This window comes from Poecile atricapillus, chromosome 2, assembly GCF_030490865.1.
Source record: "Poecile atricapillus isolate bPoeAtr1 chromosome 2, bPoeAtr1.hap1, whole genome shotgun sequence".
In the NCBI taxonomy this organism is placed as follows: Eukaryota; Metazoa; Chordata; class Aves; order Passeriformes; family Paridae; genus Poecile; species Poecile atricapillus.
In genome coordinates, this window is record NC_081250.1 from 8,159,292 (window position 1) to 8,274,406 (window position 115,115).

Sequence of the window (115,115 nt, forward strand, 5' to 3'; positions counted from 1 at the left end):
CGATCCTATTAAAAAAGTGTCTGTAACATTAGGGATTAAATCAGCTAAATCCAAAGATCCTGTCCTGTTTTCAACCATGCAGTGGCCCTTATGTGTGCCTTTCTCATAAAAAAACACATGCTCCTCTCTCCTTTCTCTGGAATTTCCTCTGTGTTTTTCTCTACTGAGCATTAGCAGCAGTATTATTTTGTGTTTTTCAGTGTTTTCATCTTATTCTAACTGCCAGTTCTTCGCATTAGCCTTAATTTCTTTATATACTTTCTGCTTACATGTCATTACATTACATAGGTAAAGGGCTAGAGAATTAGGCATCATTTAGCTTAACTGACAACACAGTCATTAAAATAACTGTCTTGAAATTATTTTTCCCTCATTTTTGTCTATTGTGCAATCACATTTTTTTTCTAACTTCACAACATAATCACAATTACAACTCTCTGAAATTGCCAATGAATTAATCTTTTTTATGACCATGGGATCATAAAGTCACTGAAAAATCTCCTGGAAACCAGAGGCTGAATTTCTACTTCATCTGAGAGCTGGTACATTGTGAATAAAAATGACATAAATCCTATTAATTTCACACAGTGAAGGCCACTGGTAACATTCCTCCTTACTACAACCTCCCTTTACAAAAATCCATCTGAATCTTTAATACTAAGTCATGAAGAAAAAACCACCTAGAACTTAAAAAATAAGGTCTTTTCAATTAAAGATTTAAAAGCAGAAGGCACCTTATGTACCTTTTTCTTATCTTTCAGATAAAGACCTCTTGGGTAAGCTTGGTAAATCCTTATCTGCTAGATAAAGGGCCACTATGATGGGCCTTATCGCTTAATTAAATCCTAGTACTATGTACAATGAAGTCAATAATTTGTTATACAAGATAGCACTTCAACCTGTGCATTGGATAATGCATCTCTATCGGTTCCCTGTACCTCAGCCCACTGTAATGGGTCATGTTCCATATCCTGGGCTGCCTGGAATTTATTACAAAAAGGGTACCTGGCTTAATGTGGACAGGCTGTGATAAATAAATCTGTTGGATCACTAGGTAAATTAAAGTCCCCAAAGCAAACTGATTTGATACACAAGCCCTAATTCTAGAATTCTTCCTTGTAAGGAATTTAGCTGAATGTAAAAAATTTGTGGATTTTGAACCAAATAAAATACTTGTTCTGCCAATGATTGCATTGGAAAAATAGTAAAACCAAAGTTAATGTTAGAATGTGTTGCAAAACCTGTGGACCAAATGTAGCTACTGAAAAAAAAACCCACCAGATAAGGTCTAAATCCTGACCATCTTCGTGTTCCTTAAGGCTCACATCACTCATTGCATTTGAATCCACACAAATCAGGATGAAAAGAGGAACAGATCAATAACAGCTATAGCAACTATCACTACATATCATACTGGCAAGGTCTTCCTGAATGTAAACCCAGTTCAAATGATTTTGTTTTCTACACAAACATATTTGCATAAAGCAGTCTAATACTTGCAATGTATTGCAATGCTTCATTTCACTAATTGGCTTATTAGTAATGTCCTAGAGTGATCTGTTCCTGGGTGTTTGGCAACAACACTTCCGTACATATGGAAAACCCATAAAATCAGGTGCATTGAAGGAGCTTTGAAGGAGCCCATTATAGCCTAAACTCATTACCCATTAAGCCCAGCAAACACAGAAAGTGGCTTGGTTCTGTAATAATGCACTGAAGCTCTCCAAGCCAGGAGTCTTTCCCTGGTAAATGTGGAAAATGTTGGACTCGAGATCTGTTACCGGCACTAATCTTGCTCAGTACAATAGAGACTCTGTGAATGGGATTTATTTCCCTTCACTTTGACCAAGAGAGGTCTCTCACAGCTAAGAGCCACCATTCAGCCCATCTAATGTAATGGAGTAAAGAAGGTTACACAACGAGCTTAGCTCTGACCTTTACACAACCAGAGGTAGACAACATTTAATCTCCTCTTAGAAAGAAGTCTTGAGGAGCATCTGACCATGGAGCTTTAGCAGTGCTACAAGGCAAGATGTCCATCCATGGAGGATGGGACATTAAAATTCTCAGGTGCTCAGTAAGACAAAAGGTCCAGATGAGGATATGGTTCATGCTGAAGATGGTGAGAGCTTTGGAGTGTGTTATCTTTACTAATTTATGTCAGAGATGTGCTCAGAACTGCACTCTCAATGCTAAACAGAGGCAACTAGCCACTGGATAAACCATAAACTGACTCTAGATTATGCCACTCCAAATCACCCCCATTAGGATTATTCTGTAAATTTAGCATCTCCACACATTTACAGGGTTTATTGCTATCACATTCTGCTATCAGACAGGTGAGAGTGCAAAAACTGCTTCCAGGAACCGCTGGTATTGACGACAGGATAAATAAGCTCGAAGTTGCTCGAGCTGTGTGCAGGAGTTGCTGGATTTCACAGCTGGCTACTTCTAGCAAATTGTACTCCTTTCTGTGCACAGTCCCAGAGGATTTACCCATAAATGCATAGACCTAGTTCTTGCATGTCTGGCAAACTCTTCTTGTATGCTTGCCAAGTTTTAAAGGGCAAGGAATCAACAGCTGGTAATTTATGCCAGGAAAACTACAATGATCCAAACTCACCCCTCGTGTAATTCTGGTAAAGACAGCAGAGTTCCAGGGGAGAAGTTGTTGGCTTAGCAAAGCAAATTTTCACTGACATTTGAGAAATACACAGTATCAATTAAAGCAGAGCTAATTATTGCTACTATTATTTGCATTGCTGTAGTTCCCAGAGGCTTTTAACGGGATTATAGCCTTCTGGCACGAGGAGTTCTTAGGAACATGAGCTTGTATCTGGAAGTTCGTCCATGGCTGCTGACATTTGGTACCTGTGCACAATGTTCAGTGGGGATCCACAGAGCACCATGCTTTGCTCACAGGTATGGGTCACAGGAATCAGAGCCACACGAGCTCCTTGTGGTGCCCTGAGGTTTGCCTACAGCCATCACATGTCCTCCTGCTCTTCTACAGCCTGGCCTGTGTCCAGAGAAAGCAAGCTCTTCCCAAAGCTCAGCATTTGGGCAAGGCCAACAATGCTGTACATTGGCTCCTTGTCAGGGAGTCTTGGGAAACACTCCTAACCTTTATTTATTCTGATGTGTTTATCATGGGGTACACCACTCCCTTTACCTAAGAATGGGGGATCTTAGAATTATCCACTATATTGAGTCATTCTTGAAAGGAAGGACTGCCTTACATTTGTCAGCTTCACCCTGATTCATGTGCTGTCCCCGACACCAGATGGGATTCTGGTGAAACAAAACAAAGCTTGGTAAGATTTCAAGCATCCAGACTGAATAAAACCTAGAAATAAACCACTGTAAAACATTTAACACTTGGATTTCCTTAGTGTTTCTTGATTTCTTTTCACTAGATTCCTAAAATATATTGCAAATACTGGGGTCTAGAGCACTACCCAGGCTTCTGAGTGCTCCTCTTTGCTCAGAACCCAAAGTACAGCTCAAACCTCCCTGCGGCCAGTTAGAGCTGGTAAAAATTTATACATTTTACACTACAACAATAGTGTAGTGTAAAATGTAAAGTATGTGTTCTGTTGAGATTTTGATCTGTAGTGATTGACCAGCTTTCTCGGGACTCCACACGTGACACATCAATAACACACTTGACATGTTGCTTGTTGAAGCCATTTCTCAGCTCACGAGCTCTCCTGTTCTCCACCCTTGCAGCTGCTTAGGGGGTCCCAGGGTCATATAGCTCTGAAGAAATTACTGTTGAAATAAGATGCATCAAATGGATTGCAGACTACAAGGCAGATAATCTGCAACAAGGGGATGAATATATAACAAAAATGCAGGAGGAAACAGAAAGAAAAATTATAGTGAAACCAAAATTTGATACACATGAACACTGCCTACAGCTCTGAATCTACAGTTAGTCATGGGGTTGTAACATATTCAGAAATGTTTCTGCTCAAAGTTTATCACTGGTGTTCTTCATATACTTTGTTTTAATCCTCATACTGCTCTCTTTCCTTAAATAAGACATTTATTAGTTTTAAGTCTTTGCAATTTCCTAATCTGCCTCCCCCTTCCAGGGGATTGGCTCAAAAGGAAAGCACCTTTCACCTGTGTCTCTCTTTCAAGAGGTACTGCTGCCTCCTATGATTGCTGTCACTGCCAACAGGTCATAGATCAGGCCCAGTGGCACCTAGAGTACAAATTTCCTTTTGCACCCCTCATTTGTACACTTTAAACCCAGAATTTCCTGTCAGGCGTGACAGAACATTTGCTGCATCACAGGATGTTACTGAAATAACCCAAGAACTGTTTAGTATGTGGTTTGGAGGACTTCACCCAAAGACAGGTTTAACTTTGGATGGAAGATGGTGCCTCAGAGTGAGGTGTCACTGAGAGGTTCAGCACAAGGAGGTTATGAGACTGGATCACCCATCTGGGCCAGCCTGCCACACCGTGAAAACTCAGTCTGGTTCTGTCAGACTAGAAAGCAAGTTCACCAAGAGGTAACTGTGGTTCAAAAGCAAGTCAAAAGTATATTATTGTCAATGGAATTAGGAACCATTTGCTGTTGATAACACTGTTCTAAACACCCCCATATTAATTTCTAGTGTTTCATGGAATTAGACTTGGAAGGTTGCTGTATTGGATTACTGACTGATTTTTAACCATTCAAGTATGCAAAAACAAATAATGATTTAAATATAAAAAAGATTAAAAAAAAGATTGTGTCTGCTCCAAAAATAAGTTACAAATTATCTTGCAAAGGAAATGCTAACATCCAAACCCACTGTAAATAAAACTGATAATGACTATTACTGTGAAAATAGGTTAATGGAGAGAAGTTAGGACACAATTTTTACAGAAAGATTTAAAGGAAGAAATCTGAGGGAGAAAATACAAAGCAACCTGCTTCAATAAAGCAGTGAGTGCAGAACCAGGATTACTGGATCTTGAGTTCTCTCTCTGTCATTTATTTAATCCCCTTGCAAGACAATCTGTTGCATTACTGACTGCAACAGGATTTGCTTGGTAAAGATGCACAGGCAAATATTTATGCAGAACTTCCAAAAGTATTTTTTAAACTGATGATGATTAGTTCACATAAAGTAATTTTAATTCATGGGTTCCAGAAGCTACATTTTAACTTTCTGAAAGGACACGAGCACATTTGCATTTTATAGCATGGCATAGGTAGTACAGAGAAAAAGTTGGAGTTTTTTATACAGAATCCAGAGCAAGTACAGTTCCTGGAATTTCAAAATTCATAAAAAATTCTGAATGAAGGTGAGTAGAGTCACCATATCTGCCTCTGTCATCATTTAGGTCCCTGTTCCACACTTGCTGAAGTTTGGACACCTGGGATTGACCAATTTTTTTGTACCAGAGCTGTGCAAAGTGGCTAAAGTGTCTATATATTAACAAAATAATAGCCAAGTCTCCTGTTATTCCTCCTCAACATCGAACTGGTCTGTTAAGAAATTGGTAAATTGGTTTCTGTTTGGACTGTCAGTCAAAAAAAATTGCTATTAAAATAAGCAAAACTATAGAGCATAAAATATCCATAAAATGCACTCTTCTACATATCTGAATTCCACAGAGATGCCCATTGTGAACAGTTTATGTTTATCAATTTCCCAGCACCAAACAAAGGGATACAGAGAATTTTGACAAGAGAGCTCTGAATTGTAACAGGCTGCAGCTGAGCCTGGCTGGGTCTTTAAAAGGCACAGCCTTTAAAGAGTCCAGGAAACTCCTTCCCTTGCCAGGAAACCCTTTTGTATTGCAAACCAGCTTCAGGAAATAAAGATCAATACCGAGGAACAATTGGTGAACTCCTGGCCCCCCACTGAAATCATCATGGGGTTTTACCATTGATAGCTGTAGGATTCACATATCGCCCTACATCAGGCAATCAGAGCTGGACTGATGGACTACACGGTCAATTATCAGCAAGCATCACCTACCAACAGCCTGTTTCCCACATTACAGACAGAATTCGGCTGAGTTTGTAGGAATACATAAAGAATAAACCTCTAGCTGTATGGCTGTGAAGAAAACCTGAAAAATGAGATCAAATGCAATGTAGAGACAAGTCTGCAGGGAGCACAGAACAAAGTGACATGAGAACTTCCCTATTCTCATAGCGAGGTTTTAATCAGATAAGGCTGATAATTTAAATACTAACATTGTTAATTATTTCCACGAGGACTTGTCCACTTGGGAAAGTTTTGCCATTTACTTGAACTAGTCTTGTTATAGTAGGCTCCATGAAACTGTTTCGGATCAGATTTGGTTTCCTTACAAGTAGTATAACCTAGAAGTTTGTTTTATATCATGGCATAAATTTGTATTGCATTTAACCTGGCCTGTGCAGAAGTCTGGATTCCCCTGTTAAAACTTGGAGAAGTCAGGAAGGAAACTCAAAAGGAAAACTTTTTGGTAATTACTTTTCTGTGGATCACTGATCCAAACTGATACTCAGCAGCCACACCGTGTCCTTTGAAAAGGAGAGGGGAACAAGTAGCCGAGCAGCCAGGAGGGAAGTGCTCAGAGTGCCAGCAGGAAAGGATTCACAGCCTGCAGTTAACTAAACTGAGCATGCTGTAACACTGAACCCGTAAAGGGAGAACCCGGGTGAGGTTTGAGTGGAAAAGCAAGAACCACATGGTCTGAACCTCTTTGGGTCAATTTATACATGGGTTAACTTCCCTGTGTGCTCAAGCCTTGAAAGATGGGGGGGGCACAGATTCAACACACCCTCACCCATCCCCTTCATGGTGTATTTAATTCATTAACTCATGAGATTCTTTTGTCACCCAACAGGCAGCTGAACTTGGTGCTTCAAGCGGGACCTGTGACTCCTGAAGCCTCAATAGAGTCCCGTGTGTCCAGTTCTGGGACCCTCCATTCAGGAAGGACATTGAGGGGCTGGAGCAGGTCAACAGAAAGGCAGCGGAGCTGGGGAAGGGTCTGGAGCACAAGACCGATGAGGAGCAGCTGAGGGAGCTGCGGGTGTTCAGCCTGGACAAAAAGAGACTCAGGGGAGACCTTATACTCTCCACAGCCCTCTGAAAGGAAGCTGTAGCCAGCAGGCAGTCGTGCTCGTCTCTAAAGCAATCTGCGACAGAACAAGAAGAGTCTTAAATTCCAGCAGGGGAAGTTTAGGTCGGACAAAAAGCGCGATTAGAGATTGAAACGGGCTGCCCAAGGTGCTGGAGTCACTGTTCCTGGAAGCGCTTAAGGGAAGACTGGACGTGGCACTCAGTGCCGTGGTGTAATTGGTATGCTGGTGTTCCGTCTCGGGTTGGACTCGATGATCTCAGAGCTCTTTCCCAACCAAACCGACTCCGTGCTTCAATGTGAGCCGCGCATTTCAGAGGTGGTACGAGGAGTCACCCGTATCTGCAAGAGATATCCACAAACCCCCGTCAGGGAATCTCCCATTCCCGCTATTTGTCCGGGCCAGGGACACCTGCTCGGAAGCTCGGCCGCCCCTCTCGCAGCCGGGATAGTGAACGCTGCCCCGTGCCCCGCCCCGCCCCGGCCGCCATTCCGCCCTCACGCCGCGCACGCGCGCCTCCCGCCCCGCCGCCGCGCACGCGCACCGCCCTCCCGCCCCGCGCACGCGCGGGCAGCGCCGGCGTGACCAACCAGCGGCGCGCGCCGCCCGCCCGCCCCCGCCGCGGAGGCGGGGCCGAGGTCCGCCGCCGGCCCAGGATGCAGCGCGGCGGCGACGGCGGTGGCGGCCGCCATGTTGTGCTAGTTTGTTGTTCTCCGGCGGCGGGAGCGGGGCCCGCCGGGCGCTGAATCCGAGCCCTTCCCGGCCCGTTGCCCGTGTCCTTCGCCGCGGCACCGGCACCCGCCGCTCCGGCGGGCGGCACCGCGGCGCTGCCGCGACCCGCCGCCTGGGCCGGACGAAGAGCCATGGCTGCCGCGCTGGGAGGAGGCGCAGGTGGGTGCTCGGGGGCCGCGCCCGGGGAAGCGGGGCCTGCTCGGGGCGGAGGCGCCACCGGTGGCCGGGGCCGGCGCGGCCCGTGTGGTCGGGGCTGGGGGAGCGCCGATCGAGGGGAGCAGGAGCTGCCCTGGCACCGCAGATTCCCGGGAGCGCCGCTCCGGGTCCTGGGAGTCGGCGTCGTGCGGCCATGGGAGGTGTTGTGGCCCCTCGGCCGGGGCAGGGCCCGGAGGGACAGCGGCCTCGCCGCGGGTGCGGGGCCTTCGGGGGGCATGGGTGTGTTTTATTGAAAGACATTCACAGAATCACAGGATCACTTAGGTTGGAAAGGATCTCTGAGACCATCTAGTCCAACCTATCACCGAACACCACCGTATCAACTAAAACGAGATACTAAGTGCCACGTGCAGTCTTTCCTTAAACGCCTCTAGGATGGTGGGTTTTTTTTTTTACATAGTTTTTACAGGCACACGTGTGTGATTTCAATAACACGTCTCTAATCTGCGGTGTAGTTATAATTTATTTCATAGACTGTTCAGAAGTAGATCTCGCTTGGAAAGTGTGAAAATGAAGTCAGTGCTTTACTCCACGACTCTCAGATGTTCGTTCCACTGTGCTTCTGCATGACTACGGGCACCTCGACACGCGGCATTTTACTAGCTCAAAACCCTCTGTGGTTTTGATTAAGCAGACTTTAAAATGAGAACATTTGATTGGGTGATTAAAGGAAAGTCTTTCAGGGGTCTCTCCCGAGTGTTCAGGGGAGATACAGTTAAGAGGATATGTGTATTTCTGTGCTTGCTTTCGTTAGGAGTAGCAGTTTTTGATAAAGGTGGATCAGAGTGGTCAATTGACCCACTTGTCCTTGTTTGTACAAAAGTTTTTGGTGATTTAGTCTTTGTAAGTTGTTGTCGAGGACGAGAGGGATGGCTGGTTCAGTGCTCACTCAGCTGAGGGGTCTGATTGTGCTCTGTGGTTGGTTTGATGGGTAAGCAAGGCACATAAACGTAATTACATTTTTATGGTAAGTATTGCCATACATAAATTCCCAAATTTAGGAGTTGAGTTTGGGAAGAAGGCTAGAAAGGACAGCACTACTGGTAAAATGGCAAATAGTTTAATATCTTGTGCATTGTTATAATAGTGTTAAATATACTGCAATATTTGAGTTACTTTTCAAAAATCGTTGTGCTAATTTCTGTGGTTCAGACCTGTGGTTCCACTTGTGATGTGGAAGTAAGGTTGCCATTCATGTCCTGGGTGGAAGTTTTTGTGGTATTATGAGGACAGAGTAATTTAAAGGAAGTGTCACTTTGGAAGCATTTTGGTTCTTGTGTTTAAAACTGCTTCAAGTGGAATGAATGTGCTTTCACATACAAGGGCGTGTGCTGCAGCAGACAAACTTCAACAAAGTGGTGAAACTGCAATTTCAAAGCTGATTTTTGTTGTTGTGGAGCTCATTTGTGTCCAAGGGTGAATTGGGATCCCTTTGTTCTAAGTGGGCAGAAGCAGTTGTTTGTTCAGCGTACACACTGTGCTCATCAGTAAATGGTGGCCACTTAAGTATGATCCCTGCCCCATATAGGCAGTGTTTGTTCACTCTTGATCATTGTGCAGCACTTGCTGAATGGAGGAACCCACAGGTCACACATTTATGTCCATGTGACTGCTCAGGGAAAATTCCTGGTTGAGGTTGTTAAATACACTTCTAAAGCCCAGTCAAGAAAGCCTACAATTTACAGAAATGAAATATGCAACTGTTTTTGGAAAGGGGCTGCTATCTAAAGTCAGTAGTGGTATCATGGAAAAGAAGCTCTGAGCTATAAGTGGTTTTGGTAATTTTAAGTTTTAACTGTAGAAACTAATGTTTGGGATTTAGTTTTTAATTTTTGGGGTGTGGGAAAGACTTCAAAATACAGACATAACAGCACCTCACTGTTTTTTGTTGGTTTTTTTAAAAAAGAAAAGGTTAATGATTGGTAAAATAGTACAAAATAGGTATTGGAAATACAAGTTTGCAAGTTGGTGTTAATTTGATGACACTGTAGCATAACAGCTGACAAAATTAGATAGTTTTGGCTTTGAGGATGCAGATTAAAGTTTAAGTCCTCTGTAAAGGTATGTTGCAGGACTGAGAATGAAATGTGAAATGTCTGCCTTGGATGAACATTTAAATGTATTTGATGGAAGGAAGGTAATTTTTCTGTTGGACAGCATGTATGGACTCATTGGTCATTTATAATCTTTAAAGCTTTGGGGAAATACTGGCATGATTCTTAAGAATAAAGCATTCACAATACTTTTGTTACCAGATGTGTTGGTGCAGCAAAGCTTTCTAAGGATGAAGGTTAAGGCTCTTTTGGCATTAGGTTTCACAGACTAGAAAGTTTTCAAGTGATGGTTGGTGAGCTCTCTGGGAGTAATTCACAGTTGCATAATAGTTGGCAATAGTTGATTCTTTAGCTAATCATCCTGATTTCAGCCTGCTTCTAATTCTATTATGGCTACATGTTGAAACATGAAAAATTGAGGTGGGTGTGCTATGTGATGATGAGGGACCTTGAGGCCTCATAGTTGCTCATTGATAAGGCAATGGTTCCCAAACTTTGTTCAAATTTTACATACAGAAACAGAACCAGAGGAAACACTGAATATTGAATAACATAATCTTAAAGGGTGAATACAGAGAGGGTGGAGGCTTTCTCTTCACAAGGAGCCATGTGGAGAAGACAAGGGACAATGGCTACAGATTGCACCAGGAGAGGCTTCACTTGCTTTTCAGGGAGAATAATCAGCCACTGAAAGAATTTCCTCAGAACATGAGGGAACCTCTGTTACTGGAGGCTTTCAGGATATGTTTGGGTAGGATGATAGGTAAACTATCTCATCCAGGCTCCCTTTTTCCTGGGAGACCAGGTGGTGTTGGAGGCATCCTTCAAGCCTGGACTATTATGTGATTTAATGATCATATAAGATAACAACCATTTTGTATAAATGCTGATTTTTTTTTTCATTATATTTACTGCAGTCAGTGTGCAGCTTAATTTCAGTCTCATTTAGGGAGAGATGGTTACAGGGTAAACAACAAACCATGTCCAAAACAAAGCAAGGAACACCTTTTCATTGTCTACGATGCTGCAGTAAGGGAAAATTATTGTGAATTTTCTTCCTTTCAGATTAGTTTACTTGTGATGAACATTAGTGACCTAGAAGACTTTGGGTGGAGATGTCCTTGGGTTGTGAATCATGACACGGGATGGAGTGGAGGAGGAGTTGGAGAGGGTCCCATTGACAACATGTGTCCCTTCCTGCTGGAAGTCCTGTACCGAGAGTATCAGAATGGGTGTTTCTTTACCTCTGGGGCTGTCCTGGGCTTCCTTTCATTTGAGCATGTATGAGGTTTCCTGTTGCACTCTCAGCAGTGCAAGGGCTTTAAAAGTCTCTTGTGAAGCAGTTGATAAAAAATGGAGAAAAGCTGATACTGCTGGCACAGCATGTGTGGTACATTCTGTGTGTTGTGGGACACTTTCCAAGGATGTAGCAGAAATTGTCCAGTGTTACAAATTCAGTTGAACTTTCTGTGCTTCGGGCTATTCGGCAGTGGCATCCAGGGGCTTCTTCATTTGTGCCTAGCTGGTGCACACACTAAAACTCCAAGTCTTAAAGGCCTATAGAGTTCACAGTTCTTGAAATAATATGCTCAGGGGTGTACCAAGGACTAGTGCCCTTGTGTTATACTTAGTATTGCATTAAGAACTATGCCAAGAAACAGTGCTACCTTAATGTGCTTGAGGCAGGGACATGTCCTTTAAACAGAGCAATTTTTAATCTGTCTGCTTTTTTGACAAAGTTTCAGTCTTCTGAATGTTTTTTCTTTTCAGGTCATCTGAAGTAAACATAGCCTTAATATCAGTTGTTTTTGCAAAAGTCAGGCCAAACTTTATTGTATCAAATATTAAACCTCAGATTTTAGGTCACATAGAATTTGTTGTCCAGAGTTTAGGATTTTGGCTGTCACAGGATTCACCAAAAATCTCCAAGTTAGTGATGTGATTCCTCTGTTATGTTGTAATGCAGCCTCAGTTTTAACTATAACTTTTGGTTACTGTGAAAGATGATGGAGAGTTTATGGAGAGTTGCAGTTTCATCAGTGTCCAAATCCATTTGGGAACCAAGCTCATGTGGATTTCATTTAAACTCTCAGCCTTCCTTTGCTGTTCAGCATTTGTAAAACAAGGACTGTGGCACTTACAGTTTTCCAAAGCAAATGTATTTTTTAGTTCCATCTGACTTTGAAAGTAATTAATTTTTTTATTTTAAAATAATTATTTTTATTTTTTAATATTTTAATTTTTATTATGAATTGGTGCTGTTTGGTTTAGATGTAGGTTTTTAATTAAATAGAAAAGGCCTATTTCTTTCAAGCATTTGTTAGAGAATTTCAGTTACAGGCAGCATTTAATTAGTTCTGAGCTTGCATGTTGCTAGTGACTTGCTTTGCATACAACCTCTAAAAAAAAGTTGGTTTTGAGGATATAAAAAAGAATTTCTCTCCTGTAGAACTTACTTTTCTCTGCTTTTTTCTTTTTTTTTTTAGGAGGTTAAACTCTGTCTATAGTAATGTTTTGGAAACAAAACATGAAATACTCTAATTGGGGAATGTGTTAGGCAATTGTTAGGTTATTATAAATACTTAGTCACCAGGTACTTAAGGCTTCTATGAGTAATTGTTTACCAATATCAAGGCTGCCTGATGTCTGTTCCTGAACACGTAAACTAAACTGAATGTGATGTATTTGTCCAATATGGTAGTAAGACTGAATGTGATTTTTGGGATGGTGTAAAAAGGTTAATTTTTTTTGTAGTAAGTGGGATTGGATTTGCTGTGGGCTTTGTGAAGTGTTATGTTTATTGCACAGACTTGGATTCAGAAATTCTTGTTGACCTCCTGGGTTTTTCCCTGCCAGATGCTATCAGGATTCGTTACCAGAAGTTTTTGTTCAGCTGGTGTTAATAATACAGTTACATTGCCAGCCTGTGCTGCTGGCACAGACATTCCTCATGAAACCTGTTATTTTGTATTGCGTAGCAAGAGATACCAAAATCCAGTTCACTGTTAAGCTGTGTTTACATGGCGTACTCAAGTGTTGAAAATCAAGTTTTTACCATTCTTTTGTGTTGTGTAACCTTTAGCAATGAAATATGATGAAAAATATTTTGTAGAAATATGCTATTACATAAAGGCAATCTGGTAAAATGTTTTTAATCTGGAGTCTTGCTCCTGAAATGCTGTCAAGTTGTCATGTTTAGTGTATTGAATGGGATAGAGCAAGATGGACTTGTTACATTCAGTAATATTTGAACAGTAGAGAAATAGTAGTTTTTTTCATGTGGTAAATTACTTTTTCCCCTCTTAATTTTTTGTTCTTTTTTTTCTTTTACTAGCTCCCTTACCTATCTATCATAGAATCATATTTGGTTTATTTTTATTTTGCCCCAAAGCAGTGAGGTTTATTACTTCATTTAAGGTTTAGTTACTTTCATTGAAATACCTGTTGGGTAAAGAGTATAGGACTTTTTTATCCACTGAACTGTAGGATCATTGTAGCATCTCCATCTTGTTTTGGATAATGAGAAGTCTTCAGTGCCATTTCAGTGCCTAAAACTGCAATAATCTTTATGTTCTTGAAAGTGTACTGCTGAAACAAACCAGAGCACAGAATTTTGAACTGTTCAGGTTTGTGAGACAGCACCTGGTTAGTGTTCCAGAAGGCTTTCAGGTGTAGGTCTGGGAGAACTAAAAATGCAGTCATCAAATGTTTTCCTTACTCCAGAAATCTTGGCCATGTCACTGCAGTAAAATACTCCATCGTAGCAACAGTTGCTATGTGTGACTACCTTTTTAGGCTGTTAGTACCATTTTAAGATGTTAAGAGCTCTGCAGTGTTCTGCTGATTCACCTCCTACGCTTGTGAGACTTGACTGTGCAGCTTAAGACTTCCATTTTACACAGAAAAATTAATGAGGATTTTATTGAAGGAGTGTCCACAAAGTTAGAAACTGCCATCAGCATAGCCAGAGAAGAAATGAGGCTTGTGTTCTGTGGATTTCTGGTGTGGATAATCTGTTCTCATTGAACAGGAGAAAAGATACCAGTTTTGGCCATGTATCATAAAACCAGGATGTAAGCTGTATGGAGCAATCAGTGCTGGTGCTGCAGCAGGGTAAATATAAATAAAGTAGGAACCTTTTAGTGTGGGGCCCAAGGATGTTTGTGTTCATTCTACCTCACAGCTGGCCAGAGCCTTGCACGGCAGGCTGGTCTAACAAATCAGCCAGTGTTCGTCCTTCTCTGCAGCATCCTGAAACTTCCCTGCCACTTGAATCACAGTGGTGTTCATAGAACTGCAGTAGGAAGAGCCAAGTGGTGGATTGATTTGTTTTTTCCCTCTATAACTGGTTGGTTCTGCTTCCTTATTCAGTTAATGGTTTTTGGGGTTTGTTGCATCTCCTTTGGTATGCTATGGGGCTTTTTTTGGTTTATTTACTAGTTTTGCCTGGAAGTTAGAGGGAGGTCAGTGTGTTTAGAGATCACCTGTCAGCATCTTCCAGTTGGTACCCAGCTGATGCACAAACATCATCTTTGTGAGCTTTGCTTTGGATGCCTGGAATTGTGAGGAGGAGCTGTGGCCAGTGCCTGGAGTGTCTTAGCAGCAGTTGCTGTGTACGGCTGCACCAAGACTACTGGAGATGCAGAACTTCTTCCCTGCCATAGACATTTTAGTGCTTTAAAACCTTATGTTCATGAATTCTAACCATCCATTTGTTTTTCCTACTATCTTTCACACAGTAATCCTGAGAATTATTTTTAAAAAAAATTTAACTTTGGCTGTTGCTCTCAGTGATTGTGTACTCTGCTGGTGCTGGGTGGTTTTTTTTCTGTACAAGTTAATGTTTTGCAGGCATTTAACCACCCATGACACAAACATTGACTTAGAAGTTTCTCAAGGAGAAGCAGCTATAAGTGGTACATTGATTGTTATTTACTGGTATTTTGTAATGTTATTGCCTAGACAGCTCGAAGAAAAATAAAAGCCTGTGTGGTTTCAGAAATGGAGAGAAAATGATGCCTCATGAGGTCTGTTAGGTGTCATATCACATTGCAGGTGCAAGGCCTGAGTCCATTTCATGGCTGCTGTCTCACAAATAAAGCTGGCACAGAATGCTATTTGTAGATGCGTGACTGTTGTGACCTCCTCTTCTAAAGTAAAGCTACAACCTGCTCTGGGCTCTGACAGGCCTTAATGTCAAAATGGCATAATTTGTAATGCTCATTGTCAACGTCAGCTGTCACAGAAGAAATAAGCATAAAAAAGAAAAGCTGTCTCCTTCTATCCTGGAGATCTTTATATCATGTGTGTTTAGATGGGACAGGAGAGATGAGAGCAGGGGGGTGAAAAGGACGTGGAGCAGTCCTTGAAAGTTATGGTCACTACAGGCAAATGGACCAGTCATTTTTGAGGTTTATTTGTTTCCTACTCAGGAGGGCAGTGGAGGAAAAGACCTTTGCTGGGTGTAATTCAGCTTTGAATTTTGGTAGAAGTTGCTCATAAATAAGGAATAGCATGTGAGAATTTTGTAGGGGCTGGAAGAGCTGGAGGGTGGAGGTTTGTGTTGTTGGGTGAGTGGTGACAGTGCAGGTCCACACTAGAAATGTGCCAGGAACTTGGACCATCCTTTGCTGTAGTTCCTTCACTAGCAGCAAAAATAGGTTGAAACACTTTTATGGCTGTGAAACTTTGATATTTGGATTGGAAAAGTTAACTGTGAGTTGTATCAAAAAGTGTTTCACTGTGCTGTGGAGAGAAGAAGGTGTTGATGTGTAATTTTGTGTTGTCCAGATTTAAACCTGGCTGATATGAAGCTCCATCTCTGGAAGGCTTGTGTGCTAAGAGCTCAGATTTTCAAGTGCTCTTGGTTTATAATACAACTCTAGTGCTAAATGGGTGCCTGGCATGAAAAAACGTATCTTGTAAGCAGCCACAGCTTAAAAAGAATTTACTGTCTTCCTGATGGTGGTCATTATCTTGAGCTGTGTTAGGCAATATGTAGACACTTGTTATTTGGGTTACTGCCAAACCAGCTGTTTTACCTTAAAAAAGAATCTTTGGTTGTGGTGGTGGTGGTTACATCAAGTCAGTGGATTACTGTAATCCAGCTGTAAGAACAGCGTCAGTGCAGGATATTTGTGCCCTTAAAATGTCCGTGGAGTAAGACAGTCACTGCAGCATGGTTTTGAATGACCATAAAGAGAGCGATGTGGCCTTTTTTTTTTTTTTCCCCAGAGACCACAGAATTAGTTAATTTAGTCTTAAAGAGGAAGATGGGAAATACTTGTGTATTTGTTTGGCTTTCCTCTCTGAGTAATAGAGGAATTGGAATAAGAGGTTGCAATATGTAGATGTTTGAGCAGAAAAATGTAAAACAACTGTTTTCAATGGTTTTAGCTCATGTAAATCAGTTAAAATAGAAAATACTAATTAAAATGCAGACATATCTGTTGATAGTAAAGGGAAGAACCTTATCAAGGTGAACTATTTCAACCTACTGTTTTAAAATAATTGTCATAGTTGTCTCATGTTGCATCATAATTCATACTGAGCACTTTTTTTTCCATAGCTATTTATGATTAAAATTTCTGGTTTGAGTGTTCTTAATATAGTGATGTTGCAAGATCTAGATTTTCTCTTCTTAATCTTTTTATCTTCTTTTAAACTTTGATCAGAGACTAACTGATATTCTGATAAAATGAAGTGAGAAGTGAATAGGTTTGTCATTGCATGTGGGAAATATTCATTTAAGGATACTGGGCTGAGTTTAAAGAGCTGAAGACGGATTTGGCTTTGGAGGTTTATTACAAAAAACCCAGTTGAATAAAACAGTTGTTCCTTGGCAGTGTACTTGGTCAAAGAGTTGAATGCAAATAGGCTCAGGAGGGTGAGTGGATTTATGGCATCTTAGTGATCCCAGTTCAGTGTCAAACTGCAAGGACTGGATTGCTTGACCTTGTGTATTTTGCAGACTATTTAACTGCAGCAGGTTTCCCTCTGTGTTGAGCATAAATTTTATTTGTCCACTTGTTTGATTGAAGTTGTTAAAATGTGTGAAAAGAGAGTGAATCCAGGTATGCATTCTCTGTTGGGCTGTAGTCAGAGGAGAGTGGAGGTTGAGGGTATGTGCTTCTAGTTTCCAGGTGACCAGAGATGATGTCTGAACAGAGGAAATGACCTTTGCCTATTCTTGCAGAGAAATGGAAGTTTTTATATTTTTAAATTAGCAAAATTTGTCATTTGCAAACTAAGCTATGCAAGAGGAAGTGGTGCGCTAAATTACGGTATTTTTTTAGAGAAATATGGAGCAGCAGTTGTTTCTTGGAAGGCAAATGCATGTTTAGGTACAGAGTGTAATCTGCTTCAGTGACTTCTGGTGGTTTTACTGCCCCAGTTGAGATGATTGATGGTCCTTCCACCTGGCTTCTCTCTTCCGTGTTGTGTTGCTGGTGCTGACCTGCCCTGTGTGGACCTGACATTTACTCCTATTTTCAAAGTGCCTGTGCAGGCTCAGCATTAGTGGATGAACTTGTGGCCTCCAAGGCAAGCAAAGATTTGGCAGATGATGTTACTGTCACTTCCACTGCACCTGGTTTCATGCATTTCTGGGGAGCTGGTGCTTCTGCAAGGACCTTCATTGGCAGAATTTGCCAGTGATTTAGCTCATGCTGTTTTCCTTGGGTGATCCTTCTTGCAACAGTGAGAATTGGCAAAGCTGTGTAGTACATTCTGGGGTTTTTTTATTGTTGAAGTATGGAGATGGCAGTTGATAGTGGCTGACCATGAGCCAGAAGTGTGCCCAGGTGGCCAAAAAGGCCATTTTGGTTTGTGTGTGTGGCCAGCAGCGCAAAGGCTGTGGTCGCCTCTTTCTACTTGGTACTGGTGAGGCTCCACCTTAAATTGTGTGTTCAGCTTTGGGCCTCTCACTACAAGAAAGACACTGAGGTGCTGGAGTGTGTCCAGAGAAGGGCAGGAGTCTGGAGCACGGGTCTGACAAGGAGCAGTTGAGGGAGCTGGGGGGGTCAGCCTGGAGAAAAGGAAGCTCAGGGGAACCTTTTCGCTCTCTATAACCACCTGAGAAAAGGTTGTAGCCAGGTGGGTCTGTCTCTTCCCCCAGGTAATAAGGGACAGGATGAGAAGAAAGGGCCTCAAGTTGTGCCAAAGGAGGTTTAGATCAGATGTTTAAAAGGATTGGAAAGCTTTGGAGCAGGCTTCCCAGGGAATTGAAGTTATCATCCCTGGAATGGTCCAAAAAATGTGGATATAATACTTGGGGACATGGTTTAATGGTGAACATGGTGGTGGTGCTCAGCTGATGGTTGAAATTGGTAATCCTACAAGTATTTTCCAACCTTAGTGATTCTTTAATTTAATGCTGGTGTTCATCAGTTTTCTTCATGTTAATTAAAAAATAGAAAAAGGTATTTTCGCATCTTCTAAACAACGTGCACACCCCCACACCCACCCAGAAAATCCCATCTGTGTGGTTGCTTTGGCAACCTTTCATTTCTGTTAGAATTACTTAATGTAGTCACCTTTTTTTCACAGATGATGACTTTGATCAGTTTGATAAGCCCGGTGCAGAAAGGTCTTGGAGAAGAAGAGCTGGAGATGACGACTGGGACAGGTAGGTTGAATATTTTCATGTTCAATTTCTGTATGCTGAATTGCATTGTTCTGTTTTCCCATTCTGGCATTTTGTACTCTAACATTTAGAGCAGTGCACATTTAAATTCTAATGAAGATGTTGGTTGTTTTGCATGTGTCAGCCAATGCTAGATCGTGCCAAACATGTACTTGCCTTGAGGAATATAGAGCATTGTGAAGAGATGCCATTTAAAATTGGATAAATACAAAGTATTTGTGGTGTGTAATTTTGCAATTAATGTTTTGGTTTTGCTTTTAAATATTTAGTAGACCTAGGTGGTTTAAATAGAATTTGCTAGTTCTTGAATCTTCCCAACTTAATTTTTAAAATATTTTTTACTTTAACTTGATGTTTAAATTATTATCCTCAGAGTTCTAGTTCAGTTTTAAATTGGGGAAGAGGAGGGGAGCTTAGGCATGGGCTTCTTCAACAGTATGACTGTTTTGGAAGATTTAGAGATGTGTGTGTTGTGGGTTATTTTGAGGGAGAATGTGTGTTCTTTTATGAGACAGAAATCAAGCTGCTACTGGTCTACTCTTTCTGGGAGAAAACTTTTCACTTATTTGTTATTTTTCTGTGATTTAATAGACTTGTTCAGATTTTGCCAGTGGTTTTCACTTGAAAATGGAGAAAAAAATATTCCGAGTAGATTTCTGTCTTCTCTAATAATCACTCAAGTGATTGTCGTAAACAAATTTCACTGTAAGTAGTTTTCCACTGAGCTGAGCCCTTGGAGTAAATCAAGTGCTCTACATTTATTGTCATTCCAGAGGCATTAGTTTCCTCTTCCTTGGTTTTCTGCTAGGTTAAGTGGGTAGTTTTCATTGCTGCAGGGGGCGAGTATGTGACTGAGGAGTTTGGACAGTAGCTCTGGTGTATATACAGGGTGTTGGGCTGTTTCTGGTGAGCCGTGTCTGCTCTCTGGCAGGCCACTACGGCTGTTAGAGGCTTGGATGCTCAAGTGCACCAAGGAGCTGCTCTGGTTTGAGTGTAATTAAAATAACTTGCTCAGGCTGGGTCACTCCTGTGCTGCTTCACGTCTCCAGGATTGGCTATTCAGAAACCTTAAAATCAGTATTACAGGCAGAATGTTTTGTATGAGACTATTTTCTGAACTTTTGGCCTTTGTTGCATGAATGGGTGGGCTCTTAGCTGCTAACTGGTCACATTTGGGTTTAGCTGCCCTACTCATCACCTGAGAAAATTTGGAAGAGTCAAACAGCTGTTGCATCAAAAGTTGGAAGCTTTTACCCAGTGATAAACTCCTTGTGCAAAGCTGGTTCTAGTAGGGCTTGACAGTAGTTTTGGAGTATTTTCACCAAGCTGAGACTTTGAACAATACAAGGATGTAGTTTCGAAAAACATTTTAATTTGTGTTTATTATTAGCTGTATTTGATTAAAGAGACATGATCAATAATTCAATAGTGAAATTGTCGGGGAAGTGGTTTCAGATGCAGACCAGAAGATTCTAGAGTTTCATCTTGCTGATAATTTCAGAAATTTTATCTTAAAACTGTACCTAATAACTTGCATGTGTTAGAATATTTTTTGGTTAATATTATTCTCTTCCAATTGCGAAGCTGTCTTTTTAAATGTTGAGTTCTCTGGGAGTCTTGGCAGTTACAAATGCTGTACATGGATATGTTGCTTAATGTAATTGTTTGGGGTTTTACCTGCTGGCCTAATTCAGTATAGGACATAGTTTCTTGAAGATGGAAAAAAGGCTGGATGGACACAGTAGTCTCTGTTTTAATCCTTCATGCTTTGTTTTCAACTGAAGCATCATTGTATTGGGGGAGAGATAGACTTCTGTTTGTTACACATCTTCATCAACCATCACCTCTTACTGTGTTGTTACTTGACTGAGTCCCATCCCCAGTCACTTAAATCATTTTGAATTTTCAGATCTCCGTCCTTTCTCAAACTCTGGAGGGTGTTAACTGGGAGTCAGGAGGCCCTAGTTATTTGGGAGTACAAATGTAACCTTGTTCTTGGAGAATTTTTCCCATTTTTTACAAGTTCTTTTCCTGAAATATTTGTGTCCTTGCTACTGCTCGTGTTTAATGAGGTATGTTTATGGAATTGGAGACTTAGAAGGGTCAGTCTGATGTCTTTGTCACATTAATGTGTACATTTATCTCATTAAGTAGCCCAAAGCTTTCATTTGGGTAAAACCTACATTTCTGGTGCTCTCCTTCAAGATGATAGGGTGGATTTAATAGCTGATTTTTGCTGAAATTCACTTGTTCAGATAATTCTTTCAGATTACTGATTTCTCTATGCTGGTTGAAAACTTTCTACCTTTTTTCTGCTTTTTTTTGGAGGTGTTTTTTTTGTGTGTTTTTGATTTTTTTTTTCTTATTTGAGAAAGCAAATTTATTCAGTGAGGAAAATGTTGGGTGTTGGGAGTTGAGGAAGGGGAGGATAATCTGTCTCTTTCTTGTAAGAGCAGCATACCCAAAATTATCTTAACCCAAAATTTCCTAGTATTGTGGTTTTGGAAAGACTAGCATAGGTGTGTACTTTTATTCCAGTTTAATTTCTTTTATGTGGATGTGTGGTATCAAATTGCAACCATTTATTTTTGTCTATTTCTCTCAGCTAGTCTAAGATCTGTTAGAGTCTGGGGATTTTTTGTTTGTTTTCTTGGTGATTCTTTTGTTTGTTTTCTTTGTTCTTTAATGGTCAGATATAGTCCTTGTGGTCCTTCTTTTTCCTAAAGGCAACTTCAGATTTGGCTGCTTTAAAGGAATTTGAGATAGTTCCACTTTACTGTGCAGGCTTTTCGCTGTTACTTTGTTTATTAAAAAAGTTACTCATGGTCATTTTTCTTCTAATTTATCAATGAAAATACTGAATAACATTGAATATTTTAATAGGTTTTGAAGGGCACTATGTGAGCTACTTTTTGCCTCTGATACAAACTTCGTTTATATCCTAGTGTTAATTCTTTTGACTGTCAAGTAATAGGCCAGAGTTTCTGAAGATCTAGAATGTGTTTGCAGTTAATTCTAGAGATGAAATGTTAATTTTCTTCTAAATAATCCCATCGAGGATGCTCTTTGGTAATGTGGTAAATAGGCCTAGGTATGTTTAGATAAATTAATTTAATCTTTCACTTTCTTTTACATTCCTTTCCTTAATCTGAATCTCTTGCTACCTGAACTTGGTTTTTGTCTTTGAATGATGCTGTAACATAGCTTTGCCATCTCCTGGAATTTCTCTAGTGCAGTTTTACTAAAAGCTGTTAATGGTGGACCGCAGTTCTGGGAGATACTTTCAAACTTTTTGGTACATTTGTCAGATTACTGGCAGTTGAAAAGATCAGTGATTTTTTTTTTTTGAGACAAAATTGAAGTAGGAAATTCTTCTGCAACTATTTCTGTTACATAGAGTTTCCTGTCTCTGAAAGAAAAGGCTGAAATTCTAGTCAGTTTGCTCTTTGGAATGTGTGATATCTTATCTCCCAGTTTTTGTTTAATATTACATTGAGCACAAAGCAATTGTTTGTTAATGTTCAGTCATTCCTGGAACTATTTGTGATCAGTAACAGTGGATAAGTTCTGTATACTGATGATAATGCCCTATTTAGGGCTTTTTGGTGTATTATTTGTTCTTTCCTAGCCCACAAGATTTTTACAACCCTCACTCCCCCTTGCCTCCTATCTGTCCTTACCTGTACAGTAATTGGCTCTGAAAGAGATCGATCCATCTGCAAAAACAACTGATTTATGTTTTGGGGTTGCCTTGTCGTTTTCAAGTATTTGCCATGTAGTCATGAGGAACTTCTACACAAATTTCTTTCCAGTTCATATAGGCTGTTCTCACTTGGGATGATTTGATTTTTATGTACTAAGGCATGGTGGTTTTTGGTTTTGTTTTGTTAAGGTGTGCAGGTAGAAATAGTCTCAAAATACAGCTCATATTTCAAATGACTGGCATCTTGTTTTCGTATTGATATGCATATTCTAATACATGATTTTGTAGGTAACAGGTGTTTATTATAGAAGGGGAATCTGGTCATCCCTGTTACTAGATAATTCCTTCACTGAAGGAAGAATGAAATTAAGCAGTTTTTCTAAAGTTTAGCTCTCCTAGAATGTAATTCCTTGTATTGAATCATATTTATGGGGAAGTTGCACTGTGATAGCATAAGTGTTGTACACCAATATTTTTGTACTCCCTGAATTCTTAGGCACAAATATAAAACTGATGAAACATGCATTTGATTTTGTCACCCTACAAATGTATGTTTGACCTTACCCTCAACTTGAGGAGGAGGAGGGAATAAGATTTATGAAAGATCAAGGCCTAAGCCTGGCCCTTACGGAAGATCCAGGCTCCCAAGCCAGCTGGCTTCCCAGCTCCTTTCTGGGGAGCTCGGGCCACATGGAGACCTGTAGACTGAGTCTTGCCCACAGGACATTCCTGTCTTGTGTCCTCCCTGGGGAGCTGAAAATCAGCAATTTAGACAAAATGAGCTTGGACAATGTGTCCAAATGGCCTTGGAGTGAAGGCTCTAGAATGGCTGTTTTGGATGGCTGTGCCTGTGCTTGGCTAGGTTTTTCTGCTGTGTTTAGTTGAGGGGTATGGGAGAGCACATAGAGATGAAATGACTGTGCAATAGTAGACTTATTTAATATGTATGGTCTGTTGTTTCACTGAAAATACATAACTTTTTTTCCCTGAATGCTTTACTAAAGTAGACTTTGTGCTGGCTTGGAAGCAGTTCTCCTCAAGGCAGTTTTTTAAGGCATATGCCCTGTAAGGTTTTTGGTTTTGTTTTGTAAAGTTCAGCTTCTTAAATTTGTTACTGTTTTACAGTGAACTTGATGATGACTTGCTTGGAGAGGATTTGCTAACTGGAAAAAAGGTAAGAGATATGCATTGTTGCAGATATTAAAAGTGTGACTGTTAGCCAGTTCAAGTGCTTGGTTTGACCTCATGTATTTTACAGTCACCCCCCCAAAGCCTGACAGCCACAGGTACCTGAGGTCTGCTTTGCTGCCAGAGTATTCTGCACCCAGGGCTTTGTTTCCTTTTGTGAAATACCTCCAAGTGTGGCTTTTAAAAATAAAACTTGGAGAAAAAAAAATTCAGCCCAGTTAGGTCTCCTGAATGCTAATTAGCATGATGGAGAATTTAATCCAAGTGCCAGTTTCTTGGCTATTAAAAATCACTTGTCAAAATTCCAGCAGTATTTACCAGAGAGGAAGTAAAAAAATCAGTCAGTGTTGCCTGTGAAGTTCACACTCAGTGTGCATGATCTGCTACCTCGCTGTCTGATGAGTGGGCAGAGGATTTCCCCTTTTAAAGTGAGGAGAAATATATGGGAGCAGCTAAAACTGGGGAATGTCAACAAGTTTTCCCCATGTCTGCTATAAACTCTTCCTGCTTGTACCTATTTCCAGGATTGAACTTTGTGAAAAGAGCTAAACATATCTTTGGATTTGCCCATTAAAAGTGGGAGAAGACAGGACTTCTATTTGAGAAATCAAATTGACTGGTCACCTCTTTCTATATTTTATCTTAGAAGTGAAATAATTTTGAAAGTAGTTTTTTAAGTTTTAGTTGGATATGAATAGGTTGTTAAGAAACCCAACTGTATTAAGAGTTGAGTTTTGTTGTAGATTTTTATAACCATCCTCTAAATGTTGGAAGTTAGCTTCTTGAAATTATTATAACTTCTGTAAGTATTTCCTATTAAAGATAGGAAGTTCCTTATTCTCATGTGCTGGTTTAAAGAGAATAAAATTCCAGGAGGATAATTGCATATGTTCATTACACAGTTACCAAAACCAGAAACAGTTAACATTGAATGGAGGTGATAAAGATACTTACATATAAAAATTATATATAATTATATATAATTAGTGAATACTAACCAGTAGTTGCTTTTCTAGTGTATTATGGTTTTTTGTGTGTTTTTTCTATTCTTCTTTTTAGTTTTTCATATTACAGGGCAGTATCTGTGGGTTTGGACTCAGGTGGTAGAGAAATAGTGGATTTGTCAGGAAGTTTCCCCTGAGTTATTTAGGCTAAACTTCCTTCTATTTAATCTCATCCTAGTACTTTTAGATAAATCGACCTTTGTGTAACTTTTCTGGTCCTATTACTTTAAGGGTTGAAAATGTTGCTCAGCTGAACTGCAGTTATCTCTCCCTAGGGGTAATTATTTAAAAAAAAAAAAACAAAAAAAAAACCCAAACAAACAACTGGAATTTTTTAAATTTGATGACAAATTAGGAGGAGAAACAGTATTTTCTTCTGTTTTTTTCTTCTCTTACAAACTAATCATGATTTTTCAGATTTCTTTATCATATCCTTTCCTTCAGTCTCCTCTGTCTTCTCTCTAGAAGTTGCAGTTCATGTATTTTCTTGACTTGCCTAATGCATCAAGGTCACAGGGCTGTGTACAAGAGCTTACCTTCCTTCCTTCCTGGTCTGTCTTAAGTGAGTTGTCATCTTTAGCTGTATTTGAGAATGGATCAGTGAAAAAGAAGTGTTGATAATCAGATAAATTTGAGTTATGTAAATTTCTGTAGGATTGTTGAAATGTATTTTAAGATTTATGATCTTGTGTGGTTTTTCTCATTGAATTAGATAATCTCTTTGAAGATATGGTCCTAGTTTGGGATGTATTCTTCATGAAAAATATTTAGTGTTCAGTACTTAGTTGAAAGTTTATATCTTTTATGTTCACAATTGACTTTTTTTGAAACCTAGAATCAGTCAGACTTGTCAGATGAAGAGCTGAATGATGATCTTCTGCAAAGTGACAATGAAGAGGAACAAGAATTTCGGTATTTCTTTTTTGTATCTTGTTTTGGATAACTCAAAACTATGAATTACTCCTATTACTGATAATAAATACTAAACTAAAGTTATTGCTATGTAATTAAAAGAGTTTTGTTTTTTACCTAGCCAGCTACTTAGTGATATATATATATGTATGTATATATATAATGTACTCAGTAGCACTGTTAACATTTCAGTAAAATTATTTTTCATTCATTTTGATAAATAAATTTATTCAACCCTCTAAAAAGCTTATAAGAAAAAATTGTATCATCTGCTGTGCATATAGAATTAGTTATAAGCACTTACAGAGCTTTCTTTACTGGCTCTGTATTGCTTAGTGTGGTAAGCTTCCTTTTCCTGATGCCAAGATGAGTTTTTGCTTTTTCTTTTATATACCATTTATATTGCTTTTATGTATCCTCAATACTCTTAGCATGCATACTTGTAACTCCTTAGGTCTGATAATTTAGCATAGTCCTAGTATTCTGTTAGGCCAAATTCTCTGTAGGAGACATCCTAAAGGCCTTGTAGTAGGAGGCTGGGAAACCCTACACTGTCTTGGGAAGCCAAGGCCCTCTCTAGAGTACATCCTGTAAACTAGAGATTTGGCCCATCCAGCGGGGAATTCTTCAGGGTGGGAGGATATCATGCTATTCATTCAAGTCTCTCATTGGGGCATCCTTGTTAGCTATGCTAATTTGTAAGGTCTATAAATTGCATACACAATTTGTCATGTGTATGCATTTCGAAGTGGTGTGCCATAAGGATCCTTGTTAAATATCGAGGTTGAAACCCCTTTATCCCTTAATTGTGTCTGGTTCTCAATTTTTAGGACCAAGGAAAAGGCATCACTCCTATATCTTGCTTTTCTGCCATCTTTCTTCTAAAAATCTATCTTACCTCCTAAGACTCCAAGGAGGGGAATTTGTGACTTAAATATTTGTGTACAATTACATGGTAGAAAAGTTTGAACAGACTTAATAGGCTGGAGCAGATATTTCCATGGGAGTTTACTGAGGATCCTGCCCTGTGGTAATAGAGCTCCTTAGCTGAATTATGGGCATTACAAGTCAAAATGAGTATCTTGTTATTTTTACTTTTCAAGCTGGACTGAAGTAGGAGAGGAGATGCTTGTGATGCCAAAGTGATGCAGTGCCATTGGTGCTTTTACTGGCCTGTTTTTCCAGCTTTCCCTTATTGCATGCTGTGCAGGGCACGTCATCTGAAGGGCTATGAATGTATGTGTATGTATAACATACATAGGTGTATCTCCATCTCTGAGATCTCCTGTCTTTAGCTGTAATTAGAATAAGGAACTGTTGTCCTTATGTTGGACTGATGGTGTGATAAAATGCTCCACCATCAATCTCTTCATTGGCTGCCATTTTCCTCCCTGTGGGAGTGAGGTTTGGACTGTTCCCTTCAAGAAGGGGAATCCCAGTTACAGTTCTTGCCTGTTTTTTTACTGTATGTCCTCCTTGAGACCCCTGGGTAGCAGGGATGGCTGTGAGACCAAACACAGTGATGATAAAGTGTCTCAAATGTGATAATATTGCTCAATGGAAGCAGGTTTCTGTAGACAAGTTTTGAATTTTTAGCAGTTTTATTGCCAGAGAGATCCTTTCCCTTCCCCTTATGTTTCCAGTCAACCTCATGCTTCTGTAGTTGGGAGGATAATGATAATCCTGCATAATGTCTTCATTTTTGTGTTAAATCTTCTCCCTTTTAGAGCTGCAAAGAGCTCAAAGCTGCCTGGATCTTGTTCCCCCAAACACAGGAAAATGGAGAATAATAGGAATGTTATTTTAAAAAATAAATAAAGTCTTAGTGTTCCTTATACCCGGAGCTCTCAAATCAAGAGTCAGTCTGGTGTTGGTTAGTTGCTTTTTTGTGTTGATGGCACAAGAAACTCTGAGCTTTGCTTTGCCTGCCTGCAGATTATAAACTTAAAGTTTTTGTATTGATTGTTTTTCAGTGTCTCTGCTAGTTGAGAACATCTTAATCATTTAAGTTACAGTTCTTGACTGTTTATTTTATATTAAGTAGAACATGAAATTTATAATAAAAATGCAAGTTTGAATTCAAGATAATGAAGTATGAACAACATTAATACATGTAGAAAAAACGTATTTTAGTAGTGTATTCTAAAAGATTGGGAAAACAGATGCAGTTATAATCATTTTGTGTATTTTTTAATTTTTTTTTTTGTTAGTCTTGGAATTAAAATTGAATCTGGTCTGTTTTGGTTACCAAGCAGGACTTTTGCCAGTTTGACCTGCTAAACCATCTGGTTGGTTTGATTCCCCTGGTCAAATAGCCTGCAGCTGGTGATAAGCTGCATTTTAGTATGCATTATGAGAACATGGCATGGAGTCAAATAGTGTATGGGGTATAATTCTGTCTACCAACTTGGAGACTTTACGTTTGCTGGCTTTGTTTTGCTAAGTCTTTGTGAGTAGTTGCCAGTTAGACTTTAGCCTCTGAATTTTCCCCCTATCCCACAGCTCTCCAGGTGTCACAGTGAGCCTCAATGCCACATCCGGCATCCTGACATCATACGAACTCTCCGAGTCCATCAACGATCCCTCGCTGGAACATGAGTCTGAGTATGAGCAAGGGGAAGATGAAATTGGTTATGACAAATCTGAAGCACCTGAAGAATATGCTTCAGAGTATGCAGAGGAGGGACATTACGAAGGCAATGATCCTGAACTGACAGAAGACCAGATAGAATATGGGGAAGAGCCTGGAGAAGAAGATGAGGTGCTAGACCTTGAAATCAATGAACCCCTAGATGAATTTCCAGTGAGTTTCCTTCTATTGTATCTTCAAAGATAACATTGCTTCACGTGCATAGGGTTTTAGACTGATTTAAAATCTGTTTACCTCTCTAGGGAGGAGGGGAAATTAGACCTATTATCACTGTCTGCCAGTTTCTTTATCTAGGCTGTGACAAAGTTTGTGTTGACAGCTTGTTTGGCGGTAGGTAATGCTCCTTTGTCATGCTGGAAAGCAGTTGAGAATCATGACCTTGAGGATTGTATCCTTAAAGAAGAAAACAGCTTTGTGTGGTGGAGATACACTGCCAATTGTTAGAAGTACTTAATGCAAAAGCTTTTATCCAGGCTTTAGACAAGATCTGATAAAGTCCTTCGAAGGTGAAAAGATTATTGACCTGCTAAAGACATCTTTAAGGTGCTAATATCCCAAAGTGATTGATGTCCTGCTTGTTCATCCTTTTTGTAACTGAGAGCTGTCTAAACCTGAATAAAGAGATTGGAGGTTAGTTCAGAAAATGTCACCTGCATAATTCAATATAATTTAAGCAGCATATTAGAGAACATGCACTGGCTTTAATTGCTAATGAAATGATTTAATCTTAATTAAAACTGTATGTGATCAGTGAGGTATTTGAAAATACAAGCAAACTTAAGCAAGATTTTGCTTTTGTTTTATGTTCATAATTTTTCAGAGTTGAGGCCACTCATATGTAAGCACTTGCAGAATGCTTTAAGAATGTTTATATTTGATGGGGTAAAATCTGATGTTAATGTATATGTGCTATAGATGTGTGTACCCTGTAGTGTTCTAATCATTGGATGCAGATGTATAGAAGTAATTGGGGCAAACAGTATTGAATGGGATCTTTAAGATAATATTGCTGGGATATGAATGGAAACTGTTTTGGTTTTCATAATACTGAAATTATTGTCTAGTTAAAAGCTCTGCTGCTTATGCTGTATGTGTGCCATATCACTTAGAGCTGACTGTTCTGAGAGATGCAATACTTCCACTCTGGAAGCTGTAGCAATGCAGTCACACCCTACCTGTTCAGTTGGCCTCGTGTCTTTTCACCTTCCTGTTTACTTCTTTAGGATGAAGATTACATGCAATCATATAATGAGCAAGCAATGGAAGAACAAGAGTATGCAGCTGATGAGGAGTTGGAAGAATCCCAGGCAATGGCTAATGAATCAGAAGAGGTATGTAATGAATTTAATGGAAACGTAAAGTAACTAGTTCTGCAGCAATTTGATTTTGTAGAATTGTATGTGTTGCCAGGTAAGAATTGATGCAATTTTGCCAGTGTTGAATTATTGGTGGTTGTACTCTACGTATAAAATTAATTGTGATAGCATCTGTATTGTCAGATACATCAGATCTCCTCTCCCCCTTGGGATTAAAATCAGAAGGGACAGCCAAAATGTGCATATTTAGTCTTGACTTCAACATTAGAAACTTCATGGGCCCATTTGGGTAGGAAATGACAGTAATACTGCACTGTCTGTTAAATCTCCCAAGAGCTGTGGTGCTTCCCTTTACCAGATGGATCACTGGCGCTGTTGGGATGTAAATACAGTTCTTGGGTATCCCCTTTTATGGAGGAGTGTAAGCGTGGAAGTTTTGGTGTTTTAGACAGGCAGAGGTGAGATTGTTGTTTTGAAAGTTGTGTTGAGACTAATTCCTGTGAGATTTATCTTCTTTGATAAGGAAAATGGATGAGTTCCTTCATTTGCAATAAGAAAGGTGATGCCAAAAGTCTGCCAAGTATGCATTTACTAATTATAGCTTGGTAATAATGCCTAGAGATTTTTAAGTTTTTTATGTATTTTTCATATATTTATAGCCTTGTAGATTTTTAATATATATTTATGTGGTTACTAGTATTTTTCCTCCCCTCTCTCACAGTTTAACATACTCTTGTCATACATTCTTGAAATTCTATTTTGTCTTATTCTTAAGGAGAGAATTTCTGACAAGGACATCTTACATTCTACCAGAACCTAAGAGACTTAACAAGAAAATAGGGCCAAGAAGCCCCTGGACCAGCTGACTCAGGGCTGGTTTACTGGGATAACTGATTTCCTATTGGATGTACAGGCTAGATATACTGTTAAATTAACTTAATAAAAATGTAGAATGTGTCATGTGTGTGCAATGCCGTATTTTGTGCACCTGCAAGCTTTCATTAAGGAATTGCTTTTTTATCTTACCACTTGAACTCTGTTGCAAGTTTTTCCTTTTGTTATTTGGCAAGAGTATCACAACTGTTTTTAATTTGCAGCATGTTTTTTGATGTAAGATTTTCCTTCCTTTCCCCACCAGGAATCTGCTTTAATATTAGTTTTATTCCAGTTCTTAATTAAATGGGATTGAATGGATTACCTGCTGAGAAGTGTAGTCAGAGTGTATTTCCTCTTTGGAGCTTTAACTCATCAGGAAATTAATTCCTCAAAGACACAGCAGCATTACTGTATAAATTTCTGACAACTGGGTGTGCTGTGCTGCTCCAGTTGTATCAAACCTATCTTGGCAATTTTGGTGGGTGGAGATCTGTGTTGAAAGGGGCCACCTGCATTGTTCAGCCTGCACTGTTGCAAGCATCACATCTTGCACCAAATACACATTAATGTAGGTAGTTTCTTACTTCCCAAGTGTTAAAAGAACTGTGAAGTCCTTGATCACGTTTTTATTCCTTCACTGGACTGATGATACACACTTTTGTTTTGGTGTTTTGGAGGTGTACTGATGAGTTTGATGTTTGCAGCCACAGTCCAAGACAATGAGCACAATGCATATTATGTAAAATTAAATATGTAGCTGGGCTTCACTGCCAAGCTTATTGCTGTAAGAAAGCACAGCTTCATTTTGGGAATATGATTTCTAGAGTGAGGATTCTCTAAAAATCACATTGTCTAAATTTGTCCAATTCAGAATTAAATTTGTTTTGTTCAAAAGGTACCATTGATGCATATTTTTAATTGATTTGGGTAAATGGAGCATTTATGGAATTTGTTCATCATATAAGGTAAATGTGTTTGCTATACCTTCAGTTAATCTACATTTTGGCTTTATTCTGATGGTTTGTAGATTGTCACAGTTTTTTTTCCAAAATACTACTGTCTTTTTGTTCCTTTATTATTTTGTATGGATCTTGCTTCCATTTGGCAGTAGGCTCACAGTTGCACTTGCCAAAGAATACCACCATGAGAGAGTACCTTTATAGAGTATTCACTTCTGTTCATTGCATGGTTAGATGCCTGCCTCCAGCTCTGAGGAGTTTTATTCTTTATTCAAGTGTTATATAACAGCACTTTTCATTAAATCTCATAACGTTCAGTTCTTGTAAACAGGAGTAAGGGTTGGTGTTCTGCAACACAAGAGTGGAGCCGTAATGGGTACGGTACAAAGGAGGAGCATGAGTATCTCTTGATTGAAATTTGGCATCTGAGTAACAGAGGGGTGTTGGGTAGTGTTTTATTTTAATCAGTTTCCACATTAAAACCAGCTAAAGCTTCATATTATATTGCATGAAGAAACCTTTTTGTAAACCAAGGGAAAAACTGACTGGTTGGGGAATTGGAAATGATGAGGGAAACAAGTGAATAAGGGAAGTGAGACACTTGTTAAAAGTGGCACTCAGGTGGGAGAAGTGAGGAAGAGGCAAGTAAAGTTTGTTTTTGAAACAGTGCTTAAAATTGCAGAACTTGGATTTTAAATAAATAATACCTTGTGTGGCTTCCTTGAAAAATGCAGCAGTGATTCAGAAAATATTTTTGTCTTCTTAAGGTATAAAGCAAAACACAACACCTAGAAGTTTCAGCAGCAAATAGGTGTAGTAGAACAGCCACATGAGGTATCATGTCCTAAATATTTTAGAGGAAAAATATCACTAATTACTTCTGTGAAATGTTCATAAAAATTAAACCTTATGAAATTAGAATTCATGTCTTTTTTTATATTGGAAGGTAATCTGTGAAGTCAGTGATGGGGGATTTAACACTGCATAATTTAAACCATGTCTTGGGTTATGTTGATAATAAATGAAGAGTAATCAAGAAAGCATTTCATGAAGAAGTGTTGCATACTGCTTTTCTTTTGATAGAATATAGGCTTGGAAAAAAAAAGGTCAATGTGTCTGTTTGACTTTTCCCATCTGTGTTTAGCCAAAACTTCTGCACTTCAGTTGCATTTTTCAAATTTGAGAACACTACCTGCCAGCCTGAAGGAAAGTGGTGAAAAGAGTGCAAATCAGCCAATTTTTAAACATATTTTAAGGCACTTAGATTTGTTTTTTGGGTCCATTTTTCATCTGTGGAATCAAAGGGCCCTTGGAATAGGTATAATATCCTCTTACCTGACCTGTTACTTTGTGATTCCCTGGGATTGACTAAGTGCTGTTTCTTCAGTGTTAACCTGTAGTAGATGCCTCCACTTCCTTTTTTATGGCTTGTTAGTAAAAGTTCTTTGTTTCACCTTTAATTTAGTTGGTTTTGCACATCTTATGAATCTGGCACAAAGCTCTCCTGAGCGCTGTTAGGGAGGATTCCATGTTTGGGAGGATTGTGCTGTCCATGTTTCTGCAGCTTCCCTTGGGCTGTGTCTGTTACCTTCCAGTGGCTGCCTGTGAGCTGTTCAGGGCAGGAGCACTCACTCCTCTACAGCATGTCATAACCCAGTGTGGAGTTCTGCTCAGCGCCTGGGATTTATGGCATAGTTATTTAATGAGGATGGCAGGAACCCCTGACCTCCTGGCAAAAGAAAGGTCATTCTGGTTCTGTATAAGGGTCAGCAAAGCTCTTCAGTAGCTTTGGGCAAGGTGTCATAGTGGGAAATGTGAAGCACCCTTTGAGGAGAGCTGCTGAGAAGCCTGGGCTGATGAGTCCAGTCCGGTGACCTCAAGTGGCCATTCAAGGACTGGTCATGTACATGCAGAGATATTCAGGATTAGCAAGTATTAAAGCAAATCCTGTAAGTAATTATGTATCTTAATTCTGTGTCTGCAGTTGTCTTTTTGAAACATAGAATCCATTCATGCTCTAATCTTGGCAAAACAGCTCCTTCTGTTCATCTGGAGGCTGGAAAGGATTATGTAGGAATCTTGTATCTTATACCTGCAGAAAAAACTGCAGGGGAAGGGTGTGTGCTCCTACCCTGCTCAGCCAGCCTTTCGTGGAGCTGTGTGGAGAGAACATATGGATGGCTGTCAGACATGTTTGTGTCTCCATTGCATAAATCCATCAATAATAGGTCTAATCAAACTTGGACTTGGGTCAGTTACTGTTTTCCAGCACTGCCTTGCCTTGGTGCCTTCTTTTTAATTGGCTCCTTTGATTTTTGTCTTTGATATTTTATGTTTGTAGGGCTGTTACTGGTTAATGGGTGGCATGAAGCATTATGCTGATGAATAAAGTGAGTCAGACCAAGAGTTCAGAATTGGTATACGTGGGTAAGAGTAGAATAGTGCTACTCTAGAAAAGTTTGAGGGGTTTTTTTTATTGCTCTATAGGTAAGTAGCTGTCTAATAGTCTGTCAGAACTTGGGATGTTTTCTTTTTAGAATATTTATTTTTTTCCAGAATGAATAATTGTCAAAATGCAACAGAGTTTCTACAGGTTTTTTTCTTTTTACAGCATTTCATTAAAACATAGCAGTAGTTTTCAGGACAATCTAGACTTCATTACCCTTTCTAGTCCTAATTCTGAAGTTTGAGCTACACATAGAGCCTTGCATGGTTAAATTTAGCACTCACAGATGAGATTACATGACTGAGACCAATCTTTGATTAATAATTCCAACATAGCTTTTTAAGGCCATGGATATAGAGAGTGGATGTCTGGGCTTTATGCTTTAGAGTAAAGCAGGAGGCTCAGTGTAGTGCAAGCATGTCTTGCAGAACAGCTGCTCCGGTTCTGACTTGCAAATCCTGGTCCTGAAGGGAAAGTTTCTAAAAAGCAGCAGTGAGACACTAAAATTATGGGGTTTGTCATATTTATAAAAGCACGGATTTGATAGAGATATTGCTACTGCTTGCTCTTTTGGGAGTCCCTCTTTTCAAAGTAAAATGCCGACCCTGTCTTTCTCTTGGTGTTGTTTGTTTTCATTAAACCATGTTAGCATCTCTTTCCTTGCTAACATCCCTCCTCTGTTCCATGAGTATCAACTGCTTGCCCTCAAAGGTATTTTGATTATATGTGGATATGTTAATTAGACCAGTTGTGCTCAGTTTGGGTTTGCTTTTGAGGTTTAGATTTCTTTCAGTCTTGAAGGTTTGTTTTTTTTCTCCTGCTTTGCCTGTTGTTTTTGCCTGCTTTTTTGTTAATATGATACAGATGTTGCACCAAAATAAATATATTTGTAATGTGAAAACCTTAAAGTCTTTTGTTAAATTTGACTGTTCTCTTAGCTGTATCTTAAAGCAGTTTTGTGAGGTCAGTGCTTAAAAATTTGTCTGGAATGGATAAAATACAGCTTGGGATCAGTAGCCCATTAAAGCCCTGTGACCAAGTATACAGATCACTTATTCATCAGACCAAAGCTGGAGTAGCTTTGAGCTTGAGTTCATAAGCTTTGCTGTCTTTTAAAGCAGAAACTGTTTTGCCAGGTCATCCTGTCTGATCTTGCTTTACACATTTCTTTATGGTTGTGGGTGAAGTCAGGCTGCTGGATGGGGAGATTTGCAATCTCTTGCACAATTATGCCATTAATTCTTTCTTGATTTGTGATTTAATATCTGTCCACCACACTGTCACACTTGCTGTGCCTTTCTCATATAAATTTCTGCACTCATCTGGTTAATTAGAAGATTAAAACATTTTTGAATGTTAGATTTGGCTCATTTTTTAACTGTCCTCAAGCAGCATAAAATTTATGATGTATTTAGTGGCTTTGTATATAATTAAAATGCATGTGCATTTGAATTTAACAGGCTCTGAGAAATGAGCGAGTAGGCTTGTACAAGTAATCAAATACACAGTAACCAAAATTTTTATGGAGAATCACACGATGTTAGAACACTTTTAATTTTCAACAGTAGGAATCCAGTATAATTTGTGTAACACTGGATATTTTCATCAGGTCTGCATGGGAAAATGAAATTTTTTTTTAGTTTCTATTAATTTGAAGGAGAGGGATCCATTTTCATTTGGAACACTGTTCTATTTAACTAAGTGTTCTCTATTTTAGAGAGAACTGGAAAGTAAATTCCAGAAGCATTCCAATAGCATCCAGAATATGAATATAATATTTTGAAATTTATCCAATCCTATTCTCATTCTCGCCATCAATTACTGAATTGAAACTGGGAAGTATTTCAGGAACAAAGTAAAGGCATACATACGTAGACAAATGGGGTTGAGATGCAAAGTTATCTTTGTTGTTGGTTGGTTGGGGTTTTTTTAACAGCATGGTACTGACAGTTGTTAAAAGATGAAAAAAAAAATAGGTTTTACTGTTTCTATTATTTGAATCTGGTAGCAACCAATGTTTGCATCATAGCCAGTCTGTGCAGAAGTATCTACTAATCAAATGGAGGTTCTAACTGCAGTTTCAGTATTCCATTAAATATTACAGCAAATTTTTTTCCTAAATAGATTTTACTTTATCATTTATTATGTAGTACATATATTTTTATTTAAAAAGATACCACCAAGTTCTTAAATGTTTACTGAATTACAGATGAGCACAATGTATATTGCCAGCAAAATTTGTAGAATGGGGCTTTTAAAGAAAGTTTTGCTTTTTATGCTGTTTACTTATTTACTGTCTGTTGTTTAAGAGACTTCGTTTCTTGAGGCTGCATCTCCTGTTTTTTTGTGATTTAGGCAGCTATTGGATCTCTGGAACTTCAAGAAGAAACAAAAGAAGAATCTGATGAAGAGGAGGATGATGATGAAGAGTCTGGACGATTACGTTTCAAAACTGAACGGAAAGAAGGAACAATCATCAGGCTCTCAGATGTGACAAGAGAAAGGAGAAACATTCCAGAAACTTTGGGTGAGGTTTTGTGGCAATGAATTGCTTTGCAGTAATGAGTGATAGTAAAGGGCAGAGTATTTTAGCTGAGTTGCATTCCAAATGTGTTTGCAACCGTAAGACCATATTTCTATAAACCACACAGAGACCATATCTGGTTTATAGAAAAGGTGCTGGTGGCTTTACAAAACAGAATATTTTAAAAACAAGAGTGCACTGTAATAACTAAATTTCCGCATATAATTGCAAGGTAAATGACAACAGCATTTGTTTTCATGTGTCTGTGGATTTATTCTTTAGCTTAATATAAAAACAAGACCAGCCAATAAGTAGAAAACCTGTAGTTGAGCTTGACTGGTAAAGGAACTTTGGTTTGAATTAGACTTTTAAATGTACTTCTAAGTGATCTGGGATGTAGCTCTGAGATATAAGGAAAAGATGAGTGCAAATGTGGATAATTCTATAAAGAGGTTTTTTGGAAGCTAATGTTTGGCCAAAACACAATACTGCTGTTGTGAAACGGTTTCTATTCATAGTTTTTCCTGATAATTTGTTGATAGAGACCAGATAACTGACCATGTGGTTGAAGGTTAAACCACAAAAAATTCTGTTTGCATATCAATATCTTCTTCCTTTTAAGATTATGGAGCGAATTTTTACAGCTGCTGTGGTTTAAAAATGAAATTTCATTTCAGACCTACATCTCCTTACTCTAAAATATGAACATAGTTCAGAAAACACTTAAAGAGGAATTAACATTTCAGTTGAAGTTACAAACGTAATTTCCATCCTGTCACATTTTGGTGACCTTTTGTGACAGCTTGTCTCTATTGGAGGAGTGCATTCTTACTTACTGATTAAAGATGTCATTTGAAACCATTTTATTACCAGCAATAGTGAAATTAATCTTGACACTTAGAGACACTAGAAAAATAATTGCTGATTCACTGCATTAACTGTGTATGTGAGAACTGTACAGTCAAGATGAGACCAAGTGTATGCTGGTAAAAAAGATTGAGAAATACAGTGTTCTCAGTAAGGTAGCTAAGATCTTTCCTAAACATTTCTTCATTCAAGATAGTGTAAAGAATGGTTTTTCAGAGTTCAGAAGAGGTATTGTAGGACAGCTGTGCAGTTGATTTCTAACAATACCAAGTTTGTCTCCTTTGATAAGAAATGCATACTTCTTTCAGTGCCTGTAGGTGAAGTCTTCTTCTCAGAGTGGGAATTGTCATTCTATGCATGTAGTTACCTGTTAAGGAATGTGAGGAGGAAAAATGTCTTTGGTATTACCAAACTAAAGTATTCCCTCTGTATCTAATCAAAAATAGACAACCCAAACCCTTAGACTTAGGCAGAACCAATTGCAAAGTGCTAGCAAAGGTCAGTTGGATGTGGCAGTACTTCTTGTTATGCCCTGCTTAGTTGGCTTATGTTCACTGTGATGCCTCATGGTTAAGATTTCAGTCAGGGCTAGAAACTTAAAGTGTTTTAAATGTGTCCAGTTGCACTGTGTCCAGACACACAGAGTATAATCAGTTTGCAGATCTGGATGATGAGGAGAAAAGAAATGTACAATGTCAGCATTCTGTATATACATGTAAGTGAATGTGAATATGTATTTGTAGTTGTGCACAAGTTCTTAGCCAGGGAGAAGCTATGTTCATGTGAATACCTGGCTGTGCTTTGAAAGAGCCCAGAGAGGAAAAGAGAATCTCTTCTTGCTCTGCTCATCTCTTTTCTTAAGCAGTCTGAGGTTGCTTTCAGGGAAGAGTGTTTTTGTTGCTTCCCTCCTTGAAAAACCATCTCCCATGCCATCTCCTCTGCTTGAGATCTGTGTGTGGGACATGATGCTCTCAAATTCAATACGCAGCCTCCCTCACAACAGAGCTGACTATATTTTGCTGTGTGGTTATCTGTAGCTACATGCAACACTTGAGGTGCTCATGGCATCAGTCTTAACTTCTGCAGGAAGGTTCTGAACCTGTGCTTATGTGTCTAAGCAAAGTTCTTCACAGGTAGAACAGTGGCCCTCAGTGGCATGGTGTGGGGGAAGTATGCTTGATGTTGATGTAATATTTTAATTTTTAAAATCCAAGAGTTATATTTTACTTCTATGGTCATAGATGTAGTATGAATGTGAATTTGTGTGTGGTTTTGTTCAGGATATTTTTTTCTGAAGTTGGTGTTACTTGCATTCCCTACTCTGGCTGAAAAACTGAGAGTGTGGATGGACTATGTCTTTAAGAAAATGGCTTTAAAAGTTTGAGAAACTTTGCATAAAGTGAGGAGGAAGACAATTTATTTATTTTAAAGAGAATGATTCTGCACATCCAAGATTGACAGAGTTGAATTTGCATGGATGCTGTCATCCCTTCCCCAGCCTTAATCAGCACAGTGCTCTGAAGTATTTCTCTTTGAATTAAAATAATTTTGCCCATTCTTTCTTCCAAAGTTGTTTCTATTCAGTGTCCTTCAATGTGTGTCCAAGAGGCTGAGAGTCTTGGCCATAGTCTTGATTTTTAGGAAGCCCAGCTCCGTTCCCAGGTTCATTAAAAATTGCTTTCCTCTCATGTGATTCTAAACTATTTAATAGGAACTTGTTTTTTATCTTGCTTGACCATCAGTGGTAGGTACTTTCTGCGATGACTAAGATTTATTTTTGAGACTACAGCCTTTCTTGAGTTTAGGGCTGTAATGTGGAAAATGGCAGAGAAATTTCCCTGCCTGTCCTATTCCTGGGACAACTCTCCAAGCAGCAGCAGGGCCAGGATGCCCTGCAGGACTGGATTATTTCTGGAGAAGGGAAAGAGTGTTACTCTTTTGCAACATAATGGCACTATTTCCCCCCAGGGATATATGGGAAGTGGCTGTCTGTGTTTCAGGCAGGTCAGGTCAAAGCCTGCATTGGCTCCTTCATGTTTGTGGGTTTCTGAAGGAACACAAGTTGCTGCAGGTGTGGAGAGGAAGGAGACTTGAAATCAGAGCTCTGTTTTTCCCATCTAACCAACTTTTTGTATCCCTGGCAGCCAAAGATGGCTGTGGCAGTTGTTTTACTTGCATCTAATGCTTTTGATTGCTTTGAGCACATTTCTCTTAATTTTTGTCAGAAATGCACATTTGATACCTAAGACTTGAGGGACTGTGGTTCCTTCCCTCATTCTAAGCATTTTGTAAGATTTTCCTGATAAAGCCTGATTGTCTTGGGCTTTGCTGTGCAGGTGTCTTGAAGGCAAAGGTGGCATCTCATAAGAGTATTTAAGGCTTTATGCCATTCAGTTGTGGAGTTAGAGTGAAGAGAAAAGGAGGTAGAGAAACTTCTTATCAACAGTGTGCAAAAATGAAATAGGAAAATCAGGCGGATCCTGGGCTTTTAGACATGATGTTTGCTGTGTTCTTACAGGCCATAACCAAGTTCAGAACTTATAAAAATTGCAAAACTCCTGCTTTGTGGAGGTGCTCAATACCTCTGAAAACTGGGACATGCAAATTTAGAGTCTTTGCAGCTCAGTCATGCAGGTAGTTTTTGTAGCCACGTAAGAACAACTGCTGCAGAGGGAATGCTCAGTGCTCACTCTTTTCTGCCCTTCTGTCAATCCTCGACTTCAAAGACTAATAGAGATTACTGATGAAGATGTTTAAGATGGTGGTTTAAGTAGCTTTGGCCTTTAGACTCACAAGAAATTGTAAGAATTTTTTAATTGATTTAGTTACGTATTCTTGGGAGAGGATATCTAGTGGTGTTGAGACACAGTAGTAATGTCTACTGCCAGATACTAATTACTTTAATTCTGATATTCAGATATTATGGCCATGGTGTGTAGTATTGACAAGTAAATACTATATTAATTCAAAATATGCTTTTATTTTTCAGGAGTGTGTTTGGTTTTAGTAGTTTAATTTTGCCTTGTTAGAGGCAGAAATCAATATTAGGGGTAACAAAGGATCTGACTAACACAAGGCAAAAGATTCAGCTGCATATTTGAGTTAATTACCCCTTGTAAGTGATGGAAACCTGGTGAATGGTTCTGCTTATACTTTCATGGTGTGTTTCCTGAAGTCTGTTGTAAACCTTTTCTGTATTTTCAAGTGATTTCATTACCTGGGTCTATTACTGCATCATTTCTTGCTTAATGTTGTCACCATTGTTCAAGGTTTCAAGCAAATTTGTCATCTTTGCTGAGCACCACATGTTCTCTGGTGTTTACCTGTGATGTGCGTTGGGTGGGTGTTATCAGCAGTCAGGTGTTTGACTTGAGCTGAGCACAGATTTTAATGTGTGCTCTCTCTTCAGTGGAGTTACCACTTGTGAAGTACAGCTGGCTCTTAAACCACATACAATAAAACAAAAATTAAGTAGTTATGTCCTAGAAACACTTCAGCAAGCAGAATTTCCTTCTTTGGAACAGGCCAATGTGCAGGAGAGTCTGGTGCATAAAATCTGTTTATGTGGAAGAATCAACAGATCCTTTACTGTAAAGTTTACTGCAGATTCATTGTCTTGCCTGACGTGCAGATAAGTGAGATGTTAAAGATAACAAAACTTTGAGAGGAGCCACAGCCTCCTCTTAGAGCAGAAGGCAGACTTCAATACTGTCTTCAAAAAGAAAACAACCAAACCTTTTTGTTCATGTTTGTTTCATTTTTCTGCTGCTTTTTGCCTGTGTGAAAGACACAAGTATCTGGTTTTTTTCCTTTTAAAGATGTCTTTAATGAAATGTTAACATGCCACCTAAAGGAGATCAAAGTGCCTGCAAATCTTCTGTTAGTCGCAGAGATTCTTCTGTAGTTCTGGCAGTGTTTTATTTGTCATTGTGTTTTCCACCTTTTCAGCACAAAGCTAAAATATTTTTCCCCGTTTCTCTCTCAACAGAGCTTTCTGCAGAAGCCCAAGCAGCATTGCGTGAATTTGAAGAGAGGGAAAGGCAGCTTAAGCAGGGGCGATACGGCTCCAGGAGAGGAGGGAGAAGAGGAGGCTCAGTTATGTGCCATGGAATGGGAGAACAAAGGAGAGACAATAATGATAGGGGAAGAATGAAGGATCACAGGCCTGCACTGCTGCCAAACCAGCCATCAACAATGGTACCTTTTAATCCTTAGTATTCTTTGAGCATCCTTTCAGGAAGCTGTGGAGAAATACATTTTAAATCATGAATCTTTGCAAAAGTGGAATATATATTCCAGTGTAGACCTTCTGCTCTTGCAGAGCAGTGTTAGACAGTATGGGCTTTGCGTGATTTGATGATTGTAAAGTATGTGCTAAGTCTTGTTACTGGCTTCACCTTAAGCAATCTCAAGACCTCCAAATGAAAAGTGCATTTGGACTGATGAATCACAGTCAGACTTACCTGCTGGCTTGCATGAGGATGGAGGAAAAACTGAATTCCTCTGAGAAGTCTACATGCAACATGGAAACTTGTTCAGTCCCCCATTATTCATAATAATGTAGTTTAAAAAATACAATTCTGTAAAATACTACTTGGGTTCTGTCAAGGTAATACTTCTGCTGATATGTCTTTAAAAAAATCTATTTCCGTGTAAGCTATGTTACTATGGAGGTAAATAGGACAGTAATCATGACTTCACTACTAGATAAGTTATTATTTTGGGATTTCAAATGAAATTTAGCTTTGTTACTACTTTCTTTTTCTCTGCTGTGCTTTGTATCAAAATACAAAACGCTTTACTTTTTCCCTCAAAACACCTTAAAGAAACCAAAACCAAATCCAGTAACCGATCAAGAGGTCAGCACTTATATTTTGCTCACTGTCATAAAATATACTGGAAGCTGAGATTGTAGAACAAAGTCTGTGTATGTCTTTGCAGGACATGGTCATCTGTGTTAAAGGTGATTTTTTCCAACAGCAGTAAGTAGGTGCTGAGCATTGACAGGAGTCAGTGGATATCTCAGTACTTGAGAGCCCTGCAGTACATTTTGTGCTTTTTAAGCAGTGAAGGTTGAATTTATTTATTTTTTCTGTTTTGCTGTAGTCCTTGCAAGCTATTTTGATTTTAAATGTAAATATTTTTGTGCTCATCACAGTGTCTTCTTGTGCATACTGTGTGGCTGCTTTGCTTTATGTATACAGCTGCTGAAAGGAACAATCTGTCACACCTTTGTTGCTGAAAGGTTGCCTCTTTGGGTTTCTTCCTGCGCTGCCATTTGGAAGTTACTGGACTAGGACTGAGATCTAGTAACAGTGGCTTGAGAGGCAGAAGAATGTCTCTGAAAAGAGACACAAGAGGTTTTTATTATTAGCACTGATTTTGGCCATTTGATTTTGAGAGTTGAGCAGCAAAAGACTTTCTTCTATTATTTGGAAAGATACCTTTCAAAGGTATCTTCAAATGAATTTTTTCTTCAAGCAGTATGGATAGGTGTGCTGCACTGATATCTGAAGAGTATTTGAATTTGCGCTGCACTGATATCTGAATTTGTATTTTGACTTCTGTTGTTAGTGCTAGGTCTGTTATCTCAGAGTCTCTTCTATACATGAGAGAAAAGGTAGTGGTTTGTTTTGATACTAGGACTCAGATTTCTACTGATCTTCACATAAATTTTATTGCAGTTAGTAGCAATGACATATGCAGAACCCTGACATATGAAACTAGACAGTTTCACTGTTAAAAATGAATGAGTGTGTCTGCATTTCCTGTGCTGCTTTGCTGTCATCTCCTTCATATGAATGTTTTTAATTGCTCCTTTGCTTTCCTGTGCTGATGGTTTTTGGTGGTTCCAGTTGATTATAGGGAAAAGAAGTTTCTCTTTTCATAATTGGCCTTAATTGTTTTCCAGAGATGTCTTGGTTTTGTGTTCATTTATGTCAGGATATTTTAACTTTAAAGCCTAGTGACTCTGTTCTTTTGTCTGACTTTAGACTCACTCACAGAGGTTAATTCCAACACACCAGCAACCTGTTATGAGTCTGTTCCAGCAGCAACAGCAGCAGCAGCAGCAACAACAACAGCAGCAACAGCAGCAGCAACAACAGCAGCAGCAGCAACAGTTACAATCTCTGCTTCCTTTACAGCATCAGCATCATTCTTCTCCTCCTCCAGGGCTACATATGCCCCCTCAGATAGAAACACCACGAATAATGATGACTCCCCCTCCAGTGACACCTCAGCAACCGAAGAACATACACATAAATCCACATTTCAAAGGGACGGTAGTGACGCCTGTACAAGGTGAGCTTTCTGAACACCTTCCCAGTCATGCAAGCGTGACTCATCTCATTCTTTGCCAGAGATGGAACAATTTGTTTGTTTATCACTTCATGGAAATGTGCTTCAGGCTGCTGTTTTTTCTTGAAGCTTGAAACAAATGTTTTGCCTGAAGTAAGACATAATGTTGTTGGACTATGGCCAACTGAACAAGCAAAGCCTTTTCAGTTTTTATCATGTTTGCTATTCTAATGTAAAGCCTAAGAAGAGCAGTAAAAGTGGAAACTGAAAAGAGAACGTGCTTTTCAAAAAACAATAAATGTTGGTTTTGAAAACTAAGAAAGTTCTGCAATTTGTAAATTTCTCAGGACCATCCACCTGTGTTGGTAAGAGGGTACTTCAGGCACTGCTTGCAGTGCAGTTGCTCTGTTAAAGATACCGCTTACTGTCCTTACTTGACAAGATACATACACTCAATTCTCCTTTCGCAGAATCACGTCTGTAGTTGTTTTGATTTGCAAATATGCAAATACATTTTTTTTCTCTTAGTTAACACAGACATTTGGACTCCACTTCTTAGGGTAGCTCTCAGCAATGCTGTTCATGTTACTGCTTATGTAGGAGGTGTTTAATCCCAAAGAGGGTGAAAAAAAGAGACACCTGCATAGCTCTGATTTCTGATTATGTTAGGACAAGACAGACTAAAGAAATACATGGATATTTGTACATATTTACAATTAGGTTTTCTGTATTATCCCCCCTTCACATTAGCAGAACTCCAAGCCATTGCTATCTTTGCATCATTTACTTGACCAACGAAAAGCAGGAGTTTGGCAGGGTAGAATATTGCCAGTATATGGAGGTCTGTTTTGCTTCTCACAGATGGCTTTGTAGTAGCTGTGTCAGAGAGCTTATTTTGCTTTTCCCTGTGGTGCTTCCCACCAAATTATGCATCAGGACAGATTATTTGGAAGCACTCCAAAAGACCCTTTACTCTTGGATTTGTGCCTTCTGTGCATTTTTGTAGCACTACCAAAGTAAGTTACTGCTTAATGAGAAGCAAAAATTGCTTTTAGACTATTCTAGATGCCTTTTCTCTCTCCCTGTGAAATAGTACCAGATCATTTCTATCTAGGTAAGCAAATGTGGTCGTAATCCTGGGAATGGCTACTTGAGGGTTTTTGCTTTTGCCTAATGTCATAAGTATCCCAGTGTATTTTCTTCTGTCTGAGGAGGTTTTTTTCACATTACTGGGGCAGCTTCAGGCTCTTCTATGTCTGAGGCAATGTAGCTGTTGCAGGTCTCTTGCTTGATCTTCTTCATAGTCTCTTTTTCAGTCTTAATACACATCCTCATTTCCAGAAGGTTGTGTACCTCCTGCAGATTAGGAGACATTCAGTATTGGATTTGTAAGGGGGAGGGTGGTTCTTGGGTTTTTTTAGATCTTGCATCTGCTGACATTATATGCATCATATACATTCATTTCTTGACTTGTAAAAGTCCAGGCATTCTCTTAGACTGAGCAGCCCTGGAGAATGAGTGATCGATTGTTGAATGGTGTTAAAACCTGCATTCAGCAAGGACATTCTTTGCTCTGTGTATTGATGGCAGCTGCTTCATATGAAATCCCTTTGTGCCATTCATTTTACTGAAAGAGTCCTTGGCAAGACTACTGAATTTTTCCGCTAATAGGTGTGCAGCATACTATTAAATACAACCTTTTAAGTCGCTGTAGAAATTTAATCTTGGTTAGAGAGCTGTCTCCTGCAGTGACTGAGAGTAGTGGCCATCTCAATCTGTAGCAGTACAGTTATGTTACGTGCAAGTAAAAACACTTAAAACATAAGGAAAACGTGAACATGTGTTGGAAATCAGGAGCTTTCTGTAGATAAATGAGCATAATTCTAAAACCTTCAATGGTATTTGCATATTAAGATGAATTTTAAAGCAGTCAAATGGTAGATAGAAATTCAGGTGTAAAGAGTGCTGTTCTAAAATTCTTCTTAAAAAAGTCTTACTTGAATCCATCTGCTTGAAGCCCCAGTAGGCAGAGACTGGTGGTTGACAGCATAAGGATGTGTTTCACTTGCAGCATCATTTCTTTCAGGGTAACGGGAAGGATGAAAGATCAGACTGACTTCGTGTTCTTGATGATGTCCTGCCCCTTCTTGGCTGAACATATTTCCAGATATATGAGGGGCTTTACACATTGGAAAATGCAGTCAGATAGGTGCAAAGTTTATTAGGATTCTGTTGTTGAAAATGAGATGCCTGGAAGCTAAAAATGCCATGTCTGGAAGTGCATGATATGCACACTTAGGTTCTGGTAATTTTAATGGTGTGCTGTCATGTTTTAGTGTAGACTGGCATTTTTTCCTCTCTAATTTTATGGCAGGATAAAGCTCTCACACTTCTAATTGTCAGCACCAGGGACACTTTTCCTAACTGCAGATCATAGAAATACACTTTTTAAACATCTTTTTGGTTTGAGCTAGTCTTGAAATGCGTCGACTGTATCAGTATTTTCTAAAATAAACTCAAACCTCCCATAAATTGTTGAGAAATTTTCATGTGAATAAAATACCATGTATAAGAGCTCTAGTAGACAGGTACTTCAGCCTGAAAAGAAGTAGAAACACCATTGAAGAATCCTATCATTGGCTTATTCCTTTGATGTTTTCAAAGGCAAATTTCTTTACAGTAGCCACCATCTCCCTGCCCAGCCTTGAATCCTGATTTGGAAAAATAGTTACTTTCAAGTCAGTTTTGTTTCAAATGAATTGGTACTGTTTCTAGTCTTTGAAGCTTCATAAATGATTAAGGACTTGGTCCATGAAACCCCTAAAAGATGAGCCTCTGTGGATACCTGCTGCAGGTACTGTGCAGTTGGTGTTCAGCTGTGCCTCCTGTGGCATTTAAATCACATATCTTTTAGCTTGTCACTTACTTTTATCTTTTCTTTGTGTCCTAGTCCACAAATTAGTTTTGGGTTGTAGGTAGGAATTTTTGCTGACTGTGTGTCCAAACTTGAGTATGATCAATTTATTAGTGCTGGAGAACTGTACATAGATGTACTATGAAGTACTGATTGAAGCTATGATAATAGGTGTTGCATTTTTTTCCCCTTAAATGTTTATACGTGAGTAACTATTTCAGGGATAGTGTGGCACTGCCAAAATTGACATGAACTAATGAGCAGTTTATGGCAGCTCAGTATGCCATTTACCTTTTGAAAACTATTTAGTGTCTTGGGAAAAATCACATTGGAACTCTCCTGAATAATCAGCGTGGGAGTTTCTTCTTCATCTTTTCAAGTATAGTGTTGGAATTTATAGCAAGAAGCAATTTAATCTTCTTAAAATAGTGTCTTACAACATGCTGTGTATTATTTTTGAAACATACTTTTCACACCTATGGAATATTTGACATCAAGAAAATGAGGACTTAAGGCTTCTTTGCTGCTAAGCAAGTGTCCAAGGATTGAAAGGGCACAGAGTTTGAACTATTATCTTTAATGAGTATTAAATTAATTTGTTTAAAATATATAAATATATGAGCTTATATGCTACTGCTGGAGGCAGGATACTGAAATAGACTCTAATGCTCTGTTCAGTTCATGTTTCTCTACATTTCCCACCTTATTCTGTTTTTCTCAGTGACTCTCTGACCCGTAATACCTGAACTATTTTAGGATTAGGTCAGTCAGGAGCATCTTGTCAATTTTTTTCTGTGTGGCCTTGGCTGTTTGATACCGACAGATGTTCATTAGAAGCCAGGATGAAACTATTCCAGTCATTTTCTCGTGTAATGTGATACAAAACTTGCACACAGTCCTCCCGTGCTGAAAGACTGCTGCAATTAGTTTACCCCATCAGTCTCTGAACCAGCAAACCACAAGTACTTAACGAAAGTGGATAGAAGCCAGACATGGACATGAGCTGAAAAAAACCCACTAATGCATTAATTCTTGTGCCTTGGTTACCAAGGGAAAAAGAATTTTTGAGGCATTTTAGCAAACTTCTGTGTTGGGAAACGCACTGGACTTCTCTCTCAGACTAGCAGCATTTGTTAATATCTTTCCTGCTCTGAAGTGTAACACAGTAGCTGTCTGCAAAGCCAGTGTTTAAACCTGTCCAGAAAATGTTTCCCTATCACTTTCAGGAGTGCTGAAAACGAACTGGAGAAGAATCTTACTAAAAGCTTTTAGTAAATGAGCAAATACATTGTATGGTATGAAATGCTTTATTTAGCTTCTCTAGGCCTTTTGTTTAACATGGCAATGTTTGTATTTTTAACTACTTACACAACTGTGAGAGGAAATAAAAAGCGCTCTGAAAAATGGGAAAGCTGTCATTACACTTTTTGAGATTCAAATACAGGTTCAGTTCCCAAGGTGATCCAGCTGTAGCACTTTGTGCATTTTGCCATAACATTAAGGGAATGTTTTGGGAAATAGCTTTTTGTGACTAGCATTTCAAAGTGCAGTTGTAAGGACAAATCATTCATGTTAATCTCCCTGAAGTACTAGTTTTAGAGGTTATTTTTTCAGGAAAAGGTTTCCTAATTCTTCTTGGTGTGTCTATGCAATCACAGTCTTTCATCTGAGATCAGCAGTTTTGTGATCACACCACTGTGGTGGCAAGGCCAGACTAAGTAGTTTTTGTGTGCTGTTAATTGCAGCTGCCTGCCTCATTTTTCCCTCATGAGCAGTGATTTATACCAGTTAGTGTCTCTCATGTCCATGCTTCTTGTGGTAGCTTGGTGGTGAGACTGGGAGATGCCTGGGAGATGTTGAATGGCGTGAAGTTGAGAAGTCAAATTAATCATGTATCCTTCTGTTTGAGACATGAAGTTATTTTTAGTGTCTCTGTCAGCTTTGTCTGCGATGTCTATGGCTGAATAACTATTCTAGTTTGCCTTCCTGCAACAAGGAGCAATTTAATTCTGGAAAATGCAGAACTAAATTATGTAAATTAACTAGGAGAATCCTAATTGCCCTGTTGCATGTTGCAAGGGAGGGAACGATTGCTCAAAGTTAATTGTAGGAACTGTGACATGTGATGGTAAAAGTAGCAGATTTTAATCATGGCTTTTTATTGCAACTGCTTTTGGAAATAACTACAACAACTGTTAGGTAAAACAAATGGTGTTAAAAGGTGCTTCTTGTTTCAGTGCCCTTGCTGCCAGTTCCTGCCCAGCCAAGACCTGCTGTAGGACCCCAGAGATTTCCTGTGAGTAGCAGCTGTTTCTTCTTCTCTGATATGGATAAGCATACATTTGCAAGGAAATATTAATATAGCAAATAAAAGCTGTTCTAGTGAAATATAATTTTAAGGATTTGTAAATATTGACAATACACTCTGCAGTTGAAAATGTTTGTTAAAAGCTTAAGGTCAATGGATTTTTGAGAGTAGAATTAATTCTGTTTAACTGTAAAATTGTTGAACCAGTCTCTCCAGTGGGAAAGGCATGAATGCATCCTGTCTTAAAGAATATGGGCTTCATTTTATTACTCGACTCTTTCTGTATAAATAGAATCCTTATTTTATTTGATATAATAAAAAGCTATTTGAAATAATCCCTAAGCTTAAAAAGCAGTAATATGTATTTATTGTAAAATGCAGCAATCATTTTGATCATTACTAAAGGTATTTCAGTGCCCTCATGTTTTGTATATAAAAAATAGAACTGGCATTGCATGACCTTGCGTTCTTTCATGTTTCTAATTTTGAAAACAAACAAGACATTTAGCTGCTTCACTAGGATAATTTCACTTGATAATTTTTTTTAACTCTGTGAATGGAAAGAGTGCATGCTTCTAGAACTTTTCTCATCGTTTCAGTTTTGTTAGCCTATATTTCTAGTTGAAACGGTTAGCAGAATATTAAAATAAGCAAAAGACCTGGTTTACAATATTACCTGAAGTTTTTAAGTAAAAACTTGTATATTATGATTCCCAAATAGATAAAACACCAAAAAAATACTCTTTGTTGATGTGTGCAGTGTTGAAGGAAGAAAATAGATGTCTGAACATCTGTGTAATATCATAGAGTAAATTACTGGCGTGGAGATGAGATGTGCTGGAAAAGAAGCAGCTTTCAGAAACCTGCTGTGATTTTTGATTGCCCAGTGCAGACCTGGTTGTTTTTAATGCAGAATATTTTTCATAAAGGACATATAGCTGAGGAATTGTGATGTCTGTATTTTGCAGAGAAATGGTCTTTACATTGCTGCATTTCCTCTGTGAAGTCTTAAAAAATGAAACTGTGGGTTTACAGCTTAATTAAGTAAATTAATGTTACATTTTATCTTCAATAAAATATTTTGGAGCTTTTTTTAAATTAAAAATATTGTGGTTTTCAGAGGAAATAGTTTTCTTCAACAGCCTCTAGTATTATGGGGAGACCTTATTTACATTTTTAAAATAGTTTTAATTGTTATATTTTATGACAACAAGTGTCTTGCATTTGTTTTTTCTTTGATACTAAGTTAATTTGCCAATAAATACAATTTGGGATGGAAAAGAAATTGAAGGATAAGGAATATCTGTTAAGGCAGTGTAATTGGCATCTTTGAAATGTGTTTACATCAGTGTAGAAAAATTGGAAATTATTTTTTTTTTAAAATGGAGTGTGAAATTAGGTTTTAGTTCTGTTCACTTTTGTGGTTGCAAGTTGAGAAGTATTGCAAACCTAATTAATCAGTATGCAACAGTTTTTAAAGAGAATAAAGTAAAAGGAACGTTTTTTGGTAAGACCCTTGCTCCTTTAGCCTGCAGGATAAACTTGACTGCTTGCTGCCTTTTATTTATATATAAGCAGTGCGCCAGAAAAGTCAGTATAATTAAATTTTCATGAGGAGGAGGAAGAGGGCTGACTTAACTAGGAGGATCTGGCACTGTTGTTTGGTTTCCCTGACTGTTTTTTTTCCTACTTCAGCAGTAACATGCTGCATGATCCTGAGAAAGTTGCTTCATCTTTCCATGGCTCACTGAGTTATAAAGTGGACTTCCCTTATGAAGTACTTTATAAATTTTGCATAGGTTATCAGTCATATTAGGATTAGGAATTAAGTGTCACTGTGTACATATCTCATGTTTGTTTTATTAAATGTAGTGTGTTAGCTCTTGAGCTGAAGACAAATTTACTTTCTAACTAACATTTTATCTTGCAGAACTACCTTTTTTTGCTGCTACATGTCAGATGCCTTTGTGCTATTATAATTCACTTGTTTATGTATAAATGTTGACTTAAAGCAATACAGAAATGGTTAGACAATTTTGACAAGCCATTTGAAAAAGATCAAAGACTTACTCCAGACTACATACAGCTCATTCAGCCCTTTCTTCATTGTATGAAGAATCACTGAATATGTAATAACTTGAATTTGCTCTTGTTTTTAGGATTGCATAATCAAAGGATAATAGTTAACTGATTTTTCCGATTGCTTTGCTTCTAAAAGATGGTGGGGTTAGAATTAAATATTTGCGGTCTGCTTTTCCCTTGAACTTTGAACTGGATGGTTTCTTTCGATTGAATGTGGCAGAGGTGGAAACATGAAGAGTAATTAAATTCTTGCAAGAAGAGACCAGAAGTGGGCAATGCCATAACTGAAGGAAAAAAATTGTCTCTGAGTTTCTATTTTATCGAGGAGAGAAACCTCTCAATGCAGAGAGCCTGTGTGCTCCAAATATGGGAAGAACTTCAATCAGAGCTAATCAATTGCCAGTCATAATCTATTGGAAACCAGGTGTTGTTAATTTAGGGCTGATGAAATGACTTGTAACTATGTAATGGTTAATTCTTACAACCTTCTGCAGAAGGATGTAATTGAAGGGTTGAACAAAGTTGTAATGAGCATGTTAACATATGGTGTGAGACCTAAATTATAGGAAATAATGTAGTGCTATGTCAGGCTGGTGTTGATCAGGACTGAACCTGCTTAGAGTGGGGGTTGATTAAATTCCCTTAACCTTGAATCTCAATTTTAGTATTTCAGGGTAGAGCTCATTGTTCAGTTATTTCTTTCTTAAAACTTAACTCCTGGAATGTTTAGAGGGGGAGTACTGGAAAAGGTGCAAGGGAATTAATCTCTGTTGCCTACACAGAGTTATTTTAATACTTACAGTAATCTTCAATCAAGTAATCAAGTTGGCTTATCTGTTACTCTTTAAGCATTTGGGGTGACTTGGTGTGAATGGTGTTTGAGAACTGTATGCAACTAGTAAGGACTGAATAAATGGTGGATCTGAAGTGTGTCACAGCTGGGAATCATGGTGAACTTGTGGGATCTGGAAGTTAAGGATGTAAATTCTGTTAGTCTGAGTTGCACAGCACTCGTGGCTGTAGTTCATAGTAATCCAGTCTTCAAGCTTGGTTTGAATTAACCTGGACCTGTGCAAGTGCCAAGTGCATGTTTTCTTTGAACAGTTTAAATAATAGATTAAATAACCTCTTTGGCAGGGTCCTTCTGAAGGACTGGCTTTATCATCTGCATTTCCTTTAAAGTGGTTAAGAGGCCTTTTCTAGAGTTCCTGTCCCAGTGTCACAGTTGGTATTTCACAAACAACAGTTTACTTTGGGGACTTGTCCACTTAATGGATGGACATAGAAGACTTTATTCACAGACTGCTCATGTGGGTCTTCTGAACTATTCATGTGTTTTCTGACCAATTTACTAATTCTTGTGGATGCCCCAGTTTGGGGAAGGAGCTGGAAGGTTTTACATTACACAAGAGGAACCACTGTGATTCCTGTCCTTCATCCAGTGTTTTTTATTTGGGGGAATTTCTCTTTCAGTTCCTGTGTTCTGTGAAGAAAGATGGGGTAAAACAAGGGAAGAGATTAAATAGAAAATGGAAGAGGTATTTCTAAACACTTTATATTATATAAAGTGTGCTGCTAGCTGACTATTACAGAGGCCAGAACATTAGCGAGTGTGAAGCTGAAGTGAAGGGATGAAAAAATCTGGACCAACAGCTTATCTGAGTCCACCAGCACATTTCATGTCTGAAATATTTCAGCGTTTGCCTGAAGAAAAATTTATAGAAGCTTTTGGTTTCAAACATTGCTTACTTAATTTAATGAACAGTGAAGTAATACTGCATGAAACACATGTGCAGTATTTTATGGACATACAGAAGTGAAAGAAGTCTTGTCATGCCCACTTTGGAATGGAAGGTGTCAGTGTTCTTCAGAAATTGTGAGGTATCCCTAGCATACAGATTTGTGGCTGGAGTGTGGGGCATTTGATGAGAAGAGGAAGCTGGGGAGAGCCTGCCTCCCACTGCTAAAGGCAGAAGGAAAGGATTCCTCAGATCTGAGACCATTCCCCCTCTGTCTGTGACCTGGATCCTCCTCTGAAGCTGCTGCAGAGAGAGCAGAGTCTATTAATGAAGATATATGCCTTTGGCCAAGAAAACTTTCAGGGACTTGGCATAAATTCTCATTTAGCTGTTGTCCTTAAGCTGTCACCTTGGTGTGAGCCAGGCAGGTGCCCAGCCCACAGCCAGCTTTGGTCAACTTGGGTTTGAGAGCTGGAGTTGGGAACAGTCTGAAGTGGCATCGAGCTCAAGATGAAGTGGCACCGGTGTCTACCTGAGCAATTTGTGCCAGGAAGGCTCTGCTATTTTTTAATGCACAAAGCTTTTCTCTTTCGATATGACACCCTAGTGCACTAGGTGGATGTCTTTCAGATAACTGTTGGATTCATGTCTGAAGAAGATTAATTGTAAAACCTAAATTATGTTTTATTTAGTATTTGTAGGACCTTATTAGGGTGACTTATCCTCAGGCCCTTGTGAATAGCCTATGTTTTATGTCTTTTTTATTCCCAGGGGATTGTGACATTATTTGTTTTTGGAACTTAGAACTTATTTTTAAAATAATCTTTATCTCAAAGAATACATTTTTTTTTTCCTTAAACAGCAAAAACCTCAGTAAACTTTATTTGTGTTCTCATTCAGCATTCTTCCACTTGACCTCCAGCACATCAGGTGGTGTCTCAAATGGATGCTGTGAAAGGCAGTTGATCAGTTTTGATTCATTTTTCCACCATTTCTGGAAACAGTAGTTTGATTTCTGATCTTTTGAGTGTTGTGTTCCAGACACTGGTTTTAAATACTTCTTTATTATTTAACCTGTGAGAGGTTTTTAAACAAGTGACCAGTCATTGCTCAAAACAGAAGTTGCTGTCCTTCATGGTCAATTGCTTGAAAGATTTCTTTTAAAAAAGCAATGTATTAGTGCTATACAAACTTATTATAAAAGACACATTAGAATACAGCTTACTTATTTTTTCCTGGGTGATCTCTGGACTGACATCAATCACCCCACCATCATTTTATCATCATGGGTTGGCTTAATGGTATTACAGTGGGCCTGGGTCTGTGGCTGCACCAGTTTTTACAGGATGTAGAGGCAGAAATTTGCAGTGCTTTTGAAAACAAAATTCCTTGCGAAAGTGTTTGCTGTGTTTTGTGGGAAATGCAAATAGGGAGGATTTTTTTCCTCCCATTGTTTCAAATTCAATCACAAATTGCTACATGTAAGAGTTTTTTGGCAATTGTTATTAATGTGGGCTCATATTCTGTAGTACTCATAGTAAGGATAAATCATAAATAGTCCTGCATCTGACCACAGGCCGTCATTTTAAACTGATATGTAGTAACCTGTACATGTTTGCAGCAGTAGGTATGTAGGAGACAAACTGTTAATGGAAATAAAAAGCCACTTGGGAAAATGATTCTCTTACTTCCTCACAATTATTTTGCTTTAGCTATGGCTTCACTATAATGAGTAACAGTAAATGAAATTTTCCCTCTATCACTGTGTAGTAGTGGCAGATCACAGGTAGTGTAGAAAGCATTCTGTTTTCATTTAACAGAATACATGGATGGTATCAGGTGGTGCTGATTGACATTTCTTGGATACTGCTTTACACAGCATTTCATGCAAATCATGTTTGAATGAGGCTGCTGCATCAAATTACATTTCTTTCAGATTATAGCCCTTGCAGATGTGAGACAGAGCTTGTTCAGCAGCTAGCAAAAGGCTTTGGTTTTTAACAGGTACCATTTTCACAACTTGACTGCAAAGCTCTGTAATTACAACACTTAAGATAGTGAAGGAATGATGGGCACTTTCTCTTATCAGATCTATAAGTAGTAGCAAGCAAATGCAGCATGAGATCGCTCCAGCTGTCAAATATTGTCAGGCTGCCATAGAGGGAATGCAGTTTAAAATGCAGGTGACATAATACCCAACATCCTCCATTTGCTAGTGGGCTTCTGATTAATCACGATTACCATACATTATCATACCATCAAATTTAATCATATCAATGAATTCCCATCTGCAGGAGGAGCAGCAGCAGCTAAACATGATGGTAACAGCTATTAAATAAGAGAGAAATAGCTGGTTTCTAAATCCAGTAACCCTTTAACTTGTCATGTTGGCTCCAGTGTGCACGTGCTCTGCAGACAGTAAAATGGAGCAGAAAACTTGTGCGTTTATATTTTATAGTTACTGTCATTTATCTTTCTGTTAGGTGATTGCTGTTTAGCACAGCCAAGGAAAACCAGTATTGTAGATTTTTTTTCCTTGTGTAAATGATGGTGGATTTTCTTCAATCTCAGCTTCAGTGCCTGCTAAACACAGAATCACAGAATGGCTGAGGTTTACAGGGACCTCTGGAGGTCGCCTGGTCCATTCCTCTGCTCAAGCAGGGCCACCTGAAGCCAGTTGCCCAGGACCACGTGTGGATGGCTTTTGAATATCTCCAAGGATGGTGCAAGTGCTAAAGCACCCTCACAGTGAAAAAGTTTTGGTTTCTATAGATATGTAGCTTGTACTTTGGGTTTTCTGTGACCAAAATGTGAAGCTTTTAAAAAGCCATTGTAAGCAAAACACTTATTTTTCAGTGCAAAGAGGGGTAGAGTATTATGCATATGCTGTTTTTGCCATTATTTAAGCACTGTTAAAGAGGTACTTTGCAGAAATCAAGACTTGTAAAGAAATCCAATTAAAATATACAGTCTGCTGAGTGCAATACAGTAAGAGTAATCTAGAGCTTAAACACCGAACAGAGAGCTAACATTATCTGTTATAATACTAGAGAGTGTTAGATGATAGTAGAGTTATCTTAAGCTATTTCACTGAGATGGGAAAATGTCCTTTTAAAAGATAACTCAGAACATTTGTGGCATCACAATATGAAAAAGAGTAAATCTATTAACTGGTATTTGTTCACCTTCTGTGTCTTCAGTTTTTCTAATTCTTTGGAATGTGAAAGTGAAAATGCTTCATTTTATTATAAAGCAATAACTCACTACTGTTACACTAAAATAAGGCAATTCAGAATTCAAGGCAATTCAAAATTTTGGGTTGACGGTGGGATACTGAAAAATGATTAAAATACTCTGGTTTTCTTACCAAATGCATGAATAGTATCTGCAGGCATATTGGGAACTCTGAGTATATAAAGTTCTCACATCAGTGTGTTTGTAAGGTCAGAAACATGCAGAACACCTCAAAAATGAGATTTCCTAACAGAACTAAAAATCATCAATCTTGTAATTTGAGTTATTTTATAAATAATCAGGTCCCTTTCCAAGTCCAGTTTAGCAGCAATTCTCATTTTTGTTTTCTTTAAAGCTGGCTGCTTCTTGACTTTTCTTGTAGCAATCTGACCACTTTGTTAAAAGGAGAAGCATCGTCCCCAGGTCATGTTGAGGTTCTCAGATTGTTTTTAAATAAATTGTAATTGCAACTTTGAGCTTGGAGTGTAATGTAGTAGAAATCTTGAATTTTACTTTCATGATCCAGTTTAGTTGTAGCTTCAAGTTGTTTCTAATTGTTAGTGACTTGCAGGCCACCAAGATACATGTAAACACCCTGATAACATTTCCATGGAGTAGTTTCTGCAAAGTCCAAGGGAAAGATCTTACCTCATTGGTTCCGACAGCAGGAGGGGTTCCTAATTTATTACATATCCATAAAACTGTTAGCTTTCAGCACAAAAACTATGCAGAAGGGTTTTACTGTCTTTTACTAAATGATTATGAAATCCTCATCTTTCAAGGGAGAGTTCATTGTTCTAAGTGACATCAGTGTCATTTGTCAAACAAATTTCCCCAGTTTGTTTGTTTTGTACTTAATCTTAGAAGGCACCAAACAAAAATTGTTGTGAACTCTTCTACATCCCACTCCTGCAGAGGATTGCAAACTTAAATGAAACTGAATCCTCCAGTTCTAGAATTTAGTGTTAAAGAAATTCCTTAGGTTTGTGGGTTGAGAGGTTTGGGTTTATTCTTCCTTCAGTCTTTGCAAGTGGCAACAGCTTGTCTTGTCACACTGTTTTCATTATGGCCTGTCTCTGCTGGAGGCACTTTTCCTTCATCCATACAAAATAGATGGATAGGAGTGTAGTATTTTCACAGATTCAGCATTTTAAATTAGGAATTTAAGTCTGGAGTTGGGATCTAGTTACCAGTACATTTTCTATGTCTGTGTTTCATTAATGACTCTGAAGCACTTGTCCTGTGGAAAAGTGCTTGCTAAGGGACCCGTTTGCTTTGCTGCGTCTCTTAGAAACAAACTGAAGTTGGAAGTGTTTTTGTCCCCATTTGCAATATGAATCTGGTCCTGCTGAATGTATTGTGGGGATGCCCTGAAACTTGCTGAAAAGGGACACTTTTAATATACAGTAGTTCTAATTTCTAGCTTTAGTCTCCTGAACTGTTTGGGATTGTCAGCCTGCTGGGAATACCCATCTCTTTCTGTATTGCCTGTGTTACTTATTTTAGCTATTTGATCATTAGGTGGTTTAAATAACAGGGGATAACAAGGGCCTTTCTTTCCTTGCTTGTACTGGTTTACCATGTTGTCTGAGTTCTATTTTGAGACCCTAAACAGTGAAATAGGGTATTGGTGATTTCTCTTACAGATGACCTGGACTAACCCTCCCAACACTCTTTATTATCTCTTGGAGTTATGTAGTGTCAAAGAGGATCTTGTCCAAGTTGTGTGGTACATTTTAATACTAAAAATTACTTTCAGCTCAGTTGAAAATACTAACCTGTTCTCTTTGACTCAGCCTATAGTGCCAGGATCTGAGCAGTCCACAGACTTCAAACAGTGCTTGGCTATCTCTACATTTTCCCCTCAGAAAATACATTCCAGAAACTTTGGAAAGACTCAAATATGGATAACTTAAAACTCTTGTCTGGACTTTCATAGGCACTGAACTTTTTTGTCCATGATTGTCCACGAATTCAAGGTGTCTTTTATATTAGGTGATCTTATCCTAAATCTTTTGAGAAAACCATGGTGCTTGCTAGGTTTTAGTTTACCTTAATGGACTTATGTGATTGTCATAGACATCAGAGAAACAATACCGAGTCATTGAAACTGTATTTTAAAAGTATCAAAATTAATTTCATAGTAAAAAAATTTCATGAGTCATTCCTTTCTGTATGCTGTGCAAACTAAAAGAAAATACTGTGAAACTTGAGGATCCATATTTTGTGGAAGATATGGATACATATTCCTACTTGTAAATTTTTGAACCATATCCAAGATATATGAGCAGGGTTTCCTACACAAGAGGATGAAAACTCACTTGCTTGCACAGAAGGTAGGCAGTTTAGGAGAGCTTTTCAAAAATTCCGGGGGCTGCTGAAGTAAGAGGATTAACATCTTGTGACAGATGGCTATAGTTTTAATTGTCATAGGTTATAGTGGTCATTATTCTTTGCATTTAAACCATATAAGAAGAATTAACTGAGTGGCCCTGCTTAACTGTCAATGGGGTTTTCCTAGCTCTTTGCATTTTAAGTGAGATTAATAAATGAAAACATGTTGTACAGGCAGGGTGTATTTTATTGAAAGATTCATGAAGTTTCAATGACATTGTTAAGGTATTTAATTAGTCTCATGAAAAAAGTGGAGTGACCCTTTTAGAGAAGCTGATAAATCATATAATAGCTGTTAGATCCTCTTTATTCCTTGCTTTATAAGATTAACTTTGTGCTAAGCAATTTATGCTAAGTTTTCCCTTTTATTGGTAACCAAAGTTATCTGTGCTTCATGAATAGATTACTGGAGATAACATCATGTAATTAACAAGAGATGCAGAAAAGTAAAAGTACAATTTGTGTAAGAATTGTATGAGAGAAAATGTTAATTTCTTAACTAGGAAGGATATTTAAAGGGATAAAAGGAGGGCAAAATAGTGCAGTTATTTGAAAGGATTAAAGTAACCTTATCTCGTGTTCTTTCAGGAGGTGGGATTGCATGAGTGTGTGAAAGTCATGTTCAATGAGCTATTCACAACTCTAATGAATTGTAGACACAAGTTTGCATTGCCTTTTTTTTTTCCAAAATGATTGATAAGGTGTAGGTTAGGCCTTAGCTATACTGAATAATTGAAGTTAGTAAAATGGGAAATTGTATAACCTGCAGTTATTCAGAATTGTATAAAAATGTCAGTCTGAAGTGCAGTAAATTACTGTGTGTGGGAGGAAGAGTTACTGTTACATTTTTAGTAACAGTAAAGATCACAAAATCAAAGATTTAAGACAAAATACCTGTCAGTAGCAGTTCATTGTGGTTTTTTCTTCTCCTTTGAAGTATTTCTGAAAAGTCTGTGATTGTGTTCTCCTAAGAAATCTACACAGAATCCTATTTCCAATATAATTTCCTTCTAGACCTCAAATCTTGTATTCTTATGCACCGCCTTTTTTCCTTATGAAATTTTCAAAATAAAATTGCACAAGGATAAATTAAATTATGGAGTTCAGAGCTTTCCTTAAAGTTGGGAAGAGATACAGATGTGGGCTGGGTCATTCTTATGGGCATTTTGGTAGCTGTCATGGTACCTGTTTCTGTATGAATGTGAACCAATTTTGTGGCATCTTACTGGGAAGGCACTTAAATTTTTTGTCCTTTCCCTCAGTGTTAGAGTTGGCTCCAGTGTTGGACTGAGATGTAGAACCTTGGAGCCGTGGCTGATCGTATGACTTTACAATTTTACTTTGTTAGGTTGGAACCTGTTAGCTTGAATATAGGTGTTCTGAACACTGAATAAGGAGGTTTCCTGTAAGATTTAATAATGGTGAAGTAATAGTTAAAATGTTTTTTGCAGGGACTCTTAGCTTATGTGTGTACTGAATAGTTGGGTGTAATTTGAAACTGTCCGGATAGCAAAACCATGAAAAATGGGAGTAACTACTGTGCATATAAAGATTTATTATGCATCTATGTTACAGTATGCTTATTTTATCAAAAATAGACCATTATGAAACCTGGCTTTTGCACCTGCTCTTCATTAATTTTTGAAGTTAAATAGCTCTGAGTGGTCTTTTCTACCAAATACCAGAGGGCACTTGGGGGTTATTAGCAACAAATACTTGCAGAATGTGGAGTTTAACATTAATGGTAAAATAATCCACTACTAAACTTGTAGTTTAACTACTGTTAAGCACCAAAAAAAAATAAAAAAAAAAAAATAAAAAACCCCACGCTAAAAAAACAAGCCCACTCTCAAAAGCTTTAAGCAATGGAAAATTGTTATATTACTTTCTACTGGTTTTAGGACAATTAGAATTTGACATAAATAAAAGTTAAAGTGGTAATACAGTTGTATTTCTATTGAAAAAAAAGTAATGTCATTAGAGAATAATAGAAAAAGACCTCATAATTTAAGAAAATAACCATCATAGTTCACATATTTTCTTTCTTAAAAAAATTTCATGTGTGTCTGTAAGTAGTTGAATGTTAGAGTTTTAGTTTCACATGTCGTGTGTGATATGAATCAATTACACAATTGAATACCTATTGGAATTATTCTGGAAGTTTTTTCAGAAGAAACATCTCAGCAATGTAAAATATGAAAATAGAAGCTTCCTTCTCCCTGCTTTACTGCTACTTAGGATAGAAGTTTTATCTTTAGAGATATAGAAGCAAAGCTGGTTTAGGAAAGAAATGGAGGTCAGTCTCTCATGACTGTAGGAAGGAAAAGAAGCTAATTTATTTTTTTTTTTTAAGATGCAAACATTGGTAATTCATTTTTCAGCAAATAACAAATGCCTTTGCAATTAATTTTGCATGATTGGCCTTTGGTTATCAGCCAAGAAATGTGATCAGTCATAATTTAGTAGTTTTTCAAAATGTCACATGCATAAAGTTAAAATCTGCTCAGCAATCAAATAGGTAGGTATTTGTTAGTGAATCTGGAATCTTAAAAAATGGAAAAAGCCCCAGAGTTCTTAACTACTAGGGGTGGAAGAAAGAGAGGCCAGTAGGAAAAGTTCCAAACTTCAGATATTGCCTTCTTGCTCTTTTTTTGACTGTTCTAAGAGTTTTGACCCAAACTTGTGTCACAGCATGTACTTTCATGACACATACTACTAACCAGAGAAAAAAGAATTTTAATATATCTTAGCGAGCATTCATTGGGATTTTTTGACACCAGTTTTTGTGTAAGAGTCGGATACCTCTTACTTTGTATTAAATCAATGCTGATGTTTAGAGGACACTAGATGTTTTGATTCTTAAGGTGGATGAACACCTTTGGTACAGAAGATCACAGTGAGCTTGAAATTAGCATTGCTACTATTTTTAACATTAAAATGTCTTGCTGGTTATTGGTTCATGGTTTTTTGGGTTATTTTTTTGGTAAATAAACAATAATGTAATTTATTTTTTTTAAAAGTGTGAGCTTCCTTAGATCTAGAATGACCTTGTATTACAAGTCATTATCAGTTCTAAACCTTACTAAAGCTTATTTCATAAAGGTTTGTTTCGTTATGGTGGGAAATATAAAGCTGCTCTGAGTGTGTGGCCTAAAGATGTGCTGGTTGCTGGCTTTATTTTGAATCCTTTTGGTTGAAATTTTCCAAATACTTTAATTCCAAGACTGAAACGGTAGCAAAATACTCTTGTGCCCAACTGAGTTATTTAGAAATGTTTTATTATTGCTCAGTTTCCAAGGAAGAAAATTGAGTTTGGCTGCACTGAGGATGTTTCAGTACGTAAGGGCTGTGTGAAATTCAACAGGACTTTCCATGCATTTGCAATTCAGGGCTGCCTTAGGAGGAGATAAATCTGGGCATAATAATGAGAGTACAGGTTGGCAGGAGAGGGAAGGCTGGTACAAAGAATTGTTTACTTAAAATAAACGTACTGGATTTTTTTCAACCTGTGTCTGCTGCTTCCCTGGCAGGAAAAAGAGGGGAGATGGCCTGGTTTAAGTGTTACAGGCAAGGAAATCAGGGGCTGAGTGGGGAAAGTAGGAGCCCTTGATCAGCTGCCACAGCACAAGACCACTAGTGTAGAGTCTGGAAGCTGGATCCATGCTGGGATTAGGAACCAGTGGGCAGAGGGAAAGACATGATGGGGATGAGAAAATGTATCTGAAGGAATGAGCAGAACCAGGACAGCAAAAAGGCAAATTGGGCAAGGAATTAATATTGAAGAAGATGCTTGAGACCAGGTTACATATATGGTTGAGAACCTGAGATGGCTGCTTCCTTATTTTGTAGCCTAAGCCTGTTGCCTTTCAGCCTTTAGCATGCACTAAAACTAAAGTTTGGGAGTGAGGGGAGAGACTGATGAGGATGTGTTACCTCATCCAGGGCAGAATACGTGGAGTTGGAAGAAACAGGTAGAGGAGACTCTGATCACGGTGCTGCCATTTGGTGCTTGGCACCAAGCCCAGACAGATCATTGCTGCTGCCAGTTCTTCAGCTTGGGTGGCAGATATGTGACACTTAAGATTTATTAGCCCAGGTTTCAGTAAGTTTCCACGTAATTTGTTTTTCGCTGGCTATTTTACAAATGACTAAAATAAGTGTAGGCGTATGTTGAAGGAAAAGAATGAGAAATTTGAGAGCTTCTGAAAAGGTTGTCAAGACCATGTCCTGTCCCAAGATGTGCTGTAAATCAGATGTGAGATTAAAACCATCTTGTGTGCAACTGCCCTGTTGAACTGGATTCTCCCATGCTCCTGTTGCAATGACCTTATGCATTATCCACTGGTAAACTAATAACTAAATAGCTGAAAATGAGTTGGTTTGCTGGGTGCCTCCCTCAAGGATGTGGAAGGGCTGTGTATTCCCTGGGGTTGCTGTAAGACCAATGCTTTGAGAAATGGGCGTTTATCACTAAGTCTTCCAAGAGCAGGGAATTCATCTAACCTTAGTTTGGAAGTAGCTCTGGCAGCCGGTATGTGCAGTGATGCTGGAGGTACATTTTGGGAGCAAAGGGTCAGGATCCTCAAGGTTTGTGTTCAGTTTTGGCATCTTTTGGCAGACAGCCAGTGCTGTCCTGCTCAACACGAGGGAAGGGCAATGCAGTTGAACATCCTTGTTCAGCTAAACCTGAAAAGGTTTTTATGGAACAAATAAATGTCACTTTTTTGCATCCCGAACAGCTCTCTCTTGCTCCAGCTGCCATTGTTTGCAAACAGACTGTGAAATTCAAAGGCAGTAGTCAGTTCCAAGGTGGCAGGAACATTGTGTGTTGTAAGTGTTCACCTGCAGAAGCGTATAGCTCCTCCTACAAACAGTGTGTATGTTATGAGGACTGTCATGCTTGAGTGTAATATAATGTCTTTTCACTAAATGAAACACCCACAGGAGACTGGCTGACTGGAAGCACTGGAAGGGGATATAGACCCTTTAATCTCTAGGAATGATAATATATTTACAGTTGATGGCTGTATAATGACACAAAATAAGTAGTCACAGTCTTGGTCCCAAATAAGAGGTCTTAGTATCTCACATATCCCCATTCAGGTGTTTCAGGAAGGCCACAGATTTAATAATGTATCTGATCCTTGGTGCCTCTCATCTACTTGTTTAAGCCTTGCCAATCCCAGTTGTATTGTGCTGGTAGAAGGCTGTAAAGCAGCTCTGTCTTGTGCTGCTTTGATAGTGAGCATGCTCCAGGGCCATTGTTGCTGTGTGAGAAATTCTTATCCTAAAATTCCAGTCTTTGTGCAGTACAAATATGATAGGGTGAGACTATGCATACCCTTGGTGAGGGCAACTCAAGATATAAAAGATAAGCTACTGCAACATAGTTCTTTGGCCCTTTCCTGTTGAGAATACTTCAGTCTAGCAGGGAGTTTTTGGTCTGAAATCTGTTTTGATTTCTTGTCTTCAGCAATGCAAGTTTTAAGCTTCAAGGTGAGTATCACATGCAGACAGAACAGATCCCACCACTGATTTCAGAATCTTTATAAAGAGGAAAGCAAGGATATTCACAGATTTTCATTACTTAATTGATTTACTCACATAATATGGAAATAGTTGAGAATATAATTTATGTGAAGCAAAGCTTACTCTGTGTATCAGAGGTTGCCAATGTGTTTTGTCGACTTTTGATATGAAAGAAAAAAAATCCTGGTGTGAATTACTCAATTAAATGTGTCTTCTATAGAGTTCTGCTTTTGTATTAACATACTGCTTCCTGCAATATGCAAAGGCATTTAAAAAAGAAAAAATAATCCAATGCCTTACTGGAGGAAAGAAAATTTTGTACTCTTTCTTATAATGCTTCAGATGCTAAACTGTGAATAGACAGAAATGTGACACTCATCTTAATTCTTTTAGAAAGATGATTTCTTTAATTTTCTGGATGCCATAAATTGTCCTTCACCCCCCCCCCCCTTTTTTTTTTAAGTGAAGCTGCTCCCTTCTGTAGCTTACATTGTGCTAAATTGATGGTGAAAAATAGTATGGTTTATGAAGATAAATGTCAGGAATGTCTTCTAAAGTAGACATTCAGATTTTTTTGGATTAATGGGAAAGAAGGTCAATAATTGCATGGATTTCAATAAGCTTGAGAAGAAATGGCATTCCTGTGGTGCTAGTGATTATTAAAACATTGTGAATTCATTTCAAGATACTGTACTCGGGTTTAATATATCTTCCCTTGTGAAGGAATGACTCAGTAAGGGCTGTCAGTTTGTACAGGTGATAGGAGATAATTCGTACAGCAATTGTATTTTTAAGAGAAAAAAGTTATAGCAGACAATACATAAATTTCTGTATGGTAGTCCTAATTTTAATTCTGCCTTATTAAATAGGGCCCTCCAGACTTCCAGCAGCATACGCCTGGACCAGTTCCTACCAACTTCTCCCAAGCCCCGAGGCTGCCAATCCAGGACCAGTGGAGAGGGCCACCCCCACCACCTCCACCACTCCCTCCTCCTCCTCCTCAGGATAGAGATCCTTTCTTCATAGCAGGTGAGCATTTTCAGTCCCATTATGAATTAGCACCCTCCTTTTGTAAAGTGACTCTGCACTGTGACTATGTATCCCACAACATGAAGTGTTCAGAAGAACCTGAAGGCTGGAAGATCCCATCTCATGTAGCCAGGCTGGTACATGCCAGATACTGTGTTTGTCTAGTGTATATTTTTACTTCTTTTGATGTGGATTTTAACTTGTTTTTTTTTAATGTCTTCACCTGTAACTGCCATGAATCCAGATATTTATATGGACACAAAAATAATATCTAAGTGATTGTTGCAATGAAGTTGTTGTGCTTTGTTGTATTTTGGATAACAAGTACTCTCCATACGCTTGGGTTTCCTCTTGTAACTCTTTAAACTGCCTGGGCTGTGTGTAGTGCAAGAAATTTGTAAGTTTAGATAAAATAATACAGCCTAGCAAACAAAAGAGAGGGTAAGAGCATGTTTATATTTATACCATATATATGTAATGTATATATATAAAATATTATATAATATATATAATACATAATATACTTTTACAATATGTAAAAATGTGCTAAATACCTGGTCAGCAAATGGTGCCAATGCTTTATGAGTTCTTCTGTGGTTTAAACTATAATCACTGGAATCCTTCATTGATTTTATTAAAGTAGAATTTCTAAAAGGCATTGCTGATTCCAGCAAAGAACAAGTTGTGCTGGTCTTTCAAGGATCAATTCCTTTTACACACAAATGACAGGAACAAGAGAAACATAACCTCGAGGGTAGCTCTTATAATTAAAACATCCCATACAGTTTTGCACTCTGCAAATTTCAGGTTACTTTCCGAAACAGACGAGAGCTTTATGTTTCTGAAATGTGTTCGTGTTCCGGGGAGGCTGTCATTTAATCAATTCTCTCCTTCTCACAGATCCGAGGTTCCCGGGTCATCCCTTGTTTGAGCAGCGGAGCCCCCCACCGCCACCGCCTCCCCCGCTTCTAAACAGCGCCCATCCCGTTCCCACGCAGAGCCCGATGCCGTTCAGCCCTCCCGGGCCCGCCTTCAGCCAGCAGGGACAGCAGCCGGTGTATCCCCGGGAGCGGCCGGTGCGGCCCAGCATGCAGCCCCAGGGCCCCGTGGGGATCCTGCACTTCAACCAGCCGGGCTCGGCCGCCCCGCGGCCCTTCATTCCCCCGCGGCAGCAGTTCCTGCAGGCGCCGGGACAGCCCTTCCTGTCCCCGCACACGCAGCCCAGCATGCAGGTACGGGCCGGGGCAGTAAGGCCGCCGAATGGCGGCTCCGAGGGGCACGGCCCGGCAGTGCCGGCACGGCCGTGCCCGGGGAGTGATGGCTCCGAGTCCCGCTCGGGGCCGGGGCCGCGCGGGGCGGCAGCGCCCTCTGCCGGCAGCGGCCTCGGCCGCGGGGCAGCGCTCCGGGGCTGTGCAGAGGGCCGGGATGAGCGTCATTAGAAAACGCTCTGGGGAACAGCAACTCTTGAATTCCTCTCTTTATTTTTTTTTTTACGTCAGCTTACACAGGTTTAAGTGTAAGCTTCTGTCGGTCTGTTTTTTCCTCTGTATGATTTTAGTTTAACCTGGTTCATAGCTACTTACAGTTCTAGGGACTCGGGAGGCTGGAGCTGCTTCTCCAGGAGTTTATTACTTTGAAACTAAAGTATTTTTTTTTCATGTGAAGGGTCCCATGCATCCTCCATTACAGCCTCAGCCACCACCTCAGCCTCAGCAGCACCATCACCAGCAGCAACAGCAGCACCATCACCAGCAGCCGCAGCAGCATCACCATCTCCAAGGGCCTCCACAGCCCTTGATGCCCATGAGCCAGCCACAGTTCAGGCCTCACATGCAAGCCACACAGCAGCAGCCAAATAATAACAGGATGCAGTGTCAGCCACGACAGGGTCCAATGAAGCCAAGGCATGTAAGTACCATGTACATCGGCGTCCTGCATGAGTACCAGGCATGTAAGCACAGGTTTCAAAACTCACCAGTGTGGGTTTTCGGTTTTATTTATTCCCTTCCTGCTCTTTCCCCTACTTTTACCATCTCTTGCTCATTTTCTGCCTTGATCATTTTATAATCTACATTGAAAAATATTATGTGCATTTTTCTTTTCCTCTCTGGTCTTTAGTGTTCTTTTTGGTTTGGGTCCAATAAGAGATGTTGCAGTTGCCCAAGTACCAGCAATGAATGGGTTATGAAATATGACAGATTTGCTTTATAAGGCTTTACAATTGCTTGCTAGTCTGTGACTCTGTGGGAGTCCAATTCTGTGGCACTCTTGATTTGGAGGATCACCCTGTACCCCTGGTGATCAGTTTACTGATTGAGATTGTGCTTCTCCTGTCTTGTGAGTTTCCTCCAATGCAGCGTATTCTGCTGCTTGGTAGGTTGGGTAGCACAGCAGCTTGGAGCGGTGCTCAAGACAATGTAACTATAGTTTAGCATAATTGCTTTGATTGGGAAAGGAAATCACACAGTGAATCCAATTTCTGGGAATGGTGTTAAACAAGTGAGATAAACATTTACTTTTAATTTGAAATAAAAATTATTAAGATGTTCTTATTTTTGTATTTGTTTTATGACATTAAAAATATTGTGCCTCTTCACAAAGCTCGTTTTCCCAAACTGAACTAAATCAGGAAAATGTGAAACCAGAACCACTTCAGCCTGGTTGGTGGTGGAAGTCAGCAGTATTTTTCCTTTCTGCTTTTCAGAGTACCCCATCACAGAATATTGTCAAGCGTTCGAATCAGCAGCTCCAGTCGACTGCTCCCAGGAACAGCAACTTGCGCGAGTTGCCGATAGCCCCGTCCCACGCCATGGAGATGAGCAACAACAGGCGAAACTCCACCCCAGCTGCTCAGGTCAAACCCATTACCAGCACCATGTCTGCCACCAAGTCTGTCACTGGTGGTGGCAACTCCCAGGGAAGGCCTGAGATGAAAGCTAAAGCAATCACTCCAGTGGGCCAGGCAAAGTCAGAAGGAAAATCTGAACCAGAGGTAAGGGGTGGGGTTTTTTTTGTTTGTTTTGGTTTTTTTTGCTTAAACAGAAGACCAAAAACCAAACAAGAAACAAAGCTTCCACCTCTAAAAAACTTTTCTAGTCTGATTTATGAACTGAAAGCACACTTACTGTATTATCCACCAAGTATTTTTTTGGTGCCACTAGAGGCCTCCCTTCTGAATTGCACTTTTCTCTTTTATCGCAATGGCAGAAATTTTCTCCATTGAAATAAAAGGTCTGGAAGGTTGGCAATGCTATGGTGAATTTGTTTTTCAAGAGGAAGAGTCATTTCTACTAGGAAGAGGCAGAATTTGAGTAAACGTGACCAGTGATACAAGTCTCTCAAATACTCATTTTGCCCATTTTTGTCTTTGGGAATTATAATTTATTTTCAGGTGATCATATTTTTCTAAGTTTGAAAGCTTCTTCTCTGTCATTTTGTATGATGCTGTGTGGCTCAAAGGAAAAAAAGGGCTATTTGGAGAGCTGCCTTCCTCATGCTGTTTTCCTTTAGGCTGTTCAGTCTCTACTGGGCCTTGAGCATTCATGCAGGAGATCATAGCTGTGCTGTCTGTGGAGCTCTTGAAAAAGAAAATCTCTTCTTTATGAAACCTTTTCATGTAAGGGAAAAGAGGAGATGCTTTTAAGTCTTATACTTTGGAGAAAGTGATGCTGTTTGCCCTGCTGGTACTCTGCACAATTGAAAAAAATCAGATGCTGGTGTTTTGAGCTCCACTGGATCGTGTCATGTGAACAGATGACCATTTCCCTGCACAGATCTCCTGGAAGCTAGAGAACACTCTCCATGAGCTCTTTGACTTTGAGAGAGTGGGTAGGATTGGACTGATGGAGCTCTTGATCCTGAGCATGATGGCTAAATGCACCCTGTGTGCTTTGTCAGGCTATTCTGTGAATAACTGTAATTCTTTATAGTTGTAGTTAACCATGAATCTTGTCTCAAGGACCAGGTTTTCTTCAACAACTATGGAAAGCTTTAATTGTGATAATGCTGTCTTCCTTTTAAGCTGCTCATGATTAGCTTTTCATCTTGTTCTTGAATTAGGAATGGTCATAACTAATTTCCACAAATGAGGCACAAAAGAAACCCAAAGCTATCAGTGTTTGACCTCCTATGCACTTGCTTTTCAATGGAAATGAAAAAAAAAATCCTTTTTTTAGCTTTTAATTTTCACCTTTTTTGGAAAATATATTTAAGTAATCTCTTACTCCTCAATTGAGTCTCTTGGAATAATCTCAGTCACAGAAAATGCAGTGCCTCATAGAGAAGCCTTGTCTTTCAGGCTGTTAGTAAGGTAAGTCTTGAAAAATAAGCCACAGGCCTCCCCATCTAAAACATCTTGAAGTTATTCTGTAGTGTAGTCATATGAAAATTAAGGCGTTAGTTCCAAAGTATCTCTGGTAGCATTTAGAAAAATATAAGAATATTTTAAAATGTCTTTTAATTAAGCAAATTAGAAAACTAAAAATAACAAACTACTAACAAACTAACAAACGAAATAAAAACTAACAAACAAACAACCCCATAGCAGTCATTTGGTTGTCTTCATTTTGCATTTTAAACATACTCTAGCCTGTGGTTATCAAACCAACCAATCTTACCTAAATTCTTGGTGTATCACAAATAAAGCTTTCTTTTTATTTCCCTGTCAAAACTGTCATTGAAAAGATTCTGATACCTGTTTTATACAGGTTTTTGAAAAACAGGATGAAAAGCCAGGGTTGTCTCGGAAAAAAATGAAGTCTCCTAGTAGCCCTTGTAGATATATTTGACACCCTTGTAGATATATTTGGCAAACAGGAGAATGACTGTGTGCACACAGAACCTCCTTCCAAAGCCCACCTGGAGCAGAGCCTGGTGCTGCAAACAGTGTAGTAGCAGTTATCCCATTTCTGCTGTGCCCCTGCAGTGGTCTTGTTCACTGCTGCTGCTTATTGTCACTCTTACAGATGGGAATGCTGCACTAAAAATGTTCATTTACAATCATTTAGTCATATTCTTTGCTGTTTTTTGTAATGTGGGTTACATATCTCTCCTGGGGCACATTGTAATGTTTTGCAGTCTTTTTGGTGTGTTTTTCTTGTAAATAGTTTGACTTCATCCTATTCTTTTGCTTTTGATGATGATGAGAAAGAGTTAAGTTCTGTCACCTTTTCTAGCTGTATGGCACATAACTGAATTGGGCAGGTTATTTTGCAAGTGTCTTCAACTGGAAAATTAAGACTTTTCTTTGCATCTTTATTTCTAAAGAATCAGTGGCTGTATTTATGAGGGGCCTATCATTCAGGAAGCACCAAAAAATAACAATATTGGCTGTTAGAGGTTTTGCTCACCCTAAATATAGATATTTGAAAGGTTTGCAACATGAGTGATTAGAAGATTAAAAACTGTGTATTAATGGAATGCTTGTGTTCCTGTTCCTGTGAGGCTGCAAAATACTGACCTTAAATGCCTGTTCAGAATACCTTTTACTCTCCAGGACTTAAATTGTATATCCTCAGTCTGAAAGATCATTTTGTCATTGAAATAGGAAGGTCTGGATGATGTGGGCCTGATTCTGCTCCTGTTGAAGTCAGCTTAGGATAAGAGGAATTAAGGCAGCATTAAGCATTTTTGAGTTTAAAGAAGAGGGAGAATGGAGAAAGGTTATGTGTCTTTAGGAGAAATGGATATTGGAGCTCAGAACAGGAGAGAAATTAACAGAGCACTGCACAGTCACTGGTGTACTGATGTTAGTACTTCTGTCGGGGATAATGTCCTCAATGCCCTGAAAAAAACCCTTCATATTCCATTCTTCTAAATCCAGTAAATTGTGAATTTAAATTGTTGGATTTTACATTGCTGTCTTTTCCAACAAGGCTTGCAATATGGAAAAGAGTTGCTGCATTAAATTACTAGATCAAATGAATATTTTCATATTTTTGGAAATTAACTGATGAACCTGAAAAATTGTGTCTAAACTAGAATTTTCTCCAATTTAAATAACTTGTCTTCCAAATTTCTGTAATGGTGCCTCCTGTCTTGGGCTTAGAAGAGTTTTGCCACAGTTTTTATTTCCAGCTGGAAATTAGCAAGAGAGCAGTGTGCTTCTTGGAGTAATTTGTAACCTTGTTCTTCACTCTCTCCCTGTTTGTCTAAGAAATACAGCACCTCTGCTTTGTAGGGTGTCCCATGTGTTCCTTGGGTTCAGGAGCTGACATTATCAGCAATGTGGAATGTACAGTGTGTATGCATAGGTACCTTTTAGTTCAGATACTTTGTGGGTTTGAACAGAAGCAGCCAAATGATGCAATTTGGATCTGGCTGCACCTTTTACAAACACTTGGCATGAATTTCTAGACAAATTATTCTAGCCTCTTATGTTTTAATGTTACAGCTTAAGAAAATAAAGACAAGCTTGCTGAAAAGATTTGTATTTATGCCACAGATCAAACCATTTGTATTTCGCTATTCTTGCACCTATTTTATTGAGACACATAGTGATCCTGGTTGCATGATTTCTTTTTTGTTCCTTGGGAGCCAACCAGAACATTAACAGTGTCTGGTTCTTATGACTCAGCATTTGGTTCTATTAATTGACAACTGATCCTGAAAAGGAATGGGTTTGTTTATTTCTTTTTAATGAACTACATGGAAAGCAAACTACTGGTACTAGGACTTAAATTTCAGTAGAAAGCTTAATCCCTTGATTTAGAGTGTGTCCTTGCTGTCTTTTCCTAAGTCAACAGTGCCATTCTTGATTCCCCAGAAGGAGGATGTGGGACTGCTGCTTCTCTTGCTGGTGCTCTTCAGCTGGATTTAGGAAAGCAGGCTGTAATGTTTACTTTTGGTGCTTTCCATCAAAAACTGCCTTGGACCTTAAGGCAGAAGAAAAACCTACAGCTAAGGCTCAGTCTCCCTTTAAATCTCAGTGAAATGCATTGTGTTAAAGCTGTACAAAGATGGATGAGAATTTCCACTTGAAAAAAAAGCCAAAACCTGGCAGAAAAAACCCTCTCCCCCAAAACCAAGTGTGTGTCTGGCCTTTCGTACTCAGCAGCCTCCTGTAAAAGGATGTGGCATGTACCTGTACAATGTACCATTTCTCCATGTTAGGGAGTTTTCTACCCAAAACATGTGAAGCTTAATAGTTTATCTAGGGAAAAGGCTGCTCCATGTTTTTCTGCTTTTTCACCTACAGATAATGTTGCTTCCAGACACTGAACATGAAAATGAGAATGGTGTGAACTTTGAAGGCTGTGTGATTTTTCCCAGTTGATTCTCTGGGCAAAATGCTTGCTTACCTGGGCTTTTTCTCCTTGGCAGTGCTGTTTTTTATTGTAGAAATCTATACTGGACTTACTAAACTAATGGGATGGAAATCATTAGCAATAGGCATTGTGTCCTGTGTTTGTCTTAACCCTGTCTTGCTTGTTCCATATGCCAAATGTCCTTATTGCATATTATAGGTCATCTGTATGTACTACTCTATGTCATCTGTATGTACTACACATCACATACATGCCCCTACTCTCTAGAGTGGTTTATATAAGGTGCTCTTAAAGCTGAGGAGAAGGGGATTTAACTGCCCCTATTTTCATTCTGATAATGATTTTGCTGTCTTTCTCAATCTGTATTGTTGGGCCATTATACAACTAAATTCAGTTAAACCTGACTTCTGATGGAGATATTTTGTTAATCATCACAGGGCCTTTATATTATTTTCCTCTAGCTGCAAGGGTATTTTGTTTAGAATTTAACTGTAGTACTAACTTGCCTTTGAAGGATTTAGGTCTACCTCTAGCCTGTTAACAGACTGATCTGCAGTTGTCATGTAACCTCAGGGCTCTTGATGCTTGATTTTAACCTTTAAGAAGGGATTGACTTCCTAGGATCATTACTAATTTCCTGAGTTAAGTTTCAGAAAGGAAAGTTTTGGATTATATAGGATCAAGTTGCCTATATATTCTACTAAGCATTCTTTGAACTGCATGTGTGTTGGTAATATTTTGTCAGTCAGTCTGACAAAATATTGTCAGTCATCTTTCTGTGTTTAATTCTGGCATAGGTGGAATGAGTGTGTCTGTCCAAGGGCTGTTGCAGGGATATTAGTCAGAGTCCCTTGGGATGTTCATTCCTTGTCTGCTGGCAGAACTCATTTGAGTGTGCTGCAAAGCTCACATCTCTGTGCTGCTATGTGTAACCTTTGAGTTGGTGTTCTGAGCCTACCACATCGTGATCTACATCTCCCAAGGCCTTCAGAACTTGTTAGGTGATAAAATGAGCAGGCAAATCCCTCATAATAAAGGCCACTGGTAGAAGTGGTGGTCTCCTGAAGAGTAGTGCTGCAATGTTCCAATTGAATATAAGGGGAAAAAAAATTACAGAGCTACTTCCAAAAGTACCTTGGTTCATGGTATCCATCAGGCTCATTTAGATAAATTGTAAAATATTAGAGTCTAAACCAAAGCAGGTAAATAACTGATTCATTAAGTTAGGTGAAACAAGTTGTCCCTCTGAACAATTGCAGTAATTGTGATACTTAGTGTCTCTGAAAATGACTGAAAATTTTATTAATTGCATCAGGATCAGCATAACAGCACATCCTCCAACTAGATGGAGCTTACGTATTTTCTCATCCTTTGCAAACTATTCTTAAGGGTCTTAATCTTTCCTTGTATTTCATAAGGGTCATATATATATTTTTTTTTTTTTTGCTACAATCCATCATCTCCAGTTGTCAATAGAAGATGAAATATCAGGGTTTCCTCTTGTAGAAGTATGTTTCTGTGCCATTTATCAACACAGACCTCTAATTTAGTTGTCACAGTGATTATTCATCACCACCATCATGTTCCACAAAGTATAGATAAAGATAAGAACTTTTGGGTAGATGTAGCATTCTCATGCAAAGAACTGTATTAGATCTCATCCCTGAACTACGACCCATACTTAAAAAAATAAATATAAATTGTAAAAATGCAGTTTGGTTAGTTTTGTTTAGCCATTGTTTAGGCTTCGATTTAGACTGCTAATTAGATGCTTGTAATTGGATTTCCAATTTGAGACAATGAGCTGGTTTTTGGTAACTGTGAGAATAATCCCTGTCAATACCTGCTCAGGGAAGAAGCAGCTATAGCTGAAGGAAACTAGCATTTGTGATTTGTGCATTTGGATGCTGTGAGTGCAAACCTGGCTCTGCTGGGCTTTCACATCCATGAGCCCAACATTATGGCTGAAACTGTTCTGAGTTTTTTCTTGGGTTGAGGAGAATACCAGAGTGCAAAAGGATTAAAAGTGCTTGAATATTAAAAAAAACCCAAACCTTCAAGTCACATATTTGGGTCACATATGTTCAAAGAATGGCAGTTGTGTCGAAAATAGTTGGCACCCAGTTCCTGCAAGATACATGAAGATTCATCACAAATTCCCAGTTTTTGAGAAATATTTTTAGCACTCTTTTTGCATTAACCTACCAGCATGTGAAGTACTGTTACTTGGAGAGGCTGTTGTAAGGAGTGATTAATACATCTTGAGTAGAATGTTGTCTTAATTACCATTTGGAAACATTCTCTATAAGTCTAACTTGGTATTTCAAATGGTTAAAAAGAGAGAAATAATAAGTATGCTTCCTAATTTTGAAAAATATATGTGATTTTATTGCAAGAGCCATTTCATTTCTTTTCCAGGATGATGAGAATCTGCATTTCCTTGACTCTTGTCCATTTTTATACAGCTTTTCATAAGAACCTGTTCTGCCAGAGTTGAAGAATCTTTAGAAAGGTTATTTGATGGTGTGTAGTACTTTCAGAGGGGCCCAGGGCTGGAATATTAAAGGCATTCTCGATATACCATTAATATTCCAACACTGCATTTGGCAACATTTTGATTCTGAAGAGAGTGCATGAGTTCAAGGTCAGAGAGATTGACTTGTGCTGTTCATTATAACCAATTATTGTGTGACAAATGAGTTTGAGATCAGGCTTAAAATTCTGTGAGAAAAATCAATAGTTCTAATCAGGGCCTTTCAGGTCATTTACCACCCTACCTTTTGTTACTTTGTCAGAAAAGAGCAAGATAAAACCTGTGTGACAGTGGGTTGCCTCTGTATTGTTACCTTCTATTTGAAACATATTTTGATATCTTGAATTATATTAATAGTTTAATTGGTTTTGGAAACTTTTAAATTAGGTCCAATTTGTAAAACTTTTTTTATTATTTTTTTTTTAGTATTCAGATCAGATTTCTCAAGTGGTATTAAAGCTTTTCTGTCTAGGAAGTAGTGTATCTAAGTCCTAAACCAGATTTGAGCTGTTTGTCTGTAATGAATAGCAAATAAACCTTAGCAGCAGATACACTCCACTAATAGCCTTGGTTTGGTATCAGGGAAAATTTAAAAAGCTCTTCAGAGTCACGGCTTTACAACATCTGAAACAATTCCATGTTGTTTTGACCAGGCTGAGCATCTGTTTAGAATTTTATAAATTCATTTGGTTTTTTCCTTTATAGTATCCAGACGAAGATGAAGAAACTCGATTGTACCGTTTGAAGATAGAAGAGCAGAAGCGCCTGAGAGAGGAGATCCTGAAGCAGAAGGAGCTAAGACGGCAGCAGCAGGCTGGGGCCAGGAAGAGAGAGTTGCTGGAGAGACTTGCACAGCAGCAGCAGCAGCAGCCTTGCTCCCAGCAGTCCTACATGCAGCACGAGGAGGACTCCTCCGAGTTCCCCACCAATGGCAGCCCCTACATACCCCACTCCGGCTTGCAGACCAGGCACAACGTGAAAAACAGACTCCTTGTTAGAAAGCAAGACGCGGTAGTTGCAAACATCCACCCCAAACCCACAGATTTCCCCCAGGGCGCAGGGGACGGGCAGTACCAAGGACAGCAGATGAAGCCAGTGAAGCAGCTGAGGCAAACTAGAACAGTTCCTGCGAGTCAGCCTCAGGCGCCACAGAAGGTGTTACAGAGCAAACCTGCCGCGGCGGCGCTGCCCGCGCCACAGGCGGCTCGAGTGGCCTCCGTCCCCGCGAGGCCCCAGGAGCAGAAGCCGGGGGTGAAAAGGACTGTCATGCAGCGGACAAACAGTGGTAGTGATGGGCCCCATGTCGGCAGCAAAGTCAGGGTGATTAAGTTGTCAGGAGGGGTAAGTTTACAAGGCTCGTCTCATCTGTGTGTCTCCTCGTGGTTTGTTTCTGTGTGTTTGACTCTCTGTAATCATGAAATAAAACACGGGCCTGAGCTGGTGAGGAACGTAACAGGTTTAGAGTACCTGATAGTCTATATATTATATTTGCAGAGCTGTGGTTTATTAGCAGTTATTAAACAATTAGTGTTTCCTGTAATGCTTTACTGTCAGGCAGTTACCAATGAAATCATATTTCAATACTCCTTTCTTTTAAGCTGTAACTTGGAGTCTGAAATCTGAAAGACCGCTCAACCGAGCTCCTTTTGCTTAAGGTTGATAGGTCTGAAAATTGCTCAGAGAGAAGAATTTAGGTGTATTTAATTAAGGTTTGGTTAAAAAGGACCTACTTATTTGGTAAGTGAGGCCACCTAATTTAATTGTGTGCAGATGTTGGTATTAGTATGGTTTCTACTCAGGGGAAGATGGCTTTTAATTTCTTGGGAAGCATGTTATGAAATTAATTTAAGCAGTATATTGGAGGGGGATGTTTTCTGTTAGAGGCTGGGTTTAAAATGTTACCATTTCACTTCTGCATCTAAATGAGATTTCCTTATCTCTTGATGTGGGGTCTTTTATCTGTAGTGTGTCCCTTGAGTAATGGTGTGGAGGACTCACAATGATGATCTTGAGGACAGTGTGCGTATTTAAAATTTGGGGCTTTGGTGAGAAAGTCTCTCGACCAAATTTCTTCTGTCTTAATGAAAAGACAAGTTAATTTGTTAGGGCTCTGAAGAAGCTAAGATGAGGGGACATAGAGATTGTGTTGTCAGTGTTTGAAGTCTGTCCTTGGGTTTATGCTGAGGAGGAAAGAATGATGTGATGTAGCAGCACACTGGGGGCGTTTTTCTGGAAGAATGCTTTTAAATTATTTGGAGAATTTTATAGGGAAAACAAAAGAGTGTAAAAGGGACTGAACAAGGCCTTGGAGGCTAGGCTTTACTCTGTACAAATGGGGAGGAAGTTGAAATGCCAAAGCCTTAACTACTTTCTGTTAATGTTTTTCTACAGCTTATAAAAATTATACTCAGAACTATGAATTGCATAATGACTATATGGTCTTTCCAAATACTACCATGAAGGGCATTATTGACTGCATAGACATCCTGTACATAAGGTTGTTGTCAGTTCTAATTCCTCAGGCATGGTAACTTAAGTACAGAAGAATAAAGTACAGGAAACTGAAAGAAATTCATTCTGTTGAGTTAAAAATATTTATATATGTCTGCAGGAATCCCAGTGGCTTGCAAGAGGTATGACAGGTTTGTGATTCATGCATAATTGAATAAAGCAGTCATGCACAACTTCTTTTATTACGTGGTGAAACAAAACAATGCCAGTCACAACTGTGTACAGCTCCTTGTAACAAATAGTTATCAGTGCCCACAGCAGCATTCACAATGAAATAGTTTTTATCACAATGCTGTATTTCAGAAGACCATTAATGGTTTGTTTCAGATAAGTCTATGGTAAGAAAGAGCAATTAGCTTAATTATTAATGCATGTATAACTCTTCTTTCATTGTGTACAGAAACAGATTTACTCCGTCCTCAACTTTCAGATACTGAGGTTTTAGCAAGGTGAAGCAGGTTTTTTACATGTAGCCTTTGTCATGGTTCTCATGTTGCTGTGGACTTTTTAAGTTTCCTTCCAACGTGGGAGAGTGAAACCAAGCATTGCAATTAGCTGTTAACATTGATCAAGATAGTTGATTAATTTTTAATCAGTTAGTGATAAGCTGAATCTGTGACTTTATTTCTTTGACCACACAAGGAAAAAAATATAAATTGAACAGTAGGGTAGACAATCTACTAGTCCATTTTTGACAGGATTTAAAAGAGGAGTTAAAAGGTGCTTGGACTCCCAAGTATTATCACAATTGGAGATCATACATAGTTTCCATGCCTTAATCCTGCCTCAGGCTTTATTTATTTTCATGACTTTTGCCTGAGCACTAAATATAAAACAGAAGCCAAATATCATTTTCCCTAGCTGTTCTGCTTAGCATGTAATAGTGCTTCCTCTTTTTCCTTGCCTTTGGCCAGAGGGCTGCTGGTATCTCTTACCTGTATGCACTGGCTCTATCCTGCAGCTAAGCATCCCTGCCCTTGCTCTGTCTGAGTTCCTTGTACTCTTTCCCTTACTTGAGCTCCTTTGTGCAGAGGTTTTGATTACATTTGTACAAGTGAGATAGATAGAAAGAATGCAGGTTCCCTTTGGAAGCACACTTGGTTCGAGTGAAGACCTGGCAAAGGTCTCCTGTGCACAGTGCCATTGGGGAGCTCTCGCTGGAGGAGCTGCTGGAGTCCAGAGCTGTACTAACTCTAGACCAAGCTGGCCTCAACCAGAAACTGGTGACAAGGACTGTTATTAATTCAGTAGGGCCATCTATAGAACCAGGATTCAGTGGTTTGGTGTTGCTGATGATGTTTTTTGTGTAACAGTTAAGCAGTGTGGTGTGTTGGTGAGAATTGTGGAGTACAGATACTGTCAGAAGAGAATGGCTCCTTTTCTTGGGGGCAGTGTCTTTACCAGGCTGAGCTTTTGTCTGCGTTGCTGGGCACAGCAGCGCTACCAAAGATCTCTGACCTGCAGGTAGAAATATCCTGTGGGTCCTTAGAAGATGAAATGGTCTTTCATCTGTTTTCACAGTATTCTTTTGTGAGAAGATTTTACTTTTGGAATTTTAAGAATTACCTTGTAAATTACAAGAATATTTTAACTTGTTCAGTTTTTCTGATGCATAAGACGCCTTAATTTATGACTTCTTGTTCTTCAGGAAAATGAAAGTAGAAAATGATTCAGCATTTCCAGTATGTCAGACTGTATATATCAAGGTGACATGTTACATACTGTCAGTAATGATTTTGTCTGTTGATGCTTTTTTATTTTTTAAATAAATCCCACCCTTTGCCTCCCCTCCAATACTGATTTGCCCATCCCTTTCTAATACACATATAATTTATGCAGAAATGGCAGTAAAGTGAATAGCTTTCCATTTTAATGTTGTGTTCCTGAATTAGGCAGTGTTTAGCACATCGACTTGGAATTCTTTTGTTGCTGGCTTGGTTTTAGATTTGGTTTTTTTGGAGGATGGGGTCTGATTGTTGGGGATTTTGGTTTTGGTTTTTTTTGGTTTTTTTTTTTTTTCGGTTGTTGCTTTGTTTCTGGTTTTGTTCTTGGTTTTATTTTTTCCAAGGAGGCTCAGATATGTTTCAGTGGATCCAGTGTGCTTTGTTTTTGTGGCATTTCCTCAGAGCTGTCCTTTTCAGATACAGGAGTTCAGTGTATTCACTGAGTATTTATACTTGGAAATTTTACTGTTAAAGGATCTGAGACTTGCTGGGCTTGCTGAGGAGCTTGAAGTCAATCCTAAAGTTACTTGTAAGTATAAAGTCAATGAAAGTGTAGGAAGGAAACACCCTAATAAATCACTTCAAAATGTGATCATAAAATTACAGAAATTAAGGGTGAAAAGAGTATTGAACTGATCTGTTTGAAGGGGGAGGATGAACTCTGTATTATTCCTGGCAGATTTGTCCAACCTTTTTCTGAGATCTCATTATAGGAGATTTCTCAGATCATCTATTCCAGTATCAAATGTGTGTATTGAGGAGAATTTTCTTAGTGACTAAATCACATTTTCTTGGTGTAATTGTGAATTTCTGATTATTTGTACTATACTTGAAGAGAGATGGAGAAGAATTTCTCTCTCTTTGTGCCTGTCTCTCTTTTTAAAGATATCTTAGCTGTTTCTGAACTCTAAGATCTTTCATTCTCTCTTGATGAGTCATGTTTTCTAATACCTTGGCTGTTTGTGGTGCTCTTTGGGCTCTGTGTCATCAATTTCTGTTAAGAGCTCTAGTCCTAAATGCAATTGAATTCCTTAAGTCAGTATATTCAGAGTTGTTTTAGTCCTGGAAGATCAGGTTTGTACCAACTATAACCTTAGATACCTTAAGATCATATGAAATATATGCTGAACATGTTTCCTATTTAGTTGGAGGTTCTGTGGTAAATTACAATATCTTAAAATCTCTGTATCATTGTCATCTTATGTTGTTGGATGATTTTTCTCTTAGCCAGAAAATGTCCTGCCATGCTCAGAGCGCTGTGTGTCTGTCCCAAAGGCCTGAAAATGCTGGTTCTTATGCTGCACCAAGAACACACCAGTCTGTGTCTCTGTGGAAAGCTGCACAATGAGGGTTTTTTCATAAATACATATATAGATAAAATACATAAAATCCCTGTTGCATTACAAGTAGTATCTTAAAAGTGATCCGTATTCCTGAGAACCTGAAATGCTTCATATGAAAAGCTTGAAAAAAGAGCTGGCAAATTCTTCTGTTTGAAAAGCCTGTCGCAGAAAAATGTCCTTGGTTTGCAAAAACAAGATGGAAATGGAAGATGGACAACTTTGTTCGTATTTCAAGCAACTGGGAAGTGTGAGATGAATATGGAAAAAAGATACTGATTGAGATGATTCTTGTTTGATAATGTAACCTTATCAACCAACTTTGCTTAATATTTGTACTTGTTTCTACTTGCATGTATATGTTCAAGTTCAATTAAAAATATTTGACTTGAAAGCTCTTTAGCGCCTTTCATGTAAATACGTCAGGAATTGCAAACACTAAGAATTGTAGCATTTGTGTGGGAAGTTCATGAAGGGAGCCCTTTCCCCAACCCCTGACAAAGGAACTCTTGCCCTATTATAGGCCCTACGGTCCCATAACTTATTCAGAATTGGGAGAATGGCTTTGGTGTTTATTTGTTTGCCACTGTTGGAAGGAGGTGCCCACCTGGGAGTGAGTGGGCTGAGGGAGCAGCAGGAGCCGTATCTGAGCACCCAGGTACCATGGCAAAATGGGTAAGAGCTCTGAAGCAGCATTAATGTAAATGCTGTTGAAGAAGGACTCTGCCTGCCATAACCTGCAAGATTTCGCTCTGGAAATATTTCACAAGTAGACATTAATTTCTTAATTGTAAGAAACTGTTGAAATGTGTCCAGAGGCGGTCTCAAAGTTGGTAAGGAGACTGGAGCACCTCCCCTTTGAAGACAGACTGAGAAAGCTGGGGCTGTTCTGCCTGGAGAAGAGAAGGCTCCAAGGAGACCTTATAGAATCCCTTCCTAAAGGGGCTACAAGAGAGCTGAAGAGGGACTTTTTACAAGGGTGTGGAGTCATAGGACAAGGGGAATGCCTTCATGCTGAAGAAGAGTAGATTTATATTGCATGTTAGGAAGAAATTTTTTTCCTGTGAGCGTGGTGAGGAACTGGAACAGGGTGCCTAGAGAAGCTGTGGATGCCCCACCCATCCTGGAAGTGTTGAAGTCCAGATTGGATGAGGCTTTAAGCAATCTGGGTTAGTGGAAGGTGTCCCTGCCCATGGCAGGAATATTTGAAAATGAGTAATAAACTGAGTCCTCCCAGACCTTCAGTGAGGATGGTCCCTATAGAGACGGACTGTAATGGATTGGGGTCAGGAGGTGGGCTGTGCTGTACTCCTTAGGGCATATTTGATTACTGGGAAAAGGAAATAAAGGGGCATGTGTGGGTACTCTTAGCAAGTGAGAATTAAGGTGGCAGCCAGACCAGACACAGATAATACATCCTTACGGGTTTCTCGTAAAATGCATGAAAGGGGGAAGAGATACCTAAATTGAATCTGATTTTGCTGTGGATAACTTGGATCTAGAGTGCAGTAAAGTATTTTCTATTGTAGACTGCAGAACAGGTTTCTCTTTTCCTCAGGAGACTTTTAAATTATATGTTGAAGAAGAGTGCAGCTTGCTCCTGAGCACCCAGAAAGCAGAGTGCTTGTTGCTTGTCACTCTTCTTAGGTCTCAAAGGAGAGTTTCTCTGCCATGGTAAATGTTACAGTGCAGAATTCCTTATCTGTGGGATGTTGGTGTTACAGAGTATCTTGGAGCCCAGTTTCCTGATAAAGACAGCTGTGGCACCAGTAAAGTGCTTTACAAAGAGAGTCAGATTTCATATGAAAATGCAGTTTCTTAACTTGGGAGGCAAGCTTGCAGAGTTGTACAGTTTAGTATTTTGAGAAGTCACATCCCTCTGCTGAGGAGTTGGACCACTTGGAACAGGCCTTTGGTGCAGAGGTTTGGCTCTTGAGCTGAGAATGTTTGGGGTGGGAGGGAGTGGGGGCTCTCTTTTTTTAAGACTTACCAGGAGCTTCAGGCAGGATTCAAGAGGGATTTGACTTGCCAGTAGTTTTAAGCTTCAAGGAACATGAACTAGAAAGGCCAGACACAGCACAAGAAAGGAAATTCTAGTGGTGCAGGTTTCTGATATCCAGTACTGCCTTTCTGTGCTGTAGCTGGTGTCCAGCTGGGAAGTGCCTCCTCCAGGAGCTTTGGGCCATCACAAGTTTTGTATCTCCAATAGGAGCTTTGTCTCTTGTCTTTCTCTCTATGTGCAGTCTTTGCTAAAATTCCCTGTACAAAAACCTCTCAGACTGGCAGCTGAAAAGCAAACTAGGAAACTTTGCTTAAAACATTGTTTATCTATGTTATGTATCTTGAACATGACACATAAAAATGAAAGTATTTCTGAGAGTATTAAACATGTCCATTCCAGAGCCTTGATTTTGCTATAGGTTTGACATACAGTTTTTATTATTTTTTTTCATAATGAGTGGGTGGGTGATTTAAGTAAAAACCATGTAGTTGTGGTTCAACACTGATTCAAGCTGTGCTTTTTACACTCCCAGTGAAACTTCATGCAGCATGGATATGGCTGAGATTCTCTTTGGCTGGTCCTTCTCCATGCCTTAGTTCTCCTATCAGGTGGATGAGGAGATACTTCAGTTAAGAGTTGTGTTAGTACATGGGATTAAGTGGAATTAGCTGCTTTTTCTGCAAGACGTTTTCTTCTTGCTGTTGTGACTTTTCATACACCATTAGGCACAGAAGATACCCATCACATCATGGCTTTCTGAAGCAGTGCAGCAGTGCCTTTTTATCACAGGAAGGGAACTATTTCAGCATTTTATTTATTTATTGCTTAGTCTGGGTGCTCTTGCTTGGGTTAAATTCAGTCTACAAAAATTTTAGGCTGGGAAAAATAACCCCTAAATCACTGACTATCATCAGAAGTGTCTTTTTTCTCTGGTGTGAACTGGGAATGATTTGGCTCTTTCATCACTTTTGTAGTCTGATGTAGCTTATTGCTGTGTGTACTTTGAGTCAAAACTAGCCTATTAATATGTCATAAACCAGTTGTTAATGATAAGTTGTCTATTGATAGAGTGGCATTTTCTAGCCAGGTGGGAGAGCAGTTTTCTTAACTACTGCTATTCTAAAAAAAAACCCAAAACCTTTTAAAGGTCCTAGAAGGCCTGTAAAAAAAAAAAAAGTCTCCAGGTGTTTCTCATTGGCATTTGACAGATTGAAAACAGATCGTCAACTGTTCAGAAACAGTGCCTGGTCATGTCACTGGTTGTGGGATATTTGGCAAGTGATTAGGCTTCCTATTCCCAGGTCCCCAGTCTGTCAGGCAGCTGTATCAAAAGTGGTAAAGCATTTGGAGCACCAGTCAAAGAGAAATGGCTCATTGTTAGGGGTTTGCTTTTAATATCTGTTCCTGATAATTGTGGTGAAAAAATTCTTGTATATATTAGATGAAAGTCACTGTTGTTCTGTGTGGTTTTTGCTTTACATTTCTTTCTCTTTGTTATGTAGGAATCAGCTTTGTAAATGTCTGTCTGTTTTACTACAGTCAGTTGCAGTATCAGTAAAATACAAGTTTGCCTTGGAAAACTCATATAGCTGATGAATAGTCATTTCTCTTGTCCTGAAAGTAAGGATGAATTTAATAACTGAAAGGATGTTTTCCTCCCCCAACTACTGTGATACTTTAAAAGTACTAATTTCTAGGAATACTGATTTAAACTGGTAACAGATGAGAGGTTTCTCCTTTCTTACAAGAAATCAATCACAGTAGTTTTGGACTGAGATTTCCTTACAAGATTTAAGTCTTCATCATGCTACAGAGAATTTGAGTTGTAATGCATCTCAGAAAAGTGACAACATTTTGCTTCTCTGTTATTTTTACACAAATCAACCAGAGTTTATTTATTCCCTTTAAGTGCCTTATCCGGCATGCGCATCCCTTTGCTATTGGACAGTTTTGAATTAGCTTTACAAAGATTACATGGATAGACACAGCATTGTGGTAGTTAATAGAAACCTGTGCAGTGAGGTCTGTGAGCTGCAAGATCACTAACAGTGCCAATGACAGTGAAGTATGGCCTTATCGAAAGGAGAATTCATAAGAGGCTGCCCTGGGACACTGCACCACTGTCCTTCTGTGTATCCTGACAATGTTATCTGTCCTCTCAGTACGGAGTATCAAATGTCTGTCACGAGTACAGAAATTAATTTAATGTCACCTGAAGACATGCAATTAATCTTTTAGAGGTTTTCATAATACCTTTACAGAAAGAGTTGCCAGTTTGGCGGATTTGGATTTTGGGGTTTAGCAGAAGATAAGGAAAATTAATTTTTCATCAGGGTTAATACAAGCTAGCAGGGCCACAAAGGCTGAGAAAAATGGTTTGGGAATTTGTCAAGTGTTGTCACTCTAGAATAATGCTGCTTAACGTCTGATAGGTCTAATCAAGAGTTGGGATTTCTATAGAGGGGGATTAATCAATTTGCTCACTACAGAATGCAAGTTGGTGATACCATTCCTTCATGGGGTTTAAGAATGAAAATAAGATTTGATCTGTCAAATTGCAAGCAGCTCTGACAGTATCAATAGGCATTTTTATCAGTACATTTTAAAGCATTTGTTATAAATAAATTTGTCCTGTTAATGTTGGTGGCAAATAAACTTCATCTTCATCATAAAACTGTCATAATGATTATGACAGAGGGCTCCAGCTTGCTAAATTCAAGCAGTCCTTCATAAAATTCTGCTTTTAGAATTTGTGATCTCATATTTGACAGAATTCTTTCTCTGCTGCTCAAAACGCAACACTGGCTATATATGGATCTGTATAGTGAGTGGCTGATGAAAAACAGCCTTGATAGGTATCAGTGAATTGGTTCTAAAAGTCATGGCCATTGAATGGCATCAGTTCTTTTTGTTAGTCTAGTTTCAGGTCAAACTGCAGATTCTTCCAGAGCAGAGGTTTGAAAAACATTCACCATGTAAATCAAATCCTTTTACATATCTTTTGAGCTTTGTTTATGTATACACATTATTTGAAATGAACTTGTTTTGACACTGCTCACAATCTTTCAGTACTTGAAATTTGAAAGGTACTTTTTATACTTCCCCCTGAACAGGACTCCTGCAACTTAAAAAGGCATTTCATTGCTCCAGCTTTAATTGAGTAATAGAAAAGTTTCTTTTAAGAGAACTTTTTCCTGGCCAGATCTTAGGAAGGCAGACCCTTTGTAAAACTTGGAAATTTGGAGCTCAAAACTCAGGATGATTTATAATCTAGAAATTCAGGAGTAGACAATAAGAGGAAATCATTCTTCCTTCATTGATTTGCAGACAATGGAAATTCATTTTCTGCACAGGACTTTAGAGGAAATTTGAAGTATAAAATCCGAGCTTGTATCAATCAGTCCCTGGTCTCTGTGGTTGACTAAGGCATTCTACCTGGGGTCAGCATTTTGTACATCAAATTATGTGAGACAGGCTATGATGATGAATAGATGCATCTCTGAAAAATTTAGTGCAGCCCTGTACTTTGTAAAATACTCTAGGAAAGAAAATGCATTTTGACATGAGAAGGCTTAAAATTTTAATACTTCCCTCTGTTGTTGCACATTTAAATCTGGGGAGGGCAGTGATGTGAGCTGATGAAAAACAACAATACAGAAATTGTCTTTAGGAGAAGCAAAAGTTGATTTAAGATGAGCTAGACCTGAGACAAACTAGAAGAGATGTTAGCAATTTAGCTTCTGTGATTTGGATGGCATTTGGGGTAGCTACTGCAGTGCAGCTTCAGTGGACTTCCCTGCTTGTCTGTAATTTGCTGTGTGTTTTGGTGCCAGCTCATGAAGGAACATCAGGAGTCAGTGTATGTACAGTCATCTTTACAGCTGTAGGTCCTTTCCTCCAAACTGTCAGTTTGTCAAACTGTTCTCCTGTGAGCATGTGACCTGTCAATAATGTTCTCAGGTTTTGTGGCTTTAAGTCCAGAAGTTAAACAGCTCTTTTCAGGTGTTTTGCTTGATTTGGTTCTTTGTTGTTGTACCTGGAAAAGCCACTTGTTGTTGTCCTGCATAGAAATTTGAAGAATGATGGTGGTGGTGGTGAGAGTAATTTGCCATTACGTGGTACTACACAGGTTGTTCATTTTGGCTCAGACAGTGTTTATCCTTGCCCTGTCGTGTTTTTAACCAGTGAAGAAGGAATTACTGCTAAAATGCTTCTTCTGTGTCGTTTTGCTTGTTGGCACAAGTCACGTAGCAGTCACATTTGGTTTTTATTTCTTAAGAAAACCACCAGGTTTTATCTTTGTTTGAAGCCAGGCTGCCTGGAACAGGAACTACTGCCTTGCTGTCTTGCTCAGCTCTGTTAGGCCTGGAGCACCATGTCCCCGACTCGTGGACCTCTCTTGAGAAGCAGCACTGCAGCTTTCTCTGCTTCCCCTCTTCGAGTCATCTCAAAACCAGTAAATTTTCAGAGCATTAATGTAAAAAACAGGGTTGATCCAGTTGCCTTTGCTTTCCTTATTTTTGCAGGAACGAGCAAAGCTTGTTCCATCCTATTTCTGAAATGGGTCAATTAATTAAAAAATCCAGAGCTTTCCACCTTTTCAGACTGTTGCAGAAGCACTGTGGTAGCAGCAAAGTCTGATGGTGGCATTTGAGACCCCAGCAGGGAACAAACCCCATCAGATTTTTCATCAGTGCAAACCAATGTTGTGTGCTAATGCCTTTGACTCTGTTACAGTTCTGTGTTCAGTTTATACAGTTTTATTTGGTGATAATTGAGCTTGGTAGTTAAATATTCGGTGGTTGTTGGCCATCCTAGACTTTTATGTGAAATGATTGTTTGCTTTTGAAGTTTCAGTAATGAGCATATTGGATGTGTTTTGTACCTGAGGGCTTTGCTCTCAGATGCTCTTCCGATGTGCTGGGATCATTTTTTGGTTTGGAAAAAGATGGTTGCAAATATTTATGGTTCTCCCAGCAGGCATTTAACAGAGATTAGATTTTAACTCCCAGTTATTGCATTTAAATTCCTCCTAGAATTTTTTTTGTTCATTTTAGTTTCATCATCTTCCAGCTGCTGTAGGGTTGAATAAAAGAAATTATCTGATCAAGGCATAGAGCTTATGGTGATGCTGATATCAGAACTAATACTAAAACGAGGAGGATTTAATGCTGGTAAGGTTTTGTGCATATGTTTGGGTTTTTTCAGGAGTGCTCTTGCTTTTGTATTCATGAATACAAATTGAAGAGAAACTGAAAGGAAAGCTTTATAATTTCTCACTAATTGCTGCACTCAAAGGTTTGTAGACAGAACTTTCCGTGAAGACTTGGTGACATTCATTCAGTTCAGCAGATTAAAAAACATGTTTGTGATTAGAGGTGGAAAAGACAGATTACAGATTTCTGTTGCTTTCTTGTTTTGGACACTGTGGACAAATGCCATGATGAGCTTTAGGATTTCCCCTGTGACAGATTGTGCTTTTGAGTTGTAGTGCAAGAAGGTTTGTAGCTCATTTGTGTGGGATGAAGTACTGGAGTTCTTGAGAAGTTGAAGCCTAGATATGCTTTATAATGCAGAAGCATTGATTTAGAGGTGTAAATTGTTAACTAAGGAACTTGCAAACGTGAGACTGGCCTACGTACCACAGACTAGTTCTTACCAAGTCTTAGCTTAGGCTTAGTAACTTGTCCTCACTAGGTGTTTCTTTTGCTTTTCTTTAATGTAGAGAGGTACTAATTTGTATTATCAATGAAAATAATCTTGCTGTTAGACCATAAGTCTGTTCCTTCTGCACCCTTGTATTTTGTCTCCTTATCCTCAAGAAATGTGCCAGGTAGCATGAAACCCTCTGGTTTGTGATTTGTTACAGATGCAAAAGGAGTTTTGGCTTGTGAATATTTAAGGGAAGGGGAAAAGAAAACCCTGTTTAAATAAAGGTGCTTTCATAATAATTTACTTTTTCCCCTTAGATGTGTCTTCTATTTGAGAGCTTTTGTGGGGTTACCAGAGGTTGGTTAGGAAGTTAGTCAAAGCCTTCCCCCTGCAGATAAAATGCTCATTAGTATTTGAGGTCTAAAGTTGAAGTCCTGTCAAGACATAGATACTGCTGTTGAAATCATGCAATAATACCATGCACGTCATAGATGCAAAAGATCTTTTGTCAGACTCTGCTGGTTCTTGCTCCATGGAGTTTTCAGTGGTTCATCTAATTTGGACAGGCAGACACAAATTCAGGAATCAACTGTTTGTAGAAAAAAAAGAGCTGTTTGGATAGAGGCAGTGGAAGGGAATCTTTTCTCAGTGCTTTAAGCTCACGGTTTTACTGTGCCTGATTGCACCAAGAGACGTAATGGCAAGAGTTAATCTTGGATGAGAGACACACTGAGATGGTGTTTCACTGTGTTTATCATTACAAATATATATAATGAGAGCTTTGTAAGGCAAACAAAAAAACACCTTGAGGAACTGTTCCAAGTACAGACAGTGTCCAAGGAAGGAGACTGCTTAAAAAGCTGCTGGGCTAGAAGTTGGCTGAATGAGTATGCACTTCAAAATAAATACCAGTTTTTAACTAAAGGGAGGTTGGAGGTTTAAAGATGAACAGAGTACTTACCTGATTCTTTCAGCCCCCACAATTCTTTTTTCCTCCTTCTGCAATGCGTATGTCTCTCCTTATGTTAAAAAAAAAAAGAAAATAATAAAAAAATAACACACACACCATAGTTCACATGTAACCTGGAAGGAATAATGATTTGGAGAGAGAAAACATCTTGTTGCTTTGTATATGAAAAGACACGACTGACGATTGTAATTATAATAAAGCCTGAACAAAGAAAACTGTTCTTTAGATAGCACAGATTTATTTTAGGCTGAAGTGCAGTTTCCAGGCTGAGCCTTTGCATGTGCCTGCCACAGCCACCAGTTTGCTTTAGCAGGCAGAGCCCTGGACACTCTCTGAATGAGCTGGAACGTGGCAGGAGTCTGCTCAGGGCCAGGGTGTGCAGTGCCTGGACACTGAGCCGCTGTTGTGTTGTTGATTTCAGCAGGGGGGAGAGGATGCTGGCTTTTTTCACCCAGAGGGCCAACTCCAGCGGCCTCAACAACCCCCGGAGCCAAAACAGCAGCCAGTGCGGAAGGTCACATTGACAAAGGGAATGCAGCAGCACCAGCAGCAGCAGCAGGCACAGATCCATTCACCAGCTCCTCAAGGAGTCAAAAACATCCAGGGAATCCATCAACCTAAAAAGGTGATTTTCAGATGCATATTGGTGCTAGAAGTTTCACTGTCTAGCTGTGTTGCTCTATTAATAACCAGCATTCTGTTTGTCAATTGCTAGCGCAGGGCTGCATGACCCAGGAGATGCATAATTGCATATGAAGCTTTTAATCTAGAGAGACTTGTTTGTACCCAGCACAGACTGGCAGTGCCTGCAGGTTGCTTCATCTGCTGACGTGGCCAGCTCAGCACTCCCTGGGGAAGTGCATGTGTCCTGAGACAGCTACTGGAGGAGATAGTAACCAAAGTGCTTTCTGGCTTTAAAGCCAAGTGGTTTTTTGAAGTTGTGTTTAAGGTTTTATTTTGGCTGTTTCCTGTATATGTAGGAGCACACAGTAACTGTTTCAGGATGCTGGTATCACTCAAAACAGTTGGTGATGTTGTAACTTGATGTTTGCTCTGATCATGCGCTGGTAGGAGGCAGGGAAGGGTCAGGGTGGCAGCGCCATGTGCCTTCTCTGCATTTGCAAGCTGGCACACTCCCTGAAAGTAGCTGGCATTTTAGTTCTTTGTTCTGAGGTGTTGGATATGTCTTCCTGCTTCATATAAGGATAAAGTTTTGTTGCTGATGTTGAAGGGAATGTTGACTCAGTGTTAAGTGTTAACTCTGTTTAATGTTTGTTACTCTGTTTCATTGTTATTTTTCCACTCTCTGACTGTTCAGCATTTAATTTGCAAGAATTAAATCCATGCATTTCGTGCTCCAGAGTACAGGAGAGAGGAACTTTGAAAAAAGTTATTTTAAAGTTATTTAACCTTATGTGAATAAAATCCATTCTGGTAACAGACCAAGAGTTGGTAGCAGTAGAGATTGAAGGTGCTTGAAGAGCTTTGCTAATCTTGTGAGTACATTAAATTTAACTGCACATTAAGAATTGAAAAAGGAGAGGGATCACCTGTTGGGTTTTTTTGTCCACACTCAAAATGTGGGAGCTGAACAAATGCTGCTGATGCGATCACTGTTGAAAACTAGGTTATATATTTTTGTCTGAGATCCTCCACTACTTGACTGATCAATCTGTGCTAGAGCTGAGGTTTCTAGGTTGAATGCAGTATATATAACTCAATATATAATTTATCCTGCTAATAGAGGTTTGTATAAGCAGTGGATGAATATGTTAATAAGTGGCCTTTCAAACTGGCAAACAGCAACAAGCTGATTTACATCAACGTGTACTTTAATCAAGTCTTCAAGTAAATAGCCAACTTTTATATCCTCTGTCAAGTGCAGCAAGCAGAGTCAGTGGGTAAGTAAATCAAAATACTGTTACTTTTGTTGTTGGCAGGTCATTATGCACGGCAGAGGCAGAGGAGTAGCAGGCCAGATGGGCCGAGGACGCTTGATGCCAAATAAACAGAACCTGCGAGTGGTGGAGTGCAAACCTCAGCCCTGTATTGTGTCAGTTGAAGGGCTTTCTTCATCAACTACTGATGTCCAACTGAAAAACCTGCTGATGTCAGTGGGACCCATTCAGGTAGGTCAACCTTGGTTTATCATTTTTGTGCCAAAAGGCTTTCATTCCGGAAAGCTCAATTAATTCCCTGACACTAAATACAATGTGTGTTTATTGGTAATTTATGTTTGAAGGCACCCCCACCCACACAAGCTACTCCTGGTAGCAAAGACAAGCACGTGATGATATTGCAGCACAGGAGGCACAGTAGGATTTTGCTAACCATCACATTCCTGCTGCAAAATTCTCCTTCATTTTGGAGTTCCTGTGCTATCTCTGCTGTTTTCTTAGGCAGTGCAAGCCTGTCCATTCTGTGAGGTTGTTAAAGCCAGATGGTCATATCAAAGCAAATGTATTTTTGGTGCTGTCCTTGTTTATTGTTGACTTGCACCTACTCTCCTTTTTGACATTTACCTTTTCCTGTCACTGCAGTCCTGGGGTACAAGCACCTTATGACCCAAGTGGGCATTTTGTACTGAGAAGCATCCTCTACTTTTTCAGATGAAAACACGATGAAAAAGTCTTTGGACTTTTGAAAAAGACTTTTTCAGATGAAAAAGTCTTTGGAGGATTTTATTGATCCTTAACTTTTTAGAAGGTTCTCTTTGGTAGGGGCCTGTGAGTAAGGTTATGACATGCACACACTGTTGTATCTGCTGTGCAGCTTCTGTTCACAAACTGCCTCCTGGAACTGATGTGTCAGTTAAATGACTTGAGGAAAGCAGGAGGTTTTCAAAGCAGTGGAAGGCTTAGGAGGCCCTGACTGACTTATTGTTACTGTATTTAAAAATATCAGTCAATGAATGATGAAAAATAGAGGTGAGAAATCTTTTTCCTTTTGACAGGAACATTTTCAGACAAATGCAAAGCATGAATTGGAGGTGTTCTGTGAGACTTCTTTATTACTGGGATCATCTGTCTGTTGCAAAACACACTGCTCTCCTAAAGATGAACACTCTGCCTCATTTGTTCCTAATTTAGTGAGTGGAATAATGCTGAATTATTTACGTCATCAATTCAGAGAGGTTTAATTTGTTTGGGAAAGCAAAACTACCCTCGCAAAATACTTTGTGCCTTCATGTTCTGTAGTACTCTTGGAAATTATTCATACAGTTCCAAAGCACATTTATTCAGTGTTTACTTGCTAAATCTTGCATGAGAATATTAGAAGGAGATTAATAGAAACCCTGCAAGGAAATCTCACAATTGACAGAAGTTATTGAGAATGTGCTAAAAAATTTATTCAGTACTTGCTGTTTCGTAGCAGACTCCAAACCCTGGTCTCTCAATTCAATGTCACAGGCCAATTTAGAAGGATGGACTTACAGGAGAAAAAACAATGACTAATTTTCTAGTGGGATTTGATGAATATCTGCCCTCCAGAACTTGTATTCTTGCAGCAGCATCAACTGTACCTTTGGAAATTATGCTTTCTGAATCATCGTCTATTTTCACCTTACAGGAAATTTTGAAGTAGTACTTGAACAAGAGGCTTGAATTTAGCAGAATGCTCTTGTGCTAATTCTGCACTTGAATTTCAAGTCTAACTTACAGAAGGCTAGAAATTTCCTGGCTTGTTTGAGACTAAATGACGTTTCACAAGAATGAATGGTGACATATGCTGGAAAAAAGTGATGCTTTTGTAGGAGGAATGTGAGACTGGTTCCACCATCTGTAATACTTGGCTTTTTGATTTTGTTTTTCAATGGTACCATGAGAAGTGGCACTGTAGAAGTGTTAATGCACCAATTGAGGAAGAGGCAGCAACAATTTTAAGTGACTTTGTTGCTATCCACAGCAGTCAGATTTATACAGGTGGTGCTAGATTTTGAAAGAGGTCAATATCCTGAAGTACATGAGTGGATTTTCCTGGCTGTAAATTAATGTTTGAACTGTTGTTTGTGCTCAGTGCTGTGCAACATCCCCTGCAGCTGGGAGGGTCAGGAGGCTTCAGCAGCAAAGGGATACTCAATCATTTCCTCTTTTTTCATTTAGTATGTGTTTCATGTAAGGGATTTTGCAGGGAGCAGTGCTGAAGAGAGCCCAATAGTGGCTGGAAGGGCTCTTTCCATGCAGGCTTTGGGGGTTCCTGTGTGAGGACAGTGAGTGTGAGAGGCAGGGAGCAGAGCAAACAGATCTTGGATAGTGCAGAGCTCTGGTCCTCTAAGGTGGAGTGTTACAGCTTGATGGACTGAAATAGGAAAGATATGGGGAGGTGGCAGTTGTGAGAAGACAGCAAGGTGAGAAATTCTAGCTGCTTTTATTTGAAATTAGGCAAGGTGCCCAGGTTTTTAGCTAGTGTCTGATGGAGCTGAAGAAATAGTAAGAGGAGAGAAAGGTGTGTCTGTTCTATCTGACTCAGTCTTTAGGATGTAGAAGATCCTGTCTTCAGCTGTTGACTATATTCAGCAAAATTTTCCTTAAGGAACAGAGCTCTTCTGAGATCAAGTTTTGTCATTTTATTTGTCCCCAGGGGAAATAAGTTGAATTCATTCTTAATTTTTTTTGCAATTGGAAAGGAAATTTAAATCTGAATCAAAACTTAGGGAATTCTCTTTATGCCTGGACAGTGTCTTGAAATAACACATATCCAACCCTCAAATCCCTGGTTAAAGGTAAGAGTGGAGCATACACCTCTGTTAAACAAGCACCTTGCTTCAAAGCAGTGTGCAAACACAGCTCAGAAATCCAAGTATCTCGTCTATCAATTTCTGCTGCAGTCAAGATGTGAATGTGGGAGTGGCTGCACTGAGACAGAGCTCCCAGAGAGGAGGAAGAAATACTTCCAAGGATCTCTTTGCTCTTTGACAAGAACAGACCACAAGCACTTGTCCCACCTGGTAGAGGACCTCTGCTTAATTTTCACCTTCCATGCTGTGGCTCTAAAGCAGCTGATCCCACACCAGCTCTTGTTTCCAAATGTCCTGAATTTGTTACAGTGTGATCATCCTCTTTGTCTTTCCTCAGAAAGTGAATCTTTGTTGGTGTAACAGGTTTAAGTTGTAGAAAAAGTCTTGTCATTTATCAATGGAGTTAGCAGGGAGGAAGAGATTACTTTGCTTTTCTGGGTCCAAAAGGCTTGGATTGGTTTTTTTTAAGCTTTTTCTTGTCAGTATCGTTCTCAAGGTGCAAGTAACTTGCACAGCCTATGGGAAGGAAAGTTAAAAACTTCCCTTAGTTTATGATGTTCAATGCTCCAAGCTTTGCCATCAGCTTTCACTGAGGTGTTGTGTGAGTCACAGTTTGGACATAACTGGGCATGTATTAGACAGGATGGGGGAAACTTAGAGTTGAAGTTGGAAATTTGGCATTTTTCCCTTCCCATAGCCTAGAAATGGAGAAAATTATCTTTCCCCATATATAACCTTTGAGATACCCTCTGTTTTCCTAATCACTAAAATCTTAAATTCTCATCCCTGCTTCACCAAAGGCTCTCTGTTATTAAAATAGGGGGGAAAAAAAAATATACCATTAAGATTCTCAAGCCATTGAATATAAGAAAATCTTTGGGGCTCCAGGAACATCTCCTTTGTTACAGCTGCCTTTTACAACTCAAACATGATGAAATTAGCAGAAGTGCTTTCTTCTAGCATACACTTTGCTGTCATACTCTTTCTGGAGAGGATAAGCTTTCAGAAGCAAATAATGTACCTGCAGTAAAATCTCATTGCTGATTCTAAAATAATTATGTGTTATAAATAAAATTATGTATTCCAAAGTGTTGGAAAGTACAGAAGATTTCTGAGCACATCACCAAACTAATGCCTCCTGAGGATGGTTGTAGAGCAGTGACATTCAATGCACATCCATCCAGAACCACTTGATAAAGTAGATTACTAATAAACTGCAAAGGTCATGAGAAACAGCACTTGTGTTTCTTTTTTGTTTTGTGCTCTTGAATCTAGGCTTAATGTTTATACTCTCTAAATAGAGTTGTGTTCAGCTAGTTATTGCTACCCTGAGATGAATTGAGGTTTTTTGGGATGGTGACAGGTAGAGTGGACTGTGTTCTAGATCTCCAGATAATTTGAGTACTGAGGGAATTGTTCTGTGGAGGTATTCCACCATCATCATCTTTAATCATGTTTTCTTACATCAAATAGATGCAGGCATAAAATATCAGTGTAAAATCTCAATATTTGTGAAGATTTAAGATCATAAATTCTGATTTTTAAAAAAAGGGGAAAAAAGCAAAGATACACTGTTGTGTATCAGAGGTGATGAGAATGCTGGGGTTGTAGGTGTACTTTGATTAGTTCTACAAATAAGGGTCTTACTCTGCTAATGCTCTCATTTCTGGACTGGGAAAGGAAAAGCAATTCAAACGCTGATGTGCCTGGCTTTGCTTTCCTGGAGTGACAGTGCTACCTAGTGCTCAGCTGGTGTAAAGGCAGCCACAGCCAGCCCCCTGCCCTGACTCTGCACTCCAGAGTGCTGGATTTCTCTTGAGTTCACAGAGGCATCACTGGAAGTGCCATGGATGCACACACCCAGAACATGGGTGCTCTTGCAGGTCAGCATGGGGGTTCTCCTCTGGCAGAAGGTGCTCAGGCTGACCTGGGGACCACTGGGGCCTTTCTGCTTGTGAAAACATTTTCAGCTGTTGCCGAAGCAATGGGAGAAGATGCGGCCAGTCCTGCTCCATCCTTGAAAAAGAAGAGCAGCTCCATCATGAGCCTGTCCAGTTGAGCCTTGCTACAGAGCTGTGTGTGAGTGACAGCTGCCCAGCTCAGGGACAGAACAGCCTTTCCCCTCATGACACCTTGCATAGGGAAAATAAAGCTGAGTACTTTTAAGAGCAGATAGTAGGAAGTCAAAGGTGGTAGAAAAGCAGGAAGGAGGAACAGAAGGTGGAAGAGATCAATTGCAACAGCTGAGGGTAAAATAAATACATTCTGTCACAGATTCTGTGCCTGCTGGTAGGAAAGATGTGTCAGGTGTCGGGAGACTGTGAGGACAATAAAAACTTGCCTGCATTTATTGATGGGAGGGAAGAAAAAATAGAATCTGATCTTTCTGTTCAGAAAGTGCCTGCTGTGCTGCTGTTTGACTTGTTGCAGAGCAGCTTGGATCACACACTAGAGATGATGTTGGTTGGGGAGGTTTACTTTCTTTTTGCATAGACCTGTTTTTTAGCAGCTTTATATGAACTGCCACTCCTAATCCCAAACCCACTGGTGAACTGAACGTGTGGTGTGCTGGGCAGTCCATTCACTTCAGTGAGAGAAATTTAGTAAAGGAGGAAACTTTCATTTCCCATGTGTCTCCTGTAGTTAAAACAAGTGCTTGCTCCAGTCTCATTCCTACCTGCTTGGTTTCCATCTCCCAGTGCTCTGTTATCTCCCTTTTAACTTCTTATTCTCTGTGTAACCTCTGAGAGTTTTGGTGTCACAGGTGTTTGCATTCTGCAAACACTCTTGCTTTGTGCTTGAGGATGTCCTGCTGTTTGTCTCAAGGCCCTTGGTTTTGCAGGTAAGCTTTGCTAGAGATTAATGAGCTATGATCATACTGGCTATTTCAATTTTGTACAAGTAAGTGCAAATTTAATTACAGAGCTTGGGTAGAGGAGAAATTTGAGGGCAGTGTAGCTCTTCAGGCCTAAGGAAATATCTTCAGAGGGAATGGTCCTTTTATGATACTCATGCTTTAGTCACTGGTAATAGTTCAGTTGCAGAAAAAGCCAGAGCTGTTGATTATTTTTTAAGTTGCTGCATTAAATAGAATGCTTTAAAACAGTTTGTAAGCAAACTCTCAATCAAAAGTTTGATTATGAAATACTGGGTTTCTTGAATTTTCCATTCAGCCTAAGATCTGCATCTTGCCATGGCAGTTCCTAAGCAGAAAAAGGAGACAGTCAAGATCAGTATGAGCTCTGTGCTTCCTAAATCCCTTCCATGTAAAATACTTTTCCTCACTCTAAACTAGCTTTTTATTTTTAATGCTAGAAATATGTCAGAATGTAATCTCTCTTGTCCAGAGTCAAACAGGAACATGCTCAGAATACCTGTGACTTAAGGCCACTATCAGGAAATGCTGCATGTAGATCTGTACAGCCAAATCTGTAAAGTAACCAGTCATTTGAAATCTCTTGGAAGTTATTGTATGTATTGTCAATCCTTTCCACCTGAGTGGATCCTGGAAGAGGTTTTCATCCTCTGGTGAACATCTGACTAGGTCAACTTAAAGAGAAGATGTGAATGAAGTTGTTTTCTCAGACCTGTGACGTTTGGGAGGATTGTGATATTTCAGTTAGGGGCTCATGACAGGAGATTGTGGTGTTTCACAGTGTGGCAATAGGGAAGTCTCCTGTGCAGGAAGAGTGAGGGTCCTCTCATTAAAAGAGAAGTCAAGAGGTGTTCACTAGAACCAGCTGGTCTCCAGAGGCAGTGCTGCGTCCTTCCCTACCTCCCACCACTGGCCTTTCAACAAATGTAGGTCATAAAATAATACCAAGCTCAGATCAAATTGAGGTATCATGCTTTGGAAAATATAGAACCACGTGTTTCGTTGTTACAGTGAAGATCATCAGACCAAGGATTGCTGTAGGAGTATTTGTTCTTTGAAAATGAGAGGAGCTGTCATTAGTCCTGTGTGGTGCTTGTAGCTGTTTTGTTGTGCTTCCTCAGGCCTAAGACCAACACATTGAATTACTTTTTGTAATGAAAATTGTGTATTTCTCATTTGTAAATGAGAAATATGCAGTTGAGAAACGTGTATTGGATTTGGATGGACACATTTCTGTAGTGGGTGGGGGCTACAGGGGTGGCTTCTGTGAGATGCTGCCTGAAGGTTCCCCTGTGTCTGATAGAGCCAATGCCAGCCAACTCCAGGATGGACCCACCACTGATGAGCCCATCAGCAGCAGGGTTTGTGCCTCTGGGAAAATGTGTTTCCAAAAGGGGAGAGGGACTATTGAATGCTATCACTGAAAAACAAAAAAAGAAAAACAGTTACCAAATTATTCAAAAAGGATGAAAACATTTAAGTTAAACTAGCAAGGTAACTAGGTAAAGGTAATTAAGAGCAGCAAAACAAATTAATTTTTGGATGTATTTTCCTATGTGTTTGGAATCAACAAAAGCAGAAGCTGGTGCAGTAAGTCTTTGAGATAATGCCTTGAATATTTTGAGCTAATAAAATACCACAGGGTACACAAGGAATGTTTTCTTCTGACTATAGCTGTTAAGATCATCTAAATGTAGGATCAGCTCTAAACTGCAAATCACCCTGAATTCAGAAAGGCAGAAATAATCCAGTAGGATGTGTATGCAGTAATTTTACTTCAGGTTTCTGCTAAAGTGGAATTCTTCATTTCTATGCCCAGCCAATAGTCTGTCTGCTCATGATGGAACAGCAGCAGCTCAGGACCGACACCTATGGTAAATGTGTTGCGTGCCTTATAATCAATGTTCTTAAAACACGAAACTCAGGGCTTAAATAGTTAAGTGAGTGAGAAGATACTGTCCAAAATCAGAACATAAATTAATCTTTTCTAGCTGGATGCATAATGTTCACACTTGCAAGTAATGAGAGCTGAGGATTTGTTTGAAAACACAGCAGAGATGGTGGCATTTTAAGGCCATGGTCACATCCTCAGAGTAACTTAGCTTAGTAATTGTCTCTGTTAAAGCCAGAAGGGTTTTTTTATCTATACCCAAAGGTGTATATACCTCATATACCTTAACAAACATGAAGTGATTATGCATCATTTTTGCTGACATAGTCTGAGTGCAGCAGAGGCTGAGAATTTGAATTAAACCCATTTAAATTAATTTTTTTCAGAGAGTTTCCAACTGGACCAGTATTGTCTTTTTATCCTTTGTTTTGCAGTCCTTAATTCTCAGTCTTAAATCTAGGCATGTATAACTGCATGGGAAGATGCTGCCTTACCCCAGGCTGGGTGATGGGTTATGTTTAGACAGTGAAGGATCAGATGGGTTTTTTTTTTGCTTCCATAGTTGTATTGATCAGAGCAATTAAATCTGATAAAGGTGCTTTTCAGTAAACTTACCCAAGAACCGATGCCTTGTTGCCAAAGCAGTTGAGTATCAAAATGCACTTAGTGTTTTGATTGCTTTTTTTTTTTTGCTTTGAAAAACAAAGCAGTAATGCAGTGTAAGAACATAGTACCCAAACTAGTCAGTCAATAAGCTTATTAATTCATAAGAAAGTACAAATAAGTTATCTATAATAATATTTAGATGCTTCGCCTAATTTTGTTAATAAGTCTGCACTACACCGGAATGTCTTCCTTTAGTCAATTTTTTACATGCTAATTACTGAGAAACTTGTTAATAATTCATCATCATGCTTATATAAACTGCAAAATCAAATTTTGCTTTTGTGCCTCTCAAGAATATTAATGCAGTAATAGCTCAGTTCTTGTGGGAAGAGTCACCAAACGCAGCTTCTCTTCTTCAGTGGATCACAACAGGGGTCTGGAGCATAAAGCATTGGGAGAAGGTGCTGTGGTAGTTGAGTGAGACCTGGCATTGTGGGGAGGATCAGTTGGCAGCAGGAGAGCTGGAGGTGGATCTGGAGAGGGGAGGGAAGCAGCTGACAGCAGGACATGCAGAGTGCAGTTGGAGGGGTGCATCCCTGGGTTCTTGTACAGCTCCTCTTGTTGAACTGTTCACTGAAATATTCATCCTTTCAGTGATTCAAACAAGGTTTTCTCTTATTAAAAGTGTTGACTTCTTTGAGAGGAACATTTTTTGTTTGTGTTTTAGTTGTAATTCAGAGATACTTTTGGTATCAACTTTTAAAGTTTGTTCTTTCCAAATCTTATTTAAGGGATATGTTTAATTTTTAGTCTTCAAAGCATAGTCTTCAGTGATAGGACTTACTTAGTTTGTGATTCTTTCTCTTTTAACAAGAAAAGTGGTGTCAAGAAAATGTGTGTTAAGATCTAGTTCTATAAATCATAAAATAGTGAGCTCAGTAAGGGAGAACACAAACTTCAGCATCTCTGTCACTCCTGCAGATAAACCTGCAGGTGAATTAAGCTTTATCCAGGGTCTTTCACTGCTGCTTTCTGCAGCATGACTACATTCTTGTTGGTAAAATGTGCTTAACTGTGTCAAGAGCATTCTAATTTAAAAAGAAATAAAAATCATCCATTGTGTGGGTTTTTTTAAAGCTAAATCCTATTTCTACCAGCTTAGAAATGGAGAAGTTGCAGTGACTTCTGCTATGATGAAAAGGTATAGCTCTTTCCAAAAACTATAAAATGCAAATTAACTTGCTGATGCTTATCAGATTTGCTCAAGCCTTTAACTTTTACTCAGCTTTCACTTTGAAATCACAGGCTGGTGGAAATACTAAACATCTGTGATTTTCCTGGAGAAAGGAAAGTTTCCTGTCAGTTACAAGAAGGTGCAAAATTAATTGCTTCAAAATCACAGATAGCTAAGCTACAGAAAGTGGCAAAGCTGAATTGTCAGGCTTAGAGACAAAGAATTATGATTTATCAGGTGCCATGGCTCTTGTTAAATACACTTCTTACCAAGAGAGTCTTATGTGTTCAAAAAAGATAGAAGTAGACAATTGTAATAACAAATTTCATCTAGGCGTTTGACATCTTGCTTAAAATGCTCCATTAGATTGAATGAACAGGGAATAGATTAGTGGGATTAAAAATTCTTTCACTAAGAGATACCAAAGTATTTCCCTCAAAATGTATTGAGTGGGGTTGTATGTTGATTCCCAAGGAATTGTTGGTTTCTCTAAAGATCTGTGGTACTTTTTTAACACTCTAGATGGTGATACAGAATTTTTGAAGGTAAAGTTTAAAATTCTGAAGACTGACCATCAGAGAGCTGGAATCATCCAAGTGTGGGGATGCAGCTGAGTTCCAGGAAAAATGCAGGAGCAAAGAATTATGTTCATGCTTATCAATCAGGAGGTCTTAATCTAGAAAAGTTTTAAGGTGTCCATATATATGCATTTGTCTGTGTGTATGTGTATCTAAATCTCAGTATAAAACTGTATTGCCTTTATGTAGAAACTGAGAGAAAAGCAGAATGTTAATAATTCTTTATTCCGCATCCAAAGCCATAAAAATTAGAACTGGAAGCTGAATTAGAATAATTCTGTCTTTAATGTGCTGCAGCATAGGCTGTTAAACATCCAGAACTTTCTATGAGGTGCTGGAATCACTGTGGAACTGTGAAATTCTGACTGAAGCCTTTGGATCTGTTTTAACCTCATTACTCTGAAATCTCTGGCCTGTGTTCACAGGCAGCAGGATTTCAGGATCATATTTCCATCCTTAGTATTCTGTGATGCTGAATACTTGCTGGATGTTCTCACTGATTGTTGGGTATGTAGCTGTTTAATGTGTAAAGTTTCATCTTCTTGAATTTCTCAAGTGTCTTTTGGAAAATTTTTCTAACTGAAGGGCTGACTCAAAGCATAAAATTTAAATTTCTTAAGTGGCCTTCTTTAGCAAGGCCAGAGGACTGCTCTCTGGGATCAGCCTGGCCTGGACTTGCTGCTGCCAGCAGGGAATAAGGACATGAGCTCTCCAGAGCCTGGCTGAGGTGTGTTTTTTGGAGAGCTCAGTACTATGTAGGGGGTTTGTTGTAGTTAAAGCATTGTGAGCTGCTGCTCTCATGGTATGGGAGGCACTCAGATGGGCTTGTCTGGGGAGACGTGTGTTGTGTGGAGGACTTAGATGTGGTGACTGTACTCATCTCAGTGGGGCTTTGTGGTGGTGCCTGTCAGAGCTGGCCACTTGTTTTATAAAAACAGTGTGAGGATATGCAGTTAAGAGAACTTAGCACTTTTTTCTGTTTCTGCCCTGTTTAACCTGTGGAAAGCACTAACTCAAATACCGTCAGCTGGGACCCTGACTGCAGTCTCAGAAGTCTCTTTCCAGTCTGTTCTTTTAGTGGACACAAATAAGAGAACACCAAATACATTTCTGAATAAAGAAATACAGCAAAATTTCAGTGGGTTTCATGCAAAATAAGGGGCTATTGTTTGAAGTGGATGTTCAAGTGAATATTAAAAATACGTTTTGGCTTTTTATCTCCGCAGAGTTTACAGATGCTTCCTCAACAACGGAAAGCCATAGCAAAATTCAAGGAGCCAGCACATGCTTTAGCATTTCAACAGAAATTCCACAGGTAAATAATTAAGCATTGCTGCCGCCATAGTTCCTTCCCTCCTTTCAGAAGATAAAATCAGTCTCCTCTGGCTCAATGTTTCTTTAATCCAATCAAGCATCTGTTGATTAGTGACCTTCATAGAAGCTCCATGCCAGAATCAACCTGAGCACCACATTTAACTTTTCTTTTAACTTTTAACAGGCACATGATAGATCTGTCCCACATCAACGTGGCGCTGATTGTGGAGTGATGTCTGCTGAGAGAAGCCCCTGCACCGACCTCAGTGTACTGTGGAGCTGCAGACTCAGTGGAAAATCCATCGGGTTGGGAGCCCACCTGTCAGCTCAGTCTGTAACTGCTCTCTTGAACTACAGAAAGCACCAAGGTGACCTCCAGGAGAGGTGAATTCGAGAGGATCTGCAAAGGTGGAATTCCTGTTCAGTTTCTTCACATTCTGTTGTAACCACATGGAATTATAGGATTATTTTTTTTTCCAAATGCTTTTGATGCATGTAGACATTGTTCTTCAGGATCCTACTGTGTGACCACAGTGACTTGAGAGAGAATGGTTACAGCGAAAGATTTAAAAAACTTTCTCCATAGCAAAGAATATTTGATAATGGTTGCTCTTATCTTCAGTGCAAGGTATTTGAATGAAAACTTGTTTTTCTAAACAAATTAGTTGCATTGTATACCTGAGAGCACAGAAGGTATTCTTGCATAGATTTGAACATGGTCTGCTTTGCTGAATAGCAGTTTGCTGAGAAGCTTTGGAGGTGACACTGGAAAATTGTAGTTTTGATCTTTGTAAATAAGTCTGTCTTTACATTTTTTTATTCCAACATAGACTTCCATCTTCTCTTTCCAACTCCACTTACTCTATAAAACCCTGTGTAGGAGGAATAACATTGCTGTATTTTCCCTTGGTTTCTAAAAGCAAGGATCTTTGCCCTTCGGTAGCATTGTGGGGTAGTGAACTTGGAGTTGTAATTAGGTTGTTTTAATTAACTCTGCCAGATGCAAGGAAAAAGAAATATTTGGTGGGTCACTTCAAAAATGTTATGCAGGAAGAGTGGTGCATTCCTGATAGTTCTTTTGAGCTAGTGTTTCATGGTTGCCTCATGCTTTATTTTGATCAGGTTTTTTTCTTTGAGATTTATTTTGTGATTAATGCTGAACCGTAAGAAACCCGTAACTGCAAGGACTTGTTTTGATGTGGTGTTCCTGATACATAAAGGACTATAAGGACATTGCAAATCTCCTGATGAACGTGTCAGTTCCCAAAAATGCCATGCAAACATTAAGGAGCTTATATTTTATTCAAAGTAAAATTCTTAATATTTCCTTTTGGTTAGAACTATCCAGATGGAGTTGCCAAAGGAGCAATTTTTTCAGTTACTTCTGAATAAACTTATTAAAATGTCATCTTTATATTGGATTCCAGTTTTTATGAACATTTCCTTAGTTTTTAAACCATGATGTTTTGCTTCATGTTTTATTTTAGGAATACTCTTAAGGACTCCACCTACTTTTTGAAGGGGGGGACTTACAGGAATGTAGGTTTGTTACCTGAGTGCAGAAAAACACTATGGGTATGAAATGAAAGAGCTGCAAAAGGGGTCCAAAATAGGCTTGCCAAGCTGGAAAGGGATGAGCTAAGTAAATTTATAGTAGTTTTTTTTTAGTATCTTTATAGTAGTTTTTTTTGGGGTTTTTTTTTTTTTTTTGGGGATGATTTAATGGCACAGATACCTAATTGGCTTTTTTCCACTTTTCGTCCAGATTCTCAATTAAGTAGAAGTTACCAAAATAATGATGGAATAAGTACTGTCAAAAGTCTTCTAGGTAGACCTGCTCTCTGTTCACTGAAATAATACAGAATAACATGCTTAGGAAATACTCTTTAAGTCCATTTGAAACTTAGTGACAAGACACAGTAGCAGAATGAGGATCTTTTCCTGGAAGCAAGGTTTACACCCACATGTATAATTCATATATAATGTTTAATGTGCAGCCACAATTGCTGTACATGAAGTGCTGTTAGTGCTTCAGGGTAGAGCCAAGCCCAGGGCAGAGCAGGAGCTGCAGGTAGGAAGTGCCCAGTGGGACCAGCCCCAGAGACCTGCAGAGTGATCAGCCCCAGGCTGTTTAGCTCCTCACACCATCAGCTCTGGGAGCCCTGCGCTGCCTCCTCAGGTTATGTCACTTTTATTCTAAAGAAATAGCTGCTTATCTTTAAAAGAAGGCATTAAATAGTTGCTCATCCCATTGTTAGGGAGCAGCTTCTCTGCAGTAAGCAGGACAAGGAGACATCTCGGAGTGGAGTTACAGTAGTGCGTGTCTGGAAATCTGGGAGAGATGCAAACACCAGACAGGCCAGCAGCTGAGTTCAGCAGTAGGAACATCTGCAGTTGATCAGCTGTCCTGTCAGAAGCAAACATTATTGGGGTTAAAGAGTTTCTTGGAGCCTGAGAATATGGGATTGATTCAAAAGTCAAAGAAGCTTGTAGAAATGCTCCTGCTTTGGGTTTTGAATCTATCCCAAAGAGCCTGAGGTTCAGCCAACTTAAGTTTTAAAAAATTTTATTCAGTTGGGTTTTTAATATTTTTTTTTTTTTTGAGACAAATGTGTGGGTTTGGAATAAAGGCATGAAATGGCCTCATATCTATTTAAATGAAGGAGTGACGTGAGCAATGCCTGTTTGATGAGTAGATGCATCTTCTTTAACAGCAGTTGCAGGAGATTATTGCTTGTGCATAGACAGGGTATGAGTGGATTGCTTGGGGATTAATTCAGCTGCTTACTGCAGTACCTGAGTACCTTCCTACATGTAAACATACCATATGTATGTATGTCTATATTAGTTTTATTATACACATACATACATACTCGCACCCTATGTTGTCACCATATCTCTCCAATATCCTAAAAAAGTCAGTAGCAAAAGTAGCAATTAGGTGAGTCATTTTTTAAAATGTTTGTGTTTTCTTAGTTCTCAATTCCTAACTTAAAAGTGGATCTTTTGGCATTAATCAGTTTGGATGATACAGCTCCTTTAGATCTGTTTGTTGTCTCCTCCCAAAAAAACCCAAAGGAAGTAGAGGTAAAGCTAGACGGACGTGTTCTTGATGTGTTCTCTTCCAGCACAGAGTTAAATCTGAGCATTTTAAGTTAACTTTCTTGGAAGATCTGTTGCAACCATTATCTTGTTCTTTCTTTGTAGTGAATTCACAATACGATGCAAAATGGAAAAAAAAAAGAGAAGACATTTAATGTAGTATGTAAATATTGACCTTTTAAAATTAAAATGTTACTCAAAGTGCTTACAGTCAACCACATCTTAGCTATTTGTTAGTTTTTTGTGTTGTCTTATCTAAATTTAAATGGATATGGTTCCATAAATGTTGATGTGTTTTTGTGTATATCTTCAAATTTTTATAAAGATGCTAGTAAGTCAATACATATATCCTGATCTGTGTATTATTTGTTCAGTTTTATTAGCATAATTTTATAATTATTTAAATAGGCAACTCCAGTAGGTGGTTATATGAAGGCAGCTTTTTTCTTCAAATTATTTCATTTCCATCTTGTACCACTGGAAAATTCACTTTATAACTATTCATATTTTGCCTTAACTAAAATATTGAATTACCCATATGATCTCTGGTATTTCAGTAGAACGTTCTACTTTTTTTGACTTTTTTTTTTTTCTTTTTTTAATTAAAAACCCTAAAACAACTCTGTCCTTTAACTTCTGAGGGGAAATACAGTGCACTGTCAGACCAAGGCACAGGGTCTCTGGGTTTGTTCCATTGTGCTGTTTGCAGGTACAAATTAGGTCTGTGGTGTAATACTGTCCTCAAAAGTTGGGGCTGTTCTGGTTTCCCACGGACGCCAGGTTGGTGGCACCTTGGTGCATCTCAGTGTTACCAGTGCCACAGCAGCCCTGGGGTGTGGTGCTGGGCATGCTCAGGGTCCCTGCATCCTTCTTGATGTAAGCATTCCCATAGCCAGAGGGATGCTGCTGTCAGCCCACATATCCCCAGTGTGCCTTTGGGAAGGAGCAGTGGATACAAGCACCCCCTCTGCGTGGTGTCCTTGGATTTCTAGTTCATCTCCCCCAGTTTAAATCTGAAGGTTCACTTCAGGTTTCCAAATTTCTGTAAAGAAGTCCTTCTAGCCTGTAAAATGCCAAGCAGACTGAGCATTTAATTCACTAATGTAATGTTTCCACTGCCAGGATACAGATGAGAGTAAAACTGAAGGTTATTGCAGAATAACCTTGGAGGTTCTCATAGTTTGTTTTTTTTTTTTTTTTTAATGTCAGCTTTTGGGGATAAGAAAAAACCTTTTACTTGGTGCTAAATTTTTGATCTTTTTTTAAACATAGTATATTTTATCTGTGTAGCTTGAAATGATGCAGTTTCCCTGGAAGCTGCTGCAGGCACTTGCTGCCGTTTGCACTCAGTAACTGCGTGTCTGTATGTGTGTGTGGGTGTGTCACCCTTGCAGCTGGGGTCACAGAGAGGGTGGGACCCTCTGGGGTTTCTTCTTTGGAGGGTTTTTTTGGCCTGGGTTTTTTTTTTTTTGGTTGTTTTGTTGTCTACTTGGGAGATACCTCTGGCATAGTTTTGTGATGTTCCTGTCCTGTGTGTAGTACTGTGTCTGTGATGCAAGTCGTGGTATTTGAAGGTAGAAATCTGGCTTCACCTGTTCACTGTCAAAAAGGCATTTTTTGTTCAGAGAGACATAAACCTTTTTTTTTTAATGCATTTTTTTGTGCTTTTGTTTTCATTTCTTTTTTTTAGCATCATGGTAGATGAGAAATTTTAAATGTAAAGGAAATAAATCCTGAACAGATTGCAGAAAGTTAGCTGTATTATAAAGGTCATTTAGGGTAACATAGAGCTTTTGTCTCAATGTTACCTTAAATCATGCCTTGTCCTCTAATTAATTCATAAACATAATACTTGAAAGTATTTTATCTTAAATTAGTATCAAATCCTAAGGATTTTCTGTAAGGTTTTTTTGTAACCTGATTTTTAATCATGGAGATAACTGTCCACATGAGCACAGGGGCTTGTGTACAAAACCAGATTCATATTGGATCCTTGCGTATACCAACTTCTGGTATAATATGGTTGGGAAGGATCATTTTGTTCTTTAAAACGCTGCTTTTGGCAGGGTTGGGTTTTTTAATTTTAAACAAACAAACAAACACCTTTTCTTACTTCTCTGCTTATTTTGGTGGAAAGCGTGGTCCTTATTGCACTAAAGAAAATCTCGAGGGGAAAGTTAATCTCACAGGGTCTTTTAGGTGCCTGTGTTGCTCTCTGCTTTCTTGGTTGGATGCACTGATTTTCCTAACTAACTGGAAATGGGCTTGATAGATACACTTTTTCAACAGGTTACACTGCTTTTATTTCATGTGACATCACTTGTGTTCAGTGGTTTTTACTGTCTAAACTTTAAACAGTATTGCAGATTACAAATTGTAAAAGAACCTGTGTACAGTTAAATGTAGCTGTATTGCAATGTTGGGTGTAGTCACTTGGAAGATCACAGTTTCAAACACTGCTGTATTGATGTTGTGTTTGTTCAGGATTTTCTCTGTTGTGCATCTAATGGATTTTAATATGCATGGTATTTTTTTCCTAGTGTGTCAGGCTGAGTTTGGAACCTTACAGTTTTATTTCTATTTTGAGAATAACAAAACCATTTGTTTGCAGGTTTTCTTTTTCAGGTGATGAAACTTCTTTCAGCAGTTTAACTTCTAATTAATAGACATTTTCACTTACAGATCCAGCATCCAGATGCTAACACTTATTTATTCACAGCTGATCTTCTGTACCATTGCATATACTTTTATTTATAAAGGAGCCCTTGGATTAAGTCAACTTCCTTTATTCCTGTGGTGCCCTTTGCCTCTCTGCTATGCCTTTTCTCATTTCCATCTCATTTGCCCCCATTTTTTCATTTCCATATTTGTATCCTTGTTATGTTCCTGCCCTTTTTACTCCCTGTTCATCTCTCTGGTTTTATTTCCCGTCCGAGTGCATTGCATTCAATCTTTTGCTCTGTTTTTTCTGTTCTTCCAGCTCTTTTGAGGGTACTTGAACCCTAGATGTCCTACCCTGAAATCCATCATACTGTATTTTTCTTTGCAGACTTTGGTGCCTGAAGTTGAGGTTGCTTTGATAAGGTGTCACCCTTAGGTGATGCTGCCCGTCCCAGAGCACTGGAGAAGCGTCACTTAACACTTTTGCTTTGCAGTTTTACCCATGCTGGGGAATGTAGTCATTTCTTTTACATACTTGAGCATTTTAGCCAGGCTAAACAGGATTAACAACTATTTTATCCTTTTCACTTTTTCAGGAGCTCTGTTCTTGAATTCAGTGATAGTAATAGCACTTTTTTTATTGCCACGTAGAAATACCAACACTGTCGACTCGATTCTACCTCCTATTACTATTACTGAATGTGATCCTTCCTAACCTGTAAAGTCCTAAGCAGTGTGTATATATATATACACACATCTATATTTGGGTGTTTGAGAACCATTTCAAATGTACTGCTCTAATCTGGATTGCAGAGTTTGTTTATTAGCAGTTCAGGATATAAATTCAGCAGCCGACTGTATCATACTGCACTGGGAGTGCGTCTGCCTCATGTTTTCTACAGCATCATCTGCACAAGGTGTGCACTGCTGATTGCTTGAGTGTAATTCTGGACTATACCAAATCCTCCACGTGCATAAGAGATCTTTGTCATACCTATTTAAGTGAATGTAAAAATGGAAACACAAAGATGATCTCATGTACAAGTTTTTTTACATGTAATTCCATGTTTGAAATGTGAACATGTAAATATATTTATTGTACCTAAAATATGTCAATAAAAACTGATTTTTATAATTTCCTGTGTTGTTGCTTGATGTACGACTTCAAACTTGACAAAAAAGGCTTCACACACTGGATTATTTTACCATTTTTATTGTGGTATCATCTCTGGGCTTACTTTTATATCAGCAGCATAGCACAGGGTTCTTCCCCAGCTGTGCAAAGGTGCCCCAGGTGGAAACAAAAGTGGCTGAGGGTGAAAGGAACTTGTGCTTGTGTGCCTGGTACAGAGTCTGGAAGCTAAGAGGGATCTCTTTTTAAAGAGTTAAATACATACAGGAGGAAAGCTTGTGGGTGTTAAAGCTTTTCTGGTGCTTTTTGCCATACTGACACGTCTAATAAAAGATCTCTACTTTCAAATATTGCCTACCTAATTCATGGCATAAAGAGGAGCTCTTGGCAAGCTCAGTTTGGTCACCATCAGTTATTTCCTGAACACAATTATATCAGCATAAATGGAGGCTAATTCCACTGGCCTGTTGTGTGTTGAGAAAAGAGGTCAGAATCAGCTGTCTTGCACTTCAGAGGGGTTTTTAGTAGTTTGTTAATATTTGTTATATAATATATTATATATATATATATATATACATAAAACAATAATATTGTTAATATTGTTCACAAAGGTACATGTAAAAATCCTGGCATCACTGGAAGTGGCACCTGTGATCCCATGTTTATATTTCCAGGGATTCATTGCTAGCTTGTCACAGTCACCAGGGTAGATCTCAAGAGAACGTCGTTACGTGGGGCAGACTAATGACACCCCCAGTTTGTTCTGCTGCCAGCCTGGTGGAGGACACACAGCAATCAGTGACACAGTGACCTTAGAGGGCTCATCAGGGTTAAAAAACTGCCACTGAATCAGTGATTTAAATGGGGAGCCACAGAGAATCATCTTTGTGATCCAAGTTCCAGCTGAGTTTTCAACCTGTGGTTTTGCCATGTGTTAACAGTAGGAGCACACTGTAAATACCTGACTGCAGCATCACCTCTTCCACATCTCAGCCTCCAGAGAAGGCTCCAAACCAAAGTAAACCTCACCAAAATCCCTCAAAACCCAAACTTAGTGAGTCCTATCTCCTTGCTTCCTTGTACCACCTTTCCCTGCCCCATCAGTCTGCAGTCTTGGGGCAGGAGTTTGTGTTTTAGTGAAGTTGAAGCACCACTGAGCTTTGTCTCCAGTCCAGTCCTGCCCTAAACTGAATGGATTGACTACTGCACAGCACAGGGGAAGAACAAGCTCCCTTTTCAAGAGGACAGGTGAGGATTTGGCATAGAAGTCTGTTGGTCTTCAGAAGTTAAAATGTCCCACTGATGAACTTGTAATTTTGTAAGATTGCAGGATTGCTGCAGGATGTGCTTTGAGAGCTGGAAGGCTGACAGCCAGGAGACAGGGGTGAAATCAATGTGGCTAAAAAATATTTACTGAGGGGATGGAAAGGGAGTGACCAAGGGAGGTGCAAACAAACCTTTAAAATCAAATCTTGAGATGCCTAGTTGTGTGCTTCAAAAATTGGTCTTGATTGACCTTAATTAATTTGTAATTATTTGGGCAGGAAGACTTTGAGTGTGCTCATCAAGCATGTTGGGAGATAGATGAGGGAGGGCTCAGATGAGGAGGAGGATCGGAGTATCTTAGAAGAATTGGATGAACTAGAGACTTAGAATAATAGAGGTGAGATTAAATTTAATCTTGGAAAGTGCAAGGCTATGCACTCTGGCATTAATAAATAAGGATTTTTGCTGTAAGAGTCACTGGGAAAAGAGGAAGAGCAATGAATTAATTGCAGATATCTGATCTATAGATGGGGTGATCTATGAGGGAAAAGACGACTGCCTTTTTAGGCTGGATGCATCAGGCACTTCCAGAATTGAGTTGTTAGCATGTGTGTGTGTAGTTTGAAGATTTAGTGCTAGACATCAAAAATTGCAACCCAATCAACCACCCCTCTACTGCCCTAAGTAGAAACACTCTGTGAATAATGATTTTGGGAAGCTTTTTTGAGTAGTTCATCTATCAAAGATTTCCTCTGCTTTTGCTCTACACATTCAGCCTTTCAAAGACCAGGGCTTAAGCTACAGGAAACATCCTTAGCTGGGTTCAATGAGAATTGACTGGTCACACGGTGCCACTGCTCCTTGGTTTCAGATGTCAATTCTGCTAACTGCTGAATATACATTAAATATTTTCACCCATCCGTGCTGTTCTGAAAAGATCCCAGGGGAATATGTGCCTTCAGCTGGTGAAAAATGAAAGATGCTGACCAGAAAAATTGTTCTGTGGAGATGCTGTTGACACTGGGGATGCTGTGGGGAGAACTTAGGAGTTAAACATTTCTGTTCTTCTGATTCTAGTCCTGTATGCCACTGTTACCTAACTAACAATCTTTTTGTTGCTGATGAGAGGATTCTCCTTTATCAGAAGAATTTTAAAACAGCATGAGGATAGACTGAATAGTCCCACAGCCTTTTCCAACCCTGTTTCCTGGGGTCTCAAACAAATTAGGCTGTGCCTTCTGTAGCTGTGATGTTGCTGTAGAGCAGCACACAGTCTTTACTGGCAGCAAAGCCAGTAAGAACAGAGGGAGGGGGTTTGGGAGACTTTTTCCTACATTTATCTATGCAGTGAGTCAGGTGCCTTCCACAGCCTTCATTAACATGGATCCCACTGCAGGCCTTGAGGAATGGGGAAAAATAGCTCATAGCTAAGATAGCTAAAAGTTTTTAAGAAAAAAAGTGAAAGGCAGCTCTTTTATTTGTTATAAGACTCAAAGGGTATTCAGTGTTTGGGATACCTGGCTGCTCTTACAGCCCTCTGTCAATTCTTCATCACTTTTTATAATTTGCTTATTAAAAAAAAATATTTTTGCTATTATTATAAGCCTTATTATTGAAACTGGCACTTCTGCAAACAGCTGGATGCAGAATCTGAGTCACAGGGACTGGATACAGTTTGAGTACCCTGGCATTTTAAACATGTTCTTTTTTTATTTCTAGCCTGGACTTCTGTGTGGCAAAACCAGTCCTGGAAGCCAAATCCCAGTTAACTGATGAGAATATAATTTCTCTGTATATTCTCTTTCTTAAACACCACCACAAAAGGGTCTCTCTGCAAAGTGACACCTGCAGTTCCTCCTGCTTTAAACCTTTCAGACTGTTTAAAGGTGCTGGCATATTGCAAAGGGCTTGTGCTCATTAACTTGAGTCGGGAACATTCAAGGATTGCATCAAAACGGGGAAGATGTGGTTGTTTCCAAGTTTTCCCTGTGCTACTGTTAATCAGCCCTATCCAGAGGGAGGACACACACTGCTTTTAATGGGGTGAGGGGCAGGAGGAATGCAATCATCCCTCATCAGCGAGACCCTCAATCACTGCACTTGAAACAGCTGGGGGTACGTAACCTCATCTTCATTTGAAAATTTTAGTACCTTTTCTCTTAGCCGACTCCATTTTATGCCTTTTCTTTTTTCCCTCATAAATTTTTATGATTTTTTTTTTTTTTTAAGAAGAATTTATGGGCGGAATGGCAGAGACCGTGTGAAATGTGGAAGAGCTAAAAGGCTATCAGGGTGGTAAATGAGGCTAAATGGTTCTCTGCCACCAGCTGTGTGGAGCTCAGTGATTGAGTCTAAGTGACAAGAAATAATTACCCCCTCTCAGGGAGGTGAAATGGGTCCTCACACTGTGAATGCTGCTGATGAAGGGGCTGTCCCGGAGCAGGCAGGATCCTTTCCGATGTTTTTTATGCCACATCTCGGCAGCTGGAACCCCGTGCCAACACCCTGCACTGAGGTTTTCTTGCACAGGGTGATGTCCTTCGGTGACTCAGCACATCCCTCCTGCCCTTCTGCTCCCATGGAGGTTCAACACCCTGACACACATTGCAGTGCTGAGCCCAGAGCCAAAATACTCCCTGTGTTATTGATTAAAACTGGCAATGTCTCTTAGCCCGTTCTATTTCAGAGCAAGAGCCCTCGTGTTTCTTACTGCAAAGATGTGCACTAGGATCTAAAAGCACCTGGCTTTTTTCTTCTTGTCCAATCAATTGCAAGGAACAAATATGATGAGTGCATTTGATTGCAAGCTGGAGAGAGGAGGCAAGGCAAGGAAAGGCAAGGAAAGGGAAAGGGAAGCTTGTGGCACTCCAGTCTTAAACCTGCATCCTCACAGACCATGCTGGAGCCTTTGAAAACAAACAAACAAACAAAAAAACAAAACACAAATCAAACCCTAAGTATTTTGAGTATGCAAGAAACATGAAGTCAAACACAAAAGCATGATGGTAATGGCTTGAATGCCTCTATATTTCCCTGGCTTTATTAGCTCTGTCACTGATTTGATGGCAATGCAAACACTTCAGATACATTGGAAACGATGTATCTGATAGCTAATTAGTTTCTACTGTGCAAGAGCCCATCCAGGGTCATGCTGTGCACTGCTCAAGGGAAAACAGGTACCATCTCAGGGTAGGATGTGAGGAGGCTCTGCTGGCAGTGTGACAACCCTCTGTCCCCATCACTGCCATCACTGCCCTGGTTTCTGTAGAAGATGATGCCTGTGCTCACCAGATGGCTGCCGTGAGCCACCGTGGTGCAAACAGGGCTTGGTGGAGCCCCAGCAGTGAGGGAACAGCTCAGCAGGGCTCTGCAGCAGTCTCTGTTTCATTGCTCCTCTTTTATGTGGCTGTTTCTGGTGAGACACTTCCCATTTTGAGATGAGAATTTTACCTGTGAAATGTCCAAGGTCCTGTGGGTTGTACAGGCTGGTTACTGCACGGTGTCACCAGTTTGGCCTCCCCCTGCTAAGAGGCGCTGCCTTCTTGACATCTTGGCCCTTGGCTTGGCCTCAGAGGGAGATGGGGTGGGCACACAAGGCAGTGTGTGAGAGATTGCTGAGCCCCAGAGGCAGCATCCTCTGAGATCTGGTACCTGGCAGCTGCTGCATCCTCGCTTTCCCCCTCCTCTCATGGCACTTAAATGAAGTAGGTGATTTACTGAACACAGGAGTACTTGTCTTATCAAAATAGTATCCATAAATACCCCAAAAAAGCCTAAAAAACCCTGAAAGAACCCCAAAATCTCACAGACTAAAACAGCTAACCCATCAAATGAAAAGACCCAGCCAGGAAAGGCCTCTGTCTTCCCACCCACCATCAGCTCCTCACAAGCTCCTGGTCACCAGTGTGGCCCAGCAGCTCCCCCAGCTTGGTGTTATCTGCTGAGGACAGAATTTTCCCCATGTAAACCCACAGTGATGTTGCCTGATGATTTTATTATTCTTTAAATACCTTTCATTTATACTCACTGTAATCTCCATAATTTTTCCAGGAGCTGATATTGAACTAAGGGTCTGTAGTTCCCTGGGTCTTCCCTCGCATGCCTTTTTTATACTCCATAAGTAGCTCCCATGAGGAGGGACCTGCCCCAGAGTTCCAGGAGTTTTAGTAGGTGAGGGGTCCTGCCATAACACCTGCAGCTCTGTCAGAACTCCGGGATGGATCCTGTCAGGTCCATGGACTTGGGGGCATTCAGTTGCCACAGCTGGTCCTTCACCATGGAGACAAAGCAGAGCCTGGATCTCCATCCACAGGGGGTGGCAGGAGGGTGAGGGAGGCCTCGGGTGATGGTGATGCTCACCCCAAGGATCAGGAGGAGACCTGAGGGAAGGTAAGGAGGACTTACAGGCCATGGGGTCAAGACATTGAAGGCAAGCATTTTTAAAATATCAAAAACATCAAAGCAAATGCTGGCACGTTCTAGTCAAATCTGTGTTTTATTTAAAAGTGCAGAGTGGGAAACACGATGGATGGGAACCATCTCCATGAAGGTGGTGTTTATTTAAAAGATACTTGGGGTTGCTTTTGGAGTGAATGTGTGAAGTTACTCGTGACAAGATACATGAAAGCCAAGTGTCACAGAAGTCCTCAGATTTTTTTAGGTTTCCTTACGTTGGTGAGTGGATTTTGAGGAGGATGTGCCAGTGTGAGACAGTGAACGCCTGTTGCCAGCTCTGTGGTATTTTTGGCCCTGGTTGCAAGGGCAACTCGTGCTGGGTGTGAAGGTACAAGGGTTTTCTTCTTTCTCAGCCTCATAAAATGAAGTCAGTCTGTTATATGTCCTTAACCACACCTTTGCCAATCCCCAGGCCAGCAATCCATGATGCAATTCCCTGAGAATTTCTTCCCCCAGGACTTCTCACTCCCCTCCCAAACCTTCTACCCAAACTGTGCTGCCCCTTCTAGCACAGCCACTGGGAAGGGGGAGTCTTGTCCCACCTCAGAAGGGAGCTCCCCATCCC

General features: G+C 39.3%; 1 protein-coding gene across 5 annotated transcripts; it reads left to right on the forward strand.

The window, feature by feature from the left end:
- Nucleotides 1–7,712: 7,712 nt before the first annotated feature.
- On the forward strand, nucleotides 7,713–108,832 carry RBM33 (RNA binding motif protein 33). Of its 5 annotated transcripts, none has more exons than XM_058830248.1 (19): nucleotides 7,713–7,972; nucleotides 18,631–18,709; nucleotides 23,556–23,604; nucleotides 25,458–25,534; nucleotides 28,037–28,337; nucleotides 29,408–29,515; nucleotides 36,137–36,308; nucleotides 41,161–41,369; nucleotides 43,166–43,475; nucleotides 48,624–48,682; nucleotides 64,542–64,701; nucleotides 65,602–65,933; nucleotides 66,367–66,609; nucleotides 67,406–67,693; nucleotides 75,205–75,840; nucleotides 89,120–89,323; nucleotides 90,639–90,827; nucleotides 101,847–101,935; nucleotides 102,119–108,832. In XM_058830248.1, the coding sequence occupies exons 1-19, from the start codon at nucleotides 7,945–7,947 to the stop codon at nucleotides 102,165–102,167; spliced, it is 3,582 nt and encodes a 1,193-aa protein (XP_058686231.1). In that variant the 5' UTR covers nucleotides 7,713–7,944; the 3' UTR covers nucleotides 102,168–108,832. The 5 variants fall into 5 exon arrangements, with proteins under 5 accessions (XP_058686231.1, XP_058686232.1, XP_058686233.1 ...); XM_058830249.1 differs by having other exon boundaries at nucleotides 89,123–89,323; XM_058830250.1 differs by having other exon boundaries at nucleotides 43,319–43,475.
- The last annotated feature ends 6,283 nt before the right edge of the window (nucleotides 108,833–115,115 follow it).

Bases quoted from the DNA above. Each gene is read 5' to 3' on its own strand.
- RBM33 (XM_058830248.1), top strand. From the start codon at position 7,945: ATGGCTGCCGCGCTGGGAGGAGGCGCAG. The intron at 7,973-18,630 runs GTGGGTGCTCGG...TTTTTTTCACAG, and splicing joins CGCGCTGGGAGGAGGCGCAG to ATGATGACTTTGATCAGTTT. The intron at 41,370-43,165 runs GTACCTTTTAAT...GTCTGACTTTAG, and splicing joins CAAACCAGCCATCAACAATG to ACTCACTCACAGAGGTTAAT.